The sequence below is a fragment of the Lygodium microphyllum genome, chromosome 10 (genome assembly GCF_053477565.2).
Source record: "Lygodium microphyllum isolate KBCC chromosome 10, Lygodium_microphyllum_v1.1.10, whole genome shotgun sequence".
Classification (NCBI taxonomy): domain Eukaryota; kingdom Viridiplantae; phylum Streptophyta; class Polypodiopsida; order Schizaeales; family Lygodiaceae; genus Lygodium; species Lygodium microphyllum.
Window position 1 is genome coordinate 27,849,183 of NC_141144.1, and position 144,179 is coordinate 27,993,361.

General features: G+C 40.1%; 1 protein-coding gene across 3 annotated transcripts; it reads right to left on the reverse strand.

The window, feature by feature from the left end:
• Nucleotides 1–30,047: 30,047 nt before the first annotated feature.
• On the reverse strand, nt 30,048–81,434 carry LOC148029827 (transcription initiation factor TFIID subunit 10-like). 3 transcript variants are annotated; one of them, XM_087686132.1, is made up of 7 exons: nt 81,237–81,434; nt 81,077–81,141; nt 61,524–61,586; nt 60,999–61,056; nt 31,335–31,385; nt 31,164–31,242; nt 30,048–30,356 (listed from the first exon to the last, which is right to left on the reverse strand). In XM_087686132.1, the coding sequence occupies exons 1-7, from the start codon at nt 81,315–81,317 to the stop codon at nt 30,241–30,243; spliced, it is 513 nt and encodes a 170-aa protein (XP_087542258.1). In that variant the 5' UTR covers nt 81,318–81,434; the 3' UTR covers nt 30,048–30,240. The 3 variants fall into 3 exon arrangements, with proteins under 3 accessions (XP_087542258.1, XP_087542259.1, XP_087542260.1); XM_087686133.1 differs by having other exon boundaries at nt 30,048–30,349; nt 81,237–81,425; XM_087686134.1 differs by lacking the exon at nt 30,048–30,356 and having other exon boundaries at nt 30,708–31,242; nt 81,237–81,431.
• Between the last annotated feature and the right edge of the window lie 62,745 nt (nt 81,435–144,179).

A 144,179-nucleotide genomic window follows, 5' to 3' on the forward strand; every position in this document is an offset into this window, starting at 1 on the left:
GCTTGGCTACTATAAGTTGCTAGGGGCCCTTGCTCTTCCACAAAATAAGGCCCATGAATAAGAAGAACATGCTGTGAAAACCCAACAAGAAATAATTAGTTTAAATCATTAAATCTTGTTTTCAAAGCAAAAAGGTTCAAATTTATGTCTATCTTACCAAGTAGAAAGTAATATCCTTTTCTCCCCAAGCTTCCTTAATTGCTTGAACAAGATTCACAATTGAACGTTTGCACTCTTCCAAATAGTTAGATGTTATCTTTTGTTCCCTAAGAATTTTGAAAAATATGTCAAGGTGTCTTCAAACCTCCATTTGTAGGAATGCAAGTCGTGGTGTGCTAGCCACATTTGTTGTGATTGCACACAACTCTCTCCAAAACTCCCACAATGTACTCATTTGTTTGCTAGTATGATTTCTTAGAAATCGTCTAGCTTTTGCACCCCCCATAGAGACATTTGCTAAGACCTCTCTTGTTTTCTGTGAGGCTATTGGATCCTTTTTCAGGTGAACTTGACCTCCATGAAAACCCATTTTTTACAGTAAAGCCTCACATTTATCAATGAAGTCATCTGACAAAGATATTAGTTTTATTGAATATGCATAGTCAAGATGCAATCTAAGCAACTTATCAATTATTCTAATCTCTACATGTAATGTAGAAATATGAACGTTCCTTAGAGAGATCAAGAGAATAGGATCCCATAAGCCATCCACATTTTTGAACTTGCTCAAATCTATAGAGTTCCGAGTTGGGGCTCTTCTTGCTCGCTACAAAGTACTCCATTCTTTGGATTCAAACTCTCCATGCATTAAATATAAGGATATTTTGCATTGTTCGCATTACTTACTCCAAGCATACATTTGATAGTTTTTAAGTCAGCACTCATATGCCATTCAACATTAAAACTACCAACAACATCGACTATCAACATTTCACCTTCACTTTGAGATTTTATAATATCACTAGGAATACCTTTAAAAGAGAGAATAACCATTTCAAGATTTCATTACTTTCAGTTGGTACTTAGGCCGCACCAATCTACCAAAGCTCCATCTCAGATTGTATCTTAAACTGTTGTTCTTGCCCCCTACTAATATTGTAATCCAATGCCATGTTCATGATACAGATGCTAACTCTTTCTATCTTTTGTCCCATTTGAATCCATGCTTCATCCAATTTTAGTGCAAACTTCAAAATACCACCACATTTTTGGACAGTAAATTTATACATATGGACCATTGCAATCTAGACTCTTTTAAGATCAATCCAAATATTATTGAATGTGTTGTATTCAAAAAAGGCATTTATTTTATTTTTTTCATAGGGCATAGATTCTTCTATATGGATATACTCCCCAAAACATATGGAATCCTACGATTCATAGCTATCCTAGCAATTGAAACTGTAAAAGGCTGAGGCAAACCAAATGCACTTATTCTATGACATGTAAGATTTGTAAACCACAATTTAGAGAGAGCACAATAACCTCTATGATTGATACCCATATTGTTACATGTCTCCACTATTTCATTTAGTTTAACTATTCCTTTTAAATCTTTCACTAACTCTTTCAAAGTTTGGCTTCTCAAGTATACATTTTCACGTGATTTGAGAATCCTTACAATGTCCTTCTTTGTCATGGTTTCTTTAATAAACTTAATCTTCTCATCATTCTCTCAAATATTATTACTTGAAATATTAGAGACACATCTCTTTGCAAGATTTAGTCTCCTTTTCTTCACCCGACTACACAAGTCCATTATATATTTAAGTGGTCTTTTTCTCTGTCTAAATCCTATTGGAGTTTCTTTCAAGCACATTAATTTTTCTTGCAATGACTGATTAGAGTTTTCTAGATTATCAACCTTGTCCATTAGCTCAGAAATAGTTTTTTGTGTCAATGTTAATGCTTCCTTCATTTCATGCATTTGTTTTGTAAATGTAAAAGATGCAGAATATAACCTCATGCAATAGCCTAGCATCCCATCACAACCATCTCCAACATACCTTAAGAAGTTGTGAATATTGTAAAAAGAAGGATGTTTACTTGTAGAAGGGTCCGGATGATAAATATTTCCATCCATCCATAAGTCTACATGCTTCTTTCCTTGTAATCATAACATATTAGCTTCATCCTTGTCCTACAATGCTTGATGGTGTATACTCCTCCAAGATGAATAGATAGGATCTAACTAAATAGTAACTTTATACTTGCGTGGTGGGGCTACGCTTGTATTGCTAGAAGAGGTATTGGTAAATTTTTTGGTAGGGAACCCTAAACGGGGCAACAATATCACAAAGAAGGAAATAGAACCATAGGAAAGAGAGGTGCAGAAAATGAACGTCGAGGAACAAACGAGCGGCGTCTTTTGGTGCCAAAATTTAAAAATACAAGATTTTGCAATTTCCAAGAGAATAAGACTGAAAAGATGACACTTAACGTCCATTAAAGATTGAAGATATTTAATACCCGACCTCTTAAATGAATCATACATTCTCTCATTAATCACGTTTAGGCAGCCAAATTTGGAGGGTTTTTCTTCTAAACCTCCTCTAATTAGCAACTTAATCATTTTCTTACAAGTGTCATTTTAAAATGTTTTTGGCCTTAATGCTTTGACGCCTATAATCGCGCAGATCTATTTTAGGTTCATCAATACCTTGTTTCTCTTATTACCAACAGATGGCCCATAGATATGAATCTTATATTTCCCTTTATAAATCTAATCCACAAGTTATTTTACTTCTTTTATTTCAACCCCAAGGTGCTCCTCAAATCCCTATTTTCATTTAGTGTTCTTTTATTGAAGATCATGTATTTTCCCCTCCTCCTTCTTGTCCTTCCCCATCCATAACTATTTCTTCCACTTTTTTAGCATATTTATTAATACACTTTTTAATTGATTCCCCTAAATTCTCAACTAATCCCTCTTTAGGTCATTATTCATTTTATAATTTTGCATACCCATTCCTTCATCCTGTTTCACTTGTTTCTCTTTCCTCTCCTACCACTTCTATCCCTCATCCCCCTTAGTTGGTTAGTGGTTATATAGGCTTTGATTAGAATATTCCTAGGCGACAGGGATGGAGTTCAGCTGATTCACTAAATAGGACCCCAAATCAATTGGCCACTCATTTGAGGAGAATGGATGACTGCTAGCCAAGCTTTTCAGACTATTTGTATTTTGCTCAGTAGTATTCAGTTTTCAGATCCTTCAATGAGATTGACTACTCACTTTGCTTAGTATCTGGCATATATGCACCGGCATTCACATAATGATTAGAAGTCGATCCCAAAGATGTGCATGAATGTAAATGTGACTATTGATCCCCAAAAACTAGATATCTTGTACTTTCATGCCCTTTGTTTGCCTAGTAGATATCTTGTATCCGTGGAGAGAATGTATTGCTTGTAGTTTTTCCAAAATCCTCCCAAGACTTTTGTAGATGAATCTTTATCTATGGATCGCTTCCATAATCACCAAGCCTTTAAGAGGGATCATCTTCATTGATACCCATGAATGCAAATTTTTATTATTCAAAATGTTACCTCTCTTTTGGAGGTGCCATTCAAATGGTTGTTTTGTATTAAGTATGTGTGTGATGGTTATTTTGTTCTATGATGGAGTCGTGATGGTTGGAGATTTGACACTATTCACAACGATATTGTTTCGAAGACTCGTGGTGGTGATGATGAAGCTAAATGGATGGCTCAAAATTTAGAAGATGCAGAACCTCTTATATCCTTTAAAAGTTTGTCATGCTTTTATGTTTCTAAGTTGTGATAATGGACAAAGGTGTTTTCCTTTCATTGCAATTCTTTATTAGATACATGTTATAGGTTGGGTTGTGTTTGGATTGTGTTTCCTTAAGATGTTGAAGAAGCTCAAGTTGAGCTATATTTTGAACTTCTATTCTCTTTTTCCAAGGTTGTGAGGATGCTCCCTGATTAAGTGTGGGGATACATTGAGGGTTGAAATAACTTGATTTTTTGGCTGATTTTTATTATTTTTGGGGACTGAATAGTCAATTTTTGATGGGTTTTGTAGGTTAATTAGTTTATTTGGAAGTTTTTGAGAGTGTTTTGGATTAGCTTGATTAGGTTTGAAAAGCTCATGATATTTTATAGTGGAGATATGATGCTCTGACATATTCTGTTGATGTTTTGATAGTGTTTGATTAAGTCTGTTGAGCTTCTATTTTGCTATGTTTTCCTTCTATAGTATGAGGGATTGAAATAAGAATTGACGGAGTTTGGGAGTGTTTGGAAGCTTATTGGTTGATTTTTTATGGTTTTGAATGATTCAATTTGAGCTAAAGGCTTTCTGATAACCTTTTATATGGTTTTGTAGACCCTTTGGTTGGAGCCTCTATCTCTATTCTATTCTATTTTGTATGCTTTTGTAAGTGTTATGTGAAATGAATGTGTAACTTCAGGAAGTTTTCCAACCTTAGAAAGAGAGGAATACAAGTTCAAAATAGCTCAAATAAGTGGAAGAAGTAGTTGTTGAAGACTCAAAGTAAAGACTGAAGTGATAATGATATTGTTGAGCTACGAATGGACATTGTAGTGGCTCTAGTGACCTTTCATACCAAACATACCTCTTGGGAGGGGTATCCACAACCAAAGAGAGTTTATGAATGATTAATCTTGATTATCCCATTGTATTATTTAGAGAGAGCATGTATGAGAGAGAGAGAGAGAGAGAGAGAGAGAGAGTGTGTGTGTGTGTGTGTGTGGGTATGGGAGATAGCCAAATCTATGCAAAACAATGTATCTACGAGTGAGAGATTGTGAGAGAAAGCTATGGAACTTTTGAAGAACAATATTTTGTGATGATTTCCATGTAAAGCGGTGTATTCTCTTGTGTGTGTGTAGCCTCTTGATGAATTCTATGAAGAATATGAAGAACCTAATCAATTTTCTTCAAGTTAAAGTCATGAGAGAATTGTTTCTATGAAGCTATGTGAAGATTTCTTGTTCTTGGTGTTCTTTTCCTTGTTGTGGCCACACCAAATATGAAAAAGATGTTGATGATACAAAATAGATTTTATTGCAGTAGATTCTCCATTTTCTTGGTGTTTCTCTCGGGGCTCCAAGTAATAAGCTACATTATAGTAAAATACTCACAAGAAGCAAATATCCTATTTGGAATACTCCTTTAAACAAATCCAATCATTAATAAAAGAGAGATGATCCTGAATTATCAAGGCTACAACAAATGACATATTAATTTTTTTTAATATATTAACATAAGATTGATAACGTACCAACTTTGAGATCATCATGCTCATGATTACAATCATTTATATACCAATCATGATCATGGTCACCAATATCATCAAGACGATCATAAGAATCATAATCTACAGTTAGAATAGTTGTAATAGAATAAGTAACCTTAAACTTATTGCCAATTCCATAATGAAATGGTCATCAAAATCCAAAACTATAAAAGAGAAGGAGACAAAGAGTTGACGACAACTATAATCGTATTAAGGAAGGTAGAAACGGCTATAATTATTTCAATTTGGATGCTTAATAAATCAAGAAGCACTTGGATTACAAGTAGATCATAGATAACAAAGGTATGACATAAGTGATACACAATAATATCAAGGTGGAGAATACAGTCTACCTACAATATTACAAGTATATTGATCTCTATAGCATCCAATAACTTGAAAGTGATAATGATATATCCAAGGAAATATCTATCACGAACAAAGTGAGAAATCCATGGGAAGCCCACAAGCAAGGTGATAGCTCTTCAAACTTAGCATGAAAGGATGATGTGTTATAACTTCATTATAATGAAGTTATAAAAATCAAGTTATAAAAGATTTCTTGTTCCTGGTGTTCTTTTCCTTGTTGTGGCCACACTAAATATGAAAAAGATGTTTGTTGATGATACAAGATAGATTTTCTTGTAGTAGATTCTCCATTTTCTTGGTGTTCTTCTCGGGGCTCCAAGTAATAAGCTACATTATAGTAAAATACTCACAATAAGCAAATATCTTATTTGGAATACTCCTTTAAACAAATCCAATGATTAATAAAAGAGAGATGATCCTGAATTATCAAGGCTATAACAAACGACATATTAAATTTTTTTAAAAATATATTAACATAAGATTGATAATGTACCAACTTTGAGATCATCATGCTCATGATTATAATCATTTATATACCAATCACGATCATGGTCACCAATATCATCAAGATGATCATAAGAATCATAATCTACCATTAGAATAGTTGTAATAGCATAATCAACCTTAAACTTATTGCCAATTCCATAATGAAATGGTCATCAAAATCCAAAACTATAAAAGAGAAGGAGACTAAGAGTTGACGACAACTATAATCGTATTAAGGAAGGTAGAAATGACTATTATTATTTCAATTTGGATGCTTAATAAATCAAGAAGCACTTGGATTACAAGTAGATCATAGATAGCAAAGGTATGACATAAGTGATACACAATAATACCAAGGTGGAGAATATAGTCTACCTACAATATTACAAGTATATTCATCTCTATAACATCCAATAACTTGAAAGTGATTGTGATAATGAAGTTATAAAAATCAAGTTATTTGATAATGAAAGGATTGATTGTGAATTGCCAAGGTTATTAGCAGTAATTCTAATTTTGTGTACTACAATCAAGTTATAAAAATGAAAGAAAAGCTTCTAGAAAACTTGATGTGTTACATCAAGCTTACTATAAACTTGATATATTTCATCAAGTGTGGCAAATTAAAATGATCCAAAACTAAAGTGAACTTGATGTACTACATCAAAACTTGATGGATTATATCAATCTAGCTGAAAAAGTAATAAGGTTTTAAGGAGATTTGATGCATTGCATCAAGCCAATCAAAATGTTAGTTAAAATTTAAGTGAACTTGATGCATGGCATTAACTCAACCAAAATATTGGCTAAAATTTAAAGAGACAATGCACTGCATCAATTCATTTAAAAAATTAGCAAAGTTTGTGAGAAACTTGATGCTATACATCAAGTTGGTCAAAAAGTAGCAAAATTTAGAAGAAGCTTGATCCATTGTTGATGCATTGTATCAACTTGGCTAGAAAATTAGCAAACTCTGTAAGAAACTTAATGCAACGTATCAAGCAATACAAAAAATGATATAAATATCAAGTGAACTGATGCAATACATCAATCCATCTAAAATACTAGCTACAACTCTAGAAAACTTGATACACTGTATCAACTTTTGTCAAAAAATAACTAACTTTCTAAGTAACTTGATGCACTATATAACCTTAGAAATGATTTGATAAAGTTTTCTTGAAACTTATTACATTGTACCAATTAAGAACTGAAAGTAATACAAAGAGTGGGTAAATTGATGCACTCTATAAAATCAAATGAAAATTCTTTTTTAAAAAAACTACGCAAGTCGATGCATTGCATCAAGTTAGCTATAACATTTAGCAAAATTCGAAGGAAACTTGATGTAATGCATCAAGTAGGAACAAAACTTGGCACAATATTTGTGTGATAGTGATGCATTACAACATATCAATAGAACTATTAACAATGATAATAAGTAACTTGATGTATTACATCAAGTACACCAACCTATTAACATAATTTCTAAAAACCTTATTGCACTAAATCAAGTGAAATTAGATATTATAACATATCTCTACTCAAACTTGATGCATTGTATCAAGTTGGCATAGATATTGATAAAAAATCAATATAATCCATCAAGTTGTCTTTAAGAAGTTACAACTTTCTTAGAACATTGATGTAGTGTATCAAGTTCCCTATAGTCTTAGGAAAATTTATTGCCAGAGTGATCAAATATGTTTATTATATTCACTATAACTTGATGCATTACATCAAACTGACCTATTTTTATCAATCATTATTTTTAATTAAGTCATTACTTAAATAAAAGGCCTATAAAACCCAACTGTCTATACCTCTTACAACTCAATTTCTTGCTTGAATTTTTTTATAATTTATCATTTCAATAAAATGAATCTTTTTGGATTCTTTTAACACTAGCCAAAAATCACTTTCATTAGCATTTTATATTGTTGTTACAAGGTTATTGCACTAGATTTGTATGGGTTGGTGTTGCTCTTTCTACAATGCTCCTATGCTCTAGCTTGTTGATCTCTTGCTTGCAATTGAGAGGAATGAGGTATGCATCCCTTCTTATAAACAAAAATTCCCCAACTTAGCAAGTCCTTCACCCTAGGGAACCTTTACATTGAGCCCTATCCCTAACCTAACCCTAACCCTACTAATCCTTACCTCAACTACTCTCCTCATAAAAGACCATCAAGCCTATATTCCAATTTGCCATTGTTAGTGAGATATAGTATTATCCTCAAGCATTTCCTCTAATTCTCTTGCTAGAATCTACACCATATCTTGCTCTTGTATGAATGGATACTTTGTCTTTTGATTCCCATGATGAATCTAATGCCTTATCTTTGGAATCCTTTGACATGGAGATCCTATCAAGTGTACGCAGCCCAATCTAAATTACAAATAAAATTGATGTAGATATTGTCAAAGAACAAGATCAATTGTCTTATGATTCATTTGATCCCAATACTTTGGATGATATCAGAGGTTCCATGAATGATGCAAAGGTGCAATCATCAAAGTATGAGACGTTTCATGTATTCAAGAAGGATATGGTGGTAAAACAATTATGCATTTTCCAAATAATAGAGGAAATTATGGTATGGAGCACGCTAGGTTACTTGTAAGTGATGCACAAATCAAGTATGCATTGCAACGTGATTGTTGCCAGAAGAATTGTCTTGCTACATATGGTTATCAAAAATTGAAGGCACTCTGGCAGCATTATTTTTCTTTGACATATAGTCAACATGATGCTTTTCTTTTGTCAATGTTGATACCATGGATATGTGGAAAGTTTGAGTATTGTTTTTATAACACAGTGGTTTGTATGACAACATTTAAAATAGACTTGAGCATAGATAATACTCATCTTGAAAGAGTCAAATGCAGAATGTCTAAGTATGATGGATACAGACTTGGGCCAAATGTTACCTTTAGACAAGGTTGCAATTTCTGGGATGGAAATGTACTTTCAGGCACATTATGAAGTTATACCAACAACTAGGAGGTTATATCTTGCAAACAACTTTACTAAGACTAAATTATATTCCATCTACAAGCAAGCTATGCTTCAAAATGCAGATGAGTTTATTAGCTATCCCCATTTCACCAAATTGTGAAAGTTGTTCATTAGTAATGTATCAATCCCAAGTCAGAATGGGAGTATGTAGAATTTGTGAAAGTCGTTCTTCAATAATGTATCAATCCCAAGGAAAGTCAAAATGGGAGTATGTGGCATTTGTGCAAATTTAAAAGCTCGACAAAAGAATGCAAAAGATGATGATGAGCTTGCAATGGCAAAGGAAGCACTACAAATTCATCAAGAAGAGCAATCAACAGAGAGAAAAAAGGCCATGCACCATAGCCGTAAGTGTTTTGCTATACCAAAAAGATATATTAGACTTGACATTGATGGTATGGGGCAAAAGAAGTCATGTTTACCTCATTTTGATTATCTTCCAAAGGATGTCAGTGAACAAACTCTTGTATAAATGCATTTAGTGGGATGCCTTATGTGCCATGGAAGAGTTCACCCTAGAGTATTCTTTACTTATCCAAATGTTCATAATGATCCTAACCTTACAATCACAATTTTGAACCTTGTACTCTCTAGCTAGGAGGGTGCTTTACCACTATTCTTTATTTGTAGTTGGATAACACATCAAGAGAGAATAAAAATCGGACAATTTTGGGGTGCCTCATTATGCTTGTACACATGGGGGTATTTTAAAAAGTAAAAGTGAAAATTTTTATGGTGGGTCATATACACGATTATATTGATCAAATGTTCAACACATTTTCTAAATGACTATCTTGACATAATGCTTTTAGCTTGCCTAAAATGGTGTATATCATACACGATGCTTATACACCAAAACTAGTTGTCATGCACCTACGAGAAACATATGACTTCAAGTTTTTTACATATGGCTCAAAGGAAGAATAGGTAAAATATTTGCACAAGTTAAATAATGTCAGTTTCCAACATGCATTTCCAATAAAGATAAAAAAGAAAGATGGTAGAGCACATCTATATGGAAAGCAATTCCCTTTTAGTAAGGACTGGTTGCCTTCAAGGGGGCTTAAGTTCTTGAGATATATCCTAGATACTATAATGTTTGTAGTAAAACAAGAATCCTTGATTCCATCAAAGAAGGCAAAGAAGCATCCAAGAAGGGACAAGAGATCGACCATGCCAAATGTATACAAGAACAAAGGTAGTTAATTGAAAAAGCAAGAAAGTTGATGGAGCTCAAATATGCGAAAAATATATGTCATGCAAAGTGAAATTTTTGTATCAAAATGTCATGAGAGCCATCGTTTTATGTATTCCCAAATACAAAATGTACCATGTTGTGTGGTATAATATATGGACAAGGAGGACAAAAATGCTAAGGTTCGAGTCAAATGTTTTTTTAATGAAGAAATATGAATATGGGAAGATTCGTGTGATGGTTGGTTAGGGGAGTTGCAACCACTTGATCTCTCTTTATCATCCCATTCTCACATATCTTTCTCTCTCTCTTTTTGGGGCACAACTCTTGTCTCTCAGTGTGTGTTTCTTGGTTCTATCTATGGAAGAGGGAGATAGTGAGGATGATGATAGTGAATATCTATTGTGTGCCTTGTTTTGGAAGAGAAGAGATGGGCTTGAGGTTGAAAGCCAAGCTTTCCACATAGATTTTGTGGAAGTTTTCTTTGGTCCTCTATGTTGTTCTTGGTGCATGTGGGAGGGGCAATCATGTGGTGTGTAGCCAAGAAAACGTCCAATCTCAAGCTAAGAAGAAGAGAAGGTTAAGCAAAGGCTATGAGCAAGATTAATGCAATGATAGAGACCAAGATAGAGAAGAAGGCAGGAATGTTGTTGCCAAACTGTTCTTTGCAGTGTGATAGCATTAGATTTCTCTTCTTGATTCCGCCCGTGGCACTTATGGCCTCTCCACGTAGATAGATCTTGGTGTTCCTTCAACAAAATCCATTCTTAGTGCTGGTCTGTCTTCTACTACAATGTTCAATGTCTATTCTCCTCCAAGCTGTAGGCGTTTCACCTCTCTTCTTTACGTAGATCGACGCCCTTCCTTGCAATTTATGGCAGCAACCTCTTCGTGTGACAACCTATCCCGCAACGTTCCTTTTCATCCACAAACCCTTATTATCTTTTATCTTTTCTTTGTTGAGATAAACGTTTTTACAAAAAGTACCCAATAGAGAGCCCTTGTTCACATGCTGTGTGAAGCAAGAAAAGCAATTAGCATGCTATCATGTTCCCAGGCGTGATGATGGACACCTCTATGGATTCCTATGGATGAACATTTTCTCTAGAGCCTCTATAACGTTTTCAGTGTGGGAGTTTGCAAGGGTCCCTTCTCTGCAAGCTTCACGACAAGTTGACTTTTCCATTTTTGATCCCCCTTTACCCTATATTCCTTGGTGCTTATTATTTTTTCGTGGTTCGTGAGGACACTTCACTTCTTAGTGTGGGAGTATGATGGAGCTCAAATATGTGGAAAATATGTCATGAAAAGTGAAATTTTTGTATCAAAATGTCATGAGAGCCATCCTTTTATGTATTCCCAAATACGAAATATACCATGTTGTATGGTCTAATGTGTGGACGAGGACAAAAATGCTAAGGTTCTAAAGTCCTAATTTTTCATGTATTCAAATATTTTTTAATAAAGAAATATGAAAATGGGAAGAGTCGTGTGATGGTTGGTTAGGGGAGTTGCAACCACTTGCTCTCTCTTTATCATCCCATTCTCATGTATCTTTCTCTCTCTCTTTTTGGGACACAACTCTTGTTTCTCTCTGCGTGTGTTTCTTGGTTCTATCTATGGAAGAGGGAGATAGTGAGGATGATGACAGTGAATATCTATTGTGCGCCTTGTTTGTGGAAGCGAAGAGATGGGCTTGAGGTTGAAAGCCAAGCTTTCCACATAGGTTTTGTGGGAGTGTTCTCTGGTCTTCTATGTTGTTCTTGGTGCATGTGGGAGGGGCAAACAAAAGTATACATGACCACATGATGTGACTTGGTAGGATGATTTTTTCAATGACCAAGAGATATACTCACAAAAATACAAAATGATGATTGGCATCTAACAAAACCTTTTCCATGGCCAAAAGGTTTTTTAGCAAATCCTCTTGCAACAAGGAGCAATGTACAAATATTAGAGGAGATCCTAAAGATCTTACATCCTAAGGAGAAAGAAATGTATATTGGTAGTATAAGATCAATAACAACAATTGAGAAGCTACAATAAATATAACGAGATGATATTGGTGATATTAAGGTATGCTCACTTGTGGCAACACTCGCTAAGGATGATGAGATGGGTCATCCATTTTGGATAGCAAAAGTTTTGAAAGTCAAGAAGGATGATACTTTAGGTTAACATATGCTCCATAGAAGCACACTAGTTTCAAACAAAGCATAAGGATGCACTTGCAAGTAAATACATACTAGCCATGAACTCTACAAGAAATCCTACAACAAAAAGAAAGTGAGCAAAGTCAACCCGATGCACAAGCATATTGAAACTTGAGAGGTGTATACATTAGTATATGATTTTTTCCTTTCACAAGGACTAGACATCTTAGGAAGTCAACCATTGTGATTCGTAAAGAGAAAGTCCTTGGTTTGCAAAAAGATGATGATCGTAATCATGATGAGCCTAGGGAAATAGGATACACTAGAAGCTGAGCCTAAAACTTGCAAATGCAAGGTCTACATTTAGATGAAAGCGATGCTCTTGTTGAAAGGAGAGAAGAGGATGCATCATCTAGTTCAAAAGGTGAATGGATAGAAGCTAGGGATACTAATGGTGCGACATAAGAGGAAGATGAAGAAGAGTGAATGCCTTACAACAATGAAATTTAACCATGTTTTGTTTACATTTTCTTATTGAAATATCTATCATTTTTTCAATTAGTATAAATTTAGTAAGTGTTTTAAAATCTCACAAACATGGGTACATGGAGTCTTAGTGAATAGTAAGTTTTACATTATGGATAAAATTTGTGTACTTTGCTTATAGTCCCCTTTAATTTTTCTTTAAAAGTCTAGGTACTTTTCAAGATGACAAATATGATTTTATTCAAACATTTTAGTCATTTTCATATCATTTTTTCAAAAGATTGACTCAAAAAAGTGTGATTTTGAATAATAACATGAAAAAATGGTAGTTTCTTGGGGAATCTTTAAAAAAGATTTCAAATGTTTCTCCTAAGATGAAATATTACCCAAAAGGTTTGCACAAGTGTGTTCTTCATTTTTTTCTTATACTCTCAATCCTTAATCATGTCCCTCATGTGGACTATGCTACCTCTTATTTTGCCTTTTCCTGATTGATTCTCCCTCTCTTATTTTGTCCTCTTCCCTTAACTCTCATTCTTATCTTTCCTATTGCACATCTTCTCCTTACTATTGCCAATTGCCCTCATGTTGTTCCTGGTCACCTTCATATTGTCCTTCTTCATCTTCCTCTTGGTCTAAAGTGGATTTTTCTTTATTTAGTAGTGATTCATGTGGAAATTCCCTTTTGATGTGGGCGATAAAGCATTTGCTCTCTTACATGCTTCATTAATGAGCCTAGTGAGAACCTTGCAAAGGTGAGAGTGTCATCCATAACTTTAATTGATATCAATGATTCATTTTTACCTAATGCAGTCTTCTTGGATTTGGATTTTTTATAGGATGGGCTTGAAAGGAGAGGCTTTAGCTACCATTGACTTATTCTACTATTCTTTGAGAATAGATTTATTCTTTTGTGTAGGAGTTCTTTTTTAAAAGAGCTTGGGTGGGCTTAGGAAGCCACAACTAGCAATCACCTTGGTAATAGCCATGTGCATTGAGTGGTTCCCTTTATGTGTGATTGGCTTCCTATGCTTGGTCTAGTAGTCATATGGAGATGTAGGTTGATTAGTGCCACCTTGGATTGTTATTTTTATTTCCATAGATAACTAGTGATCTTTTTCTTTCATTTTGCCTATTTTGACTTAGTAATGGGATATTTGCATTTAGCTTGTGTGTTAAAGAGTTCTTGTAGTAAGTGTTCACCCCTTGCTAGTCAAATACATATATGTAGAGGTCGGAGTATATGTCCTTTACACTTTCACGAGTTCTCCTAAATGAAAGGTAGAGATTATTGGGCCCTAAGCACTATCAAGTAATTAGTTTGTTAGCAAAGTCAACATTCTAGTGGGCTTGATACTTGAATAGGTGACCTAACAAAATCTCTCTCCTTATATCCTAATGGTATAATAGAACATAAAAGAGTAAGAGGATACTATTAATTTCCACCACTATTATTAACTTACATTTCCAAAGTAAGGAATAGGGTTTGCCTTCATAAAGACTAACCTTTATGTTTGTTGGCACTAGTTATCAATCCAAATTGATCTCAAAAGTGGTATGGCAAGGTAATGAAGTTTGAATCGTCATCTATGAGGCTGTCGACATTGTCAATCAACCCAACTCAAAGGTATATAGGAGGGACAATTTGTTCATTGTTGGAGTTCAAATTGGTAATTTTGTGATGGCCCTATCATGGAGCCTCAAAATCACTTGAAAATATATAAGCATACACAAGGGTTCAAAATAAGGGATTTTTAAAATATCATTTGTGCACAATTTTTACATACAAACCATATAAAGAGGCCATTTATAGATTAAATATAAAAGGGGTGTATTTTATCTCTCAAAATTTCACAAATAAGGGTATTTTAAATAGGCCTTGAATACATATGATAATAAATAGAGGGTTTATGTATAGTGAACCCCCCAAGCATGGAGCTTAAAGTGTTATTTTTGAGCTTCTGATTTGCATGGTTTTGATGAGCTTGTTTGGGTGAGAACAACTTATCTTCGAATTTGCTCATATTAAGTTTGTTTTACTACTATGATAGCTCTAACAAGAATATCAAACTCATTCACAAGTGGTTCATATTTCTAGCATCTTGGGGGTCACTATTTCTTAATTCCACTACCCATTGAAGTATCCAATACCTTTTCCCTCTAGGGTTTTGAGTTCTACATTGCCAATCCTATTGATCGTTATGTATGTATGAGTAGGTAATGTTTTAGGCTCTAAGTTTCATCTTTTTCTTAAGGACTTTGATCGAGTACAAGAGCACTAGGTCCCCATTTTTAAAGGTTCTTAGTTACACATGTTTATTGAACCAAGCCTTTTGTTGGGCCATTTTAGCAATCACAACATGCACAAATTAGAGGCACTTTTAGTCAATTAGTCCAACTTTACTAGGTGATTACCTCTAAGCTTTCTCGCCATCCCATTGTTCTTGCATTTCTATATGCAATTTGGAGGTAAGAAACTCGACATACATGATGATATTAATGTCCTAAGTTAGCATAAATGGAGTTTGGCATGTGACTATTTTACATAGGCCATAAAACTACCATGATCTTGTTATCCCAATTTGCTCTAAATGTAGAGACTATCTTGGTTAGAACATTTATCGATGTCTTATTTGTGGATTTTGCATAGCCATTCACTTGAAGATAATAAGTGGTTGATTTTCTATGAATGACTAGGAATGTTGAGAGTAGGAGCTCTATAACTTCATTGATGAAGTAAGTCTCATGCTCTCTTATGATGGGACAACTAAACTATGAGATGACTAGTTCTCACAAGAACTTGAGTGTAGTTTTGGCATTGTTCTTACGAGTGGCTCCAACCTCTACAAAAATTGTTGTATAGTCTATGGCAATGATAATATATATCGCACATGGGAATATTAGGAAACATGATTGATGGGTCCCATGAACTCGAGATACCATTTTTCAAAGGGTTGATAGGCAATTACTAGAGTGAGTTCCATTTATCCTTTCATATTGACATTTTAGTACACTAACACTCATCATAATGTTTAACAAAGAATGTCATGTCTTTAAACAAGGTAGGCCCTTCAAAGCTATGATTGTAGCATTTATTCAGCCATGGTGTTTCCATTGAAATGGTGGCTACTTTCCCTTTATATACTTGTAGCAAAATCTCTATCTCATGCTCACAAACACATAGTCTCTATAGATCATCATGCCCTAACTATTAAAGTTGTCGTGATATCATTTGGCAAGGTCAGATCTTGATTAAAAGGTAGGGATGAGTCTTCCTTTCTCTATTTTGTGTTTAGGTAGCACTTGTTTGTAAAATTCCACAATGTTGCCTGCCTAATAAGATGTTAGATTAACATTGAATGTCTAATCCTCTTGTTGTACTCTCAATAAGGGGGACTCAAAAAAATTGTCATGGATTCTTGTTGCCTTTTCACCACTTTTCACTCGAGACACGTCATTGGACATAATTATTGCTTTTTCTTTTGCTTAAACACAATAAAGTCAAACTCTATAAAAATTAGGATCCATCATATTATGTGGCCTATGGCACATGGTTTGTTTACTAAATATAACAATGCTTGATGGCCAACAAAAAAGACAAAGAGAGTCATCAACAAGTAATGACAAAACTTATTTACCCTATATATCATTCCTAGTCCTTCCCTCTCAGGCAGAATAATCCTTCTCTATATCAATGAGCTACCTATTAGCAAAGCTCACTAGGAAGTCCATGTTATGCAATAGTAACCTTGGATACATCAATGTGTACATGTGATATCAATGTCCAATCTTGAGCTCAAAGGATGGGAGCTATAGTTAGGGCCACTTTGAGGGTTTCATATGGAGCTTGGCATTCCTTGGTTCATGACTAAATAATAAGGAGCTTGTCTAGAGGTCTTATTATTAGAACACAATTTAGCATAAATCACCTATAATGCTTTGTATGACCCATGAAGCATTGGATGCCCTTAGCATTAATGGGGTGGTAGCAAATCCATAATTACTTGGATGCATGCTCTTAGCCACCAACTAAGAGGGTGCATGCTCTTAGCCACCCAGATATGGGGTGCATACCATGTCCCACCTTGACATGAGGTGAGTATTCATGTTGCATCATTCATCTATGATTCTCAACCTTCCATAGCAATATAATTTCATACCTAGCTACCTTGGCTATGGCTTCCTTGCAAACATGGTGTATCTCTTATATTTCTTTGCAAGTATGGTATATTTCATGAATTTCCAATTATTTTGTTTGCTTATGAGAACTAGCTATTTTACATTGGTATCAGAGCAAGTTTTGACCCATGTGGCAAGTCATTTTCATGGTGGATCTAGTCACAGGCTTGGTATAGGGTAACTGGGAAGCCAAAAATTGATCACGGGGTTTACACAGCTTAAATCGTGACTAGTGGAAGTGTTCTTCAGCAAGTCGGGACGAAGTTGGTGGATTTTCAAGAAGTCTAGAAGAAAAAATGGCAAGGTCAATGCCATTTTAGCATATTGTTGTCCATTTGGAAGCCATTTTGGAGTCTTTTTGGACAAAATGATAACCTATAGTGACTAAAGGAGGTAAAAGAAGAGTTACTTTTTGAGAAGCAAACTTTCTCTCTCCTTTTCTCAAGGTTTCTTTTAAGATCCATGGGTTTTCTACTGCTCCTATCTTCTCTCTATGATCTCTACTCTCTAATGGGATACCAATGCTTGATTCTTCATGCCTTAAGCTTTGTATAGAGTAGCCATATGCCTTAATTCAGGTAATTTTCATATTGTAGTATCTAAGTATGTGTTTGCATTGTTTGCGCCAGCAAACACACTCAGAGGCCTGTGTAAATACTAGGGAGCTATGGAGCTCCTATTAGCTATTGCCAAGCTTTGGCATAACAAAGATAAAGTCTTCTTCAAACTTCATAAAGATCTTGGACATTTTGGAGCTTTCCTTTCTCATGTAAACCCTAGGTATTCACAGTTTAGGACAGCATGAGGACTCCTTCAATTTCTTGATCTTGACTTCTTCTAACTTCCTAATAGCAAGGGCAAGCATCTACATCAAGCACATTGAAGATTTGTTCCAAGATTGGAGCATTCTCTTCTCTTGAATTGGGGCAAAACAGGGCAGCCACTTGATTCTTCAAAAATTTTGATCTTTGAAGGTTAGAATCATGGGGCTTTTGGTTCTTCATACCTCCTAAGGCTTCTATGCATTGGATTTTGTTAAGATTTGATGGTTTTGCTTCAATGTTGCAACAATAGATCTTGTTCTTGCATTGCAAGTGTATGGACAATTTATGCAAGCTTATGTACTTCAATGGAAGAGCTCTCTATCAAGAATTGAAATCTTCTACGTGGCAGACTTGTGCTTGCTAGAGTGCCAAGGCTAGTAGCCTCTATCCTCTTATAGTTGATGGGGCCTCTATTGACCATGTTCTGTCAGTGGTGCGCACATCGGACGTTGTATGCTCGCGTAGTGAATGCTGGAAGGTCCCCAAGAACAATGAACTCTACTTTTTGCACAAGTTACAAGGTACAAAGCATGAACGACAAGAGTAAGAGACCAATTGGGTGCAATCTCCCCCCATGCCTTGTGTGCTTCACAAAGCATATATTTTATGTATATTTCATCTTCATGCTCAATAATAGCCCAATTTACAAAAATATAACAAGCTTTTAGCTTTTGAGTTTGCTTTTACAAAAATAGGAATAAAGCTAATGGACGGTGCCCAAAGAGTCTGACACGCCCAATACAATGTCCAAATAGAAATAACATAACCGTGCGCCCATGCGCATACAAAATAATAATAAATAATCGATGCCTCAATAAATAGGCATGACAAAATATAGGCGTGGCGCCTATCGGAATATAATCCATAGATCAAATACTTGCTATCCTCCAATGCTTTCCTCCGCCACTGCTGCTATCTCTACACATCAACTGAAACATTCACAATCGTTAGTAAAATAATACAATTAAATCGACAAAAGTGAATACCTAGCAGTATTCAGCTACATAAATAAATCAACTAGTTAGAAATAAATCCTAACCTTAATTTATTACGAGTGCGCACTCAAAACTCATAAACGTTTATTAATTTAATATGCATTTTGCAGAATCACCCGCTATGGAATCACCCATGTACACACTAAATTAATGAAACGCCCGAAAAGGACAGGCATCCCCATCAACTTCTCGCACAAAGAATCCACTTTGTGTATGAGCCCCGGTCATCAAAGTTTACGGAATCCACCGTAAAACCTCACGGAATCCACCGTGGCACGGAATCCACCGTGAAATATGTCTCCTGGCATCATACCTCCGGGGTGGGATAGCAATTGACCTCAATTACTATTAGCTCAATGTGGAGCTAACAGAGTAGGGAAAGCATTTAAGTCTCTAGCATGCATCCATTGTACTTTCTCTACATGATGGTTCTTAAATTTAACTAGATATCTAGAATACCTTCGGCCAGTTCTAGTGGTCATAAAGTCAGTGTCTATAATAGCTTCTGGTTCAAGTATTTCAGTCTCTTCCTCTAATAAAGGTGGGTTTTCATAAACAGGGTGTACAAGTAATTGGCCTCTAAATGGTCTCAATAAACTAATGTGAAATGTATTGTGAATTTTCCAATGAGGTGGTAATTCTAACTTGAATGCATTGTCATTAATTTTATGAATGATCCTAAATGGTCCATAGAATCTAGGGGCTAATTTCACAACTGGGTGTCTATCTACACTTTGTAGTCTGTGTTTTTCTATTCTCAACCAAACATAGTTATCAACTTTGAAATTCATTACTTGTCTTTTCTTATTGGCTTGTTTGGTATATGATTGCTGGGCTTTGGCAATGATGTCTTTAACCTCATCAAAAATAGTATTATGCATACTAGCAATATCATCAACACTCTGAATTCTATTTGACAAAGATGCAACATGTGTAGATAATCTATATCCATAAATGACTTCAAACGGTACTTTCTTTGTAGATGTGTGTCGTGTATTGTTATATGCAAACTGTAATAAATGCAAATGTGTGTCCCATGTCTGTGGTTTAGAGATAGTATATGCACATAAAAGATCTAGAATTGTACTGTTAGTGGCTTCTGTTTGTCCATTAGTTTCTGGATGAAATGCAAATGAAAAATCAATGTTTGTGCCTAGGTTAGCAAACAGAGTAATCCAAAAGTTGTTACAAAATCTAGAATCACGATCTGAAATAATAACTTTTGGCAATCCATGGTTAGCAAAAACAGTTTTCAAAAACAATTGTGATGTCTGTGATGCTGTTAAAGTTTTCTTACATAGAATGAAATATGCTTGTTTACTAAATCTATCTACTACTGTCCAAATCATATCATGGTTAGATTTAGTATTAGGTAAACCAGTAATAAAATCCATAGAAATTTGTTCCCAAGGTTTACATGGAATAGACAAAGGCATAAGTAATCCATACTGTTTACTATGATGTCTCTTAACTCTTTGACAAATCGAACATTCAGAAACAAAGTTAGATACATCAACATCCATATGCGGCCAATAAAAATCTTCAGTTAACGTACATAAGGTAGATATGATACCTCTATGACCTTGATATGGGGGACAATGAATTTCATTCAAAACAAAAGATCGAAATGGAATTGTAACACACAATCTCTTTTCATAAAACATAAATCCATCATTATATGACAATGAATCAATAGGAATCAAATTATTTTGAACTAATTTATTCCAATCAGCATGAAAAGTAATATCCTGATGATATGTATCTTTCATAGCAATCAAAGAATCAAAAGATATGACAAAAATATTATGAATGGCAGGTCTTCTACTCAATGCATCAGCCACTACATTTTCTTTTCCGGGTTGGTATTGAATGATAGGATGAAAACTTTGAATAAAGGAGGCCCATTTGATATGACGGTCAAAGATTTGGGGTTGGCTAAGTAAATGTCTAATACTTTGCTAATCGGTCTTAATCATAAATTCTGAACCCATTAAGTAGTGTTTCCACTGTCTTAATGCTTGTACAACTGCTAATAGTTCTTTGTCATATGTGAAATATTTCAGTTCAGAGGGTTTCAGCTTACAACTAGAATATGCTATGGGATGGTTGTCTTACATAAGTACAACTCCTATTCCTGATCCACTAGCATCGATCTCTACTAGAAAGAATGGTCTATTAAATTCAGGCAACTGTAGAATAGGGGCATGGGTTAATGCATGTTTCAGTAAGTCAAAGGATTTCTGTTGATTTTCGGCCCAATGATAAACAATTCCTTTCTTGAGAAGTTTGGTTAATGGTAATGCAAGTAATGAAAAATTACGTACAAACTTCCTATAGAAACTAGCAAGACCAAGGAATGAGCGTAACTCATGCACGTTTTTAGATACAGGCCAATTCAATATTGCATCAATTTTCTTAGGATCAACTTTAATTCCATCAGATGATACAATATGACCTAAATATTCAATTTCTGTTTTAAAGAATTCACTCTTCAAGATTTGCATACAGTTGATTTTCTTTCAATAACTGAAAAACCAATGACAAATGCTCATAATGTTCTTTCTCATTTTGACTAAACACCAAAATATCATCAAAGAAGACAATTACACAATACTGATATTTCAGAAATATACGGTTCATCATTCTACTAAACGTAGCAGGTGCATTAGTCAATCCAAATGGCATGACTAAAAATTCGTAATGACCAAACAGTGTTCTAAATGCAGTCTTAAATATGTCAGACTTATCTAGTCTCACATGATGATAACCAGACTTAAGGTCGATTTTACTAAATATAGCAGATCCTTGCAGTTTGTCCATAAGGTCATCAACTCTAGGAATAGGATACATATTCTTTACAGTAATCTTATTTAAAGCTCGATAGTCAATGCACATACGATAGGTATTATTCTTTTTCTTGACTAACAGAACAGGTGCACCGAATGGAGAATTGCTAGGTCGAATCAATCCTCTATTTAGTAATTCCTCAACTTGACTCTGAATTTATTTTTGCTCTATCTAGTTATGCCTATATGGTGCTTTACAAGGTGGTTGTGTACCAGGAATCAAATCTATTTTATGGTCTTTTGGACGTGAAGGAGGTAAACCAGGTGGGAGGTCTTCTGCAAAACAGTCCTTAAAATATACAATAAATTCTTTATGCCTAGGGTGCATATGACTTTCTTTTACTTGCAATTCATTCACCCAAATAAGATAAGATTTACTACTCTTGCGTAATGCACGTTTAGCTTGAGTATGCGAAAGCAGTGGAAAAACGTTAGATGCATGCATACCATATAATGTAATAGGTTTTCCTTGAAAATTAATATTCATTGTGTGTGTGGAATAATCTATATCTGGGTTATGCTGGTGACGCCATGGCATACCTAAAATAATGTCACTCAACTGTAATGGAACAACTAGAAAATTTCTTCTTTCTGTGTATTGACCAATTTGAATCTCTAAGTCTTGCACTTCCTGTGTACCATTATACCTAGTGCCTAAAAATGCAGCTTTGATGCGATAATGCATAGGTACAGTCTGTAATTTCAATTCCTTTACTAATTTTGCTGAAATAAAATCATGAGTACTACCGTTATCATGCAAAATAGTCTTTTCCTTTCCATGCACCAAACATTTCATAGTCAATAATGAATGTGGAGTAGGCATACCTGGTAAAGTATCGGAAGTAGTAGTAGTGTCATCCTCATCTTCAGTGAAATCAAGCATATCTTCATGTTCGTCTTCGTCCATTGCTCCAAGGTAGTTGATATGGGCAGGTGGCTTCTTTGAATGACAATTTGCTGCTAGATGTCCAAGCTGGTGGCATTTATAGCATACTATTGGCTTGGCTTTGGTTACATTATTTGCAATGGCAGGAAGTCTAGGTACATTAGGATTTGGCTATGGAATAGGCTTAGGGTTTTTATTGACATTGGATGGTAATGCAGGTGGTTTTGCCCAATTCTTGCGGAAAGATAATGAAGAGAAACGATCGGATTAAATCTTCTAAAATTGGAATTGAATTGTTTAGATCCATAGTTACCATTGGCTTGGAATTGCTGTGGACGTCTGTCTCTACCTCGCAGCTTGTCTTCAGTGTCGTGAGCTAGTGAAATGGAGTCTTCAAGAGTAGCAGGCTTGAACATGTTAACTTCAGTGTAGTAATGCCCAAGGAGTCCAGACATATACTTACGCTTGTGTGTCGCTTCAGGTACATCTTCAAGCATGCGTAACTGGAGTAGTGCAGTCCAAAAACGCTCTGTATACTGAGGAATAGGCTCACGATCTCGTTGCTAAAGAAGATCCCATTGCTTTATAGCTTTCTCATGAAATTGTGGAGGAAGGAAATTCTGCATGAACTTCTTCTTGAAATTCTCCCAAGTATCAGGACATTCTATGCTCTTGCGTACTACAGTCCACCAAAGAGATGCTCTGTCTACTAAATGATTAGTGACACACTTGATTTTATCTTTTTCTGCATAGGTTTCCTCATGGAAATAGTCATCAAACTGACTAATGAATGCTAGAACAGTTTTTCCTTCTCGTATGCGATTGAAAGTACGGAATTTGAAACTTCTTTTACTTATCTTTGATTCCTTGCGGATAGTTTGAGCTTCAAGAGTTGCGTCGATGGTACGTCGAATAAGATCTTCAGCTTGAGGTTCTTCTTTGTCGGTAGACACTCTTTGTAAATTTGCCAGTTGAGCTTGCAATGCTTGCCTAGCCCTTCGTTCTTCTTCCAATTGCATCATGATTAAGTCCAGCTTTTGCTCCATCGTAGGCTCAGGTAGGTCGTCTTCAACCATAAGATCGTCCATATGTGGTTCCGTCATCCTGCAAAACTCAAAAGACCTTTCTCACTCAAAATCAAGTTAGCGGGATGAGTGTAGCTCAAGTTCGGGAATACAAGGCTTATGTGTTTTTGGGTATAGCTTTCCTAATCTTCGGAAAATCTGCGATTTATCCTTCTTCGTATGCTGAAAATGCTTCAGCAAACCTGCGTATGGGTAGAGTACCTTCCAATGAACAACTTTGCAGTTCGGAGTTTCTACGCAGGAACAGTCCTTCTAGGAGTTTTAAGCACAAGTCAGTTCTGACTCCAGTTGACTAGTCTGACTTGCAGAGTTGCAGACTTATGTGACTTGCAGACTTGCAGAACTTATTCGATTTATGGGACTTACAGAACTTGATCAGAAAATACTTGCAGAACTTGATTATGTTGGGTGTGACCTGGATTTTGTGACTTGCAGAATTGACTTGCCTTAGAAGACTTAGCTTAATTGATTAAGCTTAAGCTTTAGGAAGATAAAACGGCGCAGATCGTGGGGGGGGGCGTTTTTTATGACGGCGCGCAAATTTCAAAGATCCTCAGAGACCTCGCGGACTAATTTTTGAAGCTTTTAAAGCTTCTTAAGGCTTTTAAGCTTCCCTATTAAGCTTTTGAAAAGAATTAGCTATGAAAATTATGAAGCTTATCTCTGGTTGCCCACGACTTGATGAAGGAGATGAAGGAGTGGTCCTCCGCCTGTGTAGCCTGGTCCTTCGCGATCTAATAACAGAAACAGGGGTTCTTAATCGCAAGAAGTCTGCATGTATCGACGGTTCGCGACGAGATTGACCGTAGAGCCCGATCGTTCCAGGAGCTCCGCCTTCGCACGAGATGGGTAGCGATTGGAAGCTCTTGATCTCAGCTCCGCTCTGATACCACTGGTGCGCAGATCGGACGTTGTATGCTCGCGTAGTGAATGCCGGAAGGTCCCCAAGAACAATGAACTCTACTTTTTGCACAAGTTACAAGGTAAAAAGCATGAACGACGAGAGCAAGAGACCAATTGGGTGCAATCTCCCCCCATGCCTTGTGTGTGCGCTTCACAAAGCATGTATTTTATGTATATTTCATCTTCATGCTCAATAATAGCCCAATTTACAAAAATATAACAAGCTTTTAGCTTTTGAGTTTGCTTTTACAAAAATAGAAATAAAGCTAATGGACAGTGCCCAAAGAGTCTGGCACGCCCAATACAATGTCCAAATAGAAATAACATAACCGTTCGCCCATGCGCATACAAAATAATAATAAATAATCGATGCCTCAATAAATAGGCATGACAAAATATAGGCGTGGCGCCTATCGGAATATAATCCATAGATCAAATACTCGCTATCCTCCAATGCTTTCCTCCGCCACTGCTGCTATCTCTACACATCAACTGAAGCATTCACAATCATTAGTAAAATAATACAATTAAACCGACAAAAGTGAATGCCTAGCAGTCTTCAGCTACATAAATAAATCATCTGGTTAGAAATAAATCCTAACCTTAATTTATTACGAGTGCGCACTCAAAACTCATAAACGTTTATTAATTTAATATGCATTTTGCAGAATCACCCGCTATGGAATCACCCATGTACACACTAAATTAATGAATCGCCCGAAAAGGACAGGTGTCCCCATCAACTTCTCGCACAAAGAATCCACTTTGTGTATAAGCCCCGGTCATCAAAGTTTACGGAATCCACTGTAAAACCTCATGAAATCCACTGTGGCACGGAATCCACCGTGAAATATACCTCCTGGCATCAGTCAGTGGGTTCCATTCCACATGTATCTCTTTGACATGCCCATTTGGGCCATATGTCCTTGAAGAGAATGAAAATGCTTTTTGGTTTGCAGTACTTACCACCCCTTGACTATGCATGTTTTGATTCATGTGAGCATTGTCTTTATGGCAGACAGGCTAGAAATACACATAAGTCTGGTATGACACACATAGTGAGCCCTTGGCATTGGTACATTCGGATGTTTGTGGACCCATGTCGTGTGAGTCTATGGGTGGTGCAAAGTATTTTGCCACGTTCATTGACGATCTTTCATGGAAAGTCTGGGGGCTTATCCCATTAAGCTTAAATCCGATGTCTTGGTTATGTTTCAGAGATGGCTTGCATTGGTTGAGAACCAGACTAGGCATAGGCTGAATCCCTTAGGACCTGACAATGGCGGAGAATATGTGTCACGTGCCTTTGAGTAGCTGTGTGACGAGAGAGGTATTAAGCGTCAGTTGACCGCCCCCTGTACCCCACCCCAAAATGGTTTGGCTGAGCGGATAAATAGAACCATCTAGGAGCATGTACACAATATGCTTAGCAAGATCTCTCTTTTCTCTAAAGGAGTTATGCATACAGCCATGGTAAAACCTCATTAATATGAGGGAGCCCAAAAGAGGAAAGCGAAAAGAAGAAGAAGAAGAAGAAGAAGAAGAGAGAAGAGAGAGAAAGAGACAAGGGCCGAGAGAGATGGTTGGGGGAGAAGGGGTGGGGAAATTTTTAAATTAAAAAACAATTAATTAAAGACTAATTAACTAATGAAGGGTTACTTTATAAGAAAACGAGGCCCTTATCCTCCCCCATGCCATAGGGATGGAGTGCGTGCAGAGGGTTAAAATTTTTGAGATGGCAAAGGTGAAAAGCAGTCCAGTGGAAAACACCATATGGGATTGAAAGGTGGAGGTAAGGGATGCATCATGTTGTGAAAAATTTGAGAAATAATGGTGTTCATGTGGAAATATGTAAGGATAATAATCCAAAAAAGCAAGCAAAACTTAATTAGGAAATCATGGGGGATTGTGTAGCATAAAGTTGGGTAATGTTGAGTACAACACTAACATGAGCACAACTCCATAAAGAGACAACAATAAAGCAACCAATAACATGAGCCATATCATATGTTTCACAATCTTAGTGGATTCGAGCTTTCATTAACAAAATTGAGGAGTTACCAAGTTTTTTTTTAAGGCAAATATTATAAGAAGGCATAAACTAGATTTGAGACATTAATATACAAGACATAATAATATTTAATTCATATAAGTAGACTTCCTCTACCATGCACTTAGACAACCCCCCTAAACAACTTCTAACATCATCCTTTGACATCGGCATGGTAAGAAAACTATTGACAAATTGCAACATTAAAAAACCCATGACTATGATGGAATACTATTTTTCAAAATGCAATTTTCACCATGCATCTCAAGTTAGCATATATATCTAACAAAACAAAGCTTTTGACATCATCCTTCCATAGCAACATGGTAAGGAAAGATATTGACCAATTGCAAAATGAAAAGGCCCATAACTATGATTGGATAGTAATTTTCAACATGCATACAAAAGAGCCATAAAGTGAAGAGTTCCAATCCAATTGAGCCAATAACATTGTCCATAGTAAGTCAAAAGATCCCACAAAACCTAGCAACTACAAGGCAATCATGATTAGCCAAAGATATTTGCATCTATCCTTGAGCAACACATGAGTAGCTCTACACAATGATAGATATTGTACTTTTGCTTAGCTTAATGCATTGGTGTTTCATTGCCACATGTTACATGTAGGATACTCACACTACATAACAAGCACATGAGCTCTAGGTGGAATGCTTGACACAAAGGGACAGCAATTTGAAGCATTGTTGCATCACATTCAATTCTATATCAATGAGATTGCTAGTTCTGTATGCACAAGAACCACAATAAGATTCTTGATTATATGTATTGGTACATTGTGCTTCTTTGATTCCCCTAAGAAATTATATGTAATCTAGATGCTCTTGCGTAACTATTACACATAAGGGAACCTCGTAGTGAATTCAAGAGGAAGTCGAGATCTTCATAACCATTACTAATTATATCACCGCAATACTGCACTACAATGCTGACATGTTTTGGTCTAATATTATTGAAACTTCACAAACACAAGATATATTGATCCAACCTCAATAATGTATCCATATTTTAGGGCCCTTCAAGCACCTTCCACCATTTGTCCAATAGAACACTTGCAAATAACCACCACAATAATCACATGAACCACCCCAAAAATATATAAGGCTAAGTTTCTCCTACCGTAGTGTTACATGACCTCCATGTAATTCTATGAGGATCAAGGTAATCATCAAGTGATGTTACTAAACAAATCACCCAATAGGTACCATCAAAGATATTGGCTCTCTTAAAAGATTTAATTAGTAATTTGCCTTCCTTTCTTCATCACGAAAAAGATACACCATGGGTTAGTACTAGTAGTCATTTGTTCTCATAGATCACTTTTGACGTTAACTTTCTTTCTCTCTTGCTCATAAGTATGCAAATAAAAGCAACATTGCATACGTAGTTGTCTATACAAGGTATGATGAAGCATGTTTATACCTCTTTTAAGATGGCTTTAGTTAAGAAAATGCCTACACTTCTTCCATTCAAAGCTTTATAATAGACAAGAAACCAAACAAATAAACCTTCCCTAGCCACTTAGAACTTCTTGAAAAAATTGAATCTCTAATTATAGCCAAAACTACTTGAAGAACAACACAAAGAGCTCGCATCTCTTCCAAGCTAAACCAATTAGGCCAAGCCACTTATCCTCCAAACCAAATCAAGTATTGAAATCTCTTAAACCAAACACAAACAAAAGAGGAAGAGAGAAGATACATTTTACATCTAATTTCTCCCAACTTCAAAATCTTGGTAATTGTCAACTCTTGTGTTTCAATTGGATAGACCACTAGCAAATCGTAATCTCTCACATGCGTGCACACATGCAGGAAAATTCCATGTCTTGGAAAGGACAAGCCACGATCACATTTGCTACTCAAATCACCATTAGGGCAATACCACCTTTTCAAATCCCATGCATTGGAATGTTACATTTTTGGAATAGAGACATTTAGGATTATTCTTTAAATTACACAGACACGAGATACATTGATCTAGCCTCAACAAGGTGCAATTTTAGAAGGCCCTTTCACCAATACATTTTATTTTTTGTTAAGTGGGGCAATTGTCATTCCTCCTCTAATCTTCTCTCATAAATAGCTCCACAATCCCAAGTGATTGCCACTTCTCACAACGCATACATCTCCTTTAACTACCTTATTGTTGGCATTCATAGTAAGAGTGAAACATACCAAAAAGAACAAAGAAAGAAAGAAGACAAACAAACACCAATACACATTTGGTTCTCTAGTGTAGCAATTCTCCTTCCACTTCTAACACTTTTCATTAACTAGGTTTGAAATCCCAAGTGATTGTCACCTCTTATAATATACGTCTCTTTTTGCTCCTTATGTTTTCCCCATCATGTATAGAGCTCAAATTGAGAGCTAGGCAATATGGCAATGTGTGTCATTTATTGCGAGGAGAAGCATAAAAGGAAGCTTGTAGAGAATACACTCAACTACTCTTTTAATGAATCAAATGCTTAATTACATAAATTGCCTAAATATGTCCTTGACTATTTTGATTTTATTTGATAATGGGCAATATATTTCACTTCAGAATATGCCATACAAAATATGTGATTATTATCACCACAATAGTACCATCTATTCACTTGAAGTTAACTCTATCCATTTTGTTCACTTTGTCAAAATCTTTACAATGAGTCACATTTTCATGGAACACTAAGCTTCTGTATGTAATACTTTTAGATTGACTATGTATGCTAGTTCTATGTATATCCTACTATTAACATGAACTTTATTTCCACAATGAATATTTCACTAGCATTTCTTTAATAGCCATGAACCCTTTCTTCAAAATAACTTGCCCAAAACAATGTGCCTATAAGAAGACATGCGGTTCAACTTCTTGAGTTAGTGACATCCTTTTTTCTTGTGATAAAAACTCATCATTTCAGAAGATGCTACACCCAACAAGCTTCTAAGGAATGTGTCAATTATGCCATTGTTTAGAAAAGACCCCACACCCAAAAGAGCTTTCAAGAGAGCATCAATTGTGCCTCAAAAAGTGTCGTGATACCAAGATACTACAATCATCAAATGATCATTGGAAGTGTACAATGTAATCACAAGAAATGGATGTACATTCTACTCTTAATCAAAGATACAATCATGCACTAAAACCTTCCTTTACTATAGTCCAGATCAACTTTGGAATTAGTCTCAACCACTAACAATCATCAATTAGCTGGTTTTGTTGTGACAAAGACCTGGCTTCATAAGTTTTACTGAGAAAATGATCTTCTAAGGCTACAAGCTTGGTAAAGTGGGCACACATTATAAATTGTAATGAGTTGGTCACATAGTATTACAGCATGTTAACTCCACTTGGGGAGCAAGTAACTTGATTGCATACTACATTTAACACTCAGTGCTTTATACATATTACAAGTAACACAGTGCTTTAACACTTATGGGTTTATACGTATATTCAAACCTACCCTTGTTACTCTAGTCAAAGTCAGCAGTCCCACGTATTGACAATGCTGCTTTTATCAACCTGAAGTAGCAGCTTGTGCTATGGACTTTCCCCGTAGAAAAATACAAGATTGTGTTGTACCTGCACACTTGAATACACCCTACAAGTGAAGCAGACTCACATGCATGTATTATCATTATTATGTATAGACATCAGTCATTTGGCATTCATATCATTTACATTAGCAAACAAGCAGCACAGATTGCAAAAGCCTAAAGCTTAAAAAGGAGAAAAGAAGAGGCATTAGCATTATGCACTACATGCAACCAACTTCATAATGTAGACAACTATTGCACATTTCCAAAACTGTTGTTGCAGAGCCACATTCACACAATTATCATTGCAGGAAAAGGTATCACACCTGCGATCATAATTAGCTTAAAAGACCACAAACCAAGATACAATAAGATGCTATCTCACATATTATTTACCCTGATCATTTACACAATAAAACCCAGATTAATCTTTCATTGACCAGTCATACTCATAGCTGAAAAGTAACTTTAAGCATTGCTTCTGGTGCCATGAGTAAATAACACATGTATCCTACAGTACGACACCGCAGGTGCTAGCATATATGGAGTAATACATACTGCTAGATCACAAATGGAATAATACGTACAATCAAGAGGTCATGACAAAGTTTGGACTCAATTTCAGACTGACTATGACTGCATACATCCTGCTATATCCTAAGTGAACAAGATTATTCCTCGTATCATATATTCATGAACGAAAAGTACGTGTTTATCTCAAACCATGTAAACACTAAAAACCATCCAACCTCTGCATTACTGTATCCAAACGGAAAATCTCAAGGCACATAGCAGAACAACCAGGTAAAGTGTCAACAGACAACAAGAGTTAGGTAGCGAACACTCAAATCATTCATCACCTTTTTCTTTCGTGGATGAAGTTCCCCCTTCCATTGGACTGTCTGCATAATAATCCTGGCGCTTAATATTGACACCGTACTGCAAAATAGCACTCATTAATTCAGTACTTAATTTTTTTTTTTATATGTAAGTCAAAATAAAGAAAGCATAAGAGGAGCACATAGAAAAACCTCTCGAAGAGCTAACGCCAAGTCTTCAGTTGTCAAAACAAAGCGCTTCTCCTGATAAATACATCAACATGAAGTTCAAGAAGCTGAGTTGCTCTACACACTAGTTTCTGTATTCCTCTTAAGAATTAGTGTGCCCCTAAGCCACTGAACTCCCACAAAACTATTGAGACCATTCATACTAATTCAGTACTAAACAGGTACATAGACGTGAGGCTATGTGTCACTGTGTATGTGTGTAATATACTAAAAAGTTGGTTGAAAATACCAGAAATATACAGCAAGCAATGGCAGCTCAGAATGACGCGATGAACATGTTTGAGGACACAAATAAATTGGATGGGACCAATTCCCTATTGTGGATATATACAATGAAGCATGTACTAGTTGCAAAGAAGTTGTCAGTTTTTGTCTTAGGCTAAGAGGTTAGGCTAGCAAGACCAGCAGCTCAAAGAACTGCAGATGCATCTCAAAGAACTGCAGATGCATCCAGTTCATCCATTGTCACTAGTGGATCATCAGCACTAGCTCCTCCTCACAATTGATCAGCTAATATGGGACAAAAGGGATGCTCAAGCACATGCCTTGATTGCATTGTCATGCAAAAAATAAATTATTCTGCACATACAGTTATGCACTATGCCAAATAGGCATGGGAGAAACTTGCTTCTCTCTATCATGTGCAGAACGAGACATGTGTTGCTTACCTACGGAAGTAGTTGGAGATTAAGCACATGGCCAAGGGTGATGCTATCAATGTATGCATCACCTGTATCAAAGATCTCACTAAACTGCTTGCTAATATTAATGAGATCATACCTGATGCATCACTCGTGTCCATTGTATTGGTTGGTTTGCCAAAATCATATCAGAATTTTGATACCACTCTTCATTTATTTGGCAAGAAATAATGTTGAAACTTACACTTTTGATGACTTGGTCTCTTTGCTTTTGCAAGAAAAGCAACCTTGGGCTAATTGCTCGAGCATAGTCATGGATAATCAGGCATTTGCAGCCAGCCATAAAGGCAAAGCAAAAACATAGCACTAGTCAAATTCCAAGGACAAAGGCAAAATAGCCCCTTCTTTCAATTCTCATAACAACAAAGATGAGAATAGAAAGAAGTGATATAATTATTGCAGACAAAGGTACATGCTATTGAGGAATGCAGAAAGTGCATGGCAACCGAAAAGAAGAAGCAATTAGGCATGACTATGGCCTATAATTCAGCCAACGTGAATCACACAATAGCAGGCATGGCCCACTTGGACATACGTCCATTGTATGTGTTTGTGATGCAGTGCTCCTATGATCCTTCTTCATATGCGTAGTGTTTATCTGTGGGGCAAAAGCCAAGGATACATGGTACTTTGACACTGGTGTTTCTGAGCACATCACTTCCTTCCATGAGCTTTTGACTTTTTGGGGAATTTGGGGTAGTTATTTATGCAAATAATATTTCATACACCATTTAAGGCATTGGGCAGATTCCTATCATTGCAATAAATGGGGCTAGGGGCTACCATCATGCTTAGAGATGCATTGTATGTGCCTAGTATAAAAAAGAACTTACTTTCGATTTTAGCCATTACATGTGTTGGTTCCATGGTTAAATTCCATATGGGTAAATGCAATGTGCATGACTACAATGATGAGGAAGAACTTGTGGTCATGAGCATTTAACATGGATGACCAAGTCATGGACAACAACAAGTTATGGCATGCTCAGCTTGGTTACCTTAATTGTGGCAGCTTGCTTTGTCTTGTAAGCAAGGAAATGGTGTTGATCTCCCTTGACTAAAATAATCAGTAGAAGAAATATGTGAGAGTTGCATTTTCGGAGAATGCATCACGCCACTTTTGCTAAAAGCGGTTCTATGCATGCTAGTTCAAAATTGCAGCTTGTGCATAGTGATCTGTGTGGTCCCATGCACATCCAATACATTGAAGGATATTTTTCCCTTTTGACCTTTATTAATGGCATGACTCGTCACAGCTGGCATAGTTGCCTCCGTACGTGGCATGAAACAGTCCGTATGGTATGATCCGTACAGTATGAATTCGTACGATTTCGTACGTTTAAATTAGCCTGTTTTGGCCACCTGGCCTGCGCGTCCTCATTCTGCGTTTCCTGCGCCCCCGCGTTTCGTGTACTGTTGCACTTTTTGGGGGGTGGGAAGGCTGAAGCCTTGGATACCTCAGTCCTCATCCCACCCCCTTTTCCAAATTCCAGCCATGCAAAAGGTGCTCCTCTTTGGATTCCTTCCAGCTTGCAGGCTGCAGCCCTCTCTTTGGATTCCTTCTCTCTTTGACTGTTTGAACTTTGAACTTTGACCTTCTCTTATCTACAAACGGTGCTCCTCTCCTCCAAGGCTCCATGCTTCCACACCAATTCAGCAAGCACTTAAAAGTTACCATTCTCATCTTCGTCTCTTGGATCTTGATTCTTGAATGGACTTGTGATTTGTCATTCTCGAATCTCACACCTCCCATCCCCTCTTTCCTACACCCTATCGAAGCATTCTCCAACATCTTTCCAAGACAGGGAGCCAAGTTGCTCCATGCAAGGAGAACCCTCAAAACATTGCGGAGGAGATTCTCACCAAGATGAGAGGGGGATCCACAAGAGGAGGAGGAAGTGGCTTATCGGCACCAACTCCTATGCCTACTAACGAGGAAGCATCCAATGTGGGTGTATCTTCAACCGATGCGGGAGGGGCCTCTATCATTCGTGGTGGGGGACTCCACATCCGCATCAAGCTCCAGTAAAAGAAAAAGAGTGGAGGCTCATGCGGTGCCAGAGAGACAATCATCTCTCTCTCAAGCTGCTCCAGGTCATGTGCGTGGATCAGTTGCCTTTCTTAGAGAAAGGCCACGACTAGCGGACATTGAAATTGCACGCATGGTGATTGAGTGCAATCTTGCATTCAATGTCCTAAAGCAAGAGCAATGGAAGAAGATGGTAAAAGACATTGCCAATGTGGGTCCATGTGAAGGATGGACCAGTGTCACATACAACAACATGAGGACGAGAAAGATTGATGAAGAGAAGGAGAGGATTGATAGAGCCCTTGATCCTATTCGGGCCGCATGGATAAAATATGATTGTCAATATACTCGTCTCATGTCCACTCAGGACTTACTTTTTGTGCACCGTAGATACCAGCAAGAGGGGGAGAAAAACAACGGGCGCATTCATCTACCGCCACATTCGACAAGCTATCATTGAGGTATACATTGCAATTTGTGTTTTAAATTTGTTTCACTTTCTTTCATTATGATAATATCATGATTCATAATTGAAATTTGATTTATACATAACTTGTAATTATAAACTGTGATTGTAGGTGGGCCCCTTATGTGGTGCAAGTTGTTACCGACAATGTATCGAATTATCGGTGCATGGGCCATTTGCTTGAGGCCACGTTCCCTACGATTGTGTGGACTCCATGTGCAAGTCATTGTTTGGACTTGCTCATGGAGGACATTGGGGAGCTCAAGTAGGTGAAGAGGGTGGTCCGCAAAGCTACATCAATTGTCACATTCTTCACGCTAAAGATAAAGGTGCTAAGAAGCCTTCTTCAACTCGCTTTGCTTACATGTGGTTATTGTTGAAGCATCTTTATGAGGTGCGGTCTGCCTTGCGCCAGACAATGGAATGAGTGGGATGAGCATGAGACAAAGGAGGCCAAAGCCATGTAGCGCTTATGCCTTAATGAGCAGTTTTGGCAAAAAGTCCGTGCCATTGTCATTGTCATGACTCCCTCTTGTAGGGAGTTACGTGTGAGTAATTGTGAGGGGTCCACCATGGGCCTTCTCGTTCACTTCTTTAGAGCGGCATTAGCGGAGACACGTGCTTGTACAATGATCACAGAGACACAACGTGCATATGTTTTAGAGATAGCAGAGAGAAGATGGGCGTGGATGCAAAGCCCATCCATGGTTTTGCCGCATTGGTACATCCAGCCTACAAGTCACTAGTGGTCATGGATGATAGAGAGTTCCCTTCAGACCAGCTTGCTTATTTGACTCATGTGGTCCCTGTTGATTACCACAATGCAGTGCTAGAGGAGCTAGTATGCTATGCAGATCAGAGAGGGCATGTGGCTTTTGCTTCTCCCACTTGTGAAGCCTTTATTTTGGTAGCAAAACTTTGGATACACACTGGAAACCCTTCAACCCTTAGCCATGAGGATCCTTGCCCAAGATTGCTCTTCAGGTGCATATGAGAGAAACTGGAGTGCCTATTCTCTCATTCACACAAAGATTCGCAATCGGCTTAGCACATAACAAGCAGCTAATCTATTGCCGCACTAACTTACACATGATGAGGGCTATGATGAGCATGGATAGTCCGAAGTAAGTAAAGTTTAAACACTTAACCATAACATTTAAAATTTGTTGTTTTAACTTTTGAACTTTGAACTTCGAAGTTTAAACTTTATACTTTACAATTTGGACTTTAGCATTTACAATAATGAATCTTACGTGCATCACTGCATTGTGTAGGTAAATGTTGATACATTCAAGTTGACGGGCGACACTCTTCCGAGTATACATAAGAAGGTGGATGAGGAGGAGGAGATGATTTTTGCAGAGCTCTATAGAGAGCTTACAGCAGCAGATACTCATGACACTCGTAATAAGCATGCTCATGGGCGAGGAGTTCGAGTAGGTGGTAGCAAGGGCATGGTCATTCAACGCCCTCCATCATCGAGGAGGGGTGGTTTCCAGTGGCTTGCAGACATATGTAAGGCGGGGCTCTAGTAGCTTACATCTTGTGCCTCATGATGACATCTCCCCCTTGATGGTTACCTCATCAGTGAGGATGAGTATGAGTGTGACTCATCATCAGATGCCGAGGAGTCATCTTCAGACTCTCTTGAAGAGCACTCAGATGGTTCTGATGATGATAATAGTGATGTCTCATCATAGAATCATCATTCATATGACATAGGTCTCTCTTTTTTTTTTTGTATCAAATGTACAAGACTGTAGCTGTATCGTATGTTTTGCGTAGCCCATGCGACCGTGATGGTCACCCTCATATATTCATCTTATTATGTAATGAAATGGCTATTTTCACTTTAAACATGTATTCTATGATCTATCATTTAATGATTTATGGTTTTTGTTATTTAAAAATTTATCTTAATTTTTTTTCGTACTAATATCGTACCATACCTTATAAAATCATAAGGTACCAATTAGTACCGTATTTTATCGTACCATACCGTATCGTACCTTTCATACCTGACAACTATAACAGCTGGTTATATGGATTGAAGCGCGAGTCAAAGGTGTTCGCATACTTCAAAATCTTCTTGATGCGCATGAATGGATTAATGAGATTCCCAGACTACGGCTAAAAATGTGAGTGCATGTAAGTTGGTTATTCTATGTATTGATCAAATAGGGGAATATATATCCAAAGAATTTAATGCTTTTATGATTGAGCAACCATCAATGCATTACACCTTACACACCTCAACAAAATGGTGTAGCTGGAAGAAAAATTTGCTCTCTCATCAAGATGGCACAGTGTATGCTGACTGACAATAAGCTGCCCCAAAATTTTGGTTAGATGTTGTCACATGCTCAACTTATGTAATCAATCCCAACCCCACAAAAGCATTGGCTGAATGTACACCTTATAAGGGTTGGAATGTTTAGAAGCCAATGGTGTCACATATGCACATCTTTCGCTATTTGGCATATGCTTTGGTGAAACAGCCAGGAAGAGCTGTCAAATGCATTGTCATTGGTTATAGTGCTTGTACCAACCATCTAACAAGATTTTTGTTAATAGAGATGTGTTGTATTCACTCAACATACTAGTCAGCCCTACATGGACTGCAAATATCAACCAAATGTGGGTCCAATGGATATACTTGGCATTTTGCTACCACTGTTTCATCAAGGTGCACCAGATTTTAGTCAATTTCAATAACCTATTGAGGGTATACAGCACCAAAATCTGCAGTAAACACAACCTGAACAACAGCCTGATTTTCAGCCCGTTGATCAAGGTATTGCTGGTGATGATGTGACCGATGAGAGGGGCTGTTATTCGGAAAGCTAAAACATTTCCTAGATGGTTGTTGGATAAATTCCAGGACAGCAAACAGCCCATTCCACTTCGCGGTAGAACTAGAGTAGCCACTTGCCATGCTTGTATAGATAATTGTAGCTACTGCATGCAATAAGGAACTTGTTTCAATTCAAGATGCTTTACAAGATGAGCATTGGATGGCAGCTATGTAGTCAAAAGTGGATTCTATTGATAGTAATGGCACATGGGAATTATGTGACTTGCCTCTTGGCAAGCGTGATATAGACACAAAGTGGGTTTACAAGATTAAATGCAAATCTAATGGTAGAATTGATTGTCCCAAGGCAAGGCTTGTTGCCAAAGGGTGTGCCCAATAACACGGGCATACCCTCGATGAGACCTTTGCCCCCGCTTCACATAGGACAACTTGGCAAATTTATTTATTAAGGCTCTTTCGAGAGAATTTTGCAACGCTCTAGGCTTAATACCACTTAGGGATAGATCTACCATTCCTTGTATACATTCACATCACTCAATCCAAGAGGGGTTGTTACACTTACCATGTTTCTCCATTGTTTTGGTGTGAATGCTCTCTTATCCACGTGCATTTTTTACCTTCTAGTTGGAGAAGGACTTTTGCTCCATGTAAACATCCACTTTGGGTATGGTACTAAAGTACCTTTTGTTGAGCTAAAAATGCATTAGCTTCACCTAAACAACCTTAAAACATGCTTAATTAAGGAAGAAACTTTGTTTATTTAAAAAGAAATATGTTCCTAGAGAGTGTCTGCATCCCATAAGCACAAACCCACTTGTGACTTTCTATAAATAGGTATGCTGCCCTCCATTCAGTCTTAATCTTGTTTTTGCAGATTTCAAGTATTTCAACTTACTGCCCACACCCCGGACGCAGAGGACATTGTGGTCCAAGCTAGCAATTGCTATCTACAATAGTTTGGCATCTGTTTCCAACCTACCACACACTGTTCAGAGCTGATTTCAACATGCTAACTGTTGCTGCTGATTTTTCTTGCATTTTTAGTCTCTCTCTCTCCTACACTGCCGTATGCATCAGATCCAACCTTCCTTGTCTACGTTTGTTGGTGTTCGACATTTGAAGACTGCCTTGCAGTGATTCGGGATCCATTTGGAGTATGACACACTCTCTAGCTCATTACCCTTGCCTTGATCCTTAAGATACAAGAATTTGAGATACAGTTTTCATTCACTACATAGTGTGTTTGCTGCATGAGCATTGTATATTCAATAGTCATATCATCTCATTCATTCTCTATGTTCATTGTCTCTAAGTTACCCTAACTCTAGCCGTGTTCTTCTATTCGTCTGTGCTTTGTCGTACAGTGTTATTTTTGTTTCTGTGTTAGGGTATTTCTTCGCATGGTATCAGAGCTGAGTTCTCTAAGAGAAACCTAGACTTTGATCTAAAAGCTCTACACAAGAAGCAGGAACAACAGAAGGGCAAATAACTTCGAACACTACTTCCACACCACTTCTCACATCTGAGCTAAATCCATTGAGGAATGAGTCGAAGTGGGCCTCACAGCTTGCTTCACAAGCTCCTAACATGACTGGACATACATTGGACTACCATGGATTTCCACAACTTTACAAGAACACTGCAGAGTTGAGTACGATCTCATTTTGATGCATAGAGCCCATTAGCACATAGAAGGTAAGTCTGAATTTCACCCTTTAGATTCGGTGCATTGATCTATTGTGGCCATGCAAGAAGGGCAGAATTTGCACTTAGGACTAGTCATCCGCAAGTGAAAACTTGCATAGAGTGCACTCCATTGCCTTCATACTTATTCTCTCCGATGCCAAATATGTCTACTATTTCAGATTCTGTGAATGATAATTGCCATTCTCCTATTGGTATGGATGATTTTCATGATAAAGGACGTATGCAAACCAATTTCTGGTTTATGAGTATGAGGAAGACATATATTTCTTTATGAACTCAAGACTAGTTAAGCAGTTGAAACAAGAAACAAGAGTACTCCTTCCTTTTCTTTTCCTTCAAACAATTTTGTTTTCAAAGGTCAAAATGAAGTGGACGCATCTTCATCATCATTATTTCAATTTAATGCACTTAATGGACAAAAGGAATCCACATTATTTCCCACATCTACATCTATCACAAATCCATTTAATCTCCCTTCCATCTCACCTTCTTATTCCGCTACCACATCCTTTCAACCTCCATTAAGTGCACTGCATGTTGCCTCTCATGTAGGATCACATGTGTTTTCATTCACCAAACCGGGGGGGTTCTTTAAACTTAGGCACAGCCATTAGGATCTCATCTCTTCCTCAGCCGAGTGGTGTTCCACATTTTCCTCACACACTTTTGGAATCATTGCAGCTTGGGTATTCCCCCCAGTCTCGCTCAAGTGTGGATGAGTTGGTGCCACAATTTGTCTCCATGGCATTACCTAGTGAACCCTCTTGTCATTATGCTGTGTCCCAGCTGACATTTGGACAGGGCTTACATTTTCCAGTGCCTCCCCATCGATCGACACTCATTGAACACTCACAACCTATTTTTGCCTACCCACCTCTTCCCCCTCCTTATTAGACATCTCCACCACCACCACCACCACTATCTTATCCTCCACATCCATCTTGCCCCACATTTCCGACACCTCATGGTTCTACCTCATTTTCCGCCAAGCATGCATTCAATGACAAGACTCGTTTTAACGGGCCAAACTATACACCTTGGTCGAACTTGATGAGACCTGTCCTTGACTCACAGAACCTATGGGATCTTGTGCAAGGGTCGGAGCCCCAACCCGATTCCACACTTGTTTCATATGAGATTGTCCGCTCATGGAAGGCTAGAAATACCTCCACTATTGTTGAGTTGATGTAGAGCTTATTGCCTGAGTTTCATTCTCAGCTTCAACATTTTGACCCTTCCACTCCTTTAGATATTCAACTAAATCTAAATGCTATACTTCAATGAACAAATATTCATGAGCCTCGTTCCATCTTCTCAATGCCGCACTGCGTTAGGGAAAAGCATAAAAAGAATGTCTTTGCACAATACGTAATTGACTATTAGTTGAAATTGTTTGAGTATGTTAGGGCATGATATAGTGCATATGCACGAAGTATGATATCAAAGGAAAACTCCTAAATGCACAGCACCTGTCTACCAAATCATTGACCTACATCGAGTGAAAGAGGTTGCGTCAAAGCGATGGGCACACTTGTTTGCCCACTATGCGGCTCAAGATAGGACACGTCGAATAAATCTTGACCATGAGCTTTAGAACTTTAAAATCTCTGATCAGGATGACTTGAAAGTCAAGTTGACTGAGTATTGGCGTCCCCTTGCTGAATTCTCCACTACAGGGACTCCTAAGTGCTCTCATGATCAGATCACATTATTTCTTGACAAGCTACAATATAAATACTTCAGTTTTGTGCAGCAAGTGGTTTCTCTGTCCAATTTACCCACATTGTATGAATTTAAATGTCAGCTATCACGTTATGCATGGCTGTTTGATTAGTTTCATATGAATAATCCCTCAAAGGAAACTCTTGTTGTTCATTTTCAGAAGGGACAACAAGGAAAGGGTAAACCAAATCAAACTTCAAATCAAAATTAAAATCAAAATAAAAAACAAGCAACGGAATCACAAGAAAACTCCCAGTCTCAACTCAAACTCGAGTGGCAGAATGTATCTAAGAAGAATAGGTATTGTCAACATTGTTAAAAGGCTGGCCATTTTGACGACGAGTGTTAATCAAAGGCAACAGGCATAGCACCAAAACCCAAGTCACACACCGCCGTCCCTCACTCGAGCAACCCCTCTCAAGGGAGACAAGGTGATGGCAAGGGGCAGTGGAAAGGTCAGACCCACACTGCCATCGGTCAGCCATCTCGGTTGACAATGTTCTCAACTCCGAAGGGCTTGTCTGATTAGTCTGCAGAGACCCACATTGTCTCCATAGAGACATCCGATGCGAGTCTCGTCTACATTTGTGAGTTGCCTCCCGACGAGGTTACTACAAAGGCCCACTCATCACAGCCGAGCACATCAGGACCTGTTTAGATAGTGGACACTGGAGCTACACATCACGACTCCTATAGAGGATATCTTCCGTACCCAAGCCCGTGCAGCTGATGGGTCCATGTAGGAAACAACTCCTCAGTCAAGATCCAAGCTTAAGATTGCGTCAGTTTTGCTACCGACAAGGATTCGAATCTGGCTTCGCTAGACAATGTATACTATGTCCCTCAGTCTGGGGTGAACTTGTTATTTGTTCAGCAACTTTGTTGGTTAGCGCAAGCAGTTCTCTTTACAGCAAACATAGTCGAGGTTCTTAACTCTCAAACTAATCTAGTGATTGCTCGTGATGAGGCACAACCTAATGGCCTATACTACATGACCCATTTTCTTACCGAGCCGACAACTAAGGGCTCCATGTTCCATAGCTTCCAAGCATTAGCCATATCTCAAGAGCCTACGAACAATGAGCGTCTTTGGTATTTCCGCCTAGGGCATCTTGGCTATGACTCTCTTTATGAGCTGTCTCACTGTGAGATGGTCTCAACACCGTACCTCATTTCCCCAGCAATCTACACATAGAGTTGAGGCACCTCTTAGATTGATTCACGTTGATCTTTGTGGGCCCACATCCACTGCTGTCTTGAATGGCACACTGTACTTCTTTTTTATAGTGGATGATCATTCGAGATACATATGGGTATACTTCCTCAAGCATAAGTCCGATACTTTCATATATTTCTCTGCTTGGGTGTTGTTGGTTCATAACCAAGCAAGTCGTCATGTTGGTTGTCTGAGAAGTAATAGCAGTGGTGAGTTCATCTCCCACAAGTTCTCCAAGCTTCTACAACAACATGACATCTCTCACTAGATCAACTCTACTACCTCCCCCTCTCAAAATGGAGTCATAGAGCGTCGAAACCAGACAGTCATGGAAATGGCACGCTCTATATTGTTCGCAGCAAAGCTCCTTGAGCACCTTTGGGTTGAGGTTGCTAACACTGTGGTGTACATTCTCAACCAGTGCCCACGGCTCTTCCTTAGAAGAGCCCGTACGAGGCATTCTTTAGCTCTCGGCCTGTCATATCCCACTTCAGAGATGCACATACCTATAGGTCTGTTGTAGGGAAACTTCTTTGGTTAATTCATACTAGGCCAGACTTAGCTTACTCAGTCAACATTCTCAATCAATATTTCACAGCACCTAGGATGTCACATTGGATTGCACGTCTTCGCGTGTTGCATTATTTATGGTGTACTTATTCTTATGGTTCTGATTTATGTTTGCAAGGGTACACTAATTCTAATTGGGCAAGAGATCCTGATACCCGACGTTCCCATAGCGACTACCTCTTCACCTTAGGCAAGGCTTCCATTTCTCGGTCCAACCGCAAGCAAGAGACGGTGGCAGCTTCCACGGCTAAGATTGAGTGTAGGGCTCTCTTCGATGGCACCATCGATGCCATCTACCTAAGGAGCTTACTAGCGACGCTTCACTTCCCTTGTGACTCTCCCATCGTTGTCTATTGCAACAACCAGAGTGTCATTGCCCTTGTAGGAAATCCAATCATCACACCACGGACACGGTATATGGGAGTCCACTTTCACTTTTTCAAAGAGCACGTTGGGCTAGGCACTATCTTCCTAGAGTTTATACCTTCATCAGACAATTTTACAGATATTTTGTCCACGCCTCTCAAATCAAATGTTGGATTCCTAGAATCGGACTCCCAAAATCGGATACACAAAAAAATCGAACTAACTACTCGAGCTGTCCGATCAGCCGATCAGACCAACCCAAAATCGGACGTCCGATTCTGATAATCAAACTCCTGAGAATCAGACCTATGAGAATTGGACAAAAAACTATCAAAATCGGACAGGTGAACAAAATACAAATTTTACACATCTAACCTCTAAAACCGACCCAAAGACTATATAGAGCTAAAAGCACAACATAGATCTATCATTGGGCTGAAATCTAGAGCAAGTAGTTCAAAACTTGGCTACAAATGGTCCTTCAAATCGCGCATGATATTTAACGTAAATGCCTTGCACGCCAAGGGGGACTACTTCTTCCCCCCCCCCCCCCCCCCAGCCCTCATAGAGAGGGCTCTGTCTCCTTTGCACCTCCCCCAAGTAGGCTTGAGAGAGAATGCACCCCATGACAAGTCCTCCAAATTAGATCCTAGTGTAGTAATGGCTCTACATTAACATAGATTCTCACTTGCAAAACAGCAATCAAAAGTCCATACCCGAAACAAAGACCCTAGAACCTCAATGGGCCAACCTAGCCAATAAGGGCAAAAATTTTACACCACAAAAGCATGTATATATTGTATTTGAACTGCATCTAGTCAAAGCGGAATGCAACAACGTCAAGCTACAATTGCAAGGATAACTAGATATGGCAGTCTTGACGATAGATGCACCTTAAACGGCACTGCAAAAACGACCCAAGACATCAGTAGAGAATCCACATCTGATTGTGTAGTTCGGGACTCAAAGATATATATCAGAAGGCTTGAACTGATAAGCCAAGACCCAGAAGATGAAGACATAGAACCGTCTACTTATCTTAGGGTCAAACTCACCACAAAAAGAGAACACAGTGTCGATGCTCTCATCGATGAAGGAGTAGATTTTAATATCTTGAATGGACCCTACTAGGCCAACTAGAGCTCACATTAACTTATGCAACTCTTAATCCTTATGAGAGACACCCACAAGCACTTATAGGGAAGTGCAGAATCCTTGTAACTATTGCAATGGAAAGCTTGCCTATCCTATTTCATCTTGGTCGACCGATCGGTTCTTCAATATCTTCTACCCAAGATCAGCTTGGGTACATCCTCTCCTACTTCTTTAGATTGACGGGGAGAGGGTGCTTCCCTATTGCTTTCCCTTCCAGTTTGAGAGGAAACAACTACTTCTCTTGATAATGACAATGATAATTCTTACAGTTTTTTCATTTATTTATTCTTTTATATTGTACTTATGGACATTTGTAACTTTATTCACACTGTCAGGATGACATGATTGTAAAAGGGCACTTGAAAACAATTCCCCTGTGAGAGCATTGTCCAAGTGGCTTTGTTGCATTGCATTTTGCGTGAGCATGACATCTTACATCTCCCTTTGCGTTACAATATACATATGTGCGCATTTATCCATTTTTGGTCTTTTGGAGTAGTCGACTTTGAATCCACCATATTCATGGCATTGCACATGGCAGTCTCCAAGGCAATTCTTCCTAGCTTGCTTGTTTGCTTTGCTTACCTTGCTTGTTTGACATCTTTGCTATATTTGTGTCACCCACATCTTAGCCATTTTCCTTTTTCACCGACATCCAGTAATGGTAGGGATAGTATGCTTGTTTTGTGAAGGTCTTGGGTCCATCCCTTATCCATCTCCCATTTGCAATGCGGATACTCAATAGGACAAAAACTGATTTGAAACCCTCACTTAATGTTAAATCTATCAAAACTACAAAGCTCTTCCAAAAAAAAAAAAAACTATCGTTGATTCTTCCATCCACCTTTGCAAGACTTGGTAGGCTACTAGGCAACCAACATGCACCCTTTGACCAATGCCGTGGCCTCTCTCGGGTGATCACTTGGGCTCCCTTGATAACATAACCATCCTCTCTATAGTTTTAGTAGGCCACTAGGCAGCCATTGCACACCCTTTGTCCGATGCTTTAGCTGCTTTGGGGTGGGACCATAGTACGGGGAAGTTTCAGAAACACGGGAAACGGAAACAGGAAAAATCAGAGTTTCAGAGTTTCGACCAAATTTTGAAAACGGGAAAATAGCGTTTCGGATTGTACACTAAAAAAAAATACAGTAATATGTGGTTATGTAAATATATCAATACCTACAACAACACGTATCCAAATTTCATACAAAACTTTGAGTCTTTATGTCATATGATTGAAATCATGATTCATTACACATTTCATGAGTCACGACTCACGACTCACGACTCACGACTCACGAGTGAAGATTGAGGAGTCAAGACTGAGGACTCAATAGTTGAAACTTAAGACAATTTAACACAATTAAGACTCAATTTTCAAAACTTAAGGCAACAAAATGAATTAGAATTTATGACTAATCTATGATCTAAAGAGCAGTGAAGACTGACATCAAGAATAATGGAACAAGAATCAAGATGCATAATAAGTGGGATCAAGATACAATGATAGTAGCTATATCATGTGAATAATCTGTCAAAACTCTAAAGTCCAGTGAGGCTATTTTTCATGGCATGCAATGGTTCGCATCAAATTTGGACGGGACCCGTATCAACCTCTCCAATACAATAAACATATAAGCAAATCTAGTGGTGGAGGGTTTCAATAGCTCAAGTGTGCTATTGGCTCGAAACATGCTTGTGACGAATGGCCTCTTCTTCACAAATCTTACTATGCTTATTATTGTCTTAAAAATGTCATTCACCCAAGATATTTGCCCAACATCTTCAATAAGCAAGTCAAGGCAATAGAATGCATATGGAGTCCATACTATGCTAGGAAACTCCTCCTCTCAAGTATACGTCCCATACCTCCTCAAGCATCTGTCACCACCAACACCACATTATAGACTCCTATGTCCATGATGACCTATCGCATATGCTTCCAAATGAAAGCTCCTATGATGATAAAACCTGAGGCAAAGGCATCGATGGCCTTAATGAACATGGTGCCTTTACATGAAGACACCAAAACATTGTAAACATTCCTTCGGCGCATATCTGACCATCCATCGCATAATATTGTGTATCCATATTTCACCCATATCTCCTTCAAGGGCTCCAATTGAGCCTCTATGGATGCTTTCTCCTTTCAAAGCTCCCATGTGCGTAATGCACTTGCGAATGGGTCTAGGATATTGTGATGAGGGTGAAATGGGGTATCGATTATGGGATCCCGAGAAAAGGATAGTACACACCAATTATGTTATCTTCCGAGAAGATCACATGCATAAACCACCCGAAAAGATAGAGGAGATCAGAAGGGTTGTATTCTAGGAGAATGTACCAATAGAACAACAAAGAATGCCCACTAGACAGCAACAAATACCTGCTATAAATGTCCCTGAAAATTCAGGGAATAATGCTGAAAATGATTAGTAAGATATTGCCCATGACGTACCACAAATTCAACAAGAACATATGCCTTTGGAACAACCAAAACCAGCTGTACATCATGCTGAACCTGTAGAACAAGAAGCTGCTAATGCAAATTTGTAGGCTGAACAGCCAACAAATCTTGATCATTGGGTCTGTAGGTCGACCTGAGTGCAAAGACAACCCGATATGTTTGTTCCTAGTGGCAATTATGTGGCTAATTATGTCATGTTGACAATTTCTGGTGGGCTGTCATGCCTCAAGGAAGCAACGGACAGAAAAGACAGCAAGAAATGGCATGACGCTATGCTATCAAATATGGAATCTCTCATGAAAAACGGCACTTGGGATTTGGTGCATTTGCCTAAAGAAAAGAAAGTGCTACCATGCAAACGGGTTTACAAAGTGAAAATCACTTCCGGTTCTTTGCCAAAGTGCAAAGCACAATTGGTTGCTAAAGGGTACAAGCAAAAACATGGATTTGATTTTGATTAATTTTTTTCTCCTGCAGTCAAAATGACTACTTTGAAAACCATTTTGGGCTTGGTTGCATCTAAAGATATGGAACTCATACAGATGGATGTAAAGACAGCCTTTTTACATGGTGATCTGCATGAGGAGATCTATATGCAGTAGCTTGAGGGTTTTGTTGCAAAGGGGAAAGAGCACATGGTATGTAAACTCAACAAGAGTTTATATGGACTGAAACACGCACCATGAGAATGGTATCATAAATTTGATACATTTATGCAATCTCAGGGATTCCATAGATCTCGAGTTGATCATTGCGCTTTAGTTGTTGGTAGCTCGATGTATGCTATGGTTGCTGCACGTCCTGACATTGCATTTGTGGTGGAAGTGGTTAGCAGGTACATGGCATACCCTGGCAAAAAGCATTGGGAAGTAGTGAAGGATATCATGAGATACCTTAAGGGCACAAAGGATTTGTGTATCTGATTTAGGAAGCAGAAGTCATTTGTTGTTGGCTTCATGGATGCAGACTATGCTAGTCATCTGGACTGTAGGAAGTCTATTCAAGATATGTGTTTACGTTCACAGGGGGAGCAGTCTCTTGGATATCCAAGCTGCAAAAGTGTGTTCTACCAGCTCTTATGAAGAGTCTTATCTCTACTATCACATTGGATGATGAGGGTTACTTTGTTTTCTTTGAGGATTCTTCTTCGAAGATCACCCATGAGAACCTTGTTCTAGCATGTGGTGCCAAGTCTAGCACTTTGTATCCCTTGGTTGTATCTAGATCTGTAGATCATGTTTTGTTTGTGGCTATAGTTCCACATGCATCTCTTTGGCATAGTCGCCTTGGGCACATGTCCTTAAAGGAAATGAAAATGCTTACTTATTTTCGCAATATCTTCCGTCCCATGACTATAAGTGTCTTGAGTCATGTGATCATTGTTTGTATGCCAAGTAGACATAGTACGCATAATAAGTCTAGCACTTTGCACATTGGTGAGCCTTTGGCTCTTGTTCATTCTGATGTTTATGGACCTATGCCCTGTCAATCGTTAGAAGGCGCGAAGTACTTTGTCACATTCATTGATGATTGCTCACATAGGGTCTGGGCATATCCCATAAAGCTGAAATCTAATGTTTTGGCTACCTTTCAGCGTTGGCTTGCATTGATTGAGAACCAGTCTAGATATAGGCTGAAATGCCTACGATCAAATAATGGGGGTGAGTATGTCTCTAAAGCCTTTGAGCAATTTTGAGATGAGAGGGGTATTAAGCGTGAGTTGACCACCCCGTACACCCCACCTTAGAATGGTATGACTAAGCGCATGAATAGAACAATACAAAAAAGGGTCCGTAGTATACTTAGCTAGGTAGGCTTACCACAACAGTTTTAGGCTGAGGCAATGACTACTGCCGTACACTTGATCAATCGATCTCCTTGCAATACTATTAACTTTCAGGTTGTAGAGGAGGTATAGTCTGGAAAACCTCCCTTATATGCTCATTTGCGTGTCTTTGGTTGTGAGGCTTTCTGCCATGTACCCAAGGACAAGCGCACAAAGCTAGATCCTAAGTCCATGAAATGTATCTTTGGTTGTGAGGCTTTCTCCCATGTACCCAAGGACAAGTGCACAAAGCTAGATCCTGAGTTCATGAAATGTATCTTTCTTTGTTATGGGGATCCAGGTGCGATGGGCTATCGCCTATGGGATCCACAGGCTTGGAAAGTCATCCACAGTCATGATGTAGTTTTCCATGAGGAAAAGATACATAAGCAACCTAAGCAAATGGTCGAAATACATAGGATTATATTTCAAGAGGAGTCTCCTGCTCCCATACAGCCAGCTAGACAACCTGCAGCAGTATCTAATGCTCTAGTGGCCCATGACCGTGATGTTAGACAGAATGTGTAGGCTCCTCAGCTTGCCTTGAGATGCTCTACTAGAGCCAAACGTCCTCCTAAGCGGTTTGAGCCATCCATTGATTATGTGATGGTGACAGATGCAAGTGAGCCTCTCACTTATAATGAGGCCATACGCCGTGGTGATAATCACTCTTAGGAGAGGGCCATGCAGTTAGAGTTTAACACTTTACAGAAAAATCATACATAGGAGTTGATTCCTTTGCCTAATGGAAAGTGTGCATTACCATGAAAGTGGGTGTACAAGTTGAAGAGCACCTTCGGACTTCCCAAGCTTGCCTATAAGGCCACATTGGTTGCTAAGGATTTTAAACAATAGCAAGGTATTGACTTCGAGGAAGTCTTTTCTCCTATAGGTAAGATGACTACCCCACACCCGGTACTAGTATCGGTTGCTCAGTTAGATCTGGACTTTTATCAAATGGATGTTAAGACTGATTTCCTACATGGGGACTTGCATGAGAAGATTTATATGCAGCAACGTAAGGGCATTGAGAAAAAAGATAAGGAATACCTAGTGTGCAGATTGAGAAAGAGCCTTTATGGCCTTAAGTAGATACCTAGAAAATTGTACCACAAGTTTAAAGCTTTTATGCATTCATAAGGCTATATACACAGTGATATGGATCCGTGTTTATACACAAAGAAGGCTCATGATGGCAGCCTTTTGATTTTGATACTCTATGTAAATGACATGTTGATTGCTAGGAGAGGTCCTGATGAGTTCGACGCTCTGAAAAGTCAACTCAATAAGAGCTTTGAGATGAAAGACAGGGGACAGGCCTCACATATTCTTGGGATGTGCATTATGCGTGACCGCTTACAGGGGTTCCTTTACTTGTCACAAAAGAACTATATTCAGAAGGTCCTTGAGCAGTTTCATATGCAAGATATTAAGCCTATTGGTTGTCCTTTGCCTTCTCGTGTAAGGGTGAGCCAGGCCGATTGTCCACAGTCTGATGAGCACAAGGCCGAGATGGTAGCCAAGATCCCTTATGAATCCGCAGTGGACAGTTTTATGTATGCAAGATAGCCACTCGTCCTAACATAGCTTTTGTAGTGGGCGTTGTGACACGTTATATGGCTACACCTGGCAAGTGGCATTGGAATGCCATCAAGGGTATCATGAGGTACCTGAAGAGCATAACAGCTATGTGCATATGTTATGGTAGCTACAATGCAGAAGTCGACGGGTACACTGACTTTGATTATGTAGGACATGCAGACAATAGAAAATCCACCTCTGGCTATGTGTTTACATTTGCTAGGGGTGTTGTTTCTTGGATGTCCAAGGTACAGAAACGTACGGCCCTCTCTACTACAGAGACCGAGTATGTTGCAACCACTAAGGCTTGCAAGGAGGCTCTCTGGTTAGGCTATTTAATGGTAGACATTGGTATAATTGGCGTGGTCCCTATACTACATTTGGATTCTATGAGTGCTATCCAATTAGCCAAGAATCTGGGCTTCCATGTGAAGACAAAGCACATTGAGGTGCGGTACCACTTTATCAAAGAGATCGTTGAGGACAAGTCTATTAACCTTGTCAAGATCTCAACTGACCAAAATCCTACAGATCTGCTCACGAAAAGTCTCTTAACAGAGCATTTTGCCTCCCTTCGGAAGTTGATGAGCATGGGATGAGATGACCTCTATTCCTCATCCTGTTGTACTCTATGTATACATTGTGTTTTGTCATTTTTTTTCTTGTTCCCTCTTCACTTGAAGCACATTCGCCTTTAAGTAGGAGATTGTTGGGGATAAAGGCGCCTATGCCTGGCCGCTCGTATATTACTACACTCACAGTACTCGCACCTACACACTTTAGGTGGCGAACACCCATCACTGTCACTTCATTCTTTATTCTTTTAGTGACATTTGAATAAAGGGAAAACCAATCACACATTGTGACTGTTGGCGTTTCCACATCTTGAGTCTCTCTCTCTCTCTTGCTCCCTTGCTCTATCCGCCATAGCTCACACCTCTCTTGCTTCTGCTTGCTCGTGCTTCCACTTGGGCTTCTTCCTTCAACGCCCTTTTACAATCATGTCATCCTAACAAAGCGGATAAAGTTACAAATGTCCATAATGTACAAAACAAAATCTGAAAGCATCATCACTATCACTATCAATAGAAAAATCCGCTCCCTTGCAAAGTGGAAGGGAAAACTATAGACCGTCTCCTCTCACTGTCGGATGGTGAAATGAGAAATAAGCACCCTTGTTGTCCCCAAAATGTTAATATCAATGGGGAAAAGTAGTAGCCTCAAAAAAGAAGAGTGAGAGGCATGTCCAATGGAAAACTTGGAAAATGAATAGCCTCCAAGGTGGCCTCCGAAGAGAAAATGACGAATCTTAGGAAAGAAGCGCCACCAAAAGATGCAACCATGGAAAGAAGTGCCAAACAATCTAAGGCTCGCTAGATAGTAGATCTTGTAAAAGCAAATGTCAACATACAAAAGGAAGCAAAAATAACTACATAAGATCATAAAACGAGATTGACGGTAAGGCCATGGAGGAAAGCAAGATTGAGGGAGAGTAGTAGGTTGCATGCCTATTTATAGAGGAAAGTTTGGGGCACCCAAATTATACAAATGACATAAAGAACCTAAGAGTTAGAGCACTCTTGCATAAAAGACGACACTAGATGAGCCCTCAAGGTGAGTGCCCCTTACACTATTTTTTAAATATTGAAGATGAGCCTTTACACGAACCACTTGTGACCTGCGTGTGTGATCAACACGTTGTCACAAACTAGCATATTTTTTTCTCACGATTCCTCGCATGCTTGGCTCTTCAAATGACCACATTTGTTCCAACTAATATGTTCTCGATTGTTCTCACCAACCTTGACCAATAAGCTTTGAATCTGTCTCGACTACACAATCAAACTAGTGTGTTCTCAAGCATACAAAGCTACAATCACTCCAATGTTGACCAACATGACATTGTCACATTGAGAAATGTATCCATGGTCTCATGCTGCCACATTGTAATCAATAAGGATTTCACACAAATCTCAGTTCTAGACTGATCCGATTTGTCTAATGAGGCCTCATCCCTCATTGTCCAACAATCTTACAGCTTTGCCCTAATCAATGCGCCTTTAATTCACTGTCACATTGTAGCAATTGAGACTTGTGAACCTATTGTCCATAAACCCTACTCTTTGGCATTGGTTAGAGCTTTGCCCTAACCAATGCACCTTTAATTCACTGTCAAATTGTAGTAATTGAGACCTGTAAACCTGCTGTCCATAAGCCTTACTCTCTGCCATGCATTTGCCTTGAGATTGGATACTCAATTTAATGCTTTCTATGGCCGGAACATCAGACTTGCATGTCTGAATATAGTTTCCTTGATGTCTATCATGAATCTTCAATGATTTGGCGACCCAAACAAGGGAGCAATAGAAGGTTTTGGTTGGGATGTCTTCAACAAGCAATTCCACACCCCAAAATGTCTAATTTAGCAAACCCTAGCCATTGATCTGCTGTAAACCACAAACCCTAATTCTGATTTGCTGTAAAATAGAGCTTGCACAGCCCCCGAGAGGGAAAGGAGAAGAAAGAGATTGATTTGCGGCCATCCAACACCTTGGGATGGCTGTAAATCACTCTCGTCTTGCTGTTCACCATGAAAAATCAGCAAGCATGCATCTCCTTTTGTTGCTACATTTCTCCAAACTTGGGCTGCTCCAAAAATTGAGAGAGAGAGAGAGAGAGAGAGAAAGAGACCCAAATAGCCAAGATCAAGTTTCCAAATATCACTAGACAAAACTTTAGCTCAGCTTCACTGCCCTAGTCCCTAAGTGAGCTCCCTAAGTAAGCTACTTATTGGACAAAACTTTCAATGTAACCCAATTCTAAGGTGCAAACTTTCACTTTAATAGAAGTTTCATGGTGCATCTTGTTCCATTTGCCCTGGCCTTGTAACACAACCTACACACTTGTCCACCAATGTCAAATCCTTTCATGTTGATGCCAATGGTCATTGTGCCAAGACCTAGGGATACCAAAATTAGAGTTCATTTTAATTAAATTATTAGGCTCATTTCTCATTTTGGTGACATGTCATTCTGCGCGACAATCTTTCAAATGCAAGATTGCAAGCATATCTCTACACCAATTGAGACAAGCCATAGGTTTACACTTGAGAATGTACGAGATCCATTTCATGTTTATCTCTATTAGCACACTATGCGATGTTTATTATACTTGTAATACACCACCGGATATTCAATATGGGGTTTCTCAATTGGCACGCTTCATGCATAGCCTGTGAACTAAGCATTGGCAAGCAATAAAGCATGTCTTTTGTTATCTTAAAGGCACTCCATCATTGGGCTTCTTCTACCCTAGTAGTACTCCTTTTTGCTTGCATGCATTCACGAATAGTGATTGGGCCAATTGTTTAAATACCCGAGTGTCTGCTAGAGGTAATTGTTTTATGTTTGGTGATTCATGCATCTCTTGGCTAAGCAAGAAGCAATCTACAATAGCCACATCTAGCTATGAAGCCGAATATAAGAGCAGCATTGATAGCTACATTGCAATGTACAGGTCAAGCACCTATTGGTTGATCTCAATGTGGAACAATAGTTCCAATTTCTTGCACACTTCTCGAGGCTGCTGCTAAACTCTAATTTCTACTGTAAATTAGGGTTTACATCAGAGAAATTTGCAATTTCTCAATCTCCAAGGGTCCAATTGCTGAGATCTTTGGAGCAAGGCTGTGAAATGGCTGGGAGATTAGAGAGAAAGCTGTAGAGAGAGAAAATTCACAGTTTTGTCGTGAAGAATGACTAAAAATCTATCAAATGCAGTTGCTTCCCTACCACAACAGCATGTAGGTGCAAAGAACTGAAGAAAATCAGTGACTTACTGCTGCTGCCTTATCTCAACAACCCGTAAATGCTCTCACCTGCTATTGATTGGTCTTCTCCAGCCCTCGGCTTCCTAAGAAGGTCCTCCAATGGCTTCAAATTAGACCAGTAACATCTCCTCCCTCTCTCTTGTAGGCTAAGTTCACTAAAAATGCCTCTCTCCAGCCTCTAAAGATGTTTTTTAATCTTGCATGGGCTTTTTTGACAAGTAGCAACCTTCCCAAATGGTTTTTTCAGCATTATCCATAATTAAATATTAATCTTCAATCTTTAAATACTGAAAATTAATCTAATAATTATTTCAATGCCTTGAAAAATAATCCGACTGGCCAATAATTAAATTGGCTAGGCAACTTCCATTCTGGAGTGTCTGCGCTATCTTTGACTATCAGATTGGCGTTAGGTATCATTAAACGTCACTTCTCTAGTGTCACCAACCAACACTTATGGCTAAATGAATGACCCAGGCTAACAATTGATACCAAATACCACCAAGTACCTGTGCAACATAACTTATAGCAACTTTTGCCTTTGACATCCCATGATTTCCTTAGGTCCCAGGCTCATAAATTTACTCTAACCCCAGTTACACCTCACGTGTGTAACATTTACTTAACCATGTGATTAAAACTAATCCACATGTCAAGTGAGGTTTCAAAAATACATATCCTCATGACAGCCCTCCCCCTTGAAATCCTTGCAATCGTCCTCAATTACATTGCCAAATGCATCAAAAGCAAAGTACTACACTAGAATTTCCATAGGGCATCATCATCAACACAACATTGCACACTGTTGTTCAACCATTCCATATGCCCAATATATGCTAAAAATTACCAACCAACATAGCATAGCATAAGACTTGCAAAGAATCTCAAAAACATTGCCAGATTATCATGTGGCATGTCCATTTCCAATGAGCTCAACTCATCTGGCAAAATCGAACCATAGGATAGTGAAAACTAAACATAAACCATGGCTAAAACATCAATGGCATCATAACAGATGTTGTCCATGAAACTAGACATAAACCATTGAAAACTTAGCATAATCTAATCATAAATTAATCACTTGCTGATCTGAGAACTAATCACAAACTCATTGCAAAAACTGACCAGCAATCAATGCAAAAACTGATCCAAAAAGTGACCATAAACGGTTCTCAAGCTGATCAAAAACTAAGCTGAATACCATTGAATATTAATGATCATATGCTGAAAACCAACATTCGATAATCAACCCCTGATGATCATTGACTGATGCTACACCAAGCATAACCAATGTCATACTAAGCATAATTGATTACACACCGAGTATAACGGATGCAGATGTACAATTCAAAGCTGCAGTGAAAACCATACCGATCTGCATACCAAACATGGTGACTAGTACACTGAATAGTGATCTCCTGGCAAACATATTATTCAACTACAAAACCCTGAATGTATGTTGAATACAATCAAGATCCACTACTTCTAGAGCTGTCTATTACTAAGGAGCGGAGGTGTTAGCTCCCTCACAAGCATCAGGTAATACTCTGGACCTCTGCTCTGCTGAACCTGATTAAGCCTGAACTAAAGTCGGGAACTGAAGTCGGCTCTAACAGGAAAACATCAAGGTAAAGCTACAATAAATGAGGATGGTCTGCAAAGTCATCCTCCTCCATCCATTTAGCGTCCATTGGTGAATAATTCTGAAACTTCACCAAATACCTTCTGGAACCCTTACCCCTAATCTTCCTCTCTTTGTGTGCCAAAATCTGCTCTGGTATCAATATTTCATCAAGCTCTTCAACCTCCGGCTGAATTTCAACAAATACATCCTCTAGCACATATCCATGAAAAGGTCTAAGCAAGCTCACATGAAAGGCATTGTGTATCTACCAGTGTGGAGGCAATTTCAGCCTATAGCATGCATCATTGATCCTCTCCAACACTTGAAATGGCCCATAGTATCTCATAGACAGCTTTGAATATAATCGCTCTTTGCCCTTCATCTTTTTCAACCGTGTCTTTTCAAATCGCAACAATACATAATCGCCCTCTGCAAAGTGCAAAGCATGCCTATGACAGTCAGCTGCTCTCTTAGTAAGCTGAAAGATGATTTTTTCATTACTTTGAAAATAGCAAAAGCAGATACAACTGGGACAAATTCCCCTTTCAATTTTACATCCAAAGTATGAACTTTGCCTCTATGGAAGAGGGTCACAATCTTATCATAAGTATCAATCACTGCACGCACACGATGACACCAAGGCATACCAAGCAAGACATCACATCCTTCCAATGGAGCAATAAAGGACTCGTCGTTGTCCACATAACTTTGAATGTGCAAATGAAGCTTTCCAGTGATAGGAGTGACCAGCTCTGAATGTCCCTTGCATGCCATACCAATCTCACCCATGGGCCCCATCTCATCCTCTCTGATGTCTAAACAAGCTGCCATATCAAGAGAGATGAAATTTGACCGTGCCCCTAGATCGAGAAAAATCAATGCATGCTGATCTCTGATTTTGCCCCATGACCTACAAAGTTCAATACTATCTTGATTAGGCTGATCTACCACTACATCAAGCAGTAAACCAACAATGGTTTTGTGTTTCCTTCCCTTATTATCATACTTTTCAGCTTGTTGTTTATTAGGACAGTTGTGTGCCATATGCCCTTCTTGTTCACAAATATAGTATTTATTTGCAGCCATCAGCTCCCTACATCGTGCATCACTTTTCCCACTCTTTCTCTACGATCTCTTTCTCTTTCCAGCCCTATTTTCAGATGTGCCCTGATTTTCAGCTTTATTTTCAGATTTACCCTTTTTCTCAACCTTTGCCTCTTTGACATGTGACTTGGCATCATCATCGTGGAATCATGCATCCTTTCCACGCAGCAATGTGTCAGCTGTAGAAGCAGTTTCTATAAGCTAAGACATGCTGGAAACATTGGACTTAATGCAAAAATCCCGAATACCCTTTGGCAAACACAAATATACTTCTTCACCTGCTCATGGAGGGTTACTGTGGGATAAGAAGTAACTAGCAGCAATGCATCCCAAAACTTCTTATTATACTAATTCAAGTTCTTGCAATCTTTGGAATTCAACCGATTCCAAGTTGTCATAATGTCTACTTCAAAGGTACTTGTTAACCAATTTGAAGCAAACATTTGCTTGAACTGGACCCAAGTGGTAGGTGACTTCCCTTGAATAAGAAATGTAGACCACCACTACAATGCTTTTTTCTTCAAAAATATGGCTGCCTTGTGTATCTTAGATGCCTCTGTGAAGTTGTATCCAAAATAGTCTGCACCAATTTGTTGAATAAAAACAAGTGCTTTCAGCCTATCTTGTGCACCACTAAAAGGCTCAAACTTCACACTTTTGCCACCTTCATCATAGTCCTTAGGCGAACCTATGGGAGTCAAGTTATCATAAATGGGCTGCTGCAAAAAGGGTGCATTGGCTGTATTTGCATAAAAACCAGTACTGTCTGAAGCACCTATATGACCAGCACCAAATACTTGTACTCCAACAATCCCTGGGGGTGCCGATACATATCCATATGGCCCGCTTTTGTGCCCTAGGCATCATGCCTATGCTGCCATACATGGGATTAGGCATTCCACTTGAATTACCCGAATACATTGGGTGTTGTGAGCCATACATTGGTTGCTGCATACCATAGGGATTTGTGCCATACAATCCTGCATGCGGTCCTTGTCCAACCATAGCATGAAAAATGGTACCATCACCAAAGTATCCTTGTTGTCCCATGCTTGCATGTGCATAATTGCCTTACTGCCCATGTTCCCATGGATTGGCACTACCAAGTTGGCCATGCATTTGCAATTGCTGCCCCACGGATACCAACTGTTTGTGCTCATCAAGCATTTTAGGCTCTTCTAAAGAAGGCTTAGGTATTTCCTTTGGTTCTTGTGGCTGTCCCAAAGCTATAGAAGGTGTCTTCTTCTCTTTGCCTTTGATGCCTTTCTTTGGGGCATTAAAGAATCGAGTAAACTAGGGATCCTTTGCCAATTCAACAAAAAGATTTGCTACTATACGCATTCAATCCTTGAAGCTATCATCAAATTCTTTAGCCCCTTGCTAGTCATCAGCCTCTTTATGCATTGAAGTGCCAACATTTGGATCATTTCCCACATTTTCAGCATGCTATCCATGCTGAGAACCATGCCCAACATCAGTCATTGCATTTACCCCTTCACCAAGTGATTGACCAAGGAGTGATGCATCCTCTCCACTTGATCCCATATCACCATGTGAAAACATACTTACTGTAGTTCACTGCTGAGAACAATTTCAGCAATTAGGCAATAGTCCCAAGTTGCAATCAAGTACCACGGGTCCACCAATTCAAAGGATTTGATGGTATCCTGGCAATGGAACCATGTAATGAGCCTTCCTTCCGTAGATGGGTGGTAAATCCCTGACTACAACTTAATTACAGTAGAAAACAATTAATGCAAATCTGAAAATACAAATTTATCTACTGATCTTGGACAATGCACACCCAATTGGCCCCAAAATTGGCGCCCCTTTCGGTATTTCTTTAGCTTTATTGAAAAGATTTACAATGGGATTCTCCCAATCCCTTTCAATATTCCAACTCCCCTTGCTGTTCAAAATCACCAGCAAGTCTTTAATCTGATTTGCCCCTTGATTCGGGCACTTGATTGGCCTTCACCTGCTTCATGGACGATAAAAATGCCCCAAATTCAATGGCTGGCAAGTCCTCCACCTGAATTTAGCTGAAAATCACCTTCAGCCCTGAAAAATCCAACTCTTGGAGCTTCCAATTTTCTTGCACGCTTCCCGAGACTATTGCTAAACCCTAATTTCTGCTGTAAATTAGGGTTTACAACAAAGAAATTTGCACTTTCTCAACCTCCAAGGGTTCAAATGCTGAGATCTTTGAAGCAAGGCTGTGAAATGACTAGGAGATGAGAGAAAATGACTAGGAGATGAGAGAGAAAGCTGTAGAGAGAGAAAATTCATAGTTTTGTCATGAAGAATGACTGAAAACCAGTCAAATGCAATTGCTTCCCTACCACAACAGCATGTAGATGCAAAGAATTAAAGAAATCAGTAATTTACTGTTGTTGCTCTGTCTCAACAACCTGTAAATGCTCTCACCTGCTATTGATTGGTCTTCTCCAACCCTTAGCTTTCTCAGAAGGTCCTCCAATGGCTTCAAATTAGACCAGCAACATCTCCTCCCTCTCTCTTGTAGGCTGAATTCACTAAAAATGCCTCTCTCCAGCCTCTAAAGATGTTTTTCAATCTTGCATGGGCATTTTTGACAACTAGCAACCTTCCCAAATGATTTTTTCAGCATTATCCATAATTAAATATTAATTTTCAACCTTTAAATACTAAAAATTAATCTAATAATTATTTTAGTGCCTTGAAAGATAATCCAACTGGCCAATAATTAAATTGGCTAGGCAACTTCCATTCCCGAGTGTTTGCGTCATCTTTGACCATCGGATTGGCGTTAGATACCATTAAACGCCACTTCTCTAGTGTCACCAACTGACACTTATGGCCAAATGAATGACCTAGGCCAACAATTGACACCAAATACCACCAAGTACCTGTGTAACATAACTTATAGCAACTTTTGCCTTTGACATCCCGTGATTTCCTCAGGTCCAGAGCTCATAAATTTACTCTAACCCGAGTTACACCTCACATGTGCAACATTTACTTAACCATGTGATTAAAATTAATGCGCATGTTAAGTGAGGTTTCAAAAATACATGTCCTCATGACAGCACCAACAAAAACATTCTCCCGTAATCACTACAGATCAGGCTACAGACTAGCACCATAAGTTCCTTGCATACTAAGACCACCTGATGCATTGCCATCCATGGCCTGGAACACTGGATCACATCTGAAATAACCTAATGTATAGATGGTGCTACATAGTTTACTGCCCAAATGCATGCTGAAATTATTCCCTTGTGCATGCATCCTAGCAACATGCCCATGTACAAATTGTTGAATTGGAGGCTCATGCGCTACTACACATCTAATGGCATAGACTAAGGCTGCTGCCCATGTGCTTTTCCAACATGTCTAGAATGCAAAATGCCTCTTCTTGTGCTTTGACTTGCAAGGTCCAAGCATTACAGCAAAAAATTTTAGGTGTTGAGTAACTTGTGCCAATGCACTCACTACATGCATCAATTGCACCTGAAGCATTGCATTTGTGACATCTTCCTTCTGTGACTCAAAAGTCCCACTTGTGTAGTATCAATTGCATTGGTGTGCTGCTGTCCAATATTGGCATAACCTTGAATTAAACCCACACTATGCAACCACTACTCCTCAGCAAAGGACAATGAGTTGTCATCACTTGTATCTCATTCCCTCTTAAGATATCTTTGCTTATTTTTCAGAAATCCACTGTTGTACACTCAATTAAAGCAAGCCAAAACTTGTGTGTGAACCTCGACATAACTAGACCTCACCCCCTTCAGAAAGATGGTAATGTCTTGGCAATGAAATGAGTGTGTAGATCTGATCTAGATGGCAATGAACATAAACTTACAGCACATATATTATTGAATTCAGCGAAGGAAATAAATGACACAAAGAACCCAAGAGCTAGGGTGCTCTTGCACAGCAGATGACACCAGATTGGCCCTCAAGGTGAGCACCTGAAACCAGTCTTCCTTCCGTGGATAGGTGGTAATTCCCTGATTACAACTTATTTACAGCAGCAACATTTATTACAAAACTAAAAATGTAAATTAACTCACAATCTTGGACAATGGACACCCTATTGGCCCCAAAATTATTGCCCCTTTCAGTATTTCTATAGCTTAATTAAAGAAGAAGTTGATGTACAATGGGATTTTCCCAATCCCTTTTGGTATTCCAATACAAGGGCTGGAAACAATCAGATCTCCTCTATCTCCTTCAAACTCTGACGGAGCTTAACCAGGAGATGGCAGCATGAATAAACACAAGTTAACAGTTGCATACCTTATCACCTTTCTTAGTCATAGATCTCAACAAAAAGGATGCAGATCATGTTGACCTCTATGTTCATTAATTCTAAATCTTGAAAGTGCAACTGTATGGAAGACCAAATTAGTTTTACATGAGGTTCCCAACTTTCTTCCAGCTTTCTCATTGCAATTTACCTTTGATTGTTTATCTCGTTTTTCTTTGGCAGATCCAGCTTGCTTTAGTTTGCATAACCTGTAGGGCCAACCAGAGAACTCAATCAATCAAGACCAAAGCTTTTACCAAGTCCATAAAAAATCTCCATTACACACTGCACACAATCCTGCTTCCAATGTTTCAATGGTACAAGCACAAAAAAACACATATAGATTCTCAGTCAAAACTGCACTAATGTGTAAGGGTTTGAAATAGCAACAAATGTGAGACACCAAGTCATTTGGACATCTAACTATATTGAAGCTGTCCTATTAATCATGAATAGTTTTGAAACTAAACCAGTACTTGTTTATGCTGATGTAAACATGGACCTGTTTTTGTAAAACATACCGCTTATTTAAATCATGGAGGAGGAGGCCCTGATTAACCACTTTTCAGTTTACCATTCAGTCTTACTAAAAACTCTAGAATTTAGTTAGCACAGTGAAGATTTTCCAATTATAGTTATCGATACTTGATGTAAAGACAAAGGAAGAGAACCATACTGAAATGCGTCATTCACAATTTCGCTGATAAATTTCTGCGTTGCTACAGAAATCAACCTTGTCCTGAGAGTAGCAAACAAAAGAGAATTAGTTTCAGATTGCAGGCCTGTTATTAACAGCTCAAAACAGTATTAACACATTGTTTCATAAATCTTTGACACCTTTTTAAAGATGATATATAAACTTCCCTCCTCCTCCTTTTACATAGATGTTAATACTGCTAGCTTTCTTATTCTTTATACCTATACACACATACCACATGCTTGCATAAAGTGACCATATGGTTCTATTACAAGCATAGCAATATAAGATAAGAGTTCTCGCACATGGACAAGGTCTTTGGTCTTCTGGCTAAGAACCAAAACTCGAGAGCAGACAGGGAACATATTCAACTTAGTAGAAGATTTAACTAGTTACCTAACAACTCAAGTGGATGTGGGAATCGAACCCACTAAAGGCCTCCATTGACATCCACTCCACTTAAGGAGGCTTCTACAAAAGGCCTCCCCTCTAAAAGCCTCTCTTCAAAGAGAATTACAAAACTTGGGTCTTCAGTTATTGATAAGAAGTTTGAAGGCAAGGAAGAAGTAAGAGGATGGACTGCAACTCACACATAGTTGATGACGTGGCTGGGGCATTGGCTACAAGCTAACATAGCTTGTTTCTGCTCCTCTCTCTCCAGCACTTGCCTACAGCTTGTGAGCTAGAGAGGGCTTCAGAAGATATCACTGATCACAGCTGCATCCTGAATGAATGAAAGAAAAGGAAGTGTCAGCTTTTCACTTCTGCTTCCACTGCCTGCTCTGCTGCTGAAGCTGATAGTGTAAAACATCAGCCTTCAAGAAAAGTAGGCTCTGGTTCAGCATACTGCTGCTTATCTAATTCATCATCATATTTTCCTCGGCAGCAATGTTTGGCGTCTCCGGCAGGAGCAGTGTGCTCAGCACAGCAAACCTTTGAGCTATCCCAGAAGCAAGCAACCAGCCACCTCTCAATGCAGAACAGCTGTACTTTGGTAAAGGGAGATCAGGGTGCACCTCTCAGATAGCAAACAATTGTAGAATTGGCTGCATTCTGATGCAGACGAGTTCTGAAACGTAGCATCTCAAGTAACCACTTCCAGCTAAAATTACTATTCATCCGGGACTAATTTAACTCCCAAAAACAGCCCCACAAAGAATTATTTATGGAGAAAAAAGGCTTTGACTTTTCGAAGCAGAAAAAATGCCCAAAAATCTCTTATGAAAGGACATGTTGTAACTTGTGGGCATCTTCCTTTGATCCCTGATCCTTACCATTCTCATAAAGCCATTATCCATCATTCCTCACCATCCTTGCTGCCAAGATTGATCCAAGAGCTGCCACCCTGCCACGGTCTACCAACTGTCACCACCTGCTGCCACCAGCTATTGCCCTCCCAAATGTGTTGTCACCTGCCCAGAAGCACTGTCATCATCTATCCTGCTGCCTGTGTTTGACCAGGATTGGTATTGCCATTGGCTGATTCAACTTCAGCATCAGCTGTAAGTCAGCCTGCATATCTACATTTTTGCTGCCTGGAGTCTATACCACCATCTTGCTACCCAAAGGACTGTGTTTCGCTTCCTTTGCTGATGCTTGCAAGTTGCATCATTATCACACACAGTGGACTGTTGCTATTGCATTCTGAGACACATCTCAAGCACGGCCACTCTTGGAGCTGTTATCGACATCTCCATCACCACTCCTACCCTCTCACCACCAAAAGGTGGAAGGAGAAGTAAGCACCACCTCTCACCCCACAATGTCTATCGCGGGGACATGAAATTTTGAGATGCTGATCAAGTACTGATCAAATGTGCAAGGTTATTTAGCACATGTGATGCACATGGCAGTTATTTCATGGTAACAGGCCAAGGACCCCTAGGATGCAATGGGTGCCAAAGATAAAAATAGTGATAAGTTATACCAACTAGGTTTCAGTGGTCAGTTGGTGTTAGTTTTGACCCTAGGACAATTGTTTGGCCAATAAGTGTCAGTGGTGACACTACCAACTGGTATGAATTAATTAATGCTAGTCTAAGGATCAACAAAGGTTGGGGAGCACTCCAAGTTGCAAACCCCTAGCCAATTTAATTATGGATGGGCACATTTAATTTTGGACAAGGTCAGAAGTGTTAGCAATCATGTTTGTCATGCCTTGTCATCTCCTGCCTATGACCCTCATTCTGAGTCAAGAGGACTTTAGGAGCTCTTGTTAGAGATCATAGCCTGCTTGGAGGGCAGCTGCACAGTCGGACCAGCAGGGCAGCTGCACAGTCGGACTGTGCAGTCGGACTGCCACGTGGCAGTCCGACTGCCTGCAGCCCAGTCGGCTGCATTTAATGCAGCCGACCTATTTTCTGGCTGCGCCCTATTTCTGGCGCCCTATTTCCTGGCAGATTTCGGCTATTTATAGTCGACACTTTCAGCAGTCTGGACACACTTCTCTGACGCAGATTACAGACCGGTGATGCGCAGTTTCTGTCTCTGTTCACAGATTTCAGACAGCAGACAATGCAGACTGTAGCAGACTTCGAGGTGGACAACAGGTTGCATCGTCGAGGTGGAGACACGTAGTCCAGCGCACTGCGCCCGTGTATATCTTTGTATTCAGCATTCTTTATACAACAGATCTTCATCGTCCACTGTCTCTTTCTCTCTCCTCTCTCTGCATTCTCTCTCTCTCAGTCCTACGCTTCCGCACCGCTGCACTCTGACATGGTATCAGAGCAGTGTTTGAGGGTTGATTGAGGGCAGAATCAACCTGAAGAGGAGTTTCCATCGCGACACAAATTTGCGTTTTTTGCGTTTAAGGGCAGACAGGAGGGCTGCGCCTTGGAACAAGGCTGAAACGAGTGTGGGCGCACAGGAAAGGAGTACAGGTGGTGGATTTGCTGCTGTTTACTGCTGTTTGACGCGGAGGAAGTTTGAGTTTTCAGCCTAAAAGTGCAGGTTTTGCTTTTTCATCGCCTCCGGCGGGTGAAGAAGCTTCAGGACGCGGAAGAGCCTTAGCAAGCTGAGTTTTCCCAGTCAGAGGGGGCTGCTTTTGCGTTTGAGAAGGCATTGTAGGTGAAGATGTCTACAGAGATGGACTTGGAGTTCCAGGCGATTATGGACCGGAAGGTGCCTGTCTTACCGGCTCTTCCTTCAGATCAGAAGCTCGACGGCGACACTCCCTCGGGGTAAGAAGATAGTATGCAGCTGAGGCATAGTATTTAATGAGACAAAGTTGTTGAAATGTACTACAAAGGATGACCTTGACAAAAAGAAGGTCAAGTTTCAACATGAACAACCACCCATTCAGCAGCCATTAGCTGAAAATTCTATTCCTTTTGATGTTAAAAATGAGCAGCAACCCATTGTGCTACGGCTAGAAGATGATGGATAGCAAATAGATACACAAGATGGAATAGAACAACAAGAAAAACATGTTGAAAACAGGTTACAACAACAAGGAAATGCTAAAAATCAGCTACCTAGTGATGGTGTGCACATACCTGAGGATGTAGGCCCATTGCCTGACAATATAAATCATTGGGTAAAAAGGTCTACACATGTCAAAAGGCAACCACTGAGGTTTCAACCATCTTTGGATTGCATTTTGTTGACTAATGAGAGTGAGCCTCTGACATTTAGAGAGGCACAATCATGTGAAAACAAGAGAAAGTGGGAACTTGCTATACAGGAAGAGATGAAGTCTCTGTATGCAGATAAACATGGAAGCTTATACCTTTGCCCAAGGATAGAAAAGCTATCAATAATAAATAGGTTGACAAAGTGAAATGTATTGATGGAAAGCCCAAGTACAAGGCACGCTTGGTTGCTAAGGGCTATACACAGAAAGAAGGCATAGACTTCCAAGAGGTCTTTTCTACGCTCCATTGCTCTCACTATATCCTTGGATTTAGAGTTAGATCAAATAGATATGAAGACTGCTTTTCTTCATGGTGACCTGGATAAAGAGTTGTACATAAAACAGCCAGAAGGTTTTGCTATTCCAAGGAAAGAGCATTTGGTTTGTAAGCTGAAACACAACTTATATAGGCTGAAACAAGCCCCTAGACAATGGTACAAAAGGTTTGATACCTTCATCCTCAGCCATGGATTTAAACGCAGTCATGCAGATCACTGCTTATACACTAAAAAGGCTGATGATGGAAGCCTTATTGTGCTAGTCTTATATGTGGATGACATGCTAATTGCAGGAAAGCATAAGAGTACTTTGAATGCTCTTAAAAGGCAACTTAGTTCAACCTTCTCAATGAAACATTTGGGGGCAGCTAAACACATTTTGGGCATGTGCATTAAAAAAGATAGAGAGCAACACTTGTTGTTTCTCTCACAAGACAAGTACATTAGCAAAGTACTAGACAGGTTTAATATGGTTGATGCTAGGTCTCTTGGTGTGCCTTTATAGCCAATCAATATCATCAAAACATTTTAGAAATTGTGGCTTCACCATGACTCCTTACTTAAGAATGAGTTACGAGAACAAATATATTGGAGGTATCACTTTCTTATGATCAATCGTATTCTCTTTAGAAGAAGACATAAAAGTGTGACGTATTCTAAAGAATATGTATGGAATTACTTACCAAAAATATGGATCCTTATATGTCTTGCACCTTTTTTTCTTTGAGTATTTTTTGTATAATGTATTCTTATTGGGAGGAGAATTCACCTTTAGGTAGTTGAGGAAGATAGAACATCTTTGGCACACCTCTATCAGAAGTGGAGCAGCAGTGGAAGCATAAACATGTGCTAAAATAAACTGCTGAAACACGAGACAAAAAGAAAAGGACACGATACAGATGAGAACTCAAATGTATGCACAGGAAATGGAATCCATATATCTGAACACGAGACAGTCGCAAACAACAGTGAGTCACTGGCTGCATGGGCACTGACACTAGCACTGGCTCCTCTCTCCACAGAGTCTGCAGATGGTGAAGATGATGATACTAACTGAGAAGGAGCATTGAGTATAAATAGGCTGAAAAAGTGGGGAGCAATAATGCTGGTTGGACAGCATTAATGCTGGCCAACTGGTGCATAAAAATGCTCCACTGGCATAAAATGCCACACCAGAAAAATACCTAAAATACCTAATAAAAATGCCCAGCCCACATCAAGCTCAGACTCACACATGAGCTAACAAATACTCTGCTAACACCCTCTCTCAGATCATGGGTGATCTGATACAATATAATAGTACAATGAAAAGGGATCAGAAACTATACAACATAGAACCACCAAGTAGAACCATGGATACCCAAGCAGTGGGTGATCAAGCCACCACCAAGGTGCCTCTGAGAGAACCTGATGTCGATGTCGATCGTACCAAACACCTGAAAATAGAGAAGATCATAGCATGTCTCTGTGTCCATCACCAATGTCTCGCAGTAGCATACAAGACCATCCTGTCAAAAATGCCGCTGAACATAGGTGACCATGGATTCTCCGCCTTTGGCTAGACCACCAAAGTGTCCCCTCATGTGAGCTCCAGACGAAAGCCTCCCGCTCTCTATCAGATAACCAGCTCAGTATGAACCTGGATGTCAGTCCCAGCTCCAGGATTTGATTCCGCCAGACTGAAGTCGATGCGTCAGGGACGTCTCTCTCTGGAACCTGTGCACCTGTATAAAAGTATAGATGAGGCACGGCTGCCCCATCTGAACACCCGCTCACACTCCCTCTCTGGCACAAGAGAGTCGTGAGGGATGACCTCATCACCACCACTAGAAAGCAACCGAGAAAGGGGCCACCAAGCCCTTCCCGCGATCCGAAGAAGAGGATCCCTTCCGCGCCTTGGACTTCACCTTGGTCGGAGGATCGGAGTCGGAGTCTGATGAAGGAGAGGACTCATCGGTAGAGTCAACATCCCGCTTCGTCTTCTGCTCCTTCTTCCTGGAAGCCGCTAACGTCTTGCAATCCTTCCGCAAATGTTCCTTCTTGCCACAGTGGTAACACTGGGCCTTCGACTTCTTCTTCCCGTCACCCCTCTCTGAAGCTACATAAGCCTCGCCTCCATAATGTGCCGAAAGCCGCCCCTGTAATCTCAAGGATGTCTCATGCTCAATAAGCATCGAGGTCATATGTGTAAAACTGACAGGAGTCGATGATGCCTACGCCCGCAAAGCATTGGCCACTCCATCAAACTCCGGGGGGAGCTTGTAGAGGACCGTCCCGACGAGATGCGCCTCGGGAAGAGCAGATTGCATGTGCCGAAGCTGGTCCTGGACTTGCGTAACACAAAGAAGAAAAGACTGAATAGTATCTTTCGGCTCAAACTTCATCTGTTGGAGCTGGCCATAAAGTGTGACTGCCCGCATGGTGGAAGGTGCCTCATACATCTCCTGCAACTTCTCCCATACTTCAGGAGATGTCCTACAAGAGGTAACCGCCGGTAAGACCGCTTTAGAAATACATCGAAGCAATGCCGAGTAAGCACGGCATAGTGACAGGAAACGGCCGGAACGGCCCCTCGGCACGCAGAATCGCCGTCCCCGACATGTTTCTGGCTCGGACCGCGTTTCCAAAAAATGGAACGTTCCCTGTCCCGTTTCAAACAGGGAACGCAGCAACGTTCCCTGTCTGAAACGTGACAGGGAATGCCACATGGCAAGTGCCTGCGCCCAGTTTTCGCCCGCGCCCTGTATTCGTCTTCGCGCTGTTCTGTTTCGTTCCGCCTGCATTCCGTCTGCTCCCGCCTGCTCCCGCCTGCACCCGCCTGGCCCATTTCTCCTGCTCCCGCCTTAGCTTGGCCCAGTTCTCCTGCCCCTAGGCCCAGCCACCTTCTTCCTTCTCTTCCCTCTCTTCCTCTTCTTCTTTCTCTTCTTTCTCCTCCCACCTCCAACCTCTTCCTTCTTTTTCTTTCTCTTCTTATTCTTTCTTCTCTTCCTTCTCTTCTTCCTTCTACCTTCTCTTCTTCCTTCTACCTTCTCTTCACTTCTCCCTTCTCTTCTTCCTTCTTCCATGAACCTTCTTCTTCTTCTCCATTCTCTCCTTTTCCCTTCTCTCTCGACTCTTGAGTGAGTCTTGACTCTTGAGCCTTCTCCCTTCTCTCAAGCCTTCAATAATCAATTTTCAGCCTTCAAATTTTCCTTCTCTCGACTCTTGAACCTAAGGCCTTCAATTTTCAGCCTGAAATCATAAATGGCTTCATCTTCCCGCCCTGCTCGTCGGGTTGGTGGTCGAGGAAGAAGGTCTGATGATTGGTCATGGTGGGAAAAAGTAAATGCTGACCGCCCTTTGAGTGGTGGAGGATCTCGACCATGGACTTGCAAGCTTTGCCCATACAAGCGAACTAGTGGAGCAAACAAGGTAATCCATTGAGCCGAGCATTTGTATTTCAAAATTTTATTGATTTTAATTTTTCAAAGTTACTTAAATATTAGAATATGGACTACCAATTGCCACTTGTTCCATTTTAAATTTTAATATTTATGCATAATCAGGTCCGAGCTCATCTCCTACATGAGCCAAATTCAGAGGTGCAGTTTTGTCCAAATGTGACCTTGGAGAAGCAAAGGGAGCTTCGTGACCGTGTAGCAGGTCAACAAGCTTATCTTGCATCTAGACCACGACGTGTTGCAGTTGACCCTGCAACTTTTGTGACACCATCCCCATCAGATGTATCTAGAGCAGGGTCAGTATCAGGAAGTGCTACCTCCACACCTACTACAGGCATTGCATCGGCCATGGCATCAACAACGCCACATGTTGCACGTAGACAAAGCACACTTGATGCTAGTTGGGATCCCAAGAAGAAGGAAGAGGTGGATACATCAGTGGCACGCTTTTTTTATCATGACCACATTCAGTTTCGTACAGCCAGGTCAGAGTATTTTAAATTGATGTGCAAGAAGATTGGTGAGTATGGCCCTTCGTATGTACCTCCATCATCAGAGACCTTACGCACCACTTTGCTCGACAAGGAAAAGCGCCTTGTTGAGCAAGCAGCAGTGACTAGAAAGAGCATGTGGGCTAAAAATGGAGTTTCCTTGATTGCTGATGGTTAGAGTGATACACGCAAGCGATCCATTCATGGTATGGTTACTTATTCTCGTGGGGAAATGTATTTTATATCTTCACATGATGCATCGGGGACAGGAAAGTCAGCAAATGTACTTGCAGCAGAGTGGGTTACAGGTGTTGAGCTTATTGGCCCAGAGCATGTTGTGGGATTTGTTGCAGATGGAGAGTCTGCAAATAGGGCAGCAGGTGCTATTATTCAGGGATATTATCCACATATCACAGTTTCATATTGTATGGCTCATTGCTTGAACAACCTACTAAAGGATATTGGTAACCTGTCATGGATTGCACCTGTCATAGAGCAAGGAGCTCAAATGGTTAGCTTTGTTTTGAATCACCAATTTCTTCGCCATCACTTTTCTTTGCGGTCGAAAAAGACACTTTTAAAATACTCTGATACCAGATTTGCCATTAACTTCTTGATGCTAGGCAAGTTAAGAGAATGCAGTGGTGCCTTGAGGCAGTTATTTCTTAGTGATGAGTTTACCTCATCAACATTGGCAGATACTCCTACAGGTATCTTATGCTTGGAGAAAGCAAATAACTCCACTTTTTGGGATGATGTAAAGCTGATAGATGCTATGGTATCACCCATTGTACATTTATTGAGGGTTATGGATGCTATGCAACCTTGCATTGGCAAGGTATATGAGGCTATGGACAGGTTGAATGAAAAGTTGCAGGAGTTGGCACCAAATGATGAGGCGTATGAGGAAATACACCATTTAGTTGTGACGAGGTGGAACTCCTATAGCTCACCCATGCATGCAGCTGCATTTGTTGTGGATCCTGAGTTCCACGGCAAGGGTCAAGAGAATGACAGTGAGGTTATGGATGCATGGAGACTTATATTGTCTCGTCTAGTACCTGATCATGGCACTAGACGAAAGATCAGAGATCAGCTTTCATGTTATAGGACCTTTCGGGGTTCTTTTGGTTGTGGGGATGCACAGGAGGATCGCTGTAAGATTGGGGCAGCTTTGTGGTGGGAGGACTATGATTCGGATGGTCCTGAGTTGCAGCAACTAGCCATCCGTATTTTGAGTCAGTCAATTAGCTCCTCTTGTTTGGAGCAATTGTGGAGTACCTACGCTCACATTGCTTCAAAGAAGAGGAACCGTCTTGGTGTGGAGAGGGCAAACGATCTAAGTATTCGTTAGTGCTAATTTGAGGATGTTATGTAACAGTATGACAACAAAGCTTGATCCATTCACAGAGTGGGAGATGCAGCAAGAAGAGGAGACACATGCTGATGTTGAGGGAGATGCAGCAATCCATGGTACACATGATGATGAGGCTGGCACTTCAGGAGTGGCTAGAGCAGCCTCAGAGCCCCATCATGATCTTTGATTTAGCTTACTTATCACGAGTCTCATGATACATGACACATTTACATTATATATGATATTATGATCATTGATGACACTGTGACACTTGGGTTGTTGACAGTTGTGCCATGTCGATATTATACTTGTACTTGAGTCTTGCAGTCTTGCAGTCTTGCAGTTGCCCTTAGGGCTATTTTGGCATGCGGCATGCCGCATTTTGCTTTAGTCTAGAGATTAGACTTTATATTTGCAGTCTTTTGGGGCAATGAGCATGTTCTTTCAAAGATTAGACTTAAATTTCATATTTGTAATCTTTTAAGTTTTTTGGCAATGGTACCATAGGCATGTTCTTTTAGCTTAGACTTTTAAGTTTAGTTCATTGTTCATTGTTTTATCATTTATGATTTTTGGCATATGTATTATGGATTTTATTATTTATAATTGAATAACTTACCTCTTGAGCCTTGTAAGTTGCAATTCAATTTCTAATGAGTAGTTTTAAAATAATGCATGATATCTTAAAGTTAAAACTTAAAACTTAAAATGATTTGTCCTTGTGGATTATATACCTTGGTTTTAAGTTTTAACACTCCAGACTCCCAGAGTCCACATGGATTATCAGTGAAATATTAATTTTTTTTCATGAATTTTGATTTTTTAAATGCCGTTCCCGTTCCCACGTCCCCGTTCCCTAGGTTTGGCGTTCCCGTCTCCGTCCCCGTTCCCATTCCCCGTTCCCGTTCCCCGTTTCATGTTTCTATGAAGCATGGGCATCGTCCGAGTTCCATGTGAGCACCGCTTCCTCATGGTTGTCCTCATCAAAGTCTTCAGGAAGAGGAAAAGGACGGAGAGGGCGAGCAATAGCTCCACAGACGATGTACCATAACCGCTTCTGCACAAACCAAGCTTTCATGACAGCACTCCATGTGAGATAATCAGGTCCATGTAACTTATCATCAATGGAAGTGCACGGAGGAGCCATATGGAGAGGATAAGAAGAGAAGTAGAGAAGAGATGGAATTGAGAGAGGAAACACAGCCAAAACACAAGCACGGACTGCAGAAAATGAGAGTTCACATGCAATAGAACCCAAAATCTAATCAATAGAAGACAAAATCTGCTGCAGAAAGTCAAAAAATCAGTCAAAAACTGCCAAAAACAGCAAAAACGGCCTGAATTAACAGTCACCCAGCCACGAGAGATGCTGAATCAGCAAAAGGCAGGCTGTAAACTGCAGAAAAACAGATAGAAAACTGTCGCCAGCAGCTGCAAATGAAAAACGCAGGCAGTAGAGGGTGCGTAGGCAGCAGGCGATGGCAAAACTGCAAAAAACGCAGGCTGAAAACAGCCCCAAAACAAGTCGCCTGGCTGCGACAGCAGTTGCCTGATCAGCAGGGGTACAAAACAGTCCTGAAATCAGCAAGAAAACACACTAGGAGCACAGATCCTGAAATCTGATACCATGTCAAAAGTGGAGCAGCGGTGGAAGCATAAACATGTGCTGAAATAAACTGCTGAAACACGAGACAAAAAGAAAAGGACACGATACAGATGAGAACTCAAATGTATGCACACGAAATGGAATCCATATATCTGAACACGAGACAGTCGCATACAACAGTGAGTCACTGGCTGCGTAGGCACTGACACTAACACTGGCTCCTCTCCCCACAGAGTCTGCAGATGGTGAAGATGATACTAACTGAGGAGGAGCACTGAGTATAAATAGGCTGAAAAAGTGGGGAGCAATAATGCTAGTCGGACAGCATTAATGCTGGCCAACTGGTGCATAAAAATGCTCCACTGGCATAAAATGCCACACCAGAAAAATACCTAAAATACCTAATAAAAATACCCAGCCCAGATCAAGCTCAGACTCACACATGAGCTGACAAATACTCTGCTAACAACCTCCTCATTCCATTGATGCTCAATTTGGTGATCCTTATATATGAGCTACTCCTCACCACATACAAAGCTTAGCAAAGCTGATTTCCCGAAAGATGATGCAGCTACTAGTGCTATGAAGAGCATATCTTATGCGTCAGCTTGTGGATCTTTGATGTATGCCATGGTTGCAACTCGCCTTGACATTGCTCATGCAATGGGAGTTGTTAGTAGATTCATATCTAACCCTCGTAAGCCACATTGGAAAGTAGTGAAATATATCTTCATATACTTAAAAGGTACACAAGAGAAGTGTATATCCTATGGAAAGAGTACACTAGAGTTGCAAGGATTCTGTGATTCTAACATGACAGGAGATCTTGACACTAGGAAATCAACCAATGGGTATGCCTTTACTTTGGCTAGTGAGGCTATCTCTTGGTGTTCAAGGTTGCAGAAAATTGTGCCACTGAAGGCTGAATATATTTCAACCACAGAAGCTTCTAAGGAAGCTATTTGGCTCGGCCATTTTAGTCTTTCTTCACATACTCCAATGCTTGGTTGTGATAGCTAGAGTGTAGTATGTCTAGCTCAGAATGCCATGTTCCATGCACGTACCAAACACATAGATGTTCGATACCACTTCATTCGACAATTCTTGGATGATGATCTTGTCACACTAACTAAGGTCAAAACCCAAGATAACCCTATAGATGTTCTCACTAAGAGTCTTGCAAAGGCTCAAAGGCTCAGCATGAGCATTGCATCCAATTAGTGGTTAGCTTAAAGGTACCAGTTCAGACCTTTAAGTGGGAGGTTGTTGGGTGTAAAGTCCCTTCATCTCCGTATATAAAGTTATACGGGTGTGAACACACTCTTATTGTACCCTAACATATAAATACATTCTTTATTCTTTGTGTACCATCACAATCTAGTACACCTAACTCTGTGTTCACTCTCTTACTCTCAACACTGCTGCTCGCACTTCTAGCTTGCACTTTCATTGCGCACTCTCGCCTTCAGCCCCAAAACTAAAAGATTATCAAAGTTTTTGTGTCCCACAAGCCAAAACCCTAATTTTGGGAGGTGGAACAAATAGGAGGCTGCCTAGCCTTTCTTTTCATCCCTCCTCTACAGACCAACCATCAGCCCACGTCATCAAGTGGCTGTCCAGCCCTCACAGCTGCTGCCACATCTACATCAGCTCCTAGCACCCTGCTTGCAGCTGCATTTACAGCCGAGGATGTCACTCGACCAACTACTCCCATTGCTCTACCTTTGAGCATATGTATGCTCTTTCATTCATTTACAGCATTGATTCATTTGCTTCAAAATTCTTGTGTTTTTATATGTTCTTGTTTGAGTTCTTGTGTTCTAGTTGCATTTGTACATTCTGTGTTTTCTCAGTGCAAACCCTAGCATCACTTCACATTTTTTTCTTGGATCTCCAAGAATGGGATGCTCCTCGCTGTCCTCTAAGGCCGAAATCTCCACAAATCGTATGAATCTGCTGTAAACATCCTGAATCTCTGGATCATAGATACAATAACCCACAGACTAGGAATCGTAGCCCACAAACAACTATCTTGTGACTTTTGAATCCATCTATCCTTGCTCCTTCCTCATGATGTGGATGTATGCATCGCACCCAAAAACCCTAAAATAAAATAAATCAAGCATAGTACCAAAATACACCTCAAAAGGCATCTTGACTAGAATTGTTGAGGGCCAGGATCTGTTGATTGTTGCTAAGGCCTCTACCCAAGGAGCCTAGAGGGCATCTTCCAATGCTCAAGCATAGTCCTTGAGGCTTGCCATCTCCACCGTGTTCCTATTCTTTCACTTTGTAAGACTCCTCCACCGTGTTCCTATCCTTTCACTCTTAAGACTATATTCTGACAAAGTGTTGATATTGGCAACTTCCTAGAGTACCCCTTGGTCCACACAAAATCAAGTGGCTTCCTTTGAAGTAACCTCCGTACCTTTGCCAAATCTGCAGTTTTCAGCTTTCACCCAAATTGATTTTCTTAAAAATAATGTTAGTTTCCAAAATGCCAGAAGACTTATGAATTAAGTTGCAAAAAGGAGGCCCAAGTCATCTTGCTAAAATCATCAACAATAAGCATGTGATACTTACTCCCCTTGAGGGATTCCTATCTCATTGATTCGCACAAATCAATGAAAACCAGCTCCAAGGGAGCCGTGGTCCATCAAGATACCCTGTTGAAGACAAAACCACATTGTTGCTTGTCTTTAAAGCAGCATACATATGGGGTCTAACTCACCCTGACAAGCGGTAAGACAAGAACAAATTGTTCATAAGCCACCTTCCAAAGGTACTCATGGTTCACGTGATCGAACCAAGCATGCTAAAGCTCATACTAACATCTGGCGTCATCATCTAGTACCCGCTATCAGCATCTGGTCTGTTCTCCTTGCGTATGACAGCTCCAACACACTCTGGCATTTGCATTTTGCAGCTAGGCCATCTTCCCAGCATCTGAGAACTATGACTCGCTCCCTCGATAGCCGGTGATCATCTTCCTCATCTCCAATAGCAATAGAGGACTACGGTTCGCTCCCTCCTCCATAGTTGTCCTTCACCTTCCATGATTACTTCGATAGCCCACTTCCCCAAGGATTGTGTTTCGATCCCTTCACTGTGCAGATTCCCCACAAGTGTTGCTGCTTGAGTCAAACAGGATTGTGCAGTTATCTTATGATCTTCAGCTCTGCTATATCAGCTTTTCTTCTCATAGCATCATTAAGTGCATCATCATCGTGTTCTTGTCGTGTTTTTGAGTTTCTCCCCTCTCTCTCAGTGTTTGCCATACACACACTATGTTTCTTCCCACAAACCCTACTGTCTCTCTCGTCTCTTAGTCATTTTCTTGACACTACAGACACAACTACATGAGAGAGAACTCTTGTAAGTACACAAGCAGCTAAATAGATTGATGTGATAGATGTTGATGAAAGTACAATGGTTAGGGCCTCAGACCTAGGGTTTCCCCCAAACCTTTGACCTTTATTAAATGTTGGGAGGTGTAAAAGGTATTCACACCTTTGATACACACTTACACACCTAAGGTGTGTTCACATGCGAGCATGTATAAAACCAACAAACCCCCCTTCAAGTCATGGGTGGCTGAACTCGTGACTCAAGACACAAAGAAATGAAAATAGGAATATCTTATCTCAAAAAGGTAGAGTCTAGTCCCTTACAAAGATTCCGAAAAGAAGATACATGAGAGAGATGCAACATGAGAAAAAAGTCTAATGAGAAGCTCAGGGACCCAAAGGAAGACGTGGTTCAGCGGTGCATGTGGATTGCTCAAAGGCTTATCAAAAGCTAGCATGGCCCATAGGCACTCGGCACATGAACAAAGGTCAAATACATGGGTATGGTTTTTAGGATCAAACTCAAAGGCCATGCGTAAAGTGGTTGTAAACATCCCCTAAAATAGAACTCCTAATAGAATCATAAAAGGAAAGTAGAAATCTTTTTAGATAAAAATCCAGGTAGAGTACCCCACACAATAAATAGATGTGTTTGAAAATGTCTGAACACATGCATTGGCATGGTGAATATCCAAGTCCAAAACACATAATTCATTTATGATTTAATTCAAAATGCACATTGATAGGGTTCATCATTGCCAAGAGACAATGATTGAATAGATACATTAAGGGCCTTGTCAAAAGTGGTAGGTGGCTTGTCAAGGTCACTATTAGATAGGGTATTAGCAACAACATATTGGGCATGTTGCTTGTCTTTCTTGTAGCATTCGTCAACAATGTGACCAATACACTTGCAATATCAACACTTGGGTGGTTGTTTCTTGATATAGAATGTTGCCGATGCTATGTCAACATCTTTGCTACCCCTTTCGTCATCCAAAAGGATAGCGATCATCTCCTTGTATTTCATTTTGCAAGCCACCTTGAGAACTGTCAAGATTTCGTGGAATTATGCTTCTTTCATCACGCTATTAAGAAGTACAACCTTGTTATCATTGTCACCCAAACGGCTATTAAGAGTGGTCAATTGTTGATAAAGAATACTTAAATGATCGAGGTGTAGCTTAAGACTCTCTAAAGGATTGAAGTGATGGCTAGTGCAAAAAGCTCCAAATTTCATTTAGCAAATTTGTGAAAATAAATTTTTAAAAAGCATTAAGGTTTTAAAAAACCTTATCATTATCGAGCTACTAGCCGTTTCAAGAGATAGACAAGTCAATAGATTGGGGACAACAAGCACATTGAAGATAACATGATGAAGAGCCAATTGACATGGAAGCTAGATCCAACATCTACAAATGGAGTATTAAGTGCCATCGGGCTGCACAAGTGACTAGAATCTAGATATGAGTCAACAATGTGCAGGCCAATGTGGCATTATGGACAAACGTTTCAAGCTTCAAACAAACAAGACTGAGGGCAATAGCATGGTGATCAGGACACTAGTGTGTCGGGGTAACAAGCTTCAGGCTCTCATACATCTATAGTGCGGCAATAAGGTCAACCATTTCTTCTTCCTCCTCTTCTTTTCTTCCTCTTCAACTACAATTGAAGCACCAACAATAGTAGGCAAACAGTTGTAGGCAATCTATGACAAAGAGGGCAGCAATTGAACAGATGGGCAAAGTTGAACAGTCAACAATTCAAGTGATGTTGGTAATGATGGAGTAGACAAATTGACCTGATCTGCTACCACCATTGGATTCAACAGCATGAGAGAGAGAGAGAGAGAGAGAGCACTACGCTAAATGCAACTCCATGAGAAAGAGAACTCTTGTAAGTACACAACAAGCTAAATAGATTGATGTGATAGATGTTGATGAAAGTACAATGGTTAGGACCTCATTATATAGGCCCAGGGTTTCCCCCAAACCTTTGACCCTTATTAAATGCTAGGAGATATAGAAGGTGTTTACACCTTTAATACACACACTTACAAACCTAAGGTGTGTTCACACATACGGGCATGTATAAAACTGAAACTCCCGTCCATGGCAAGCCGCCTTGCTTGTCTTGCCATCATGAATTCAAAACAACTCAACATCAAACTCCAAATCTTGCTTATAGATTTTTTTTAAATCTCATCTACTCCACAAACTAGGATGGAAAAGCTATCTCCAGTATCGACATTAACTTAGCATCATATGCGAGCAGTCAATGCCTTCTTTCAATGGAATCATGAGGTGGGAAGTGCCACTATCCAAGATCCATTCATGAGCTATGGGCAATGTCAATGCTGCATCCAATGTTGAAGATGTCTCTGACACCTCCAAGTGGAGAAACGCCAATGAAGTAGGAACAATAGTGCTCCAAAAGGCTTTAAATCCTTCTTGGATTTCTCCTTATTGTCTTTCTTCTTGTCCTTGTCTAGGCAATCCTTCCAATGACCTATCCTACCACACCTGTGGCAAGTGGAGTCCTTGGATTTATCAACCTTCTTCTCCTAATCTTTTTTCTTATCCTTTGCATTTTGGCCCATTAAAGCCTTTGAATTCTTTTGATGGAGTATTGGAGCTTAAAGCAATCCTCCTTATCCAATACCATGGGCACCAATTCCTCCCATTTAGCATATCAACCCATTCAAAAGTGATCAAAGAATAATAGAAACCACTATAACGGGCATGTCACTATGACAAGAGGATAACACGTGTCTTCGGAGAAGATCATGTTCCCTCCATTGAGAATCCCCATTTGCTATCATTTGCAAGATCTTGATGAGATCTTTCATTAGCCCTTAAGCATCCATCTAAGATCCAACTTACATGTGAGACATGACACAAGCTATACCCACAACACACTGGTAATGGACATCAAACTCACCTCCTAGCCATAGAGCCAAACAGGCATCCCCTTGAACCTAGGAGCTAGCAACAAACCGAGTCATGACCACATCCCAAAAGCTGGCATCTGTAAGCCCAAGAGTCTTAAGAGTGGTGATCACACAATGAAGAGCACAATAGAAACTTGAGTCTAATAAATAGGACTTGGCTGCCCTAACCTTGAAGGGTTCCTAGTGCATTCGCACTAAGTCACTTCATGGTCACTATGACCAAAGCCGCTAGTATCCATTAGATGCCATTCGCACTCGAGACATTTCATGATGACCACTTTAACTAATGCTACTAGCACCCATCCAAATGACCAAGGATGTAGCAGACGCAAACTTCTTGGGATCCATGGTCCACATTTGCACCTCCACCAACATCCTCTTCATGAGAATCATCATGTTCTAGAGTTGCTCCAAGTGCAGCCATACCTCTCACGCACCCATCATATACTTCACATGTGCAATGATTGTCAGCGTGCAAGAGAGAAATATGAACAAAAGAATACAAGCATTCAGTTCGTCCTAGTACACACATGCCTTCTTCAAATCAACTTTCCCTAATAATGAATAAAAGGATACAAGTTGTCAATTTGTCCCAATGCACCTATGCCTTCTCCAAATCAACTTTCTTTGTGTATAGCCTTTGACTATCGGACAATCAATCTATTTAGTCATGAGTTCTACAAGATCGTAGGACTCTAAGACATAGTTGAGGGAAACGGGGAAACGGAAACAGAAATGGAAACAACAATTTTCAAGGGGGGGAAGCAAAAACACCACGCCATCAAGGGAAAGAGCGAGTGCGCACGCGAGAGAGAGAGAGAGAGAGAGAGAGAGAGAGAGAGAGAGAGAGAGAGAGAAATCTTAGAGCCCAAGTCCTTAGAAGTTATAGCATAAATTACAAGTTTCATACTCAAAATCTATGCTTTCTAATTTCTAGGTTTTGAAAGAGTTCTACAAAGGCATAAGCTCAAATACAGGGATTTTGAAACATAATTCATATGCTAATTCCAAAGAAGGAACAATTCTAAATAAGTGCATAATGCAAAAAAGAAGTGACTAATCGAGCTATAGACATCTTCGAATCATCTAATCTCACCATCTAGAGCTGGGTCATGCCACGCAGCCCACGAAATCCCATGGAAAGTTTAAACACGACATTATTTAAAACGAAACATTAAAAGCATTTCCCTATTAAAAATGAAACATAAAAAATGTTTACTATTAAAAACGTTTAGACAAGTCGAGATACACTAAAACAAAACATTTAAAATTAACATTTAGACGAAATATAAAAAACAATCATACTTAGAACGGCAAAAAATGAAAACATCACAGAAACAAGACCTTTAAACATTTAATAAAAAACATTTCAGCTATGTTGCAAAACGAGTCAGCCCAAAAAGTTTTCCCTTGGGGAAACACCACGTGTCAATTGTCTCCCCAGAGGGGAAACATTTCACTAGGGGAAACGCATTTCGAGCTCATCTCCTCACATTTTGGCGTTTCGGGTCCTCCCAAGGGGCGTTTTGGGGCATTTCCCGCTTCTATGCTCTAAGATAGCCTCCATCACCACCATTCAAATGCTGAAGTTGTCTCCATCCAGCCTTTGATCCTAGGGAAGTGTTGGTAGGACTTGGACTAATGTAAACACAACTTATCGAATAAGCTATGATCACATGTTAACTCTTCATAGACCTAGACCTAGATTATTAATGCTTGTTCATAGCCAGAGGTGGTGACACCTCAAAGATTGATCTCTTGTTCAGATCTTGGCATTGAGTTTCTTGCTTATTGGCAATCTCTTGGTCAACTATTGTCTTCAACACCAAAGAAATGTGTTGTCATTATGAGAGGGTTTAACTCATTGGCCTTTTGTGCCAGGATGAGTGCTATAGGATGTTGTTGCATATGGTAACTCATATAATGTTTCTCATCTCTGACTTGTAAGGGTTGTTTTTCTATCCAAGATACGTACACTAAGTGCCCAACCTCTATGGACGTCCAACCAAGTAATGCAAGTAGCAATACTTGAACCCCCAACCTCACGGTTATAAGCCCAAGTGTCAGTTGATGGGATATAACTGAATGAAACTAAGTCATGGTCACATGACTACACCCCCCGGGGTTTGTATTAATTGTAACACTCTTAGAAATGCAATTTTCTGGTGAGTCTTCACACAGTATGTATCCCCAGGCACGAAAGCAAAACAATAAGAAAATTGCGTCATAAAAGATAATGCCACCAATCTATACAAGAGCTTATGCCTCTCCTCCAGAAGAATATCTACTCCTGTATAATATTATCTGCATCAATCTACACAAGAACTTATGGCTCTCCTCTGGAAGAATATCTGCTCCTCTATAGTATAATCTGATGGAGACAGACACAGACACAGACAGAAAGACAGAGGGAGAGCACATACACTTACACTTTCGAATCAGGACACTGGAAGCCACTTCTGTTGAGGTAATACTCTGCCAGCTCGTCCGGAATCTGAGAAAATCACGAATCTGAGTTTTGGAAAGAGGAAACGAAAACGTCGACATAGAATGCATTAACGATGAGGATGGTAATGATAGCGCCATTACGACAGGAAGATAGTCAGCCAACGAGGAAAGGAGATCCACGAGCAGAGCGTCTTCGTCAGCCGCAGCAGCCGCCTCTTCCATTTTGCATTCGCTAGGCGAGGCTACCCTTCTCTTCCTCGGAGGAGTTACAGACGAAAGAGGAAAGCTCCCTTTAGGAGTTTTGAAGTTCTATATGTATTTCTTGCATGTTTGTTATGTAGGAGTTTTACTCATGGCATTTAGACATGCATCATGTTTCTAAACGAAGTACGTTTATAGATAAGTTTTTTGGGTTGTTTAAATACATGGAGGATGTCGAAAGGAGATTATGCATGCATATGAAGTTCGAGTCACAGATCTGATTATAAACGTTCATATTTTTTTTGGTCGTTAAACACCATGGCCAAGTGGGAATAAGGACAGAAACATTGCATTTTCCAAGGTGATATCTAGGTAGAGTGAGATTCTTGCATACAAGCCGTCTGTCTTAAACGTCATTGTTCTTTCAACGAGACGGTTTTTATTCTGTAAATGATGCATGTGAACTTGTGTTGATCAGCTCTTTAGAATGCCTTGGCTCAACTACATTTTCGAGCAAACTATAACGTATTTCATTTTTCATATCTACTTGGAGCTTTAGGTCAAACAAAGAGCTTTCTCGATGGAGCCCTATAATCCTTTCGATGGATTGCTTATTGAGGATTCAAAGCCCTATCCTTGGATGTGGATGTTCTCCTATAGCCATGTACTTTTGGATCATTGGATTATATAGCATGTTGAAATCAAACACATCCACAATATCAAATGTAGTCAAGTCAAATCTAGTAAATGGCTGTAAAAGCGATCCATCATTCTAAGAGACCAAGATGGATGTATCAATGATAATCAATAGTTGAAGCTGGAACGGTTTTGCTTTAAGAATTCATTTTGTGTAGTCTGTTAAGAGTGACACCACCTATTTGTTTCTCTCTTTCTTTGCAAGACATGGTCAACATTTAGTTATCATCATGTTGACTCCATGTTGTTGGCATGCAAGGATAAGAATAGTGCTTGACAAAGCTGTTGTAACTTGTATTTCTCTTGTAGATGAATCATTATTTTGCAAGTTGACAACATGATGTTGTATTGTGACTATACCACAAGATGCGCACATTGTTAGTCTTTCAATGATGCTTTCACATTCTATCGCCCAAGATAATTCGAATTTTTCTATGTTGTACCAAGTTGTAGCAAACAGTTTTAGTGATTTTTTTCTAGAAGCGATAGTTTTTCTTTTTCTAGAAGTCATGAAGGATGCGTTGTGACTTTGTTTCTTCGTAGCGTCCATTGATGCTGATGAGAACAATATATTTTTGTCACAAAATTGTAGTGTACTTGTTCACGAAAAAACATGCTATACTTCATAATTTTTTTATTTTTTTTAAATGATAGTTTATTTTTTCAATGTGCAAGGATGATGATTTTTTTCTTCTTAATAGTAATTTTAATAAAATCAATTAACAATAACAATACTTCAAAAACTTTTTAAAAAAACTAAATGAAATGAGAAAACATGCTATGTAGTATGCCGAAGAGTTAGCACAAATCTCTTCGTAATTAAATAATTATGGAAGAATGTGACATTCTCCCATCCATTCAAAATATCTGATTTGTTGAAGTTTTACGTTTTCTTTTTTTTCAATATATTCGAAAGTTCGTTGTGCTTTTGTTTTTGCCATACATTCAAAATATCATTTTCTTTCATTTTTATTTCATTATTATTTACTAATTCAAAAAAGAACTAATGGTAAAGATTTGAATCTAAACTTAATAAACTAAAAAGACGAATGACGAAGATTTGAATCTAACCTTTTAGCTTGCAAACACGATGACCGAGGAACCGACGTATGTGTCTCCACACACTTGTATATGACCTTTCTCTCTCCTCAAATAAGAGACAAATTTCATAATGAAAAGAATGGCACGTACTACGTAACTCTCCCCCTTTTATATACACTTAAGGCTTTCCAATGTTCAAAGCTTTTCTTTAAGCTGTTTAAAGCTTTTGTAGTTTACAAACTTGAAAAGCCTAAAAGCTTTCAAACGTTTAACATTTTCTTAAAAATATTTTATTCAATTTTAGGTGTATGCTTATGTTTTCCTTCTTTAACCCAAAAAAATAGCAAAAAAGATAATTACAAAACGTCACATAGCTACCTGTAAAAATTGAAAGGACATATTGACACATGGCAAATATATATAGGTGTTGATTTTCACGGATCACAAACACATTTGGGTAGGCAATACTCCCTCCCCAATATGAATTCAATGGGATTTAAACTCCAATTCTCCCACCACTACAATGGAAGCTCATTGGCTACACCACTAGGCCATGCCCCTCATTGTGATAAAGGGTGGGTGTTTTAGTATCTAACCATGAGGTGCCCAATCTTTGAGATTTCCCACTCGTCCAAATGGGGAACTGTTTGTGTGTGACCGCCCTCAAAAGCTAAGGTTCTATATAATATGAATTGCAAACTTTTTCAAAAAAATTCAAAAATTAAAAGAAAAGCTTTAAAACTTTTGATTTAAAAAATAGTTATAAAATGCTAAAAAAACATACAATTAGTCTTTTTGGTCTTGCTCCTTAGAGAAGGACCATAATTCTTAGGTTTATTGTTTAGTTTTGCGAACAAAAGTTAAGAAGTCAAGTGTGACCATTAGAAGTGAGTAGAGTAGAAGAGGTGGAGAGATAAGGTTTCCAATTTTAGTCCTCACCCCGAGTACAATAAGGTTTAATTTTTTGGGTGCTTGTAGAGCCCAAGAAATCGAGACATATTTACTCTTCTACATTGTGTTGCCAATGTTGCACAGGGCAAGAGGGAGGTAGGGGGTTTTTGATGTAGTATGGAGGTTTGACGACGTAGTGTGGAGGCGAGGTGGCGAATGGTGAGAGTAGGTTGGCAGAGGGGATAAGGCAATGACTGAGAAAGGGTGGGGGCGCCTATTATTTTCCCCCCACCACCATAAAAACCCAACAACAAACCAAAAAACCCAAAACAAGGGTGCATTATCACACACAAGAGCATTGCTCTTTTGTTTTTTTTTCTTTTTAAAGAGTGAAAGGGTTTGCTTTTGCTAACTAAGCTTTTAATTGTTTGCAAATGCTTGTTTTACATCATTTTAGGTCATCTTGATGAACATTGCATTACAATTTGACCAATAGTGAAAGTCAAACTCAAGAACCGTAAATGTTACTAGCTCAAGTCATGAATTATCAAATCTAGTTCCATAAAATAGACTTGAAGTAACATTATTACATTCACAATTTGTAATGAATCCGAATGCATTTTAGAACATGTTTTATATTCCAAAAGGATTGAGAATTTTCATTTTCTAGAGAGACTAGTGAGATTATCAAAATACATCAATCAAAAGAACAAAGCTTGAGCTAAGCATTTCTCATTAGTAGCATTAAGATAGTCTTATTATATTATTTTATGATTACAAGTATGTTTAGAGTGTTCATATGTTGATAATTGGGTTGCAAGATAGGCACTCTTATATTTCTTAAGTTTAAAAGTTAAAAACTCTCAAAACTTCATTCGCTTCTCATTTTGTCCTCCTTTCATGCACATAGACCCTTACCACCACCAGCCTCTCTCTCTCTCTCTCTCTCTCTCTCTCTCTCTCTCTCTCTCTCTCTCTCTCTCTCTCTCTCTCTCTCTCTCTCTCTCTCTCTCTCTCTCTCTCTCTCTCTCTCTCTCTCTCTCTCTCTCTCTCTCTCTCTCTCTCTCTCTCTCTCTCTCTCTCTCTCTCTCTCTCTCTCTCTCTCTCTCAAAAAACCTCATTCGCTTCTCATTTTGTCCTCCTTTCATGCACATAGACCCTCACCACCACCTTCTCGTACTCTCTCTCCTCTCTCTCTCTCTCTCAAAAGGATTTTCATATTGCAAAAAGGTAACATAACAAGTAAAGGCTCTTGCAAACTTAACCATGATCATATGTCCTTTCATGGTCATTTGATGGAAACCTAAGAAGCCTACCCCTTTCCTTGGACCTAAAGTCTCTATCACTATCTTCGAGTCGAGAGTTATCACTGTGATAACCATCCCTCTCATGCTTTATCATATCATGGCCACAATGCAATGAGCTCCATGTCAAACTACAATGAGATCTTCCAATAGGAAAATTATATATTTCAAAGGTTCCTCTTTCAATATATTCTGGTCATGATTTTCACATGAGACAAATAACACCTTGTCAAAAGGCATATAATTGTAAGGTGAATCATGCTCTATATGATTTCTTGCACATGTTTGATTGCTAGTTCTAGGATCAAGCATGTTTCAAACATCATTGCACATAGTCATAAATAGCATTTATAGAATCATCTCATGCCAACATGGACTGCATTGAGTATTAAAAAGCTCAAATAGCCTTCATATAACTCAATAGATTTTTCCTCTACCACCTTCTTGATGAAGTAATAGCGCACCTCAATGTACTTTATCTTCGCATCAAAGATCGAATTCTTGGCCAACTGAATGGCACTCATAGAATCCAAATGTAGTGTAGGGACCACATCAATAATACCAAGGTTTACAATTAGATTGCCTAACCAGAGAGCCTCCATGTAAGCCTTAGTGGTTGCAACATGCTCTACCTCTTTAGTAGATAGGGCCTTGCATTTTTGCACCCTAGACATCCAATAAACAATGCCTCCAACAAAGGTGAAGACAGAGCCAAAGGTGGACTTCCTACGATGTACATGTCCTGCATAATCAAATTCAGTGTACCCCACGACTCCTATATCCTAGCCACCACAACATATACACATATCTGCAATGCCATTAAGGTACCTCATGATACCCTTTACGACATTCTAATGTTGCCTGCCAGGTGTAGCCACATAGCTTTCCACAACTCCCACTACAAATGATAAAGTTCGGACGAGTAGCTATTATGCCAAGATGACAAATCTGTCATGCAGCAGTAGGAGTGGAACCTTCTCAATGAGGGGTGACATGAAATGAAGCCTCTAAATCAATCAGCCAACATTGAGCATAGATGAAAAATGCATTAGTCAACTGTAAAACTTCCAGAGAAAAAGTTGAAAGTATGTAGTCATCATCAAAATTAGTCTGCACAATATTAATCTATTCAATCTTGATGCTAGACTTGCTAGGAACAACACTATGATCATCAGACTTATCCTACACTTGCCCTTTCTTTTTTTCTTATGCTTGTCAATACGCATTTTATGGCACTGTGGCCTATTAACCGGTAGACGAACAAGGTGGAAAATCTGGAAAAGCTAAAGCAGAAGACAAAGGCCAAGGCAAAGTGAAACGGAAGACAAAGGCGCACAAGGAAAAGCGCAAGTCAATACTTTTGTAAAAGAGCACAAGCGCATCATTATTTAATTTAAGGAGAGCCGGGCTCTCACCTGTGCAATTTGTAAAGGTAGATGGGTGATAGGAAGGAAGCTAGGAAGATAGAAGGACAATGGGAAAAAGGGCCTAGGCCACGGCTGGCCATGTAAAAAAGGGGATAAGGGGATGACCGCCCAAAAGGGATTTAGGGTTTTGTATATAAAGTTGAAAAGTGAATGAGAATCTCATTCTTGTGTGTGGCCAAAAGTGGGTCTCCTCTTCTTCTTCTTCTTCTTCTTCTTCTTGCTTGCTTGAGCTTGTGCTTGAGAGAGGGAGTGTGAGAGTGTGAGGGTGAGGGACTGGGGAGGAGAAGCTCTCCATCTTTCCCTCTCTTCTTCTCTTCTCTTCTCTTCTCTTCTCTTGCTCGCGGCTATGGAGCTTGGAGCGTGGAGCTTGAGGAGGGAGCTTGCTTGAAGCTTGCACTTGGATCGTGGAGCTATCGAAGTGCGGGGGAGAGGAGGTAACTCAATCGGGATGGAGGTAAGCTCACTACACTCGTAGATATGGATGGCGCATCGGCTATGCGAGAGGTAGCCATTAGTGCTCGGCTTGGAACGCTTGAAGCAATAAGCGTCAGTGGGCCTTGGCGGTTAAGTGAAAGCTCCCACATGGCCGAATATGACCCTACTTCCCATAATAGTGACAAGTCAATTATTGCAAGACCGTCCACGTGACTGAGAACAAGACCTCTAAAAATCTCTTCCACAATGGTCGTTACTACTTCTATCATTATTCCCTCTGACTGTCAAAGCATGAGAGGTGCATGAAGCATCTACATTCTTTTGGTTAACCTCTTCATTCAAGAGTGTATTTTCTACATCCTAAAATTTCAAACCATCAACTTGCATATTTGCTCACATAGCAATATGGAATGTGTCTTATGACTTAGACACAATGTAATCAACAAGGGAGGAAGATTGTCTTTAAATTCAAATTATAGTATACCTACTTAAAGAGTGAAAAAATGATTGTAGATTTACATACCTCATCTAGTTCAGCCCAATCCTCAATATCGATGTATTCAGTCTTGACACCCTCATGTCTCAATGGCTTAACATGCAATTTTTGCACTATAATATGCCAAATTTGTGCCTTCCGATAGCTATAGTTGGTGCCATCCAACTTGTCAATGTTGAAGTGATAGCACTGTCATTCAACCCACTAGCCATAATGGAGTAAATGGAAGCAAAATCCAAGACAAGTAGATTGTTGTAAATGACAACAAAAGAACCCCAAAATCATAGCCAAGCAAGAGAAACAGTCAAAATGGTAAGCTATCCATAAACTATAATCAAGTAACTATCAAATTTAAGTGATTGCCCTCGTATAGAATGCATAAAATTGAAATAACAAGCTGTTGTAATAAATTATCAAATCTAAGTGATTGCCCTCATATAGAATGCATAAAATTTAAATAATATGCTATTGTAATAAATTGTAGCAATATGCCAACAACCAACTTTGAGCAACCAAGAAAGAAAAACAAAAAACAATCAGCATTAAGAGCTATCACAACAACTGCAGTGTATTAGTAACCATACATGTGGTAGCCATAGACATCATGCACTTAGGAGATCTTATGGTAAAGAGAAGAGACTTGCCAAATGCATAACCCACTAAGCAAAGTTCAATACATAACCCAGAAGCATATAAATATCACTAATAACACACTAACATACATAAGTGCCAGGTCCAAAGTGTGTAATTGAATCAACCCACTGTAGGGTAACTGTATCCAATACATATTAAAAGAGCGTGTACATGAAGTAAGTGTCCCATTATCTCAAAGAACGAAGCTCTACCAAAGTAAGTACAATTGTCTCCAACTAGAAGCAAATCTGAAATGCAAAGTGAGCAAGCAAAGCTCAAGTCATATATATTAAAGTATTCGGCAAGCCCAAGCATATCACAAATATATACGGGAGCATAAGTGTTGAATGAAACTTCAATATCTGTAAGTGAGTAAACATAAAAACTCAAAGCAACTGACCAAAGCCCAAGTATATCAAATGTAGCTCAAATCCAAGTGCCAAAGCATGTCATAATCATATTTGGGCTCATTCGTCAATGCTAGACATCACCATAGAAATGTAGCATACCGAAAATACCATGTAGGTACAAAACACTCAAAGTATAAAGCTCATTATTGTATGCTTGCTATCCAAATTATTATGACAACAATAGACCTTTGCAAAACTAAGCTAATCAAGCTCTAAAAGATCTAAGTAGCATCCCAAAGTTATAATTATACCATCCCACACCAAAATAACATCCCAATGCATCAACCATGCATTATGGAATTTACTATTTATTTTCCAAACTAGAACTATTTTGTTTTGTATGTAAAAAAGAATAAAAATTTACATAGAAATAACTCTATAAGTGCCCAAATCTAGAGATCTCATCGTGCTCCTCATTTCTAGTTGTAGAACACCTAAATCTGATATCGTATGCAAAAATTATGGCCGGAATATGACAAATCTTTCCAGCTACCATAACTCTCTATGACTTCCACAACATGCTTTATATCCACTCAAAATGGAAAAAATGGCTACTCCTTAGCTCAATAAGCACTCAATAAGGCTCATCTAAGCCTCGAGAAGCTCCTTAGCAAGTGGGGAGCAACTTGGAATAAGGCGGGAGAAGGGAAACAGGAGAAGCTCCTCAACAAGCGGAGAGCGAGTTGAAACAAGCCGAGAGAATGGAAAACTCAATGCATACCTTGAGAGGAAGAAACAATGGCTGCCATAAAACCTCAAGTTGAAGCTTTGAATTCGAACTAAAGAAAAGGATGACAAAGCTCCTTGAATGGTTGGCTCTGATACTAGTTGAAATGTAGAGTTGGAGTGGAAGCACACAAGTGGAAGTAAGAGCAAGCTGAAACAAGCCGGGAGAATGGAAAACTCAATGCATACCTTGAGAGGAAGAAACAATGGCTGCCATAAAACCTCAAGTTGAAGCTTTGAATTCGGACTAAAGAAAAGGATGACAAAGCTCCTTGAATGGTTGGCTCTGATACCAGTTGAAATGTAGAGTTGGAGTGGAAGCACACAAGTGGAAGTAAGAGCAAAGCAAGAGCTATACCAAATGGAGCAAGAAAGCAAGAGAGAGAGACACCATATATGGAAACTCCAATAGTCACAATGTGTGAGCAGCCTTCCCTTATTCAAATGTCACTAAAAGAATAAAGAATGAAGTGATAGTGATAGGCACCCACCACATACAATGTATAAGTGTGTGGGGATTGTTTGTGTAATGAATACACAGGTGGTTAGACAGAGGTTCATTTCCCCCCAATAACTTGTAGGCGCTTCCTTCACCCATTCTAAAATCAAAGGAGGCTCACTTCTCTCCATCAAAGATGTTTACCATTATCATGTATGTTCCAAAGCCAAACGAACCCTAAGCCTCACATCCACTTCTTGAAACCATTTTTGTAGCAAGAAGCAAGAGGTAGGGGCAAGGACTTACTTACTACTGCACAAGCTATACATTACTTTCCAAGATAAGCTCCCTCAACCTCAACCTATTTTTATATCCAAAAATAGAAAAGCTAGTTCATAGGTCTTCCATTCATCATCTTTGTGGAGTTGCCAAAAGCTCGAAGGTACCCTCCTAATTACTTGAAAAGGAAACAACACCCCCTCAACCTCGCATCATTTGTCACAAAGTGCTTGCTACCTTGTCTTCCTTGTCATAGTAGTCTCCACTTCCTATTCCTGTATGGGGATTCCTCCATTATTGCAGTTAGCCATTTTAGCTCATGCTAGCTCTAACTCCACACTCATTTGGTATGAGATACTATGTTGAACATGTATTTCATTCATTCCTTTTAGTACATGGTGGCCTTGGTCACACTAAACTACACCCTCATGTCTTGATGAATAAGGAGCCTTACTCGTGATAAGAGTGTAGTTCTTCTCATGTACATTGAAAGTGGAGCCCCTACTTGAGGACATAGTGGCTTCTTGCAAGCCAAGTGCCACTCTCAACACTAAACTTGCATGTTGATTAGTCTCCTTCACATGGTGATGATTGCTTTCTTAGCTACTCCTAACTAAAACAATAGCAAACCTTCATTTAGACTTGGGGCAAGAAGCAAGAATTATGGGCTAGAAAAAAAATGTATGTAGAATGTATAACTTAAACAAATGTAGAAGCATTGAGGTGCTTCAATGCTAAGAAGAGGATGATGGCTATGGTGGAAGAAGTCTTAGCAAGTGGAAGAAGGGATTTCAATTTTGCATGTAGAAAGTAATTCGAAACAACAAAAAAGGACAAGAAGAAGAAGGAGAAGTGAGAGGAGGATGGATGATAATTCAAACATTATCAAAGTAGGTCACTTAACTCAAGAGATCCATGTGCTCTCTCTTGAAGAGGATGGCCACTTAACAAAAAAGGATTCTTTTTTCCTATTTGAATGTACCATGTGTACACGTAGGAGATCCACTCAAAAAAACAGGCCACTTAACTCAAAAGGATAAGCCACTTAACTTGAGTAAAGTGGTGGGTAATTTTTTGGAGGCACAACACCACCTTGCCACTCCACCGTTCTAATATATGCCCTAAAGGGCAACGCTAATAAAGGAACCATTGAGGAGAACCCCCCCTCCCAAGGCCTAGGCATAAAATAACCATAAAAGGGGGGGGGGGGGGGGAGAGAGAGAGAGAGAGAGAGAGAGAGAGAGAGAGAGAGAGAGAGAGAGAGAGAGAGAGAGAGAGAGAGAGAGAGAGAGAGAGAGAGAGAGAGAGAGAGAGAGAGAGAGAGAGAGAATAAATTGCTAAATTCAATATATGTTATTGGAATTACGAAAGTAGTAAGAACCTTTGAATCTCTGTTTTTTGTATGTCCAAAGCTATTGCTACACACTTAGAACATATAATATAAATATAACTTAATATATTGCTCCTAAAAATTTACCTACATAGCTTAACATCAATAAACAAATTGTTTCAATAGAGCTATATATTATCAAACTAACTTTTGCACTTTCAAAAGAATAAGCTCCATCCATTTATACTCCAAACAAAACAATTTATTCCAAAGGACATAAGCTTCCATTAAATATTTGAATCAAAATAGTAAGATTATTTCCCTTAACTCATTTATTTGTCCAATTTCATAATTGTAATGGGAATTGCCATAATATAAATACAAATATATAATTTAAAACTCTAAAAAATTAATATTGCTTTGATAATTTAAAAACTAAAATTTATGGCATTTAATACATGTAACAAGATCTTTGTGCATAGTTGCATCTTGTAAGATCTCATTAATATAAATAAAAAAAGGGTTTACTCAATGGGCTACTTTAAGCTCAAGTAGAGTACATGAGCTAATGAGTAAGACAACTAAATCAAATATGACCTATCAAAAGGCTATGAGGTCTCTACCTTGCTCATGGAAGGAAATTAAGCATCAAGCATCCCTCGATTATTGAATAGCTAATTGCTACTCAAATATCATGGGATGCCTCATAACCTCCTTCAAAGGTAGTTACATAGAAACAACACTAGAGGATCTTGCAAATCAACTAGGTTGCAAAATCTAAGTTTGTATTCCCACAAAAATGGTTCACCTTATGTGCATAGGGGGAAAGGGTCAATTATCAGATAATAACCAATGTCGAATAACATTATACCATCAAGTCTAGTGAATATCACCCAATCCACGTCGCTCCTACATCATTCATCAGGATACCCAACTTGACTTGGAATAGACCACCATTAGAGGAAAACATCATGCTCCACCCATATCTTGATTGGATTCTCAATGTAGAAGCACTTCACATTGATAGTAGAATAGGTTCGAGTGATTTCTTAGCTAGCATCCTAACCTACGTTATGTATGTCACCATGCCACCACACGATATGAATCATCATGTGGCATTTGAATATAATCCTCATGTTTACAATTGGTTGTAGTAAAAGTGGTTGTGTATCACATTACTATGTAAAAAAATAAGTGCACATGTGTATCTTAACCAAAAGTTGCACACCTTAGAATCTACATCCACAAGTCACCCTTTGTAGTCATAGAAAGTATTGGATTTATTTAGGTCAAGGGAGGGACTCTAAATCAAATGGCACAATTTTTTTTAAAAAAAAGCAATTCACTAATGATAAATAAGATTTATCAAACTTGAAAAGTAGTACTCTATAGGACTCAAGGTCTAAAATATCTATGTTAATAGGAAAAAAAGTAATTGATAAAATCATATCATCATCATGTGAGATGTTAGATTCTTTAAAATGGTGGGAGAATAAGAGAAATTTATGCAAGAGAAAATCATTAAGCCCCACCTACCATTCACAAAGAAAGTGTTTCAAAAACATGGTTAAGAAGATAATATGAGCTATGGGGCAAAGTAAGAAGAACAACTAGGGAATCATGATTACATGAAACAAAGTTGATTGATTTGATAGTGAAGCAAGTACATTGTTTTATAGCCTTTTAGCTATGCCATTGTTCCCTCTCTTTGCCTACATGATGTAGGCTTTGTGCCTATAGGACTTGTCACTTTTCAATCATACATTGTTTCTGCCTCTAGCACCATACTTTTAACACCCCCCTCCCCAATGCCTGCAAGGTCTCTAGCTCATGTAGTGCCAACCAGAATGTAGGCAATACAACTCAAATTTTTGGATTCTTTTGGTCCCTTGGCTGTATAATTGGTGCCAATGTGGACATTACAGCTTTATCTTTTGTCCTTGGTGCTTTGTGGCTTTGTGGCTTTTGACTGCTTGACTTTTGATCTTCTTTTTGTATTACTTTTGCTATTTTGGCTTCCTTTCTTGGACTTTGACATTCTTTGGCATGTTGTCCTTGGTCTTCTTGATCTTCTTGGACTTCTTTAATCTTCCTCTTTTTTGGGACTTTTCTTTAATCAATTGCTCTTTGTCTTCAAGTTTTATGATAGTGTCTTTTTTATGAACAAGATGAATACACAAAGATACATTGCTCTGGCTTGATGGTTTCATAGCATGCATGGTTTGATGTGACATTACATAGATAATTTTAGGATTTGGGTTTACCGCCCGAAAAGGATTTAGGGCTTTGTATATAAAGTTGAAAAGTGAATGAGAAGCTCATTCTTTTGGTGTGTGGCAAAAAGAGTCTTCTTTTTCCTCTCTTCTTCTCTCCTTCTTGCTTGTGTGTGCTCCTGAGAGAGGGAGTGTGAGAGTGTGAGGGAGTGAGTGTGTGGGAGTGAGGGATCAAGAGGGTGAAGCTCTTCTCCATCTCCTCTCCTCTTCTCTTCTCTTCTCTCGCGCGCACGGCTATGGAGGATGGAACTTGGAGATGGAGGAGGATTGAGGATGCTTGAGCTAGCATCAAGAATCGTGGAGCTACCGGAGTGCAAGAGAGAGGAGGGTACTCGATCAAGCATCAAGGTAAGCTCACTACACTCGTAGGATCGACGACGCATCGGCTAGGTGAGAGATAGCCATTAGAGCTTGCTTGGAACACTTGAAACAATAAGCGGTCCATGGGTCTTGGCGGTTGAGCGAAAGCTCCCACATTTTGGTTCCATTTTGCCGGGACCACGGATTCAAGCTTGAGCACTTGCGCACCTCATATTGAGCATCGAAGTAGGGGCTGCATCCTCGAAATGGAGCTTGAGATAGGTAGGAAGTTTGGGTGTTTTTGATGTTCAAAACAAGTAAGTATTTTGGAATATTTTGGTTGTTTGATGATTGGGAAACAGGGAGAAATTAGTTCAGTTTTTTGCTTTCGATTCGTGTTGTGTTTAGAATAGGCTAACATTAGGAAATCACACCGAAAGGCATAGGGTTTGCTACTGTAAAACAGGGAGAAAATCGGGGAAAACAGGTGGAAAAAGGAGGAAATGCACATTTGAATGTGTAGGAATCGTAAGGAGATTGATCGGTAACATCCGGGTAATGCCCAGTAGGGATATAAGTTCTTGGAGGGCAAGGAAATCCTCATTTGCAACTAGCTGTGAGAGAGAGAAAGAAAGAAAGAAAGAAAGTTATATTAATGTCTTCTAAAGACCAAAACTGGCCTATGAGACAAACTGTGATACAACCGATGAGGTCCAACTATCCAAAATAAAAGTGCTGAATGAAAAGCTAAAAACTGAAAACTGAAAATACGGTGCTGTGAGTGTGATAAGTGTCGTGTATGTGTATGTGCGTATGTAGCTCTGGTACTCCAGATAATGGCTACAAAAGGGGAACAAATGTCGGCTGTGATAGGGGAACAACTGTCAGCTGTGATAAAGTGGTGCGATGTGTATATGTAATAGATGCAGGGAGATATACTATCCTAGGATGTAGTAGTAGTCGTCGAAGTCACTAATAGCAGGTGATCCCTCTTGGATGCAGGATGTGGTACATCGGCGGTGGAGAAAGAGTAAACTGGAGATCTGAGATCCAATGTGTCGAGTGTCGTCGGAACTCAGTTTGCTGTCAATGTAGATCAAGAATCCTCCGGATCTCCTATCGGTGTGGCTGTGGGGTCCGAAACCCACGGATCCTCGTGCGGCGTCGGGTACGCTAGTCCTCAGCCTACTGTAGTGTGAGCTCGGAGGTCTGGCTGGAGGCTGGTACAGTAGCTCTCACTCTGTCTGTCTGAAAGAACTATGTAATAGTCGTCTGGGTGGGCCCCTCTCTGACTAGGACCCGCTGTGTGCTCTGCTCTCTGATGTGCCATGCCTCTCCCAGAAAACAGCCAAATGATCTCTGATCCATATCAGTCATACATCCCCGAAGTGAGCTGCTCAATGTGTATCTAGATCTCAACTTTGAGTATGCCGGGCATCTGAGAACAAAATGCTCCTCACTCTCCATCTCTGATCTGCAAAGGGTGCATATCCTCTCCTCCCGTGGGATGCCACTGGCTCTGCCACTCTCAATCATAAGCTGATGTGATGATACCCTGAGCTGTCCAATAAGAACTGTCAATCGATGTGGCATATAGATCTGCATATATCTCGGAATCTCTATGAATCCCTACTCTGATATGCTCAAGAACTCTGTATAATAATTTGCCATCTTCGATGGCAGTGGCTGTGCAGGGCTGACCCATGTCCTTTGTATATAAATATGCCATATCTCCTGTCTGATGACTCTGTTCCTCTCAGAGAGAGAGAGGGTGTAAGTGGGAGCCTGAGTATCATATAGAAGAGGTGGGAGTCTATCAATGTCCAGCCCATGTCTGTCAAACCAAGTTCTAGTCTGTGCATACCATGATGTGGTATCCCCAGCTCGAGCCATCTCCTGAGATGCCATATATGCTCTGTATGCAATGTGATCTCTGTCCATATCCTGAAATCTGTGTAGGAAGCCGACTGTCTGAAATAATGCCTCGACTAGCATGGGCGGTGTGGCAAGCTCTGCTCGCACAATATCATGTGGGACTGAGGCCTTGCTGCGAATCAATCTAGATATTATGATCACCTGAGGTCTCTCCATCAATGTCCATACATAATCGGCAAGGCTTGGCCCCCATATAGCTGCTCCATATATCAGTGCTGGAGTAACTAGAGTATCAAAGAGCCACCCCTTGGTGCGGGGCTCCTAGAAATGTGCTTGATGACACTGTCGCTCCATAAGAGCCAATGCTGAGTATCCTCTAGTGAGGCGGTCACGAGCTGCTTGTGTCATCGAGAAAGTCCCTGAAGCTGCTGTAAAGGTGACTCCCAAATATACATATGATCCAGTGACCTCAATACTCCCTCCTGCTGCCATGAAAATACTCTGTCTGCGTATCTGAGCTGATGTATGGAATATAAGAACCTTGGTTTTACCAAGGTTCACTGTCATGCCTCTCTGTATGCAAAAATCATCCAATGCTAATAAATGCTGCTGTAATCCCTGAGCTGAATCTGAGACCAACACAATGTCATCTGCACATAGTAAGATATGAATTGTGGCTCCACTGAGATCTATACCTCCACCGGCTCGCTGTTGAATAAACTCTGCTATCTCATCAATGTATAGCCCAAATAGAGTCGGTGAGAGTGGGCATCCTTGTTTTACACCAATGGTGCTCACAAGGGGATCTGATATACCTCCCGGACATCTGACTCTGCCAGTGACCCGCTCATATAGTGCATAAATATCCCACATCATGTCATCATCCACCCCCAGATCAAGTAGGCGTTTGAAAAGCCTCTCTCTTAGAACCATGTCAAAGGCTTTGCGGAAATCCACAAAGCAACAGTACAATCTCTGTTTCTTCACTCGTGTCTGGTCGATCAGACAACGGAGAGTGAAGATGTGGTCTATGGTTAAAAATGCCCGTCTGAACCCTGCCTGTCCGGGTGTGCGCATGCACTCTCTCTCTGCCAGCGTGCTGAGCTCCTCCTCCATCACGATGCCATAAAGTTTGGCCAAAACCGGCCCAATCATGATGGTCCTATATGTGTTAGGATCCATAGGATCCCTTGACTTGTGGATAGGTACAATGGTGTGCTCTGTCCACGAGTCAGGGAACCCCTCAGACAATGCACGGTTGAAGAGGTGAGCAATGAGTGGAGCCAATGTGTCTCTGCCATATATAATATGCTTTGCCTGAAGATCAAACTGGTCTCAAGCGCGGCTATGTTGTAACCGTGAGATAGCATGTTTCACCATACTAGTGGTAAAAAAGGATGAAATACCCAGTCTCGGTGTACATGGTGTGGGTATCAGCGACGGCTGTGCGGGTACATGATATAAACTCTGTGCGTATCCATGCCATATTGCAGGGTCATGTATCGGTGTGGGTGAGCGTGGTTCTCTGAGAGAGAGAGAGAGAGAGAGAGAGAGAGAGAGAGAGAGAGAGAGAGAGAGAGAGAGAGAGAGAGAGAGAGCTTGGGTGACCCGTTCGATCGATCAGTGCGAGGAGTTACATTGCTATCGGCGATCCCCAAGTATATAGATCTCTACCCATCACTCCAGCATCATTTCTGTTGAATCTTGCAGCCTATAATAATCAATATCTTAAGATTTTGGACGATTTCATGCTCGAAAGTGCGTTCAGGTTGGCAGAATTAGACACCCGATTTAGTGTTCAATTCTCAGAATCGGACGTCCGATTTTGAGAATCGGACGTTCGGACCACTCGGACACTTTGGGACTCAGACACTTTGGGAACCCATCCGATTTTGGGAATTAGACCACTCGGACACTCGGACCAACCCCGTCCGATCGGACGCTTCGTCCGATCGATGAAATTGGACCCACCCCTGTCCGATTCGTAGAATCGGACCCACGGATTAGGACACGTCAGCAATCATACCACCACCTGGTCCGATAGGACCACTTGTCTGATTTTCAAAAATCGGACACTTGACCCCTGTCCGAGTCTGAGAATCAGATAGCTCAAACTCGGACCCACATGGTCTGATTCTTAGAATCGGACCACTGGTAAATTGGACGTCCGATTCTTAGAGTCGGACATACCCTTAGGCAAAAAAAAAAGAATCGACTGGAAGCGCAACCCGCTCCAGGACGACATAGAGAACGCCTTGTAGGTAGTTCCTGACGTAGGAGTCACGGCCAAGGGACAGGGGGACAGTGCTGGAAGCACTCCCCAGTGTGACTAGACACGTTGAGAACAGAAATCCAATCGTAGGACCTGTGACCGGCCCCCTACTGAACAACAAGAAGTAGCGCAGACCCCAGAATTCGCTAGAACGGCTAGGACTTGAGCAACGAAGCTTATCAGGCCGAGACGAGGTAAGAGGGAGTAAGCATATAGGGATTGGTTGCCGCACTCACATTGAATTCCGCACTTCAGGTACACATAAGAAAGCTGAAAACCTGATTAACCACAAGTGCACGAGAAACGACACACACTGAGTGAACATAAATTGAGGTTTGTATGCAATAACCAAAGGAACTCACTTAGATACACCACTCAAGGAACCCACCAATAGGAGAGGACCCAAGACATGGACAATCCATCAAAGCGCAGAATAAGACCAAGCAAGGAGCGCCAACGACGAGGACCTGTCAAGTCTATTCAACCTGATCAACAGCGTAGTGGAGCGCGAGAACTCGACCATGACGGAAGAGAGCTCAGACCATCGGTCTAATGAGGAGCTCGATTTGAACGTATTCCCAGATGCTATTCAGCAGCTGGTGAGCAGTTACAATGCGCACGCCCGATACAAGCACCGCGGCAAGACGGTAGACGCAATTATTGCAGATCTAGAGGAGGAGAGAAGGCTAGCCCGCAAGGCATTGCAGGGCATAGTCGAGTACAATAGGGATCAACAGGCTAGGAGCCAAAGGCAAAGCATGGAGCTGCACGAGGTGTAGCGAGTGCTGAACTTGGCTGGCCGAAACCGAACGGACCATGAGAGAGCACTAGAGGGAGACTTGACATTGAGCGAGCTTCTCATGAAACGGCTGCTCGATAATACAACAGTAGAGCAGAGTGCCACCGCACTAGCGACGTCACTGCTTGCAGGATTAGGGGCGAACCAAGGCTCAAAGAGCCAGGCCAAAATACCGATTATTGCCAAGCAACTCGATAAGTACCAACCTCATGACGACCCATACGGCTTTGTTGAGAAGTTTGAGTAAGTCTGCGAAGCCAACGGCCTCAACGACCAAACTCAACGCTCGCAAGTATTTGGGCTTTGCCTAGGCGACAAGGGTAGGATGTGGTATACGAGCCTAGATGCTGTAGAGCGAGCCAACTTCAATGACCTCAAGAATCTCTTCGTTAAGAGATTTGCCGAGCCTGGATACTCCGATAACCTGCTAGTACGCTTGATGAACATCAAGCAGAAGGAGAAGGAGGACATCCACGACTACGTGACCCATGTGAGGAGCCTCCTCAGGAGAATCGCTCTAGGCGAGGGACTGACTGAAAGAGCAGTTTCGACTGTATTCATCAGCGGAATTCGAGACGAGGAGTTATATAAGGCTTTGGCAGGCAATTTAAGCTTGCAGTGGGGCGCGGTGGCTAGAGTGTTTGAGGAAGCCATCAGAGTCGATGATCAGCTGAAATAGTGGAGCTCCAGGAGCTCAAATTTAGAGGAGACCAAGAACGTCAGCCTCTAGTGAGCGGTCAATCCCATCATCCCAAGATAAGGGGAAGGCCACCGAGGACAGACCAAGGCTTGGTTGAGGTCAAGATGGAATTAGCTAAGTTTCAAGACATGTTGAGACGACCAACGCGCCCGCACATCCAATGCGTGTACTGTGGCGGAAACCACTTGTCGACCGAGTGTCAAGACCCTAGGTTAAGACCTTGTGCTAACTGTGGTAGGTTCGGCCATGATGTCGCGCATTGTAGATTACCAAGAAGACTTCCATACTCGCAACCCTACGGCTAGCCTTATCTAGTGGACAGGCCGTAGCCATTCTTCAGAAGGGGATCCCCATTGGCTCTTCCCGCGCCTAACGATATGAAACCAGCTATCCCTAAAATGGACATCAATCCTACTGGCATTCCTAGACCGCCTGGTCCTTACGTGACCCACTTACCAAGTGATGCTCCAGTACACTACGTGGAGGAGCCGAATGATAAAGAGACCTACATATACCCTTACGTCTCGCATGACGACGAGGGCAACGCAGTCCTCATGGATTATCAACCCGTGCCAATGATGGCATTAGGAGGAGGACGAGGTAGAGGCGTAGGAGGGCAGCTGCAGGATCCAATCACTTGTTGGACTTGTGGTCACCCCGGTCATGTCTCATCACTTGCCCTGAAAGAAAGCAACAAAACAGAGACAAGGCTAATCAAAGGTGCGCAGAGTGTGGAATCACCCAACTTTTCATAGATTTCCCAAAGCGAAAGCCATCCTCTAGCTTAGGCAACTTGCCATCTGTCCCATTGGGGCTGTTTGGTGTCGAAAATCTTGATGGGGAGGCCACACCTATTCCATTGCGTCATGACCTGAGCCCAAACGAAGTAGGCCGGCATCTCTCTGCCAGGACCTAGCAATCTTGACGCAACCTCGATAGGGAAGAAAAGTTGCAGGCGGAAAAAGAAGAGATCGGAAGCTAAGGTCACACTAAAGATGGAGAGTGCTATGACTCTGCCTGTTGGAAAGAAGGTTTCAGACGCAGAGGCAGAGACTTCAGCCCCCAAGACGGTCGAAAAGGGAAGCGCTAAGGTAGGGGAATACCCGCATCTGAAGCGACAGGTAGATGCCATAGAAAAGGTGAAGGAATGGGTGAAGGAGGCTCAAAAGCACCTCAAGGACGCTGAGCCCATCGTAGAGAATGAGATCGATGACCTCTCTAGCATAAGCAAGCCAATATCACTGCCTCAACCTAAGTTGGCAAAAGCAACTGCACCACAAGTAGTGCCGCTAAGACCGAGCCTTGACGCGACAGAGCCTCAGATCAGCCGTGCCCATTGGCCCAGACAATCTAGGTTAGGGGAGGGACGAGTATCCAACAATCTCCTGACCACGCTGGTGACTACCCCTGTAACACTTAGCCTAGGAGATCTGCTTAAGCAGCATCCTACCCTATGGCAAGATCTTAAGCAGTGGGTCGAAGGGTCACAAGAGCAGGTCACGGCAGACCCTCAAGACCATGATGTAGAAACATAATTACCAAGTTTGACGCTGTACTCTGTGCCTAAATCCTTGCACGTCAATGCCTTTTGGGAAGGCTCTGAGATGCACATGGTCTTACCGGTCCTAGCCCTAGGTGACACGACAAGAAAGGGAATCGTAGACATGGGAGCTAGGGTTAGTGTGCTTAGCCACGCAGTGCTCCAGACTTGGGGAAACCCGCCTGTCAAAACTGCTAGGTTTAATGTCACGTTAGCAAATGGTATGAGAGTGAAGCCATTCGGGATACTTAAGAGTTGGCCAGTGAAGATCGCAGGTGTCCAATTCTCTATTGACTTTATAGTCATGAAGAGAGTGGACTACGATATCCTATTAGGCCAACCCTAGATGCGCAACGCTAGAGTCATCGAAGATTGGGGTAACGGCTTGATATTCATTGGCAATAGAACGGATGCCGTGAGAATAGAGATGGACACTTGGAAGACCTCACCAGTTGACCTAGACGCCATCTCTGCTATGCTCAAAGGGAACACTCAGGTCAAGAAGCCCTATGGGCCCTTGACCAAGTATATCCCATGCCCAGAGGATGAGCGGGATTGGATGCACATTCTTGCTACAATCGACCTGCCATTCTCAGATCATGAGGCGTATGAGCAAGCCATCAAAAGGATTGGCAAGTCTAACGAAGCACTCTCTACACCAGTCTGCATAATGGTAGGAAGCCTTCGTGGAAAGCCTAAACTTGTCACCTTCCACATGCCATCCAACAAAAGGAAACTCCAAGGGATATTGGAATACCTAACGAACCAGCTAGCTATCAATCCAGCTGCAAATTTCAAACCACTCCAGGATCTCTTAGAGGAATCCAAGTGGCAATGGACCAGGGTGCACGATTTAAACCTCATGTATAACTAGGACATAGTTCCTGACCAACAACACGAGGCATACCAAACCTTAGGAGACGACGAGCAGTCGGATGTCAAAGATTCTAGCGACGAATACGAAGATTGTCAATCCTTCAGTGATGAGAGCGAGGGTGAAGTAGATACCATAGAATACGACACTGAAGGACGAGAAATTGAGCAGATACGAGCAGACGCCAAGCCACAGAAAAGGCAGACCCTTAGAGTAGAGCGAGGAGTCATGCGCATGGAATGTGATCGCGCTTGGTTGGAATGCGTAGGAGCTATAGACCTTGAGCAAGCAGGCCTAGCCCAGCCAGGAACGACATCAATACTTAGTATTGAATCACCATCTAAACTGCGGCCACCAGGGAGACCACCTCTTCTAGCGAAGATGGAGGGTTTGACTCTGAATTCAGAAGTTAGTTCGGATAGTGATCCAGAGATCCCTAGTCTGCCCACGACCAAACGTACCAAGAGAGACCTACCCGTCCACCTGAGGCGTAGACGGCTAGGGTAGGAAAAGGCAAAGCAACCCATGGATACACGAACAGAAGAACAACGAAAGCTGTAGGACCTCCCTAAACACTTCACGAAATTCAAAAAAGGGGATAGGGTAGTAGTTCTATTAGGCGCCGAACGTCAAGGGCAGACAAGCAAACCAATCGAGGGACCAGCCAAAGTCAAGGAGGTAGACTTAGCCCAAGAAGGGGAAACACCCCGACCAGTGTTCATTGCCGACGACTTGACTGGTAAAGAAGAAATGAGTCTTGTCGCTCTCTTGCGAGAGTATGTAGACGTGTTTGCTTGGTCCTTAGAAGAGCTACAGGGGGTAGATTCGAGTGTTGTGACTCACAACATACCCATGATGTCGGACGCAACGCCGATCAAGCAGCGACCGTACCCTATGAATCCAAAACATGCTCATGCTGTCAAAGAGGAAATTGACAAGCTGATGAGAGCTGGATTCATTTACGAAATTGAGCACACAGACTGGGTATCACCCATAGTCATTGTGATGAAGAAGAACGAAAAAATTCGAGTGTGCGTCAATTACAAGAAGGTGAACGCTGCTACGAAGAGAGACATCTATTCATTTTCGTACACCGAGCACATGCTCGAGAGGGTGGCAGGCAAGGAAGCCTACAGTTTTCTGGATGGCTTCTCAGGGTACAACCAGGTGTAAGTGCATCCTGCGGACATGCACAAGACCACCTTTGCCACTGAGTGGGGCATCTTTGCATACATAGTCATGCCCTTCGGGTTGATCAATGCCCCTGCCACTTTTCAACATCTCATGTGCACCGTCTTTAAGGACATGCTTCGCAAGGAGTTAGAGGTCTTTGTTGACGACCTGTGTGTCAATTCGACCTGGATCGAACACTTAGACAAACTCCACGGAGTCTTTGAACGGTGTTGCTTATATCATCTCTCCTTGAACCCCTTGAAGTGCCAGTTTTGGGTAAAGCACAGATGCATCTTAGGACACATGGTGTCGAAGAATGGCATTGCCACTGACTTCTCGAAGGTCAGGGTTATTGTTGACCTTCCACCCCCAATTAATTACAAGGGAGTTCAATGCTTCTTAGGCCATACATGATACTATTGGCGGTTTATACTGAACTACGCGCGCTGATCGCCAGACCATTGTACAAGCTGCTGATTGTCTTCGAGTGGACCGAGGCATGCCAACGAGCATACGAAGAATTGAAAAAGGCTCTAACAACAACACCGATTCAACGAGCCCCAGATTGGGACCATTACCTTCCACATGCACATTGATGCTTCTAAGTTTGCCGTGGGGGCAGTGTTGTGCCAACCTGGTGAGCACAACTTAGATTATCCAGTGAGCTTTGCTAGCAGACAACTCACTGAGACAGAGATGAACTACTCGACAACAGAAAGGGAGGGATTAGCCATGGTGTTCGCTATGAAGAAATTCCGGCATTATCTATTGGCCACACCCTTCATCTTTTTCATGGACCATCAAGCCCTGCTCTATTTAGTAAACAAACCTTGTGCTATAGGGTGCATAGCTCGATGGCTCCTCCTACTTCTAGAGTTTGATTTCTCTGTGGTCATACGAAAGGGAAAACATCATTACATGGCTGATCACATGTCATGCATCCCCACAGGAGAAGCCGCTGGACAAGGCATCGTTGACGAGTTACCCAACGCCCACCTATTCCACCTGTCCAGTGAGAGAGACTTATTTAAGGCTGATCTAATGCCATATTGGGCGGACGACATAGTCCAAGTGCTCGAGCATGGAGTACCTAAGCGACCAATAGAAAAAGCCCAACTTAGGCGCTCGATCCTGAAAATCCAGCCCTACCAGCTGATTGCACGCCAACTCTATAAGTTGGAGCAAGACGGATTGCTGCGTAGATGCGTGTGTGAGCATGAGATGCACGATGTACTCTCAGAGGCGCACAGCGGCATCGCAGGAGGACACTTTAGTGGAGACACGACAGCACGGAAGGTGTTGCAGTCTCAACTATGGTGGCCCACACTTTTCTGCGATGCCAAGCGATTCGTCAAGCATTGTGACGAGTGCCAATGGACAAAAGTCCCGATTCGTAAAGATCAAATGGAGTTGACCCCAATTATTGCTCGCCAACCCTTCGAAAAATGGAGAATCGACTTCATAGGGCCCATCAGTCCTGTGGCGCAGTACTCACAAGCCAAGTACATCGTTGTGGCCACGGATTACCTCACAAAATGGGCAGAGGCAAGAGCCACATGAAAAAACGATGCTAGGATGACTGCCAAGTTCTTATGGGAGCAAGTGATCTCGTGCTTTGGCTGCCCCATCGAACAAGTTAGCGACCAAGGCACACACTTCATCAATGAAGTGATAGCACATCTCCTATCCACCTTTCTCATTATCCATCGCAAATCCTCACCATACTACCCTCAGACGAATGGCTAAGCAGAATCAACTAACAAGATTCTTATCAATATCCTGACTAAAGTAGTCTCAGCCTCATGCAGTGACTGGGACAACAAGTTGATGGCAGCCTTGTGGGCCTACCACACAACTTATAAAACGGCTGTCGGCCAAACCCCCTTTAGGCTGTCCTATGGAACTGAGGCAATTCTACCATTAGAATTCTTCGTTTCTAGCCTGAGAATAGAGCTTCAAGAATGATGGGAAGGGAAGGAGGCATGGACGCAATGCCTGGTTGATCTTGAACGCCTATCAGAGACTCGTCTTCTAGCCACCCACGTGCTTATCTGTGAGAAAACCTGACGCAAGAGCTGGTTTGACAAGCATGTCAAGTAGCGCGAGTTTGAACAGGGTGACTTAGTGCTCCTTTACTCAATTAAGGGGCATAAGCAAAAAATGAAATTCAAAGGTCTCGAACCCTTCAAGGTTCGTGCGATCAGCCGAACCGGCAATGTCGAGCTTGAGACACTAGACGGTGAGGGAATAGGCTTCTTCAATGGCAGTCGTGTCAAGAAGTACTACCCTCCCACGCATCCTTTGCATGAGGCACCATTGTTAGAACCCCTGGTCAAAGTATGAGTAGCTACAATCACTGAAATCAACGAAGAGAAGGAGGAAGCCGTAGAACCCGCTTACCTCCGTATCACGATCACTACCAAGCAAACATGCGCTTTCAACGCCTTGATCGACGAGGGAGCAGACTTTAATGTCTTAACCCACCGTCATTGGATCCAACTTGGCAAACCACTACTCCAACCCATAACTGCCAAATTAAACCCATACGGGGCCCAATCATTCACACTTATTTGCAAGTGTAGAGTCGTCGTTTCTATCGAGTCTGAGACTGTTCCAATGCTTTTTTACGTATTTCCAAGTGCTACAGACGCAGGCATGGAGTCACTGCTGGGGCAAACCTTCAAAAAACAAACTCACTGCAATGTTGATTATGAGTCACATCACATCCACCTAGCAATAGGCAACGTGCGCATTGTCACAGCTTTTAGCAAGGGCTGCGCGACACCATGACCGTCCGCAAAGCCACCGGTAGAAACATTCGTAGGCAAGACTAAGGAGGGGGTAGTGCGTGCTGCCACTCCCCGACTTCCATAAACCGCAACCCGCAACAGCCAAAGCTAAGGCCCAATAGCCTCGCTTTCAATGGGTGCCTAAACAGCCACAACAACCGCCTAGGAGTCGACGCTCCTATCCTCATAAGACCCAGAACTCTAAACCTTCGAGGGCAAGACGCAATTACAGGAAGCGCCGCATGATCAAGCACAGATGGGTCCCTAAAGCCCTCTTGCATGCACGAGGCTACTACGAGGGAAATACCTGGTTGTGGATCCCTAAGGCCCCCACGGCCAGAGGCACTATTCATACGCCACCCTCAAGCTTGATCAGCCCACATCCCATAACACCTCAAAACCATAAGCCGTAGTGCTCTCCAGAGCCCCAGCCATCTGACTCATCTACGCTTCGGCCCAAGAGAGTCGCTTAGGCCTATCGGCCCTAGCAATAGCCACCATCATAGGAGATATCATCCGACTAAGTCAATCCTCTCCAAAGCAAACCTGAGTGCAGCAGTCCATATGTTGTGGCTGACCCTAATCCACCCATATTTCAAACAGCCCAACTGCAGGCTCAAGGAAACTCCCAATCGCAACTTTGTATTGTCAAGGCCTCTAGTTCTAGCAAACCTCGACCACCCATCGGCCTTACGCCCTCCTATGAACGAAAATCCTTTCTAGCGTTAGTCGCTGACCTCACTGAGGACACCGGGGATGACGTGGTGGAATGCATTAAACGACTTGATGCCACCTTCGTGTCGCTAGCCCTCAGCTATGACCGCTTGGACTTAGGTCTATTAGAAGAACCCTTTGCAACGGAAGTGCACAATATGTCTTGCTCTTGGGAGACTTTTGAATTCACATTTGCAAAAGCTTCTCACTCTGCTGCTGAGTTGCTCAATAGCGAGATCTCCAAAGAGCAAGCCATTAAACAACGTCTCATCACATTCTATGATCAGCGAACCACTTCTGCTATCACGGATCAGGAAATCACCGAGTTATCCAAGCTCGCTGATACTGACTCCACATTTTTGAAGCATTGGTACACTCTTAGGCTGCAATGGGAAGTTGAGGGGTGCTGCATAATGACCAACGCTGAGCAGCGCTGCGCAATCAAAATAGTAGAGTACGATCCCACCTACGTCGTGCCAACCTCGTATCGAGTATTAACCACTCTTCGTGGCCGACCCATAGAAGAGCACATCAAGGGGCATCCCTACCTTGACCGCCTCTTAACAGAGGAAGAGCTCCACATTGCAAGTCGGGTCGATTCTGGCGATCTCCTAACCCATGTTCTGACATACATCACGCACGTGGGTATCCGTCCATTCGAATTAGACCGTGAAGCTCAGCTAGAGTACAACCCCAATTTCTATGCTTGGCTCCTACGCAAGTAGATCTACGCTCTTTATGCTGAACGCCCTTGTCCTCTCAACCACCAATTCTGGGATGGATTCTTCTCGTTCCAAAGGGGGAGGGGGGTAAGGTGGAATTTAAAATGGAACCAAGTATGAAATGTCAATAAAATTTGAAATGCAATGGTAAAATGTAATGGTAAAAGTCTGAAAAGAAAAGTTAAGGCTATGATCAAAATATTTTAGATCAATAAAATCTGTTACGCTTTTCTTCTTGCAGCAAGTTACTTGTAAAAAAGCACTAATGGTGGAAATGGCTGAACTTGCAGGCATCGATCATGGCAAGCCAGGACAAGGCTGGCAAGCTCCCCTTCTCGGAGGAGGAGCAAGCGAAGTATGGCCTCACGGTGGAGACTAGAGCCTTTAACCAATTGAAGTTCCGTCACATCTTCAACCTTGAAGACATGGCCATCGAAGAGCCAGTAGTGCGCTAGATTATAGACCAGTGCTATCTGCAGAAATACCTAGACGCAGTGGGCCACAGGGTGGACTACACCCAGTGCGCCGACTTTTTGCGCACCTTTAACAGAAACAGAGGCACCATCACGGTGCACGAGAATGAAGCCACCCGGCAAGTACAGATCGAGCTGACCCATGAGTTGGTGGAAAGGGCACTGGGGCTGCCAAATAAGGTGGAAAGAAAGCCGAAGAGGGACGCCTACGCCATGTTGGGAATGGACAAGGTAAAAGTCCATACCAATGATGGGATTAGCTTGGTAGACATCCCAAACCCAGACATCCAGCTGCAAGCAAAAATGGTGCATGCTTTGTTCTCGAGCCAGAGGTACAACATCATAATGAGCTGGATCAACGTGCCTCTACTCGACAGCATTGTAGCACAATCACTGGACGAGGTAAACCTGAATGGGTTTGTGAGGAGAACCATAGAGGCTTTGGCTAAGGCCCTAGCAACAGGAGGAAGAGCCGCTGGAGGAGAATCCTCATCGTCCCGATCAACACGCAAGGCATCATCCTCCAAAGCCTCAACCATAGGGTTTGGAGGTGTCCTTACTGCCATAATCCAAGAAGCACTAGGGCAAGGATAAGAAGAAGAAGATAAGAAGGGAGGCGAAGGAGAAAGTGAAGAGTCACCGTCACAATCCCCACCTCACACAGAAGAGCAGCGTAGGTCTTCAGATGAAACGGAGACCGACGAAGACGAAGAGGGAGAGTCCCGGGGCAGCCCATAGAGGCACGCAAAACAAAGAACGAAAGCCCTGCATGGAAAGAGGGAAGAGGAGCGCAAGAAAAAAGAAAAGGAAGATCCGGAGAGGGCTCGAAGGGAGTCGCTCAGGGATGAGGAGGAGAGAAAAAAGAAGACTGAAGAGGAGTTGAAAAGAAAGGAAGAGGAAGAAATAGCATTGGCCACCCATCGCTCCATTGAGGAGCAGCACAAAACAGACGAGGAAGGCGCAAAGAGCCCGCACAAAACAAAAGCATTTGGTTCGAGTACCAGTGTGCCGGAAATCGCAACCCTGCCCCTAGCAGAAGGAAAGGGCAAAGAATCGATGACGCCAACTCTCTCTCTCTCTTCGTACCTTCTACGCCAGCCACTCTCATCATGACAACGCCCACTGCCACCGCCACCCAAGGCTCCACTCTAAAAGTCGATGAGAGCAACATGGTCACTTGGCTACAGTTCTTGGTGGAAAGGGAGTTGGCAAGAGAAGTGGGCATGGCCACCCCAGCGTCAGGAGTGAAGAGGGCAGCCACGGGTGATATGGAGCCAAGGCCAGAGCTTAAAAGACAGAAAATAGAAGCCGTTGTCACCACCGCCACCATGTCCCATCCCCTACCTCCAGCAGGCCAATACGATGAATACATTAAGGAGCTGCTCTCGCAGCTAGAAAAAGCCAAGGAAGAAAAGAGAATAGCCATGGAGGAGTTGGCAACAGAGCAAGAATCACGAGCCGCTCTCCAGCTGGAGAAAACAAAGCAGATAGCAGAATACCAAAGGGAGATTGCTGTGCTAAAGGAAGAAGCTAGCAATAAAGATGCAGAAGAATCAAAAGCCCTGAAGGAACGTGATGCTGCTTGGGAGGGAAGAAGAAAAATCTTAATGGATCACCTCAACGGAGAGAGGGAGACCAATGCTCACCTGCGGCGCAAGAACGACTAGTTCACTGCAGTCAACTTGGAGGCACAAAACCAGCTTGAGAAGATCTGACAGGAGACTACAGAGCTGGACCAGCTAAGAGGAGAGCAGGTGCAAAGGATGCAGGTGAAGCTGGACCAGCTCAATGCACAGATCGCCAATGAACACCAGGAGTAGTCCCACCTCCACTGCGAGCTCGAGGACCAGCAGCAACAACTCATGGCTATGACCCTCCATCAGGGGGAGAGCTTGGAGGATATGGAAAAGAGAGCAAAAGAATGGGCTGACCACAACGAAAGGAGAGTACGAGACCTGGCACGCCAACTAGTCAAAGCAGAAGGAGATAGAGTGTTGGCTGAGAATCAGGCAGAGGTTGCCCAGCTCTCTATGATAGCCCAACAGCACACCTTCCTTAACACGTTGCTCCACTCCACCAAAACGGAAGAACTCGAAGCCAATGATCAGCTGTAGAAGAAGCTAACCATTGAACACAGAGCCTTAACAGCAGGCCTGCACGTACCACTGTAGCTAGGAGGCCCACCGTAGAGCTTGGAGGAGCAAAGAAGATATCTTGCACAGGTAGGCCTGATGGTGCAGAAAATCGACGAACTCGGCTTCACAGAAGAGAAGGCGCAAGAAGAAGGGGGTGAACTAGAGTTTGATTTGGGACCTCAGGAGGAGGACTATGTCCCACCACCCCCTCCTCCACAACAAGATGAAGTGCAACTCACTGACACATCCGCTGAGAGGAAAGCAGCCTTGGCTAAGCGCAGGAGAGAAATGGTAGAGAAGGTAAGGAAAAAACTAAATGTTAGACCTGTTCCAAGACAACCTGCCCCTCTCCCACCATGCCCTGAGAATCTCCCCGCTGAATTCCATGCAGAGTTGATTGTCTGACAACAGCAGGAATGTGCCCGCGATCCCTTCGACTTGAGCTTTGAGCTTCCCGCTACACTAAACAGAGTAATGCCCATTAAACTTATAAACGACGTAATCGCTATGGGTGCAAGGCTCAAGGACAAGTGGCTAACGGAGCGAGAGGCCAACCCAACTGCTTGGGGAGCCGAGGACTGCGAATTTTGGCAGGATAAAGTCCTCCAGGTGCCTAGATTGGTGGAAGGCTATAATTGCCAACCCACCTGGAGAAGACACATTTTTGATGTCAACCTTGATGCTTGGATGGCGTTTTGTAAAACCCTCCCTTCTGAGAGAAACGACCCCATTTTCATGCCGTATCCTCGAAGGGTAGGCGTGGATTTTAATCTGTCCATCCATGGCAGGTTTGACTTCCCCATCATCTATAACGCCAATAGCACCTCCTATAAGGATGCCCTTGTATTTAACCTCCCTAATTTGTACAGTTCTATAGATAGATTCCTTAGTGAGTTCGCCTCCTATCCTAACCCCACCTTCATAACAACTTGTAATTACCTCAGACTAATTAGGGTCCTAGTCCACCAAGAGCCTGCCCCTCAAGAATGCCACCTCCCACCCCTTTTCTTCGACCCCAACGCCATAGACAGCAGCACCATGACTCGCCTCATGATGCACGCTACTCTTTTACCATCCTTCTGTGTTGCACTGCTTGAGGATATGAGAGATAGCAAATTCACACAGTGCAACCACCCCTTCCTTTCCACCACCACTCTCAAAACCCACCTCAATCTCAAGGGCTACTTACTGAGTTGTAGATTCCTTAACAAGGCCCCCCGCCCTCCACAATCCCCTACCCGCCATTCAGATGACGAGGATTAAGCTCCCGTCATGCCCTTGTATCACATGCATCTATGTATAAGCCTCTTTATATTAATTTAAAAAAAAAGCCCACAAGGCAATAAAAGAAAAGGGTGAACTGGAAAGAAGAGACAATAGCAAAGCATAGCAAAGCCAAGGGATGCATCTACTATTAAGCAAAGATAAGAGAGAGAGACCTTCGTAAGATCCGCTTGCAACTCCCCTTCGCCTTGTCGTGCACCACAGTCACTGTACCTAGGGTTCTCCCTAGCCCCTTCCCCACTTCACGCTTAGGGCACATCAAGGGCAGGACTTTCAGACCTGTCACCCTAAGACTTGCACCGCACCTCCAACGACACACGAACTGGGTCCTCGAGTGTGGACATTACCAAGGGCTTGCCCAAGGTTAGACCCATCTCCCAGTTCCACTGCCACATGCACCATGCACTACATGGAGAGGCAGACACACCCCTTAGGGAGTGCACAACTTTTCTTGCAGGTTATGTTTGAGTTTCAAGAATTGGCTACTCAGCTGAAGAAGATCACCCATGGCATCCTTGAATGACCAAAATCTGTTCCATATGCCGGACATGACACCATTGTTGCTGTTTCAGGAGCTTTTCGGCATTGGAGTGGACGGACCAACGTGCTTCATGCCGCCAACCATCTGCCTGCCGATGGCTACCATGATTGAACCAAATCAAGCAAAAGGATTACTCAGTAATAGACCTGCCATTGGCATAGATCTTGGAACCTCATCTTCCAAAGATGCATGCTCAACGCCTCAAGATCTACGGATCGCTTATTAATTCCATAAGCCTGAAGAATTTCAATGCAAGGTTGAAGATCTTCAATGCAGCACTGAAGACCTTCAACTCAAAGACAAAGATCTTCAAATCAAAGACGCAGATTTTCAATGAGAAGACAAACCATATCATTGTCAAGGCAGAGTTTGGGGGGGGGGGTGCTTCTCCAGGATAAATCCCTCCAATACCATCCTCCTAAGGGATTACTTATTGCTTCAAGCATTTCTGATGCTCAAGGGATGACTGGCTACATAATGGATGCCACAACTGTGTGAAAGATGCTGAGCATCTTCATGAAGCCTAAAGCACGGCGGAATCTCTTCTAGTCATCGTCATTAAACTCCATCACCTCTCATTCACACAACCACCTTGGAAGCAGTGTCATCCACCTACCAGTTCCACCTAGCAGCAGACCTAACTAGCCACTACTTCCCACCGCAGTGCCATGGGACTGGCACTTGGCTAGGAGGGGGTAATGTTACCGTGTTTCCCGCAGCATAGAGGAGTAGGAAATGGAAAAAAGGAAATAGCAAAAAAGGCATAGGATAAAAGCAGAAAAAGGCGCCTTGACTTGTAACCAGACCTTGAAAAATTTAAATGTTCGGGCACGACCCTCAGAAAGTCTCAGTGTCGCCCTGAGACAACAAAATAGTAAAAGGTGCACCATTAAAATGTGGAAGCGCTCCCGAATCCTTGTAAAAGAGCGCCAGGCTCGCTCCTGTGCAAAGTGTATGCATTAGTTGGGAATAGGATAAATTAGAATGGTGGGAAATGGGAAAAGGGGCCTAGCCTACGACCGGCCATGTAAAAAAGGAAAAAGGGGATGACCGCCCAAAAAGGATTTAGGGCTTTGTATATAAAGTTGAAAAGTGAATGAGAAGCTCATTCTTTTGGTGTGTGGCAAAAAGAGTCTTCTTCTTCCTCTCTTCTTCTCTCCTTCTTGCTTGTGTGTGCTCTTGAGAGAGGGAGTGTGAGGGAGTGAGTGTGTGGGAGTGAGGGATCAAGAGGATGAAGCTATTCTCCATCTCCTCTTCTCTTCTCTTCTCTTCTCTCACGCGCACGGCTATGGAGGATGGATCTTGGAGATGGAGGAGGATTGAGGATACTTGAGCTAGCATCAAGAATCGTGGAGCTACCAGAGTGCAAGAGAGAGGAGGGTACTCGATCAAGCATCAAGGTAAGCTCACTACACTTGTAGGATCGACGGTGCTTCGGCTAGGTGAGAGATAGCCATTAGATCTCGCTTGGAATGCTTGAAACAATAAGCGGTCCGCGGGTCTTGGCGGTTGAGCGAAAGCTCCCACAGCTGAGCAAGAATATAAGATTAGCTATGGGGGGAAGAAGAAGAACAAGTATGGAATAATGATGACATGAAATAGGTCTAATTGATTTGATAGTGAAGCAAGTATATTGTTTTATAGCCTTTTAGCTATGCCACTCTTCCCTCTCTTTGCCTATGGGATACAGTCTTTATGCTTGTAGCACTTGTCACTTTTGAACTGTACATTGTTTATGCCTTTAGTACTATCTCTAGCACCATACTTTTGACAGGAGTACCATGTAGAATACAACCTAAAAATGGAAATCAAGAAATATCACCACTTGAGATACCATTGGATTCAAAACCTTGTTGAGGTAGTAGCCAAGGATCTAGAAGCAAAGGACCTAGTGGAAAGACGCAAATTGCAGGAATAGAGGGAAACATTTAAAGGTGAGGTGGACTGTGAAAAATGCACATAATTTCTTACAAGCATAGTGAAGTGATCACAATGGAGGATGCGAATGGTTGACAACAATAGAAATGCCATTATGACTGGATGTGGCACATAAAGCCTTAAAGTTACAAGAGAAAGAAGAAAATATATTGAGAAGCAAGATAAATGTCTACACTAGGTTGGGTATGAATAAGTAGAGGGCATTCACTAATAATGGAGTGGCCATAGAGGACATTCCAAACCCTATTGTGTAGATCCAAGAAAAGTTAATTTGCAACTTTTTGTAGCACCATGTACAACTCGACCATGAGCAAAATCTAGGTGTAAATGTTGGAAAGCTTAGTAATAGGAAATTTGAGCAAAGAGAAACTTCATCACATATATCAAGGAAACCATCCATGCAACAACCAAAACCTTGAGTGAAAGAACACAAGGACTTGAAGCATCCAAACCCACACTTAGCAATATGTAAAAATGCAAAAAGGAAAAAGGCCACAACAAAAGCTACAATAGTGGGATTTGGGGGTATCCTAATAGCGACTATAGAGGAATCTATCAAAGACTCACGAGTAAGAAAAGCACCTAGTATCACAAAAGCCTCCTAGCATATCAATCTAAGAAGTGTCATCAACATTAGAAGGGACACCCTGATAAGATCCTATGAAAGATCTAGGAGGGGAGGAGGTAAGGAGATTGCAAAAGAAGGCAAAAGAGATTGCAAAAAGATTGATAGAAATGCAATGGAAGCTTAAAGCACAATATGAGGGCTACCAAGAAAAAATCAAGCTAAGCTTCTAAATGAAGCCCAACTAGGAAAGGAGAAGTAAACCGACCACTACATAGAGCAATGGAAGCCCCATAGTCACAAACACAAGAATGGTTTTTAAAAGAGAGAAGGAAAATAGTTCAAGATACATGAAGTGCTAGAATTGAAATTGTACAATAACAACAAGAAGCCCACCTAGAGTAGCCAAGGTTAGCAACCTTAAATGAAGGTGGGAGAATGAAAAATCATCATTAAATTAGCAACAAGAAAAGGGAAGTCTACACCCAAAGAAGAGCCTTCTAAGGAAAGATTTGAGGAGGAATCTCAAAGAAGGGGAAGCAACAAAAACAAAGGCAGCAAGAGGAAGAGAAGGATCACATATCAAAAGAAGCAAATATTTAGCCCTAGCCATCAAGAGATTGGTGGACTAGTCAACAAAGGTTGAAGAATCAGTGCTCATGGGTCCTAATCTTACAATCTTAATAGAAGAAGGAACCAATCAAGGAGCAAGTTTGATTGTACTAGGAACCTTACAACATCCACTAGTTAACAAGCAAGGGTAAGCCCATCATGACCATCACACGCTCTATCCCAATGGATAAGGCACCATTAGAAGCTCCACCACCACCAATCATGACCATCACACCCTACATCCCAATGGGACCACAACTAAATAAAACTCTAAAAACAAATTAAAAGATAGGGTATATGAATTGGAAGCACGAATTGTAGCTCTCTCATAGGTAAAATCTAAAGGGGTCACAGTCATGAGTACTAAAAGGCTAGTAATCACAAATGCAAAGTTAGAATAGAGAACACCTAAGGTTCCTAAGATCGAAGGAGCCTTGACCTCCATGCCTCTACTCACACAAAGTCTTGTTGAGAAACACGGATATTGAGCATGGTTGGTTATGGAGGTCAGATGGCAAAGACTAGAACCATGATGACATAGACAAGAGACAATGATTGTTACTCAAGTGAATTAGATTCCAAGATTAGGTGCTTGGACTCATAAACACAATCTTGAGTAGGACATGACAATGACATAGATTGAAAGTACAAAGTACACTAGCATTTCATTGAAATAAGAACCAAGTACATGCTTATGTAGCCTTTGGGTTATTCCACTCTCCTCACTGTGCTTATGGGATACAGAGCATCTCTTCCTAGACCATACATCGATTGTCGTATCTTTCAACACCCCCCTCAAATGATGAGTTCCTACACTTTCTGGATTTTCCCCCCCTACATGATGACACGGCCCAGGAGACTAGCTCATAGGCAACCTAGTCAAGTTAAAGCTTGAAACTTTACATCTGTGGCAAGGGTTTTTTACAAATAAAATCCACTAAGGGAAACAAAATTCACAATGGGAAAACACAATATCCACTATGGGAAAGATACAATGAAATCTTCTTCAAAACAATCTGTTAGAGTTGTTATCGATAGTGGAAGCATCTTCTTCATTCATGAACTGATTTTGATGGTTGCCATTCTGCACCTATTGTGCTCTTTTCCCATGGAAACATTCATTAACCATGTGCCTAGTCTTATCACAATAATGGCATGTGGCCCAATCCTTGGTGTTGGTGTTGAATCCTTGTCCACATCCTTTTGCTCCTTAAGCTCCCTTGGTGTACAAGAGGTTGTCCTTTGAGATTATTTCTTTTGCATCCTTGTTTTTAAGTTTACTTTCTCCATCAAGTAGAGAATGCTCAATGTCTTTGAGTGAGAGATTAGAAACATTACTTAGGGTAGACACAAGGTTCTCATATGGTTCTTGATTTACACTTGCTAGTAGCACTGCTATGGCTTCATCCTTATTTATGTTCCTATTTAAAGTTGCAAGTTGAGTTTTTAGGCTCTTAAGCTTGTTAATGACAAGGAAAGAAAAGCTTCTCTAGCCACAGTAAGAAGAAAAGGAGGCTCATGTAGCTTATTAGCAGAAAGCAACTAGGAATACTTATAGCTTAAAGAAGGAATTGGTAGTATTAAGGGCCAGATAAGATGTAGGAAGGAAGTGTGAAGGGCTATAAGAATAATGCAATGTGGAGAGGGAAAATAGAGCAATTGGAAAACTAATGTGGAAATGCCATTAGGGATAAAACATGACCAGAAGGGGAGTTGGACACACTGACATGACTAGGGATAAAACCAATATGGAAATGCCATTAGGGATAAAACATGACTAGAAGGGGAGTTGGACACACTTACATAACTATAAGAGCAACTAAAGATAGAGCTAGAGAAAGCAAGACAAGCCAAGGAAGAGATCGATAGGGGAAAAAAAAGTCGTGGAGCTACCTAATGAAGTAGCAACAAGGTATCATCCAAGGAAGAGACCAATAGGGGAAAAAAAAGGTTGCAGAGCTACCTAATGAAGTAGCAAGGTATCACACAACTATGAGCTACTCTAAATGTAGCTGGCTTATGAAATGCATCAAAGGATGAGTTAAGATGGGAAGAAGCAATGCTTAACATTGGAAGTCCTAACAAAGTGGAAGAACAAGGTATTAGAACAAGCAATGGAAAACACGGGCCAATGGGAAGACAAGAATGCAACCGCCCTACTTGATTTGACCATTAAGTTAGCCCCTCAGAATATGAGCAAAACTTGGCAAAAGGAAGGCCTAGAATGGTGGAGGAGATGGTCCAAACTCAAAGTTTTGCCAACACTCTACTTGAAGTGACAAAACAAAGTGAAGGAGATTTTGTTGAAAAGTTTAAAGGAAAGTTGTAGCTCACTAAGAGAGCACTCATGCAAAACTTGGAGAGGATGACAAAGGATGATAGTGCGCGATAGTTAAGGAAAGTGGTGATCTCCATAGAAGATTTGAGAACGAATGGCATCCTTGTAATTGGTGAACTGATTCCAATCATTGTAGAATGATTACTCTCACCTCTATAGTTTGAGATAGAAGAATGGGATCCAATGGATGCTATATAGTCAATGCCATGAGATCCATAACACATTGATAAGCCCACTCCATTGCAAGTATGATAGATTCTAAGCAAAAAAGAAAGAAAAAAGTAGAAAGGTTCACAAGAAAATTCATTGCCTCATCTTAGTGGGTGCCAAATGTGCCTTTTTCACAAAAATGGAAATATGATCCTATTAGTTGCAATAGTGAGATCTTTGCACTCGAACAATGGGAGTCTCGGTCTAAAGAAGATTGGTCAGAGCTTATTGTATTGGCCAAATCCACTATTAGAATGCACTTAGCAAAATTTTTGTACTTTATGATTGTCAATAATACCACTGCACATGACTTGTGGAAAAAGCTATGTGACACTTTTGAGAAGAAAATTGCCTCAGAAGGTGTATATTATAAAGAAGTTTTTTGAGTTGGATATGAAGGAGGGCTCTATTATAGCCTCCCACCTCAATGAATTCAATGCCATATTCAATCAGGTGCAGGCTCAAATATTGAAGTTTAAAGATAAGGTTAATGCAATCTTTTTGCTATACTCATTGCCTACATCATGGAACACCTTTAGAATAGCCATCAATAATTCACCACCAGATGGTGAGTTGAAATTTAATGATATTGTTGATAGTTTATTGGCTAAAGAGATATGCAAGAAATCCATGGAGGACCAAGGGAGAAATGGCCAAGCATTGGCAATGTAAAAAGAAAGAGGTAGAAAATAGGACAAAGGCAAGAACAATGACCATAGATGGTCATGTAGCAAATCCAAGTTCAATAAAGACATTGAATGCTCCCATTGTGGTAAAAAAATTCATATGAAGAAGGACTATTATAAATGGAAGTGAGAAAAAAAGGATAAGAAGAAGGAGGATAATCATGCTAACATGAAAGAAGGCAAAGGAAAGATAAATATAAAAGAAATCAATGCAATAGTGATTGTGTATAATGATGATGGCGAGGTGCTATTTACTTCTACTCTTTCTATACACATACTTGTTGTAGTGGATAGACAATTAGCTCAAGGTTGGATTCTTGATTTTGCCACACCTTTTCATGTGACTTCTCATAAGTAGTGGTTTTGTTCATATGATAGTAGGAACAAGCATGGATTAGTCCATCTTAGTAATGACTATGTATATTGCATAGTTGGTGTAGGTGATGTACAATTTACTTGTCAAAATGAATCTATATTTACTATTTGTAATGTACACCATGTACCTAAGCTTACTAAGAGCTTGATATCTACTGGTCAATTGGATGACTTGGGGCACTCTACTACTTTTGAAACTAGTCATGGAAAGTCTAAAAGGGATCATTTATTGTTGATAAAGGAGCCAAATATGGCACTTTGTATCCTCTTCATGAATCTTCTATCAAAAGTCATGTAATTGTAGTAAAACTGAGTAGCCAAATGTATCTTTGTGGCATCGTCAAATGGGACACGTGACTAGGAAAGGAATGAAGATGCTATCTCATTTGGGTTACTGACCTTCTCTTGAATTTTTTGATCTTTCTCTTTGTGAGCATTGTATATACAGAAAGCATATATGCTCAGCCCATTTAAAAAGTAGAAAAACTTAAACATGAAAAGGAGTGAGCCACTTAATTTAAAGCGTAGCAATATATATGGGCCTACAAAGTCTATTGGGGGGTATCCTATTTTGTCACATTCATTGATGATGCAACTAGGAAAGTGTGAGCTTTCACTATGGGTAGGAAAGATGAGGCTTTGTCTTATTTTGAGAAATTTATGACACTTGTATAAAATTAGTCTAGCAAGAGACTTAAGTGTCTCATAATTGATAATGGTGGAGAATATGTCTCTCATGAGTTTAAAACCAATATTGGTTGACAATATATCTCTCATGAGTTCAAATTTTTTTTCTAAAGCACATGGAATAAAAAGGGAATTCACAACACATACAAATCCTACCCAAAATGGTGTTGAAAACCATATGAATAGGACAATAAATGAAAGGATGTTAAGTATATTGTCTAATGTTGATCTTACTCAAGGAATTTGAGTTGAGACTATGATGACTATTGTACATTTGATAAACAAGTCACTTGATACTACTTTAGATGGTGGCATTCCTGAAGATATATGGTCGAGCAAGAAGCCCTCTTATGATTACTTAAGAGTATTTGGCTGTGAAGCTTATATGCATGTATCAAAGAAAAAGTGCAACAAGTTAGAGCCAAAATCCACTAAATGCATCTTTTGGGGTTGTGGACAGTAGAGTAGCGAGATGGGTCATTGCCTTTGGGATTTAGAAGGTAAAGAGAGTGTTTGTAGTAATGATGTGATCTTCAATGAGAAGAAGATGTATAAGTATCCTCTTAAGAAAGTGGAAACACGAAATGTTACTTTTTATGATGCAATGCCACCTATTATTTTGCCATGTAGGGCAAGTGCTAGTGCACCATGTGTAAATAGAGGGCACAAGTGATTCTTGAGCTAGTGGGTAGGAAGTAGGGATATTTATTGGGTAGCAAGTTGAGAGACCCATGGTACCTCGTGAAGAAAGAATGAAGATTGGAATTCCCACTCTAAGTTAACCTTTTATACAACACAAATCTACTCATATCTCTTGTCCCCTTGAGAGATTTCAACTTGGGATTAACTATATAATGTTGGCAGATTGTGGGGGGCCATCTTGTTATAAAGAGCCCATGACTCATGATGATAAGCTTAAGTGGGAGCTAGCTATGTAGTTTGAAATGGATTCCATTTTATGAAAAATCAAACTTGGGAGCTAGTTCATTTTCCAAAGGGCAAAAATGCTTTGCCATCCAAGTGGATCTATAAGTTGAAGGTTACATGTGATGCTAGATTAAAGTACATGGTTAGTGGCCAAAGGTTTTAAGAAAGAATAACATGTGGAATTTGATGAGATCTTTTCACTTGTGGTGAAATTTGACCACTCTTCATGTTTGCCCTGGTATTATGAAAGAAAAAGATGTGGATTTTGATGAGATCTTTTTACTTGTAGTGAAATTAACTATTCTTTGCATTGTGCTTACCTTAGTAGCTAAAGATGATATGGACCTTGTACAATTAGATGTCAAGATAACATTTCTATATGGTAATCTTCATGATGAGATTTATATATAGCAAACGAAGGGTTTTGTTAAACATAGCAAAGAAAAGCTTGTCGGCAAGCTAAAAAAGAGTCTCTATGGATTAAAGTAAGCCCCATAGGAATGGTACAATAAGTTTGATGCCTTTAGGTAATCTCATGGCTATAAGAGAAGTGAGACAGACCATTGCTTATACACTAGAAAGGCTAAAGATGGTAGATTCATAGTGTTAATTCTTTATGTGGATGATATATTGATAGATAGTTGGGAAAAACAAATATGAGATTGATGGCCTAAAGAAAATGTTAATGGAAACCTTTGAAATGAAGCATTTGGGATATGCAAATCATATTCTTGGCATGCACATAATCAAGGATAGAACAAAGAGATTGCTCCATTTATTCCAAAAGGATTATGTCAGCAAAGTGTTGCAATATCTGGAGGGGCAGAAGGCAATGGTGCATAGATCGGATGCTGTATGTGCGCGTAGTGAGCGCCGAAAGCTCCCCAAGAACAAAAAAACTCTAAGACTTGCATGACATGAAGCAAAAGACTAATTGGGTACAATCTCCCCCTATGCCTTGTGTGAGCACTCCACAAAGCATGTATTTGATATATTATTCATCTCCAAGCTCAAAAAATAGTCCAATTTACAATTAGCACGCTTTAGCTTTTGTGTTTGCTTTTGTCCCACTAAAGATTTAAAGCTATTGGGCGGCCAAAGAGTCAAGCTGTACCCAAATACAATGTCCAATAACAAATATTTAAATCGTGCGTCCATGCACATACAAAATAATAAATAAATATCAGGCGCTTCAATAAATAAGCGCGTCAAAATAAATATTGGTGCCACGTTTAAGATGCACGCCCATAAAAAATGATAATTTCTTCTAAATAACTTGAATACACACTATCGCCTAGTGCTTCCCAACGCCACCGCTACCTGCTCTACACATCAACTGAAGCATTCACAATTGTTAGAAAATAATAAAATTAAACCGACAAAAGTGAATACCTAGCAGTCTTCAGCCACAAAATAAATAAATTGGTTAGAACTCAATCCTAACCTTAATTTATTACGAGTGCGCACTCTAACCTCATAAACTCCCATTAATTTAAATATGTATTTTGCGGAATCACCCGCTATGGAATCACCCACTTGCACATTAAATTAACAAGACGTCCGAAAAGGACAGGCGTCCCATCGACTTTTCGCACAAGGAATCCACCTTGTGTATAAGACCCGGCAAAAAATATAATTTTACGGAATCCACCGCAAAACCTCATAGAATCCACCATGGAATATGCCTCCTGGCATCATACCCCTGGGGTGGGATAGCAATTGTCCTCAATTGCTATTAGCTCAATGTGGAGCTAGTACTGAGGGGTAAGCACTTAGGTCTCGAGCATGCATCCATTGAGCCTCTTCAACATGATGATTTTTAAACTTAACCAAATATCTAGAATATCTACGGCCAGTCCTAGTGGTCATAAAGTTAGGTCAAGGATTTCAACTTCTTCTTCTAACAAAGGAGGGTTTTCATAGACAGGGTGTACATGTAATTGGCCTCTAAAAGGTCGTAACAAACTGATATGAAAAGTATTGTGGATTTTCCAGTGTTGTGGTAATTCTAGTTTAAATGCATTGTCATTGATTTTGTGAATGATCTTGAAAGGTCCATAAAATCTAGGAGCTAACTTTACAACAGGGTGTTGTCAACACTTTGTAATCTTCGCTTTTCAATACGTAACCAAACATAATCATCAACTTTGAAATTCATAGCTTTTCTTTTCTTGTTGGCTTGTTTTGTACATGATTGTTGGGCTTTCGTAATCATATCTTTAACTTCATGAAAAATAGTAGCATGCATATTAACAATATCATTAGCAGCTTGAACTTTGTTTGACAATGATGTAACAGGTGTAGATAATCTACATCCATAAATAATTTCAAATGGTGCTTTCTGTGTAGCTGTATGTTGTGTGTTATTGTATGCAAACTGAAGTAAATGTAAATGTGTATCCCATGTTTTTGGTTTTGAAATTGTGTATGCACGCAAAAGATCTAAAATGGTACTGTTAGTAGCTTCTGTTTGCCCATTTGTTTCAAGATGAAATGCAAATGAAAAATCAATCTTTGTTCCTAAATTAGCAAACAAAGTAATCCAAAAATTATTGCAGAATCTAGAATCACGGTAAGAAATAATAACTTTTGGTAAACCATGATTAGTGAAAATAATTTTCAAGAAGAATTGAGCAGCTTGAGATGCAGTTAACATTTTCTTACATGGAATGAAATATGCTTGTTTGCTAAACCTATTGACAATAGTCCAAATCATGTCATGATCAGCTTTAGTGTTAGGCAAACCAATGATAAAATCCATTGAGATCTATTCCCATGGCCGTTCTAGAATTATTAAAGGCATTAATAAACCATATTATTTACCATGGTATCGTTTAACTCTTTGGCAAATTAAGCATTCAGATACGAAGTTAGATACATCAGATTCCATGTGTGGCCAATAAAAATATTCAATTAGTGTACACAAAGTAGAAATAATTCCTCTATGGCCTTGATATGGAGGACAATGAATTTCATGCAAAACAAATGATCGAAATGGAACAGTTACACATAATCTTTTTTCATAAAACATAAATCCATCAATGTAGGACAATGAATCAACGGGAATCTAGTTATTTGCAACTAATTTATTCCAATCAGCTTGAAAACTAGGGTCTTGGTCATAAGTATCTTTCATAGGGAGAAGAGAGTCAAAAGATATCACAAAGATATTATGAATAGTCAGTCTTCTACTTAAAGCATCGGCAACAACATTCTCTTTTCTGGGTTGATATTATATGAGTGGATGAAAACTTTGAATAAAAGCAGTCTATTTAATGTGTCGGTTAGATATTTGTGGTTGACTAAGGAGATGTTTAATGCTTTGTTGGTCAGTTTTGATCATGAATTCAGATCCCATTAAATAGTGTTTCCATTGACGTAAAGCTTGTACTACAACTAGCAATTCCTTATCATAAGTAGAATACTTAAGTTCAGAGGGTTTAAGTTTGCAGCTAGAGTAGGCTATGGGATGAGAATCTTACATAAGGACTACTTCTATTCCATATCCACTAGTATCAGTGAATACTAAGAAAAATGATCTATTGAAGTCAGGTAATTGCAATACAGGAGCATGAGTTAAAGCATGTTTCAGTAAATCAAAGGACTTTTGTTGATTGTCGGACCAATGATACACAATGCATTTCTTTAATAATTTTATCAAAGGTAATGCAAGCAATGAAAAATTTCTCACAAACTTTCTATAAAAGCTAGCAAGACCTAAGACAGAATGTAATTCGTGCACATTTTTAGGTATCAGCCATTTCAAAATTGCTTCTATCCTTTTAGGGTCAACTTTAATACCTTCAGATGAAACAATATGTCCTAGGTATTTAATTTGTGTTTGGAAAAATTCACTCTTTTTCGGATTAGCATATAATTGATTCTCTTTCAATAATTTGAAAACTAAGGATAAATGTTCATAATGCTCGTTCACATTCTTATTGAAAACCAATATGTCATCAAAGAAAACAATGACACAATGCTGATGCTTCAAAAATATGCGATTCATCATACGATTGAATGTGGCTGGTGCATTAGTTAAACCAAAAGGCATAACAAGGAATTCATAATGTCCAAATTGTGTTCTAAATGCAGTTTTGAATATATTAGATGTGTCCAATCTTACTTGATGGTATCCAGATTTAAGATCTATCTTGCTAAATATTGCAGATCCTTGTAGTTTGTCCATAAGATCATCTACCTTAGGAATCGGATATCTATTCTTAACGGTGATCTTATTTAGGGCACGATAATCAATGCACATGCGATAGGTGTTATTTTTCTTCTTTACTAATATGACAGGTGCACCAAATGGAGAACTACTAGGTTTAATGAGTCCTCTGGTTAACAATTCTTCAACTTGGGCTTGAATTTCTTTTTGTTCAATTTGGTTATGTCTATATGGTGCTTTACATGGTGGTTGTGATCCAGGAATTAGGTCTATTTTGTGATCTTCGGGACATATAGGTGGTAAGCCAGGTGGTAAGTCAGCAGCAAAACAATCTTGAAATTGTGAAAGAAATTGTACGTGCTTAGGATGCATTTGATTTTCTTTAGCTTCAATTTCATTCACCATATTAAATAAGATTTGCTACATTTTCGTAATGCACGTTTAGCCTGTGTATGACTAAGCAATGGAAAATTATCAAAAGTGTGCATACCAAGCAATGTGATTTGTTTCCCATTAGAATGAACCTTCATTGAATGCATAGAATAATCTATATCAGGATTATACTGATGACGCCAAGGCATCCCTAAGATAATGTCACTAGATTGCAAAGGCACAACTAAGAAATTTCTACATTCAACATATCACCAATTTTAATTTCTAAGTCATGCACTTCTTGTGTTCCATTGTATCTAGTGCCTAAGAATGCAGTCTTGATGTGGTAATGAGTAGAAACAATATGTAAATTCAATTCTTTGACCAATTTTGCAGAAATAAAGTCATGTGTGCTCCCATCATCATGTAAAACAGTCTTTTCTTTACCATGCACAAGACATTTCATCGTTAATAAAGAATGGGGATTTGGCATACCTGGTAAAGTATCTAAAGTAGTACCGATATCGTCATCGTCTTTCGTGAAATTTGGCATTTCTTCATGTTCTTCATCTTCTGTCGCTTCCAAATAATTGATGTGTACAGTTGGCTTTTTGGATTGACAATTCGCCGCTAGATGTCCAGGTTGATGACATTTGTAACATACTATGGGTTTGGCTTTAGATACATTATTGGTAATAGCGGGATGTTTAGGAATGTTGGGATTTGGCTGGAGAGATGGCTTAGGGCTTGGATTTGTGTTTGATGGTAAAGGAGGCGGTCGTGTCCAAGATTTATGGAATGAAGATGGAAGGAAACGGTTTTGATTGAATCTTCGAAAATTTGAATTGAATTGTTTTGAACCAAAGTTACCATTACTTTGAAATTGTTGTGGTCGCTTCTCTCATCCTTGAATTTTGTCTTCAGTGTCATGGGCCAATGAAATTGCATCTTCGAGAGTCGTTGGCTTGAACATGTTGACCTTCGCATAAAAATGTCCAAGTAAGCCAGACATAAACTTACATTTATGGGTTGCCTCAGGTACATCTTCGAACATTCGAAGTTGCAATAAAGCATTCCAAAAATGCTCGATATATTATGAAATAGGCTCGTGATCCCTTTGTTGCAGAAGATCCCATTGTTTGATTGCTTTTTCATGGAATTGGGGTGGAAGGAAATTCTGCAAAAATTTCTTTTGGAAAGTCTCCCAAGTAGTAGGACAATCAATGCTCTTGCGGACAACAGTCCACCATAGAGATGCTCTATCCACTTAATTTTGTCTTGCTCAGCATACTGTTCTTCATGGAAATAATCATCAAATTGACTGATAAAAGCAAGTACAATCTTTCCATTGCGTGACCCATTGAAAGTATGAAATTTGAAATTTCTTTTACTTATCTTTGTTTCTTTTCGAATAGATTGTACTTCAATTATTGCATCGATTGTACGCCATATAAGATCTTCAAATTGCGGTCCATCTTGATCGGTGGTAGATCATTGCAGATTGGCCAATTGAGCTTGTAAAGTTTGATGTACTCTTCGTTCCTCTTGAAGCTGCATCATAATCAAGTCCAATTTTTGCTCCATTGTTGGTTCGGGTAAGTCACCTTCAGCCATAAAATCTTCCATGGTTTGATCGGACATCTTCAAAAGACCCCACACACTCGAAATCTTGTTAGCAGGATGAGCTTAGCTCAAAGTTGGGTTTACAAGGCTTATTATTATTATTTTTAATGGATTTTTGTAGTATTTCTTCTTTGCGGATGCAGAATTTGATGTCACGGTCTTCTTCCAACAAGAGGATATTCGTGCATGCAAACTGTGTATAGCAATCTGTTTGCTGGAATTTGGCTTTGTTAGTCCACAGGTGTGAATAGGGGCTTCCTGAAAAGCTGAAAATCCGTTTGAGACTAGCCATGTATGAATAGCCACTATGGGAGGGGCTAAAAATTGAATCAAAGGCTTTGTGTAAAGCTTAGAAGCTTTAGACTTTAGGAATTAAAAAATTTAAAGAATCGTTGGCTTTTCGTGATACAAGAGGACGTCGTGGACTGATTCGGCACCATTAAAAATCTCATTTCGCCACAAACGACTAAATTCGTTGAGTTTTAAGCTTTTTAGAAAGCTTATTAATATTTCTAATTAACTTGGTAAAAGCTACTTATCTGCTTTTCTCTAAGAAAAACGTTTTTGCAAAGGAGCTTCCCAAGTGGTCCTCCGCCTGTAGAGGCTGGTCCTTCGTGATCCAATAGCATAGCAGGGGATTCTTCACTGCCAGGAACACGCTAGTATTAACGGATTGCCACGAGACTAACTGTAGAGCTCGATTGTTCTAGGAGCTCCGCCTTCGCGCAAGATGGTAAGCGATTGGAAGCCCTCGATCTCAGCTTCGCTCTGATACCACTGGTGCACAGGTCGAATGTTGTATGCGCGCGTAGTGAGTGGTGGAAGGTCCCCAAGAACAAAAGAACTCTACTTTTGCACAAAAAATAAGAGAGAAGACTTGCACGACATGAAGCAAAAGACTAATTGGGTACAATCTCCCCCCATGCCTTGTGTGAGCGCTCCATAAAGCATGTATTTGATATATTATTCATCTCCAAGCTCAAAAAATAGCCCAATTTACAATTAGCACGCTTTAGATTTTGTGTTTGCTTTTGTCCCACTAAAGATTTAAACCTATTGGGTGCCCAAAGAGTTGAGCTGTGCCCAAATACAATGTCCAATAACAAATATTTAAATCGTGCGCCCATGCACATACAAAATAATAAATATATGTTAGGTACTTCAATAAATAAGCGCGTCAAAATAAATATTGGTGTCACGTCTAAGATGCACGCCCATCAAAAATGATAATTTCTTCTAAATAACTTGAATACACGTTATCACCCAGTGCTTCTCAATGCCTTAGGATTCCACTTTTCGTTTTTTCCTTCATGCACACACCACCTGCTCTACACATCAATTGAAGCATTCATAATTGTTAAAAAATAATAAAATTAAACCGACAAAAGTGAATACCTAGCAGTCTTCAACTACAAAATAAATAAATTTGTTAGAACTCAATCCTAACCTTAATTTATTACGAGTGCGCACTCTAAACTCATAAACGCCCATTAATTTCAATATGTATTTTGCGGAATCACCCGCTATGGAATCACTCACTTGCACATTAAATTAACAAGATGCCCAAAAAGAACAGGTGTCCCCATCGACTTTTCACACAAGGAATCCACCTTGTGTATGAGCCCCAGCAACAAGTATAATTTTACGGAATCCATCGCAAAACCTCACGGAATCCACCATGGAATATGCCTCCTAGCATCAGGCAATTAGTACTCCACTGCCTCAATACCTAAAACTTAATGCTAATGATTGTTCCAAATCTAATGAGGAGAATGCTAAAATGGCCAAGGTTACATATTCATCATATATGGGCAATCTCATATGTGCTATGATTACCACTTTCTTGGACATTGCATTTACAGTGGGAGAATTGAGCAAGTATGTGTCAAATCCTAGGAAGAAGCACTGGGAAGCAACAAAATCCATCTTGAGGTACTTGAGAGGTACAAGAGATATGTTCATATTCTTTGGAAGAAGTAGTAGTAGTGTACTTGAATACACAAATGCAGACTATGCAAGGAATGTTGATAACAGAAAGTTAATCGTAGGATATATCTTTACCTTATATGGTGATGCAATCTCATGGATACATTGTAGCCACAGAGACATACAAAGAATCCATATGGCTTATTCATCTAATTAGAGACTTAGGCCTCAGTGAAGACATGCCATTATTGCATAGTGATAGTTAGAGTGCCATCATGTTAGCAAAGAATCATGTGTTTCGTGCAAAAACTAAGCACATAGAAGTGAGGTGTCATTTCATTTGTCAGGTGCTTGATGATAAGTGATTTGGGCTTATCAAAAGCTCATACAAATGAGAACCACAAATACTTTCTCACTAAGAGTCTACCCTCCAAAATTTTTGCACATTGTAGGGAGTTGATGGACATTAGATAAGGATAATTCACATGTATTATACCTCACACATTCTCTCATTCTTTTGTCTCTCCTTAAAGGAACATTAGCCATTAAGTGGGAGGCTATTGGGTTAAAGGTCAATGTGGCTAGCTACCCATATTAGTCACTAACCTTAACTATATATGTACATAGTCATTGCTTATTCTTTGAGTAATAAGACAATAAGATGTTGCTCACAAGAGAACTACTCGAGGCCCCACAAACATAATATCCTATGTGTGTGTGTGCGCGTACAATCTCCATTCTCCATGCAATTTTGATATTGATGACAACCCTAGAAGATGAGGGAGGTATGACTTCCCCCTTATCTTCACCATCAATATTCATATAAGAGAAGATGGCCTCAAAATTCGAGACAAAGATTTGGTGCTCTCCTTTAAGTGGTTTGTGTTTGATTTTTTAGATTGATTTGATCCACTAGACTTTGTCACTATATGACGACTACTTTGCAGATTATTGAAGCAAAGAAAAGCAATAAAAAGGCTTTATGCATGCTCTTTTGATGTAAATATAGGCGTTGATAGATATTCTATGGCAAGACTATCCCGCCAAGTAACAATGCTATCAACCTATTGTCTCAAGTTGCTGGAGCTTATGAATGTTAGGTTCACAAATTATAGTCATCCCTTTCTTCCAACAATACCATTGGCACCCGAGGCTGACCCTAAAAAGTTGTATGATGAGGAGAGTTTGCATTGAAAAGTCATTGAAGCCACCCCTTCTAACAATGTAAGAGAGAAGGAAAAGAATCAATAAGAAATATCCAAAAAAAGAAAAAGAAATAAAAGAAAGTAGAAGCTTTAGTGTAGAATAGGTGCACCCACAATCACATCACCTAGGGGCCCTCAAGTTGGGCACATCTTATGGCTTCGGTCACAATAGGGCCCACTTCTTACACCCTAGCCCTTTCTCCCCACAATATAATCTCAGGGGTCATTAAGGGGGCAGGATATCCTAGGGTTACCTAGTAAACTTGTCACCCTAATGATACATTGTAAGTTCTCAAGTGTGGGACAACACTCCAAGTATGCTTATAGTTTGATTCATCTCCTAGTTGCACTCACACTTGTACAAACCCTCACAGTATAACAAGGTAGGCACACCCCCTAAGGAGTAAACATTTTTTGATTGCAGGTTCATGACATGAAGATGACAAGAAGACACCCATGATATCAATGGCCCCTTACAACTCTACTTCCTTCCTTCCATTAGGAATAAGTTGAAGGAATGGTTTAGAAATGTAGGCATGAATGACCTAGTTAAGATGAGAAGTGTGTTTTTTAGGGATCAAGGAGAACTTGGCAAAGAATCATTGAAGTTGTGGAAGTAGTTCGCACTATGATGTTGAAACATACATTGAATAATAAGATTTAAAGATTGATGAAAAATAAATAAATAATTCTTATTAAACGGATGCATTTAAGGTTTGTAGGAAAGATAGTTTAGTGATCTTCAAAGTTTTAAGAAAACAAGCACATGGTTTCAAGATAGCCTACAAGTTGCTTATTAGGTGCGGGAGATGTTTTGAGGCCTAGTGCTTGCTTACAAATATAAATATCCACCAATATTACTACTATTACTATTATTATTTAATACATTCATTGCATTATAATGGATATAAATGATGAAGTGTCTTACTGTGATGTTAAAGTATGAAGTGATCAAAATACATATAAAATCTTTACACATATCCACATTAGAAAGGAAACAATGTTTGGTACTAGAGCTCTAAACTATTACTTGGCATATTCCAAGTTCCTCAATAAAGTGATGGTTACTCATGTGGTTGGAGAGCACTATGAAATGCAAAGCTAATGTTAAGTCACTTCTACTTAGCACCTACATGATTTTTACAATTCCTTCAAAATCACATGGTAAGCAAAGCCATATTACAATCGCAATCAAAGATATTCTATAGATTTTTTCTTGACATAGTAATGGCTTAGTATTGTTGCAATTTAGATAACATATATAGACATGTTCTTATGGGAATATGAGAAGAGTATGATTGCTAAGATGTTAGTTTGAGTAGGACTTGGAGAAGAGTCATAAAAAATAATTGGCCCCTTGACCCCATAGTCCTTCTACTTATTAAGGGTTATACCTTATAAGGCTGAACGATGATGGTGGTGTTACCTTCCAAGTAAACAAGTCCATGCTTTTGTTGGAAGCCATGATGATTTTTACATTGGGTAGGGTTAGGTGAATTCGTTGTATGTCACGATCAACCATATACTTGGCCTATCGGTTGAATGGTTGATTCAATCAGGCCTCTTTCTTAACCCTTTTTGTATTAAGTAGTGCATTAAAAATGGTAGGAAATCTTTCAATCTTGACAGTAAATATGACTTGGAATTTTGCTAACAAGGGGTAAGGGGTGCCTCCATATGGGATGACTTTGGCCGTGGTATGGATCAAATGTTATCCCTCGATATGAGTTCAATTATCATATGTCATGATGCTATAATTGGCTTTCTCATCAATTAGTGCATCAATTGTATGCTCTTTCTTAGACATGAGTTTTAACCCTAGAATAGATTGGTGGTACAATTTCATCATCGTCAAGGTTCAATTTTGTGATTTCAAAGCATATACAACAATAATGGTAGTAACATTGGTGGTTCATGTAATAGATGAGCTAATGGATAGCACTCTTTGATGCAACAATCATCATTGAAAAATAAGACGCCTTTTCTATCGAGAGTCTCAAGCTCTACAGTGGTAGTTCTACTAATTTTGTACACATACAAAGAGCCAAGACCTCCAAATTTTATCTTTTGTTTGTGGTCTTTGATAGAGTAGAGCAACAATAGGTCACCATTCTCAAAGAAAATGCTATGAACTAAGGTCTATTGCTCCAATGTTGGATCGATCTTGATGGAATGGCCTTGTATTTAATGCTTAGAAGTAAAACACTTCATAAGCCCTATGATTAAACCACAAATTAATCAAAATTTTGAAGCATTTTGTGGTTGCCCTATCTCCCCCCAAATTAGAGACTAAGAATCCTCTAAATCTTATCCAAATGCTTTAATCTTGCTTCTCATTACACGCTAAAGATTAAGAGTGATATTCATGAGATATTTGAGTAAAAGCCCAATGAAATTTACAAGAATTAAGAAAGATTTAGCTTGCTATCCACAAAATCCATGGCTAGGGTTTGAAAGAAGCTTCAAGGGGAGAAACTGGCTCAATGTCTGAAGCTTCAAGGGGAGAAAATTCACTATTCTCTTGAATTTTTAGCAAGGGGAGGATAGATAATAGATGGCTGAACTTAAATCTTGAAGATTCATTGAAAGAATGACCTCAACTCATTGGAGAACCTTTAGGGAATGCCAGGGACCAATCTTTAAGCACTAGAGATGAGTTTCATGATGGAAATGATGCCTACTTGTTGCCCAAAGTTTGCAATATTTAGTTTACTGATTTTACTAATGCTTCCACATGGTTTCTTTGAGCTATCTAAGGGTCATAATGTTGCTCAAAATGCTCTTAAGGATGGGAATAATAATATTGTAAATGAAGAAGGTCTTACCCTAGAAGAAATATCTTAGCAAGATTTCAGCCACCATGGAAGCTTGGTACAGGCTAAGAGAGAAGAGGAAAACCCTCGATTAACAAAAATAATCCAGTTTAAGCTTTTTCTAAACTTTATTAACCTTGATTAGTCCTAAAATATTCAAAATGAGTCTCTTCTTGTCCATGAGATGCTAAAATATCCAAGATCAGTCCATTTATTCTTCAAATCTTCTCCAAGAGCTCCAAAATAGTGAAGATTAACTATAGGAAACCTCAATCAGGCATAGTTTACAAGTTTTGTAATCGAATCTTGAGCTCTACTTACCTTGGATGAGGCTGGTAACCAGATCTAGGCTTGAAAATGACCTTACTAAGAATCAAATTCAAGGCTCTCATACCATTGAAATGAACTTAGCCTGGGTTGAATTAGAATAATAAGAACATTAAGAAACAACAATTGAATCAATTGGCCATAGCCATGCCATAGATGAAAATGTATTAAATCTATGACATAATGAAGCCATAGCTAGAAGAAATAAAAAGTACAATGAGAATCATGGATGAGAAGCTACTATAGGAAATCCACTTCTTGCTATGGTGGACATTGAGTATTCACCCTCTGTTGGTGGGGGAAGGCAAGAACCCTCAAGCTCCAAGAAATGGAGAAGTTTATAAATGTGCTAAATGATGTTTACAATGGCACACTCTTGCCTTTTATACTCCAGCCCCAATTACACTAATTTTCCTTAAGCTAAAGGGTTCAAAATTGTTTTATTACAACATAGTTTACCAAAAAACATGTTTTGTCTTGAAAAAAATAAAACCGTGAAACACTTTAAATGTTCAGTTTCATTTCACAAATCAATTTATTTTTTGAGCAATAATTTTTGTAGGGGTTTCTTAAGAAATTTAAAAAGCAACTAGTGAGGTTGCTAGATTGCCTTGTGAGGCTTGACCCCTATCTCCTAGACTTAGATGTATGTATCCCCATGGATATGGTAAGATGTATAAACAAACAACATTAAAAACACATAGAGATGTAGTGTACAACAAGATAGAGAAGAATTTGTAGAATGTTGAATGAAAAAGAGTGGATGAGAATATGAATCAAACAGTCAATGGCCCCCTAACCTTTATGTCTCAAGGACTAGGGTAGAAGTGCTTGACATTGGTGTTTGAGTGTGTCATACTTGCAACACATTTAAACACATGGTAGTACTAGTCCTTCAAAGTGATGCTAGTAGGTGGCAACAAAATGAAGGGAGGTGACATCAAAGTGCATGGCTCACATAATGCATTTGAGAGTGAGAGGTAAGAGAAGTGCCTCTCTACCATTCCTCCCCCTTTCCTCATTTACTCCTATTTTTTGTGTAGTCTTTGTGAGCAAATAATAAGTTGAAGCACAATTGACTCACTATTTGGAGAAGGAGCATTATGTGAAAGTCCAAATGAAATGAAAAGAAGCCACAAAGTCCTTTGTTAATGTGGGATTGTTGCTTGCTTCTTAATTAAAGAGAAGCTCCAATTCATAAGAGATGTCACATTAGATTCAAGCTTAATTTGATAAGAGATTGGGTTTTGTGGTGCTTAGTTCTCACTTTCTAGGAGAATGGAGGTATCCCTATTTTAAGCTTTACTTAGTATTTCAGCTTGCTTGGGAAGTGGGAGCTAAAGCTATGTGATAATAGTGAGTAGGGTTGACTTCCAACAACACAAACCATTGTCTAGCAAAATAACAATGTATCAAACTATTTATGAAATTTTCATGTGCATAAGTATCTATAAAGATGGCATTGGATGCCACCAACTAACCCAAGAATCAAACACACATGTGCTTCACTCTAATGCCTTTGCCTTGCTTAGCAAGCTAGATATTTTTGAGTTGCATTCATCCCTCTTTGTGTTGGACTTGTCTTGTTTTCACTCCTCACACATTGATATACATGTTTCTTTTTGTATTGCTGCCTATGAATGCAATTATTTGTGTGTAAATTGAGGTTGTCATTGCAATGGAATAAACATGCCCTTCTTTAACATGCATGCACTAATCCATATTACAAACCATTTCTTAACGTTTTGAGCTCATAAACAACCATAAACGTTAGGAAGTTGGGTATCATTTTGCCATTGTGCTCAACATTTCTTATGGACTAATATTTATTGTGGATTTTATCTATTTGCTGCATAATTTGTGACTTATTGTGGGAACACAAGTGTATGGTACTGGTCACATTATGCATGGTAGATGGATGGAAGGATACTAATGTGTGTTGTGTTGTGGTGAGCAGATAATTAGGCACAGTTAAGTGGGATTATTATTATTGAAGTGTGCAATTTAATGCATGAAATTTATGCACTCTATAGCATGGAAAAATATTACTGGAAGCATTATATTTTGTATGCACCTATTAGCACAAGGACTTTGTGTGCGTACATGCACAATATATTTATTTTGATGTATTTATTAGAGAATACAAAATATTATTTTTATATAGCTATTAGAATAGAGTGTGATTTGAGTTATTTGCACATAAGCAAGTCATGTAAGGTAAGGAAAAAAAGAACACAAAAAGGATGCTCTTCATGTATTTTGAGTACAAAAGCTTACTTTGATATAATAAATACATGCATGGGGGAGGTGCTCATCCATGCATGGGGGGAGATTATACACATTCTTGTTTTGTGTAAGCTTTTGGTGTTTTCTTCTCTCATGCTATTTGTTCACTTCTTATTTTATTCTCAATTGTTGATTACTCTATGGTGAAGGCAAGCAATATTGGTATCAAAGTGAGCTGATTGGTTTGTGCATCAACATCAAAGAAGGGAGGCATCTATCCATCTCAAAGTCTATATCCTCATCTACATTAAGCATTGGTTAAGTAACCAATGGAATTATACTTTATCCAATGGTTTCTTTCTAAGGTTTGGAAGGGTGTATCCCTAAGTACCATGGTTGAAAAAGACATTTTAAAGGTCTCATAAAGAGTCTCTTTCTCTTCTTCTCATTACTTAAACCATGAGTTCTGCAATAAAAACACATTTGAAAGTGGTTTTTTTTCTTCTCAAAGTGGTTTCATGCCAAAGAGAGGGAGAACATGATCAGTTAACATTGACTTTCCCCTACCACTATGTACCTCCCAAAACCCCCTTGTTTCTACCAGATTTTTGTCATCCATATTGCGTCATACTCAAAGGCGGCCATCATTCCTCGTTACCATTGATGCCATTCAGGCCGACATCCTACATAATTGTGTGTGTGTGTGTGTGTGTGTGTGTGTGTGTGTGTGCAATCTCCATTTTCCTTGCAGCTCCAAAATTTCTTGGACTTAGGATCAAGCTTACTCCACTTGTCCCTAGGTATATGCATAAATGCCTCATAGATAAAGACATGTAAGAGATCATAAATAGGTCTCTTACCAAACCAAAACTCCTAGATAAAGACATGTAAGAGATCATAACTAATATCTTGTTACTGTGAGACTTGATCAAATGCATCACTATCTTTACAGCTTCATCCCAAAATCCATTAGCGAGACAAACATTACAAAGCATACTATGAACCCTTTCCTAAGTGGTCATGCTCATCTTCTTAGCCGCCCCACCATTTTTGAGTAGGATTCTCAAGAGTTATCAACTCTCTTTTCATAACATGGCTTGTATAAAACTTTGTAATGTATACGAAGTGTCCTTTGCACCATTGTCAAGTCTTAAGCACTTAAGATTCTTGTTTGATTGATTCTTTGCAAATGCATCCAACACATCACTCTTCTTGCAAGGAGGATAAACTCAAACGTTCCTTGTAGCATCATCTACAAAAGTGACAAAATATGATTCTCTGTCCAGTGAAACCATGGGCTATCACTCTATAACCACAATCATCAAGCTATCATGTACTAGTCAAACTTTTTGTCAGGTTTTGGAACATGTCATACATTTTGGAAGAAAAAAGAAAAACCATAGTATATATCCCCAATGCCAATAGTGTTACATGCATAGTTATTTCCAAGATGAATGTATGCTTTCTTTCCAATATCATAAATAGAGAACAAATCTATATGTGGAAAAACATGAAACTCTAGAATCCCAAAGTCAATCTTGAGACATGCCATTATTCATGGCAACTAAGAATGCATAATGTAAAGAGGATACATAAAACATCACTATCATTTGCTCTGGATGTATTTATCTCCTCTATTTTGCCTTGCTTTTCTCTTCCTTTTTTTCATCATCCTCATTTTTCTTTTTGCCTATATTTGATTGGCTTCATGTGCTTCTTTTGAACCAATACATTGCATATTTTCTCTTTTCAATATGAAAATCTTGCTTCATTAAGATTTTCAGTATTAAACAATGCATTCTTTGAACTCAATGAAGAAGTCATAATAACAAAAGCACTACTACACACTAAGAACAACAAGATGTATCCAATTGCCGAGCCAATTGCAAGCTCGAAATTGACCAATGGATTGCAAATGGAGTGTCCTATAAAGCAAAGAAACAACTACCTAGATATCAAACTAGCATAAAATTGATGAAAGACTGATATTTTAACACTTCCAAAGGCATATGAATTTTATGCAAACTTTTTCAAGCATTTTGGTTATCTTTGAGTACAAGAGACCAAGTGCATGCCCACATAACCTCTACAAAAATGAGGATAAACCATCATGATAAATCCTTCAAGATAACAAATCCATCATAATGTGTTGCAATCCAAAGCTAGAAGTAATTTGTGAGTCTCCAAGTGCAAGCTTTTATCCAAAAGTGTTGTCTAAACCAAAACAAGTTAGTTTTGTGTAAAATAGAGAATTGAAATTTATACAAAATCAACTTTATGATTATATAGATATGTAGTTCTCATGGTCTCTTCATTTTGAGATAAAGAATTGAGATAGAGAAGCATACAAGAGAGCTTTATAGGTACCAAATAAATGGCAATATTTGCTACCTTCACTTCTATATGAATGCATAGTATATAATTATACAAGGGGGATTTGATCGACCATAGGACATTGGCCTTTACCCTAATATCTTGTACTCATGCTCATAACACAAGCAAAATACTTCATTGGATTTACTATTGCTAGTGTATGAGATTTGCATTCACACTTCAATACTAAGACTAAGAAATAAACATTCACTTTTGCGTATGTTAGAGGATTGCCTCACACTCTAAAATGACTTTAAACTATAAAATAATTGAATTTGTGTTGTGTTAAAGGCTTGCACTCATACTAACAATACAAACTATTCCTAGTATTTGAGGCTAGCCTTAAATTACAAGATCGATTTAGAGTTTAGGATTCTTATAATTGTGTTTTGTTAGATGTTAGTATTCACACTCACAAGATAAATATTTAGGGTGTGGTATGGCTTGTCTCACACTCCTCTAATGGATTTAGGATTTAGGGTACTTGTACTTGTGTTGTATTAAAGATTGGTCCTCACACATAGTACAACTAGTTGGTCATAGGGTGCTTGCAACTTAATTGCATCAAATGTTGAGAGTATGGGTTATACTCAGCACAAATCTATACTCTCAATATACACTTGTATGGTATATCATTGTCTACTATCACTCTCATAGTCTAGGATTACCATGTGCTTATATAGAACAATTGATATAGCTCTATAGGCTAATTAAATATTGAGGAATTCTTTCATAAATAGCTACTTCATGATGTGGAAAACAATGTTACTACATGTTTTGTCATGAGATGATGACTGTAGCTCCCATTATTAAGCCCCCTTGGTAGGTAGGTAGATTATGCTTAGATTCCTATCACTAGCTGACCAATATATGAAATGATTTAGTGATAATATTGTTAAAGATATAGGATCTAGGACATGGCAGTGAGTTATGGTGGATGGAAGGAGAAGTGTGGACTCATGATGGAGAAGATAAAGACACTGTTTGTTACACAAGTGAATTAGGTTCCAAGATTGAGACTTGGACTCATAAACACAATTTTGTGTATGTGGACAATGACACTGACACTTCACTGAAAAGAAAAGAGTACTATCATTGCTTAAGAAAATGAAGCAAGTATAATGCTTTATAGGAAAGTAGGAAACTGCAGTAGGCACCACTGTGCATATGGGATAAGTAAGCCTGCATGTCCTTGGCCCTGAAGCTCCATACAAAGAGGCTGTCAATGAGTGTGATTGCTGAATCTCAACACCCCTCCTCAATCACAACTAGAAAGGCACAAAGTATGTAGAGGTTGTAATGAGAACCACCTGAAAAGTGTGGGCACACCACAAACATGGTAGACACCAGAGGCTGTCGCAGAAAAGGCTAAGTGTGGGCACCAAAACATGATGGACATCCAGAGGCTGTAACAGGGGCCTCACAAAGTATACAGGGATTGTAATGCCAAGTTACATAAGGAGTTTACAAAGCTTATGGCAGGAAGCATTAGGGCAAGGAAATACAAGGCTTTTAAGACAGTCTATCAGAGTAATGAGAGTAGAAGGACTGATGAGTCTTGTCCTTCCGATCCTGGTGGTCTTCATCTTCATCTTCGTCTTCATATTTTGGTCCATGGTCTTCTTCTTCTTTCACAGCTGCAAGATAGGCCTTTTGGGACCTCTTTCTAGCATGACAGAACTTCTCAGTGTGTCCAGTCCTTTTGCAGAAGTCACAGAAGAGCGGTTCCTTTTTACCTTTGTATCTGTTGTTTACATATAACATTTGTTCATCCTTTGAAGTGCTAGGCTCTTCTTTGCTTTTAAGTTTCTTTTCTTCCTCTAGCAGAGAGGCTTTAATGTCAACAAGTTGAGGATCAGGCATATTGGTTAGAGTGGTTGATACATTATCATAAGCAGGAGGCAAACTTTTTAACTAGATATCAATACAAACATCTTCATCCATTTTTAGCTTTATCCCTGCAAGTTGAGTAAGTAGGCTTTCCATGTAGTTCAGATGGGATGCCAGGGATATATATGAGGCTTCATATCAAGTCGGAAAAATTCAATTAATAGACCATACTTAGATGACTTTGACTGTGCACCAAATAAGGTATCCAATTTATCCCAAGTGTCATGGGACGTGTCACAGGCATCCACATGATGGATGTAGCTGTCGTCCAATTCCAGTTTAATGATGGCTTGTGCCTTGTCATCATTCTTCTGCCAAGTAATTGCAAGGTCCGCATCTCAAGGTTTCTTCTCTTTGCCATTTGTGATGGCCCAAAGACCCTTCTTCATCAAAATGAGCTTGATGCGGGTTTGCCAAGTGTGAAACCCGACTCCTTTGAATCGAGCATTTGGAGAGTCTTTTCCCATGTTGAGGTTGCAAGATCAGCAGCAAATCAATACCAGAATTCTGAGATTTTATCAATAGAAGAGCAAATTACAATGTGTCAAGAGACACAGGTAATGACAGTGTGAAAACACACTATGTCAGTGTTGATGTTGAGCTTGATTCTTCTTGTTCGGTCGTTCTTCAATCTTCTCAGGTCCTTCCCCTCCTTGATTTGATGCTGGGTCAATGGATTAGAGTGGGCTTTAGCTTGGTTTAGTGTCAGGAGTGAGAAAAATGAGAAAAAAGAAGCTTGAGAGATTTTGGTTATGGTGGAATTAGGGTTCCTGGGACAGGGGCCTCGTTTTTTCCAGATTGCAGGACTTGTAGTTGATCATTTTCAAAAATTTTTACATGTCTAGGAAGATTATGTCAAGGGCTATCAAAGCCCCATGAAAATCGTCCAGATCGTGGATAGCACGGCGCACATAGAGGGCTCGAACAGACACATCGCAGATCTGGGCAGCGACGTCGAATTTCTGCAATGCAAGGGCTGTAGATCACCAATGTTGGTGTTTAAAGTGACTCGAGGCAGTGCCCTGAGCCAAGGAACATTTCTCTAGAAGAAATCGTGTTGAAATTCTACATGTGGAGGGAGATCAAGAAGCTCCAAGTGAGCTGGGTCCTATTGGCTATGGAGGATACCCAAAGCAAAAGCAGAGAAGATTGACAATGCTGAACTCCAGGGTGTATAATGCTTAGGTGTGAGGTGTCAGGGAGGAGGACCTTGTGTTGGGGAAGACTCCCCCAGAAGGAATCGTGAAGAGATATGGTCTCTATGAGGAGATATAAGTGTTCAAAGCAAAGTATGTGCTGTGTAGCTATGGCTGCCAAGTAGGGCAGTGAGAAGAAAGAGTAGGAGATGAGGTCCTAGACTTGGCCTGAGCTGGCAAACTGAGCTAGATGAGAGTGAATTGGAGTTGGAGGAGCAGTGCCATGCCCGTCTGTGCTTTGATACCATGTTAAAGATACGGGATCTAGGACATGGCAGTGAGTTATGGTGGATGGAAGGAGAAGTGTGGACTCATGATGGAGAAGACAAAGACACTGTTTGTTACACAAGTGAATTAGGTTCCAAGATTGAGACTTGGACTCATAAACACAATCTTGTGTATGTGGACAATGACACTGACACTTCACTGAAAAGAAAAGAGAGAGAGAGAGAGAGAGAGAGAGAGAGAGAGAGAGAGAGAGAGAGAGAGAGAGAGAGAGAGAGAGAGAGAGAGAGAGAGAGAGAGAGAGAGAGAGAGAGAGAGAGAGAGAGAGAGAGAGAGAGAGAGAGAGAGAGAGAGAGAACCCTCCAGAAGGTTCTCCTTCTCCTCCCCTCCTTAGAGGGTGACCACACGCGCTGTTCTTCTCCCGTTTTTTTTCCACGAGATTATCCTCCACCCTGCAAGCTTAATTCTCTCCCCAATTGCCCCCCTCTTATCGAGTAAAAGGTGCTGAAGTCTTGTGCGAGTCGCGCCTAGAAGCAAGGAAGGTCAAGAATGGCCCCCAAGTGGAAAATTTCATGTGCGGATGGCGATCCCGCAATGAAAGCCTTGAGCGAGGGCATCATCGCCAATCCAACTGCAGTACCAGTCCTAAGTAATGTATTTCCAAATTGATAGATGCTTGCTTTGATTCTTGCATTAGATGCATTAGACCTGAACTATACCACATGAGAATAGCTTGTCCAAAAAGATAAACTTCCTCTTATTCGAAGAATTGAGTTCTCAAATGCATGTATCAGGAGAAGTTAATTGCATTTAGATGCCATACGATAAACTCATAAACAACATATAAGACTTCAAGCATTGCCGTCTTCTCGTCCTCACAATAGTAGGCACGTTTTCGACACACCGATGGTATGTTGTAGCTTGCACGCTTAACAGATGGCATGATAATCAATTTAGCCTAAGGAAAATCATTTTCAAAGCTCTAGGCTTTGCCCAAGCTCTTGCTAACAACACAGACTGATAGATCATGTTTAATAGATTAGAAATCTTGATGTTGAGCTTAGCTAATACAAACAATGATCATAAGGATTAAAAACTAAGCTGCCTTGAGATCCGTCTGATAACTACTATGTTTATCAATCCTATTCGGAGTTGGGCTAGATACAAACAACATCTCTAGGCAAGTGAAGAACTCAAGGGATTGGGAAACCTTGGGACCAAGTAAAGACCAATACTTCTAAACTTGTTGGGAAAAAGGTCGGGTTGTCGATAAATGTAAGTGTTCAATAGAATTTACATTCTTGCATAGTTGTATGAGACCTTGATATGAGTCTTAGCCGAGGTGTTTAGTAAATTTTGCATAGAATCGCTCCTTGATCCCAAGGGGGAGAGCACATATACAATGGAAATGTTATCGCGACTATTCTTGCAATGTTTGGAAATCAATACCATTGTTTTTGTTGGTTGATCGAACAACACCCTAAATGCTTTTACATTCAACTGTTTGTTGCTTTGTGGTTGGATGACAATCCAAAGTGCTTGTGGTTGATGGTAAATTCATGGCAGGGGTCTGTGATGACAAGTTGCCATGGGGATAAAGGATTGTTTTCTTGGAAGATCATATTAGACTGATTGTCTTGATTGTGCTCGATTCTTAATTGGATTAATTAAGGAAATGATATTTTGCGTGAGTGGATCATCTCCAAGGTCACACAGCACTTCAACCCCTGAGAGGGCATTGCTCGATTCACGGGCCGAAGATCGAGTGGTGAAAAGGCCAACCACGGAAATTGTGTCTCACTCCTAGGCTACTCGGGGTTAGGTGGAGCTTTGGATACCCCTTGCCTATTAGTTCAGAATAGAGTTGAAGACTGTCGTGAGCCCAACGTTTATGTCATTGGAAGATCCTATTCTAGATAATGGATGGAATTTATGGTGCCATGTAATTTGGACAAGGTACTTCTGCAAGGCAAAAGGGATGCATAATTTCTCTTGTATGGGTAGGAGACAAAGATTAACTGAAAGATAAGTTAAGGAACTTATTCGACAAAAGGACTGCTTGCTCTATTTTTGTGTCAATGCTATAAATTACGCAAATGAACCCTGTTACTTAAAAGGCTTAATTAAGGAAAATAATTTTAAATGTTACACATAAATGTGATATGACCTAATTAGAAAATGAAAGCTATTAAGGGAAGCGGGCAGGTGGAATCCCCAACGGGTCTGTTCTACGACATGGTGGTCCCAGAGAACTGGGAGGCTTCTCACAAGGTTTTCTCACGACCTTTAGAAAGTGTTAGGTTAGAACTCGATTCATGCCATTTTAGGGGATCGGAATGGGACAATGCCCTATGGGCAGAGAGGTTGAGTAGTGCATCCCTCTCGTTTCCCATTCTCTTCGAACCAAGTGCAGCATGGGTCTGCTTCGACTTGGGTATCTCTGCGTAAAGTAGGATGTCCGGGACTCGACGCTAGAATGCTGTCAAGAGACCTTGACCACTAGGGACTCAAGTTTTAGGTCGATCCTAGTGGGTTCGGCCACAAACGTTTCGTTGCGAGATGGACTCAAGAAACCCTAGGTGATAAACCTCGTAACATTCCATGGGACTAAAAACATGCATGGATAGCTGATAGGCACATTACACTATCCTTGGCCTTTTCTCAACCAAAAGAATTATTCACACGTTATTGAGATAAAGAGATGTTGTGAGCTTGCATACTTTAACATGCATACTAGGTCCTTAAAAGTTCCAAACAACTTGATGCATGTAGAAAGCCATGCCCATGAGGTAGAGATGCCTTATTACCACTACCTTCTCAAAGTCCCTCTCTCAACTCACAACATGTGAGGGATGACCATAACATTAGGGGTGATCACAAAATTAGGGATAGAAAAATAGATTCCTAGGTCACAACCTTGGCTACCTACTGTCAAGCTAGACAAGGATGAATAATCAGAGTCACCCTCACAAGCTTAGCCTTTGAAGGGTGCATGTGCACATTGTAGGTGGGTTTCTCAAAGAAGTATTCCCATGCTACACCCATCCATAACATCCTCGATTTGCCTTAGAATTGTCTTTGAAGATACATACATAAGATAAGTGCTATGAAAAATTATGAGAGGGCCTCAAGAAAGACCACAAACAAGTTTGAAAGAAATAAAAAAGTTTGAAAAAAAGGTCTAGAGAGAATTTTGGAGCAAAAGTTGGGGGGGGGGGGTTTTCTAGAGAAGAAGTCTAAGTCGAGATGAAAAGTCTAAAGAAAACTTTGGAGAATTTTGTTGAAAGGTCTAAGAGAGTTTTTAGAGAGATGATATGAGGAAATGTCTACAAGAAGTTTGAAGGAAATGTAGAGGTTTGGAGAGAATGCAAAGAGAAGAGGAGAAAAGAGAAAAGAAAATGCTAGAGAGAGGCACCAGAGATCTAGAGATCAGAGGAGAGGAGAGAGAATGCTAGAGATTCATGGTAGAGGTCCAAAGAGGAGAGAAAAGAATAGAGAAGAGAGAGTGCTAGAGAGAGGTTTTAGAGCTCTAGAGAGAAGCCAAGTGAAGAGAGAACATAGAGGAAAGAGAATGTTGTAGTAAGATGGAAAGATAGAATATACGAGAGAGAACACTAGAGAGGGGTG

Bases quoted from the DNA above. Each gene is read 5' to 3' on its own strand.
- LOC148029827 (XM_087686132.1), bottom strand. From the start codon at position 81,317: ATGGAAGAGGCGGCTGCTGCGGCTGACGAAGACGCTCTGCTCGTGGAT. The intron at 31,386-60,998 runs GTAAATTGCAAT...TGTATTTATCAG, and splicing joins AACGAGATAAACAATCAAAG to GAGAAGCGCTTTGTTTTGAC. The intron at 30,357-31,163 runs GTGATGAATGAT...GGTGTATTCAAG, and splicing joins TTCATCCACGAAAGAAAAAG to TGTGCAGGTACAACACAATC.